General features: G+C 38.1%; 2 protein-coding genes across 5 annotated transcripts; both read left to right on the top strand.

Annotated features, from left to right (window-relative positions):
• Window positions 1-13,890: 13,890 nt before the first annotated feature.
• On the top strand, window positions 13,891-36,195 carry SACK1D (scaffolding CK1 anchoring protein D). Its single transcript, XM_087720371.1, has 4 exons — window positions 13,891-14,390; window positions 28,872-29,039; window positions 31,596-31,720; window positions 34,388-36,195. The coding sequence occupies exons 1-4, from the start codon at window positions 13,920-13,922 to the stop codon at window positions 35,442-35,444; spliced, it is 1,821 nt and encodes a 606-aa protein (XP_087576497.1). The 5' UTR covers window positions 13,891-13,919; the 3' UTR covers window positions 35,445-36,195.
• An 8,668-nt stretch (window positions 36,196-44,863) lies between these two features.
• DHX35 (DEAH-box helicase 35) lies at window positions 44,864-83,717 on the top strand. Of its 4 annotated transcripts, none has more exons than XM_087720372.1 (23): window positions 44,864-44,960; window positions 54,155-54,288; window positions 54,809-54,901; window positions 55,883-55,960; window positions 60,244-60,348; window positions 61,708-61,769; window positions 62,641-62,710; window positions 63,390-63,449; window positions 65,211-65,323; window positions 65,493-65,717; window positions 66,657-66,753; window positions 69,382-69,540; window positions 70,468-70,678; window positions 72,400-72,524; window positions 73,992-74,046; window positions 76,795-76,890; window positions 77,152-77,246; window positions 77,603-77,680; window positions 78,420-78,549; window positions 79,516-79,597; window positions 80,549-80,620; window positions 81,088-81,226; window positions 82,462-83,717. In XM_087720372.1, exons 1-23 carry the CDS (start codon window positions 44,864-44,866, stop codon window positions 82,504-82,506), a joined length of 2,421 nt encoding a protein of 806 aa, XP_087576498.1. In that variant the 3' UTR covers window positions 82,507-83,717. The 4 variants fall into 4 exon arrangements, with proteins under 4 accessions (XP_087576498.1, XP_087576499.1, XP_013919087.2 ...); XM_087720373.1 differs by having other exon boundaries at window positions 65,496-65,717; window positions 81,088-81,199; XM_014063612.2 differs by lacking the exon at window positions 65,493-65,717 and having other exon boundaries at window positions 82,462-83,716.
• The last annotated feature ends 60,462 nt before the right edge of the window (window positions 83,718-144,179 follow it).

Consider the following 144,179-nt stretch of genomic DNA (forward strand, 5'->3'; position numbering starts at 1 on the left):
GGGTGGGGCAAAGGAACATAAATTCTTTTTACGTAATGGTAGACCCCAGGGTAACCTAGTGAATTACATGGGAGATGCATCTGTTTAACCACCATGAGACATAAAAGACTGGAAAAGCTTTAGATTTAGGAAACATCTTAAATTCTTACACAATTTGTATGGAGTCAGTTCCTAGGGCCAGGTTGACACACCTTGTGAAAAAACGTTGGAAACACTAATTGCCAAATAACTTCAACTACTACAGTATAGTCAGGACTCAGCAGCCAACTTTCCCATCTGAATCACAAAACTGTTACTGCACTGTTTGCTGGATAATATGGTCAGAATATCAAATTTAATTGAATATGTCTGTCTACATTACATGTTACCAAGGTAACTGTCAGTTTTTCTTAGATGGTCCATTACAGGTAGGAAAAATATTACAGGTAGGAAAAAGAACAGTAACAAGCATCATATGAATGTAGCTCAGTGAGAAGCCATCTATGAAAACTGCACAGCAAATGTGATTCTGCCTTTTCTGTCATTGTAGCTGTATCCGTGAGGTCTCGTCTCATCAATAACTTCTAGTGGACTTTATTATTTTTGAAGGAAGAATATGTTGAAGCTAGATCCATTCCCCCCCCACTGACAACCAATAGCAATAGCAATAGCAGTTAGACTTATATACCGCTTCATAGGGCTTTCAGCCCTCTCTAAGAGGTTTACAGAGTCAGCATATTGCCCCCAACAATCCGGGTCCTCATTTTACCCACCTCGGAAGGATGGAAGGCTGAGTCAACCTTGAGCCGGTGAGATTAGAACAGCCGAACTGCAGAACTGTAGTCAGCTGAAGTAGCCTGCAGTGCTGCATTTAACCACTGTGCCACTTCGGCTCTCAGATCTGTCTAGTTATTTTTGAGGAAGACATACAGTACTTCTAATAACAACCTGCAGCATAATATCTGCAGGGTTATACAATTTTTATTAATTCTATGGAATCCTTGGTGCTCTTAAAGGGATTGTTTGCCTGCAAATGTTTCATTAGTAGATTAAACAACATCTTCAGTGATGGAAGGAAGTGGGGTTTGCTCTATTTATATACAATATAGTAGCTTATCCTGTCAGAATGTTTTTGTGGAAGTGTTTTCTCCTTGGTAGTTTTTTGATTAGAGTACTATTTGCTGGTTGTAGTTTGAGTTGATAGGTTTTTTTTATTAGACTATTGTTTACTGCTTTTTTGTCTGATGTTAATCCTGGTTTTAATCCCTGTTTATCTGAATGTTGATTGCTAGTCAAAGAGGTATTCTGGTCTTTGTTTCCTTTTCAGTTTTTTTCTTGTCTCCTCTGAGTGGTGTGTAAATGTTATTTCTGTATGCATTTCTAGTTGATGACTGATTTGTCTGAGTGCCAAGAGTCCAGGAAATCTGAGCATTTTTGGATTTAGCTTAGTCTAGGACAGGGGTAGTCAACATTTTTATACCTACTGCCCACTTTTGTATTTCTGGTAGCATTAAAATTTTCTAACCGCCCAGGGGGTTCCACAGTAATGGTGATTTATAAAGTAGGGAAATAACTTTACTTTATAAAATTTATAAAGCAGTGTTACAGCAAACCCCTACCGCCAAGCATGAAAGCTGGAACGCCCACTAGTGGGCGGTAGGGACCAGGTTGTCTACCACTGGTCTAGGCTGCTCAGTTTCACAGTAGAAACTATCAATGTTGCAAGTTTTCATAATTTCTTCTGATTGCTAGTTGGTGTTTATGGATATATTCAGCTAGTTTCTTGCCTGTCTGCCCTATATAATGGCAGTTGCGATCCTTACACAGTATGGCAGTGTTTCTCAACCTTAGCAACTTGAAGATGTCTGGACTTCAACAACCAGAATTCCCCAGCCAGCCAAGGATGAGAAACACTGCAGTATAGTGTAGATGACATCCCCCCCACCCATGGACTTTTGGATTTTTTGATTTACTTAAGATGTTTTGGAGGGTTTCGGCTGGTTTGTGTACTATGGTGATGCTGTGTGGTTGAAATAGTTTGTTGGTTGTTTCTGAGGTGATTTTGACGCATGGCAATGATGTTCTTTTGATGGCTTGTATTTGTTGTATTATTGTGGGTTGATAAAGTTGCAATTTTGTTGGCAGATGCTGCATAGACATCGTTTTCTTTTTCTGGTGTCTGGGTGCTGTTTGTTTGTCTGAATGATGTTCTTAAACTTCCTCTTGTGGGAAGTTGGGTTGTTATTTTGGTATTGGAGAATGTGCTTTCTAAGAGTTGTTTTTCAATAGTCTTGTGTTTCTAATTTGCCATCATTTCTTCTATTTATGAGGATATGTAGAGGGCAATATGCTGTTTTCTTTTTTCTTCAAAAAATTCATTCTTTTGAAAATTTTATGTCATGTGTTTAAAAATTTTATGTCATGTGTTGTCCCATTGAGTTATGTATTAAATTTGCATGCTGCCCATCTCACTGTTCTTGGTTGTATGTGTGGGAATTCTATACCGGTAGTTTCTAGATACTGCATTATAATCTTTGCTATGAGCCTGAAACTGATGATCCCATGAATGTTTCTCTGATCTGTTGGTATGTTTATCCAACAGACTAAAAGCAGGTTCTGAGGCAAAAGTTGATGAGGTCCATTATTCTGGGTATTTCAATCTTAAGTGTATTTGGTTAAGCCAAGTGTGTTGTGTAGTATTGCTACTATGGATTCTTTCACTAGTTCTGCTGCTGAAAATAAGCTTCATTTCCATAAGTTGTATGGATAAAAGATAAATCCCAAATCCATATGCATAGTTAATATGGTTCTCCGAACTACTCAAAATTTCCACTACCGTTCTCCAGAACTCGTCAGAACCTGCTGAATACCACCTCTGCCCTAAATGCTGTCTTTTACTTCATCCTTTTCCAGGCATTGGTAGAATTTTCTAATGTCAGCCACCTTGGCTATCTGTCAATGGTATATTTCATGCAGGGTCTCCTATGTCTGCTGCTGCTTCAGGCTTTCTCTCAGCAGGTCATCTTTGAGTACATTGAGATACTCCTGGATGCTCTGGGTTTCCTCCAGGACAGTGGCTTTTGACATTCACCAGACCCTGCCTACCCCATTTCCAGCTTGCATAGTTTTGGGGTATTGGGCTTGGGATGAAGGCTCCATACATTGTGATGAGCTTCCAGGCCTTTATATTGGCAACCTCCATATCCTTCTTTGGCCAGCTCACTATTCCAGCAGAATATCTAATGACTAGCAGGGCAAACAAGTTGATGGCATAGATCCTGTTCTTCTCATTGAGCTACCTCTTCAGAATGTGTCTATCTTTGGATAGTACTTGGATGTTGCTATTGTCCTTATCTCCTCAATGTAATTTCTATGTGTGCATGGGATACTAAGATATTTAACTACTATTTGGCCACACTTCTCCAATCCAAGATATCCCAATGTCCTTGCTGTAGATCTGTGTCAGGTGGATCATGAGTCAATGTGTTGTTCATTCTTAGCACACAGCCCGATATCATCCATATAGAGATGGCTGGTGGCAATTCAATTCTTGAACTTGTATCCGTATACAATCTGAATAACTCTATCTACAGTATCTGCCTGCCTGCCTGCCTATCATCTACACACACACACACACACCTACCTTTGCATGCCTCTTCATGAGTGATCACTTTTGAAATTACATTGAAGAAAGAAGACAGGAAGACTATTGAGACAGATTAAAGCAAGCCAGAGAAAGTGTACACAGCATGGTATCTAGAATTCTTTCCAATACTCTTAATATTTTTAGATTTTTTGCCTTGATTACTTCAGAAATAACTCAAAGTGGCAAAATACTCCCTCCTCATCCTACTTTCCCCATAATAAAAATCCTGTAAGGTGAGTTGAGCAGAAAGTGAGAGTGATGACCCAAAGTCACCCAGCTACCTTTTATGCCTAAAGCAAGACTAAAACTCAGAATTTCTTGGTTCTAGGTCAGCACTGTAATTACTACACCAAAGCGTCTCTCAGTTTAATTCTTATTCTGCTCTGGCTGAAATACTAAGAAGGAAGAGGTTGGAAGAGCTTAGAAAGGAGGAGTCACAACTTTCTGTGTAGCTGCCCAACTGTCTCTTCCATAGGAATGAATGAGGAAAGTTCTTTGTGGAATGTTTTCCACCACAATCCCCAGCCTGATCTGGCCAATTTTTAACCATAATCTTTCTTTTCTTTTTTCCAAAATATCTTTGCACTAATCCACTGGGTTGAAAATAAAAAGTTGTGATACACCAATGCTCTTTCCAATTTCTCTTGGTGTTTTGGAATCTGATGCCGTTGGATTATAACGCTGGAGATGGTGTACTACTTATTCTTCCTAGCCTAACATACATACATGCATGCATGCCTGCCTGCCTGCCTGCCTGCCTGCCTGCCTGCCTGCCTACCTACCTATCTATCTATGAAGTCTCTCTAGCTGCCCATATTTTAAGAAATGAAATTCTTCATAAGAAGAATTCTTTTAATATATCTTTATTTGAAGGTAAATGAATGAATGGAAAGCCAGGGAGGCTGCAGGGTAAGAAAAGATGATTTTAGAATGAAAGGCAGGATGGTCACATGCACCTCATAATTAGAACATGCAAATATAATCTATATGACTCATAAGACTTTAAAAAAAAATTCTCCATCAAATAGAGACATTGTAGAAAAACATGTAATTTCTTTTTCTTTATATCACTAACTCAGATTAATGTGGAAAAAAAATGCAGAGGTCCTGCTCACACAGATGTGCCTATGCAGATGTAAACAAGTATGCATAGGTAAATTAGATACACACCCAAATGCATGAGGTATGAAGATAAAATCTGTGGCCTCCTAGCATATTTAATTATGCAGTATATCTGTTTATCCAATGTGTCCATTCATCCAAAAAGAGATAGCGAAAAATAATCTGGTATATTTAGATTTGCTGCTGCACGTAGGTGTCTACTTGAGCTATATGAGGAGAACTAAATAAATTTAACAGCAGGCTAAGTTATTAAAAGGCAGATTAAAGTTGACTGAGCTGTGTCCTTTGGCATTGTGCCAAATGTAATTCAATTTAAAGAATAAAAAATACCTCTTTGCAATAACTAAGATCAAGCTGATTTCTTGAGGGAAATTATTTTTCTTATGACATTTCCTACTTTAAGCATATTTCAATTTAGGCTTTAATGGGAAGCAACATACAAAACTTTTTCCTCACTCAATAAAGTATGTATGTGAGAGATGAGGATTGTACACAGCTGCAGACTCTAAGGCAAAATAGTGCTTTAGTGTACCCAGGTTGCATCTCCTGGCAATTTCATACAGCAACTTTCTTTTTCCCAGGGATCACACAGCTGCCATGTACAGCTGCAGAGGGACATGGGAGATGTTCACTTTGAGAATTGCAGACTGGGATTGCCTATTGTTCTTATACCTGGAAGTATGTTTTGCCTTCAAATTCAAGGTGCTATAGAGTCCCACAATAGATCACTTTCCCAGCCAGAGCAATAGGAAATAGCAATATATAAGAACAACAGTCTATTTTGATAATACTTAGATCTGCTCCTACTTCGTTTTATAATGAAATACCTGGAATGCAAGAGTGCTCTTGGACTTTTCGATAATCTGGACCATTAGCTCATCTTACATGAATGTATCAGAGAAAAGATACCATCATATCATCTCTTGAGTATTTCTACAGTTTTACATTATTTTTTTACATTATTTGTATTAAATTTATTTAATAAAATTTATTTGCCCCCACCTCATGATTCAGCGTGACTCTGAGCCGTACTTTCTAAGAATTTGGGGTGGGAGTAGACAGGAATAATTTTAAAATCGGCATAATTTCTTGGCTAGACTTTGCTTCTAGGCTGTAACAAGAAGCAAAACTACAATATACTGCTGGATTTATTTTATCTCCCTTGCTGTACTATAGAAAAGGATACTGTAACCAAAACTGTCCCTTTGAGAAGTCACCAAGGACTATTATGTTGTACATTCCTCCTTTATCAATAGAAAGTGATGCTTTTGACTTCTAGAGCAAGTTCAACTCACCTGGAACTGGAGTTAACAGAGAATTACTAATTCTTATGTCCAGCAAAAAAGGTTTCATAAATTGAGTTAAAAGAAAAATAGAGTTCTTATTGGAAACAATACTCAAGATAATATTACTTTTTAAAGTCATATTTCATGGCTAAATAATAGAAACATATTTAAAAGCAACATATATGGCTAAAGATGCTTGTTACAGAAAAATCTCTATTGCTAATCTTAATGGGATGTTAAATAGCAATAGCAATTAGACTTATATACCGCTTTATAGGGCTTTCAGCCCTCTCTAAGCGGTTTACAGAGTCAGCATATCACCCCTACAATCTGGGTCCTCATTTTACCCACCTCGGAAGGATGGAAGGCTGAGTCAACCCTGAGCCGGTGAGATTTGAACCGCTGAACTGCAGATAGCAGTCAGCTGAAGTGGCCTGCAGTATTGCACTCTACCCACTGCGCCACCTCGCCACCTACAAGAACCATAGCTTGAGCACATCTGGCATTAGTCAGTCCTTATTCCAGGTTCCTCTTGAGTAGATTCAGAATGATTTTCACTAAAAAGTTACCTATTTATGACAGAAAATATAACCACTCCAGACTGCTATATATTTGAACTTAATTCCTAGTATACAGTTCAGATTCAGTGGCAATAAATGGCTGGGATTTGAATATTTGAAAATCTGAATTTTAGTCTATCCCAGAATACTGCAATCTATATGTGTAGAAATTGAAATTGAATTTAATAACATTTAGAATCACTATTCTGGCTGAAAAGTAAAGGAACCTTGAAAAAAAATGAAGCAAAAGAAACATTTAGGGGCTATTGCAGTATAAACATAATCCTAAATATAGATTCACAAATCTGTATTTAGATTCTCATAGTTGTTTTCAAAAAGCACATTTCTCATGTAAGGATCTACAAATATTTTGACTTTCAACTCTCACAATTCCTGAAAGCATAGCAAATACTACAATACACTATTTTGATTATTAAGAGTTGGAGGGAGATATAGCAATGAAGCAGATACATATTCTTCTCTAAGAATCAAAGTACACATCAATGGTTCCACATCAAGAATGAGGTACTGTGAAGTGCTGAACACAGTACCACAAAGTTCTTGTCCTTGTACTCTTCAATGCTTGTACTACTTTTGTTAATTGAATTAAGAATTGGAGGGACTTATTACCAAAATAGATGTGAAGACTGAAATACAATTCAAAACCATCTTGATAGCTTGGGGAAAATGACCCTTGGCTTAACTGAATGGTCGTTCTCTAGGCGCTACGCGAGTGTACAAGCATGGGTTAACTTCAGCTTGCTGCCCAAGTGACTGAGTTTAAATCTTTAGTGTAGCCACGCCTTCTGCTCCCTTTGGAGGTCAGTTTGAAAAACGAGGAGATGGAACCTAGAAGGATGTCATAAGAAGGTGTGCTAAGTCCTCAGAAGTGGTAACTCGGGCTCCACTAGACTACCCCAGGATGGGGTTGGACATTCCCACAGCGCCTAGAGAACAACCATTCAGGTAAGCCAACGGTCATTCTCCTAGGCACTGCTTGGAGTGTCCAAGCATGATACCCAAGCTATATAGTCCCAGGGTGGGAAGAAGAAATGTCCCGTTGTTCTGGAGCTGCAAGGACCCGCTGCAAGATTCTTCTCCCAAAGGAGGCCTCAGCAACAGCGAAGGAGTTTAGTTTGTAGTTGTGAATAAATGGAGACGGCGAGGACCAAGTCGCTACCCTGCATATTTCCTCAATGGGAGCTTGCATTGTCCAAGCAGCTGAGGTCGCAGCGCTCCTTGTGGAATGAGCAGTTATGTGAGGAGGAACAGGTTGGGCCCGATTCTAGTAGGCCAGCTTTATGCAGATGTGCAGCCAATGTCCTATAGTTGAGGAGAAGACCTTCCTGCCCATCGAAGCGGGCTGGAAAGATACGAAGAAAGATTCAGACCTGCGGAAGGATACTGTCCTCTTCTTGTATATACGTACTGCCCAGTGTACGTCCAGCTTGTGCCAGACACGTTCCCTGGGGTGTCTGGGATGCGGGCAAAAATCAGGGAGGATCACCTCCTGCAACCTGTGAAACAAGGTATTAATTTTTGGGAGGAAGGGTCAAGATGAAGAATGACCCTATCCGGATGCACAACACAAAGGTCCTCTCTGACCGATAAGGCCGCAAGTTCACAAATTCTGCGAGCCAAAGTGATGGCAATTAGAAAGGCAGTCTTAAATGATAAGTGTCACAAGGCGAACTGAATCAGTTTGAAAGGACCTGAGGTCAAGGTCTGCAGAACCACCAGATCACACGTTGGGTATCGGTGGACCGTTAGGGGACATAGGTTGATGGCTCTTTCAGGAAGCTGCGGACCCCGGGGTGTCTGCTGAGTGGTATAGTGTTGTCTCTGGACAAGAGGGTGGCCAAAGCAGCAGTCTGCCTTCGCAGTGTGTTGAGGGCAAAACCTCTGTCCAATCCTTCCTGGAGAAATTCAAGGATTTGTGGGATAGGTGCTGCAGTGGCAACAATTTGGCATGACTGACACCACGATGAAAAAGCAGTCCAGGTCGTGTCATAGATGCGCACGGTGGAAGGACGTATGGATGGTGTGGATAACCTTGTCCAAAAAGGTGTCCTGCCTCAGGAGGTCCTCCTCAAGTGCCAGATGGCCAACTGGAGCCATTAAGGGTCCGGGTGAGGAATGGCCCCCTGGCTGAGGGAGATCTGCTCCTGAAGAATGTGCCAGTGTCTGGTCACTGACAGATCGACAAGGTCGGCGAACCAGGATCACATTGGCCAATGCGGTGCGACCAGCAGTACCTCCGCACCCTCCAACAGGATCATCTTGATCACCTAGGGGAGAAGGTTGAGAGGGGGGAAAGGATAAAGAAGGCCGGGAGGACAATGGCATCAAAGGGCATCCGTACCTCTGTACAGGCTGGTGTCCGTCGTTATCACAAGGCACTCTGGATCCTGAAGAGGGATCCCCTTGTCAGCATCAGTGATTACCACTACCAGATGACCCTTGGAGGTATGCTCACTACCCTTTTGGAGTTGCCGGCTTTTCATCGCTGGATCGGAAGCAGGAACCACTGAAGTTCCCGAGCTTGCAGTTGAGCTGGCCCAGAGGGAGGAAGATCCTCCTCCAGCAGGGAACAAGCTTCATCCCTGCACTCCTCCTCTAGGGATGAGGCTAGAGACCTGGGAGATGCCCTAGAGGGATTTGGAGAGAATCCAAAATCCTCCTCATCCACTACCAATGGAGCCTCCTCTGGAGGGGGATCTGAAATAGAGGGGACAGCAGGAACCTCAGCAGGTGGAGGGAGTTCCTCGTCAGGCCTTTGTGTGCCCTGAGCCCTCTGAAATTGTTTTTTCTAGGGCTCTCTGGCATCTCTCTGCCAGCCTCTCTTCAGCCTTGGACACCTTTTGTGTCCTGGGTTGTTTTCCCTTTGTAGGGCATGCTGCACTGACACCCTTGGCCACAGGATTGGGCCTGCTGCACTTACTGATGGGAGGCCCTGCCTGATCTTTGGCTTTGTCCACACTCTTGCTGGCCATGCTTGAACTTCCAGCCCATTCCACTTAATGGTAGAAAGTCCCTTGGATTAGATGAGAGTAGGCCCAGTGGAGTTGGAGAACAGAGTCAATGTGCCCAGGCAGGGAATGCAGCTTACGAAATTTTGGTGCCAAATTGGAAGTCTCAGGGCACCCGCAGATCCGCGCTGTTGAGAGAAAGCAGGGAATGGCCTGGAAAAGCCAAACTCCCTGCAGCCGCCAATTTGGATCTTCCTGGGGAGGGGGAGGCCTGCCTGGAGATCCAGAGCTAGGGCACTCAATTGACAGCCCTCCCAGCGGCGATCTGCAAAGGACCAGGCTGTGGCACTGAGAAAACGGTTTGATTTTTTTAAAGCACGCCTTTTTTCCTGTCTAAAATGGCCGCCGCAAGCTTGGAACAGCATCGGGGCTGCTGTCGGCAATCCGTAGAGCTCAGAAGAGTCTCCGGGGCTAAAGAAAGTCCTCCAACAGCTTTCTGGGGATCCTGCTCTTCCTACCTTGCCCCTGAGCTCGCCAGCGACCACTGACAAGCCTCCCGGTGCAGCCTCAACCGCATGTGATCGTGGAAGACTGATTAGGCCCAAGCTGCCTGATCCATGCGTGAGGGAAGTCAAGAAGCAAAGAGAAACGCTTTCCAACAAAAAAACAACAAAACCCAAGGCTATCTAAGGCTGCACAGTGAACAAAAAAATAAGAAAAGGCTACACTATTCTAATTTGGAGAGTCCAGCTTGCTGTCCAAGGACTGGATTTCCCCAATGCGTCTTTAGGGGGACTGAGGTTTTCAAACTGACCTCCAAAGGGAGCAGGAGGCGTGGCTACACTAAAGATTTAGACTCGGTTCTTGGGCAGCAAGCTGAAGTTAACCCATGATTGGACACTCCAAGCAGCGCCTAGGAGAATAACGGGATGAAATTTAACCAAGTCAAGTGAAAAATTACTTAAAAAACAAACATGAAACATACAGATATAGAATAGGGTACAGCTAGCTTGGCAATGAGCTTACGAAAAAGATCTTGACATAGTAGATTATAAACCAAATGTAGCTCAACTGTGTGATGAGACTGTAAAAAAAGCAAGTGCAATTTTGGGATCCATCTGTAGTTCTACTGTAAATCAGTGGAAGAAGTAATTCCACCTTATTCTTCATTAGTGAGATCTTACATTGAGTTTGTTTCAGTTCTGGGTACTCTGCTATTTAGAAAAACTGGAACAAGTTCAGAGAAAAGCAATGAGGATCTAGAAGATAAGTAGTAGGGAGAATAAAGGCAGTCAGCATGTTCAGGCTTGAGACCTAAATACTGAGAAGAATATGATAACACTTCAAACTGAAATATTATCACACAACACCCATTAAATGATAGAATAAACTAAGGAAGAGTTTGGCAATGGAGCCAATTATTAAAAGAGGTGGTATGTTTCCTTTTGTCAGGTATGTTCAAGTAGAGGCTTGACAGCCACAGATGTTTCAAAATTCCTGAACTGAGCAGTGTATTGGGTTTGCTGGCTAGAGAATTTTGGGAGTTGAAGTCCAGACACATTAAAGTGGCTAAAGACGAGAAACACTTGTCTAAATGTTGCTTTCCATTCTTATGCTTCAGTGAAAGAGAACTATTCAAATTCTATGCTTGATAGAATTTGAGCTTGATATAACAAGGATTATCTACTGAATCACAATATGTGTCACATTCTCTGTACTGGAGGGAGATTGTCCTCTTTTACTTTACTCCCCACCAATTCATTTTAAGCCACTCAGGAGATAGTATACAATTCCTGAAGTAAAGAGACAGTAGATTTCTATAGTTGATCCTCCAGGCACTTACCGTATTTTTCGGAGTATAAGATGCACCTTTTTTCCTTAAAAAAAAAAAAGGCTGAAAATCTGGGTGCGTCTTATACATTCTAATACAGAATATTTTGTCTCCTGAAGCCCCACCCCCTTCACTAAAATGGCCATCCATACCCTTATGGAGGCTTTCAGAGAGCTCCTGGGGGCTGGGGAGGGCAGAAATGAGCAAAAACATGGGTTTTTGCCCCCCCCAGCCCCCAGGAGTACTCTGCAAGCCCCCAAGGCTATTCATGCCTTTAAAAAAACAGGCACATTTTCGCGAAAAACGGGCTGTTTTTGGGAGGTTTGCATAGTGCAGAAACTTTTTTTCCCCTTTCGGAAAGCTCTTTAGTTAGAGTGATTGATGAGAATTACATTGATCAAGTGCTGTGCCAGCAGAAACAAAGTCTTAGGTGCTGCAGATTGTCAGTGATTTCCTTCTCCAGCACAGGGATAAATACACCTGGAAACATCTACCTACCTACCTACTCTCTTTCCCTACCTACCTACTGTATTTCTCTCTCTCTCACTTACCTACTGTATTTCGCTCTCTTTCTCTCCCCCTCTATCTACCAACCTACCTACTCTCTTCTGTCTCTCCCTACCTATCCTACTGTATTTTTTCTCTCTATTTCTCTCTTTCTATCCCTCTACCTACCAGCCTACCTACTCTCTCTCCCTCCCTCCTGTATTTCTCTTTCCCTCTACCTATCAACCTACCTACTTTCTCTCCCTCCCTCCCTATCTACCGCATTTCTCTCTCTTTCTATTTCTCTCTATCCCTCTACCTAGCTACACTCTCTCTCCCCCTACTTACCTACTGTATTTATCTCTATTTATCTCTCTCTATTCCTTTATCCACCTACGTACCTACCTAACTACTCTCTCTCTCTCTACCTATTGTAATTCTTTCTCTTTCTCTCCCTCTCTATCCCTCTACCTACCTACCTGCTTTTTAAAAAAATTGTCTCTTCAAAACTTTGGTGTATCTTATACTCTGGTGCATCTTATACTCTAAAAAATACGGTTTTTTGGTTCCCTTTTAGAATAATCCAAACTGGCTACAATAGCCACAACTCCTGGCAGAAAATTTCATAATGTAGGAGAAAAATGAATATCCTGCATGACCTCTATCATTTCATACTTTATCCTCATTTCAAGCTAAAAAGCTCATGCTACTGTAATCTATCATTGTATGTGAATTGTTCCTATACAGTGGTAATTTTGACTGTCTTTTTATACATTTTCAAGCTTTATATCATCTTATTAAGTGTAATGCACTCTAAGATGATATTTTCATAGAACTATGTATCTCATTTCTGATCCATTATTGCTACCCAATCAGATGTTTGATACTTATATGCATATTATACATGTTTATAATTATTTGCCATTTTGAAATACATTCATCCACTTTGGAACATTTCTCAAGCTTTCTTGAGTTTACTGTTCTGACAGTTTGGTATTATCCACAAACATGACTTCTCTTTTCAGCCTTCATTCCAGATAATTTTAAATAAATTTGTAAATAAAATTTAAAAAGCACTAGTGATCCTTGGAGAAATGGTACTTTCACACAGTCCATTCATTGTTCTTTCCTGGTTTTTAATTATTTCCAGTGAGTTAGGTCCTGTATCTTGATGTCTAAGTAAACTTAATGGTTCACTAATGTGTTTATTGCACAAACCTCTGTAGGAAACTGTGATGAATTCACTATTTTTCCAATCTCTTCCCCAAACAAATGTTCAGCTGCTTTATGGTTTCCTTTATATATTGCATATAAATCCAATAAACCTCAAACCTCCTTTACTGTCCCGCAATCCTTTTTAAAGAAAAAAGAAATGGGTTAAATTCCAGTCCTTAGTATGGATGCTGTTAAATAAAAACAAGTTAGCATTTTTATGAAAAGAACAGCCTTTTGGGGGCGAAGATCTCAAGACCCCCAAGGATCCTTTCATTTTTATTTTGTGTCTTAAATCGTGTCATCTTTGACATTTATTCCGTGAAAGTCGATCTGTTCAGGACCGACCTAAAAATCTGCAAATGCCGCGTCTACAAACGTGCACAACCATTCTGATTTAATTCTGAAGACCCAGAGGCAAGGCGTTCAACAACAACTGGGACACCACTCAGATCCATCGGCTTCTTTGACAGTCGGCTTGCAGCATTACCTACCTGGTCGAAGAGCATAAAGATTGCCCCACCGCGCCCAAGCCCCGGGCCTGAGCGACGGGTATCTGCTGAAGTCGAGAGCTTGGAAGGATGGTTGTTTTTTAAATCTCCAAGAAACTCCTTTCTTCCTCTCGGGATTGGACCAGCCGCTCCGATATGCAGCCAATCAGTGAGGCTTCCCCTCCCCCCGAGAGGCGAGGCGGGAGCCGTTCCAGCCTATAACGGAAGCGCGGACGCCAGTTTGGATTCAAATTCTCTATAAAGTGCCAACTCCTCCCACGCGCCCGACTTATTCCCCAAGGTTCGCGTCCTCCGGAAGGTGAGGTTAGCTAGGCCGATGGCGAATCAGTCCCAATGCCTGGACGATGCCCCTTTCCGGAGTTTACGTGGCTGGGAGCCCATTCCCCCTCCGGCCTATAACGAGGCGCAGCGCCTGGCGCTGGAGGAGCTTATCGCCAAAGGCCGGCCGGCTTTCCAAGCTTTCTTACGCCGGGAAAAAATGAGCTCTTTCCTTTCCGACCCCGAGATCCACGCTATTTTGCGTGCCGCCGTGCAGCCCCTCGGGACAAACGAAAGTGTCTCGGCTACAGACCAAGTCCTGAACGCCTCCTTGGATTGCTCCTCGCTTACCTACTTCCCATTGCAGTCCGATGTTGAACCGCCTGTCCTAGAACTGGGCTGGCCGGCCTTTGTTACCGGCTCCTTCCGAGGACTGACCCGCGTGGAGACTTATTTTCAGCCCTGTTTTGGGGAGATCATCTATGCTTGCAAAGAGGCGGTGCGTAAGCAGATCCGGTCAGCCAGAGAAGTGAGTGACGGGATCGAGTTTTCCTTAGCTTGGCAGGAGCTGCGCTGCGGTTGGTGGGCACGATTCGGCCAGGGGCGACGTTGCACGCAGATCAGGTTCAACTCTGGGTTTTAAAGTCTGTTCCCGCAGCCGCAATTCAACAGTCCTCGCAACCTTCTCTGCTATTTTATTTATTTACTTATTTATTTCTTCAAGAATGAATTAGATAACATGTATAAACATGATTGTGAATGGGATACAATACAAGGGAATATTAGGACAGGGACGGTAGGCACGCACGCACGCACGCCCCTTAAAGACCTGTTAGGAATAGGATGAGGTGGACAGTAGACAATCTAAGGTTAAAATTTTGGGAGTTTGGGAAAGTCAGGTAGTGCATTCCAGGCATTGACAATTCTGTTACTGAAGTCGTATTTTCTGCAATCAAGTTTGGAGTAGTTTACCATAAGTTTGTATCTATTGTGTGCTCGTGTGTTGAAGCTGAAGTAGTCGTTAACAGGTAGGACATTGTAATATATATATAGATAATTTTATCTATATATATAGATAATTTTATCTATTCTATAACTACCTGCAAATTGCTGTTCGTGCTTGACACATATCTCCTAGGACTTCGCCTTAATGTGTGGTTGGAAGTGTGGGGTGTGTGGTGATTGTAAGAAACAATTTACCTTTTATTAGTTGATAATTTGTGGTTATCAAAAAAGCTTCCAAGTTTGGAAGTCGGATGTGGGAAAAGAAGGAGGCACTAATTTGTTGGGTTACATTGCAATGCTTTTCCAAGAAAGTGTGTGTATGCTGGACTCTACCTTTTTTAAAAGCAGTGGAGAATTACTGTACTTCTTATGAAAGTCAAATGCCATAATAGATTGGTTTAATGTAGTGAAAGACAGCTGTTGGACTTCCAGGTCAGTGGTTTCTTAGATCTTGCAGTCCCTATGTCTGTTTATAAGTTATATACAAGCATTAATATGTAGATAATCAACATTCCAATTTTTAAAAAATGATGTAATGGATAAATGGCAATGTTCTAATTTTTTTCTTCCTCCACCCAGTAAATTGTCTTACTCACTTGGAGACCAGTGCTCCAGATTGTTGTTAAGCTTTGATTCCCAACACTCTCATCTGGTTTCAGTGGATAGGGAGTGTGTTCAGTAAGCAGCCAGAAGCTCACAGATTACTTGTCTCTTAAAGAGAAATCCTTTATCCCCATGACTCCCCAGTGTAACTGGGATTTGTTTGACTTATTTTGGGAGTAGGAGGTAAGTATCATGTTGACTGTCAAATGTGGTTATGCTTGCATTTATTCTTCTTTGTATTACAATTGCTGTTAATGTAAACAAGGAAGGAATTACCAGCCCAATTTGAATTGAGAGCAGAAATCTTCAGTTGGTATGGACTGGAAGCAAAGGCAATTCTTGAGGAATGGAAATAAGCTGTTAACCAGCCAGAGTCAACTGAAGTTTGTCTTTTGTCTACCTTAAAAAAAAAATCATTGTTATTTTCATTCTGCATTTCGTGCTAGAGTCCTATCTCTTTTGAAAATTAATTGAAAGTACTGTGAAATTGTTGCAGAAGCTGAAGCTCTCTATAGTGAAGTTTTGTAAATTATCAATGTTGATTCCCTCAGCCATTGTTATACATTGTTTCAGCAAATTACATGGCTCCTCACAATGCAACGCTGGGTAACGCAACAGTAAAAAAATCAAGATAAAAACAATAGTAATAATAATAAGCAAGTTGGCTTTGATTCATATTTTCTTATATCTCCTGATTGGAATTTTACATAAAACAATGATGAAATAACGCAAAATTCAAGGTTAAAGGAGTGATGATGTAATGAATTTGATATTGTATGTAAGGTAATGTAATAGTACATAAATGTTTATGCTTCATCTGTTTAAGTTTGGCTATTAAGAACCACATTTAGTTATAAATATAACTGAAGAAATTGAAAAATATCTATTTTACAAATAATCAGTACAAGCTCTTTGAAATATTCTTCCACTGCCATGATATTTAAATAATTTATAGAAAAAAATCAAGGTTAAATTGGCATTGTCAAAGATCAGCACTTAGAGTACATATTTTTAATTACATTTTATTATAGGACTAGTCTTCAAAGCACTTTAGATATAATAATTTTTATAAACTTATATAAGTAGGTTAGTATTTTATCCTATGCAGCATTACTTGTCTAAGGCTATCCAGAGAATTCCAGTCTCAATGGAGCTTACAATTTAGGAGCTGGAAAGGTCTGATTTTTTACTGCACCAAATGATGCATTCATTATACCCTCTGTCGACTTTCTGTATCCTTCATCTGGTTTCCGTTGGCAATGAAAGCTCTCAGTTAACCTGCTTCCAAAATCCTTTAGCTTAGTGATCTGTTTCATATATTCCTTTCTGGCAATCTAGCACCCATTAACTCGCCTTAGCCACAGACGGCATGGACAAAGGCAGGAACTAGAAATGTTATATAAGTAGGTATATTCCAGACAAGCTGGCAAGGCAGCCTGGGAGGCCATCAGCGGGAACAAGCCCTACTCTAGATGGGTCCAAGCAGGACTCAGGCCCAGATAAGGACGCTCTCCACTGGCAGAAGGCTTTGGAGAAGCAGTTTTCCAAGGCCCAACAACAGGCCCAGGCTCTAACCGGTCTCCCCTAGGGCACCCTCTCCAGAGGCCCAGCCCAGGCATGGGCTAGCTATTTCTGGGAGTGAGGAGGAGTTTTCCCCCACTGCTTCCTTTGCCATGGTGGGTTCTCCTGAACCCTCAATGGCAGACAAACCAATCTCTTCTGCAGGTGCAGCAGTTCCCTCATGCCAAGATTGTGCAGTTATCCAAACTCTTAAAGAAGATGATCTCCTGCCTATCCATTGTGTCCTGGGCGAGGCTTCATTCTTGACCCCTACAGTGGCTCCTTCTGCCCTACCAGAGAACCAACCAGAGCAACTCCCAGGTGGTGGTGCATGTCTCACTGAAGGTATGTCATTCCCTCAAGTGGTGGCTGTCTCCCGCCCTGGCCAAGGGCACTCACTTCAAAGAGCCAGACCATCTCGCCATCACGGCGGATGCCAGCCTCTTCGGCTGGGAAGCCCACCTCCACAATCAGATTGCACAGGGCAGGTAGTCAACTCCCAAGACAACGCACAGCATCAATTGGCTGGAGTTGAGAGTGGTGAGACTCACTCTCCTCCACTTTCACGACGGCATCCAGGGCCATCACGTGATGGTGCTTACAGTCAATTTGGCGACAAAGGCCCACATAAACCACCAGGGAGGTACGCGATCCAGATCAATGATGGCAGAAGCCGACTCGCTGGGAAGGTGGGCAGAGAAACACCTGCTCTCAATACAGGCAGAGCACATCTCCGGAGTCAACAACATTTAGGCGGATTGCCTGAGCAGGTCCACGGTCGACCACTTGGAATGGCGTCTACATCTGGTCCTGTTCCACCAACTTTCTCTGAGGTTCGGCCAACCGCTAGTCGATTTATTCGCCACGTACCTTCCCAGATTCTTTGCCAGGTTCCACACCCCGCAAGCTGAAGAGATGAACGCTCTTCATTGCCTATGGCCATCAGGACTGCTATATGCGTTCCCACCGTTGCCTCTCCTCCCCAGGGTGATCAGGAAGATCCTGTCGGAGGGAGCAGAGGTCCTGCTCATTGCCCCATTTTGGCCCAGAAGAACCTGGTTTGCAGACCTGGTGAGTCTGTCAATCCACCATGGCGGATTCCCCAACACGAGGTTTCTCTCAGCCAGGAGGCGCTGCAACATCCAGAGCCCAAGTGGCTACAACTAGCCGTCTGGCACTTGTTTATGTGTTTATGTTTATTATACTTATATGCTGCTCTATTCCCGAGGGACTCAGGGCGGCTAACAAACAAGTGGGGAAGGGGGAGATACAAAAAACAAACAAGACAAAAACAAGATACAAAAAACCAGATTAAAAGCTACACAACAATCACAACAATTCAAGTGGGGCTGGGAACTCATCAGCCCCAGGCCTGCCGGAACAGCCAGGTCTTGACGGCTTTGTGGAAAGCCTGAAGGGTGGTGAGGGTCCGAATCTCCACGGGGCGATCGTTCCAGAGGGCCGGAGCAGCCACAGAGAAGGCCCTCCCCTAAGAGGGACATCCTGAGTAGGGGCAGTCTCTCCACCAAGGTCATCCCACACCATTCAGGCGTCTAGACGAGCCTCCATGACCAGGATATACGACGTCACCTGGAGGTCTTTCGACACCCGGTGTACATCTCACTTCATGACTGCACAATTACTGGACTATTTACAGGATGGACTGGACCAGGGTCTGGCGCCTAACACGCTCAGGCGTCAGGTGGCTGCATTATCCACTATTCTTTCTCCAGATGAACATTCCTCCCTTGGTTGTCATCCCACTATCCGTAGTTTCCTGCATGGTGCAACCAACCTGAGGCTCCCAGTTGTCCACAGGTATCCGTCATGTACCTCAATGTAGTGCTGCGGGCTCTGATTGTCCCACCATTTGAGCTGCTATGATCTGCCAGCCTTAAACATTTGACATTGAAAACTGCCTTTTTGGTCATCATTACCCCTGCTAGATGTATTTCGGAAATGGCAGCCCTGTCGGTTCGAGAGGACTTGTGTCTGATACAAACTGACAGTGTGATCCTCCTACTGGACCCAACCTTTATTCCTAAAGTCAACTCCTGGTTCCACCGGGCCCAGGAAGTCCGCATCCTAAACATCCTAAGAAGAAAAAGTGGCATTTGCTAGAAGTTTGTAGAACGATCCGCAAGTATATCAAATGCACAGCTGCGTTCTGGTGTTCCGAATCGCTCTTCGTTTCCTTTCAACCTGCATCTCAAGGCCGCAAAGTTTCCTCATCTACCATTGGATACTGGTTGCAAGCATGCATCACCCTTGCCCACGTGCTCCAGTCTAAGTCTGTGTCACACCATATCACTGCACATTCCACATGGAGCGCCGCCACGACAGCGGCCTGGGTGACTCAAGCTCCGATAGAGGAGATTTGCAGAGCGGCTGCTTGGACTTCCTTGTCTCATTTGTTCGGAACTACAAATTGGACAAATTTGCTTCAGTGGAAGGGGCTTTTGGGAGACGTGCCCTTCAGGGCATTCATTCCAGTGGAGAGACCCTGAACTCGACAGCTTCCTGCCCTAGTGACACTTAGCTTGGGTATGTCCCATACTTGGAGTCTCCAGAGCAGCACCCAGGAAAATGACCATTGGCTTACCTGAAGGGTCATTTTCTGAGTGCTGCGAAGGAGAGTCCAACCCCACCCTGGGGTCTTTCTCTGCTGTTTCGAACTGACTATGAGGATGTACTTACAAGTTTGTTTCGATATATTGTTGGACTTATCAGTGCTCAACGTTTTTCCAGAGGAGGGGAGAGAGTGGTCACCTGTGGGTTTTCTCAAAGCCTGATTGGTCCAAAGACTGAGAGCAAAGCTTTAAATACTGGTGACTTCCAATCCTGGCCCAGATTCTCTCAGTCTTTTTGGTCCAAGCACTGTTTGAGAAATACTTAGGTAGGATTTATTGTGCTGCAATCTGGTTCCCATTTGGTATAATTGGACAAGATGATCTCTTGCATCGGGATTGTCCCATAGGCCAGGCTTCATCTTTGGCCCCTCCAGTGGGACTCATCCCCTTTCAGAGGGGGCAATTGAGCAATTCTCTTCGGACTCTCCATCTCCCTGTGGGGGTCCGGGTCTCTCTGGCGTGGTGGCTTTCCCTGGCCATTCAGCGGGGCTGCTGCTTCTGGGAGCCAGACAGGGTGACCGTCACCACAGACGCGAGTCTGTTCGGGTGGGGGGCCCTGGTGGCTTTTCGGATAGCTCAGGGCAGGTGGATGGCCTTGGACCTCCGCCACAACATAAATTGGCTGGAGCTGAAGGCCGCTCGCCTGGTTCTATGTCACTTTCAGTCCTCGGTGGAGGGGTGTCACGTGCTCCTCCTGACGGACAATGTGGCCACCAAGGCCCACATCAATCGTCAAGGGAGGACCCACTCACGGGCCCTCTGGCTGGAGGCTCTACGGCTGGGTGCCTGGGCGGAGAGACACCTGCAGTCCTTGGTGTTGGAGCACATCTCCGGGCTTTCCAATGTCCAATGTCCAGGTGGATTTGCTGAGTTGGGCGACTCTGGACAATGGCGAGTGGCAGCTCCACCTGTCGCTGTTTTGGAGGATCTGTCAGAGGTTTGGGACGCCTCTGTGGACCTGTTTGCGTCACCCGCGAACTCTCAGCTTCCCCAGTTTTTCACTCGTTTCCAGTCCAGGTCGGCGGAGGGCACGGATGCCCTCAGGAGCCGGTGGCCCATGGGCCTTCTTTATGCTTTCCCTCCCATTCCTCTGGTCCCGGGGACCATCAGGAAGGTAGTGGCGAGGGGGCCCTGATCATTGTGGTGGCCCCTTATTGGCCCAGGAGGCCCTGGTTCGCGGACCTGGTCCAGCTGTCGGTGGCCCTTCTGTGGAAGATTCCACAGGGGGAGGTGGTCTTGTTGCAGGAGCTCTGGTTCACCTGGAGCCCCAGTTGCTCCATCTGACCGCCTGGCTCTTGAACGGCGGCTTCTGAGGGGGGCTAATCTGTCCTCCGGGGTCATTCGTACCATCAAGGTGTCTAGGCGGTCCGTCGACCCGCATTTACAATTCCACCTGGACGGCCTTTGTCTGGTGGTACTCTCCTCGAGGCATTTCTCCCGATAGGGCCACCATTCCTAACGTCTTGGGTTTCCTCCAGAAGGGTCTTGAATGCAGTCTTTCGCAGAATACATTGCGCCGCCAGGTGGTGTCGTTGTCTTCTGTCCTGGGGAGGGGTCTTCTTCCCTTTCCCATGTTCCCCTGGTCAATTATGGATAATTACTGTATCTCTAGTATAAATAAAAAGCTACATTTAAGATTTTCATAGCTGACCTTCTCATATTAATAAGTAAACTGAAAAATCACAGCTGTTGAGCAGTGCAAAGAAGGCCAAAGTTATTGTATACTCATATTGAAATGGATTACATGATTCTGGTTGAGGCTTCTAAAATAAGAAGCAGGATGGCCTCCATCATACCATAATGCTATATTTGGCATGGGAGGGGTGTATGAGTTGATTCTAAAATATTGGGTGGTAGTCCTAGCTAAAAATGTTGAAGCAGGGGTACCTACAGTCTTTGAAACCAATAATAAACAATGCTGTTCTTGTGATGGGTATGTTTCATGACTAATGGCACTCTAAACATGTGAATCCATTACTTGGTGGAATGTTTTGTTTCCTGTCCTGCATGCCTGTTGTGTTGTGACCCATTGTGTTATAATCGGTAGGAAGAAGGAAATTCACATTACAGAGCCTCAGTGACACAGAAGTAGGATAAGCAAATTGATTAAATGAGTACCTATCTTCTCTCTTGGCTCTGATGTAAGCAAGGTTGCTAACCAAGATAGGCAGATGACAAATGATGTGTATTTATTCAAAAGCCATTTATTTAATGAACTATATTTGACAGTAGCAATATTAATAGCATTTTGTTTAGGATTTTATTTCTCAATGTCTTTCCAACAGTTTTTTCACCTAATACCATTTGCCTTCTGTCACATAATTTAGTGTATCTCTCTCTAGAAATACAGGAAGTTCTTCGTACCATGCCAGATTATTTATTTTGTCTAGTTGGGTTTCGATGAAACCCTCTCCCCCGCAAAGCTACTTATGACCTGCTTTCAAAGTTCTGATGTTCCCCCTCCCTGCCTCCTCCTCTCCTCATTGGTCATGTAACCACATTTTGGGCACTCAGCAACTAGCTTTTATTTACAGCTCACAGTCATGATCACAATTTACAATGGTTTTTCCTGAAATTGGTATTTACTTCCAGTTTCCAGCAAAACAGGCCTATAATGAACACTGGTTTGCTTATCGACTGCCACATTCACTTAATGATCACCACAAAAAAGACTATAATATCAGGTCAGGTGCCACTGAGTTACTTGGATCACGGCTGAAAAGCAGGAATTTATTTTTGCCAGGAGTGTCATCTTCATGGTTCAGACATTGTGAAAAGGAGTTCGTTCCTTACTTCGCCCAGGAAGACAAGTTGGTTTATTGCATCAATGTCAAAAGTCTGATGGGTCAATTTAAAATCCAATATGATTCAGAGCAATGGTGTCTTTTTATAGATTCTTCAAAAAGAAGTCTCAAAGCAGTTTTACTCCACAATGGTTTTTACGCTTCCATACCTGTAGGTCATTCCGTACACTTGAAGGAAATTGGTTCTTCGTAAACTTAAATATGAAGACCATGGTTGGCAAGTGTATGGGGACTTGTAGGTCTTGTGCATGCTGCTTGGGCAACAAGCTGGGTATACCAAATACCCTTGTTTTCTGAGACAGTCAAGATCGACAAAATCACTGGACCAAGAAGAGTTGGCAGCCGAGGGTGCTAACAGTCGGTGAAAAAAATGTCCTCCAAGAAACTTTGGTACCTTCCCATAAAGTTCTTCTACTACCTCTCCACATAAAATTGGGATTGATGAAGCAATTTGTAAAATCACTTCCAAGAGATGGAGAATGCTTCAAATACTTGGTCACCAAGTTTCCATGCCTGTCGGAGGCAAAATTGAAGGAAGGTGTGTTCGTCGGACCAGACATTAGAAGGCTTATAGTTGATCAAGAGTTTGTCAATACCATGAGAGATCCTCAAAAAGAAGGGTGGATTACATTTAAAGAAGTCATACAGAAATTTTTAGGCAATAACAAAGATCCTCACTACAAAAAGATCGTCGGAAGAATGCTGAAAGCATTTCAAGCTTTAGGTTGCCTGATGAGTTTGAAAGTGCATTTCCTTCAGTCCCACCTTGACTACTTTCCTGAAAATTTGGGAGCTATGAGTGAGGAACAAGGTGAACGATTCCACCAAGACATTAAAGAGATGGAAAGGAGATACCAGGGAAAATGGAGCATTAAAATGATGGCAGACTATTGTTGAATGCTTCAGAGAGACATTCCAGATGCTACTCACAAGCGTAAATGCACCAAGAGTAGCTTCACAAGGAAGAAGAATCATGTTTTGTGTGTATGTGAGCTCATTTCAGTTCAAAAAAGGATTTTCATGAAAATATTATAATAAAACTTTAATTTTATAAGTCTATTTCCATTTATTTTGAGGTATTGCCTTATTTAACAGTTACCTAAATTGTCAGGAAACGTGATGTCCTATGACAAAATGGAGGTCATTTTCAGATTCAGTTCACCAAAAAACAAAGATTATGTGGAATAACCAAAACAGCTCTCAAAAAAATATTTTTTTTGCAGACCTGTGTTATCTTTGTTGATGATATGGTGAGCATAGTAAATAGTCTCTTACCAAACTACATGGGCCATCATTGAGATAAGAGTAAAGCTGTTGGGTTCAAGGTAGAAAGTGGAAATAAAAAGGTTATTTTTTAAATTTATATATCACCTGATTCCCAGTGACTTGGCAGCCTATGCTGGCCAGAATAAGGAATTGCACAAATCCAGAAGCATGCTTTGATAGATGAAACATCCCCTCCCCCAATATTTATTAAAAAATTAACAGAAAATTGTTTCTGGATTTATAGTCCAAATTATCACAATTCTATTTGTTGTGTTTGATTTCTAGTCTTTCCATTTCGCATAGCAGCTGTAATTTCTTCTATGCTTACTAATGGGTGGAGATACCAGGATGTGAATATTTCACTCAGCTGTTTTCTAGTATTTCTGGCTGTTGATAGTATGACACCATCTAAGGCTGATCAACTTAGTATCATTTTGTGATACTAATACAGCTATAGATTTTGAGATTTCTAGTCCTATTCAGAAAAAAATGCATTGTTTACAAATTCATATGAATGTTCACCATCTGGTGAGGTGATACTAGATTTTTCAAATGTGATATAGCCTGTAATTAAAGTTCTAAATTAAAATTCCCATCATTTCTAAACAAGTAATTATGCTAAGCAGAAAATATGCAATTTGCAGTCCAATATGTTTTGTTTAGAAGATACAATGTAATTGACATTGTAGTGATGTAAGACATCATGAAATAGTCTAGGTTTTCTCTGAAAATTGACTAATTTGATTAATTATTCTATCAAAATATAGCATTGATGATAATTTGATTCTAAAGTTACCAACTTGATACACTTTAGTTTGTGTACTCTACCTCGTCTAAGCCCAATTCACAGTGTTTTAAAATCATGGGATTATATCCTGAAATATCGGATGGATATCGGTTAAGAAAAGGCTGTATGTACCATCCAAACCTAATGAGACTTGTTCTCTGGCTAGTGTTTTTTAAGTATCTAGATTGGGTAGAGATGAATGGAATAGAAAATCAGGGGCAGGGACTAGACTGTTGTCTCCTGTGAACAGGGTTGAGTGGTTAGGGCTTGAAAAGTGTACTTTATGAAACATAGTGAATTGCTGATCACCAAAAACTAAGAGTAAAAAAAGACACACCACCTGCAGGCATCTATAGTTAGCCATGGTAATGACAAAATATTCATTTTGATATGCAACAATGCCCTTTCGTGTCAATATTGTGACATTGCATACGACTTCTTCAGAGATGACGGTTTTGTATGTGTGTTGCATTTTTCTTTACTATCCCTTGTGCCACCTGTCTTAGGTTTTGTTTCTAAATTTCTAAATATCATTCTCAGTCCAAACAGTGGAACTTGCAAACTATCAAGTACAATTTAACTGTAGAATATATGAAATGACATCTATATGATAAAAACAGCCTGCTTTTCTTTTTTCCCTTCTGTCTTCATGTTGAATGAGTCAACCGTTTTAGGTTTGTAACTGCTATTCAGTGATTCTGTAGAAAGCCCCACATTTCATCTTTTGAAACCTCTTTGGGCCCTATTTGTAGTGGCAGTATGCACTAGAGCAGCGCCCCCCAAGCTTTTGGGCACCAGGGACCCGGTTCCATGGTGAAAGGTTTTTCCGCAGACCAGAGGGGGCATGGTTTCTTGTGCTGCCTGCATCTTGCGGATGGAGCTTCTTCATTTGTTTGCATGGACCTGCTTCCGGCATGCCAGGGACCGGTGGGTTGGGGACTCCTGCACTAAAGGTAAATGTAAGTACTCAAGAATACAACTTACAGTAGGTGCTCTTTACTATTTGTATTATATTGAATTTGGACTCAAGCTAAATAGAGTGGTGTACTACCATACATATTGAAGTACCACAGTTCAGTGAACAGTTCCAGAATCCCGTTCTCTAAAACAAATTGCCTATCCAAATCATTGATCTTGTTAATGAGTTCCAGTTATCTAGAATCCTTAACTAGCCTTCTAATTCAGCTGAGGGATGTGGATAGTCATATTCCATATTCCAGTTGGGAAAGAGAATTTTTTAAAAGCAATATACAATACTATAGCAGTATCTACGTATTCAGGTCAAATAACCTCCATTGTCCTATGCACTCACTGTAATTGTTACTTCTTTCAATATCCTTCCTTGACAGATTGAAATATATACATACAGAAAAAAATGCAGTGGAATGCAGTTACTCATCTGCCTAACGGAATGTTGGAATGGTGCCTGTTGTAGGATAAGTTCCATTTACTGCGGGGCAAACGATTTTATGAAACAGATGTAAAATTCACTTTTCAAGTACAGTTTGGACTTTTCCAGGAAAGCAGAAGCTGCACAGACAGGTTTACAAGAGAAGAATATGGGAGTGAATTGGTACAATTAGGTGGTCTTGAAAAACAGGGGAGTGGTAGTTGCCCAGAATAATTTATTTGATAGTATTGGCTGTCTTAAAATTTCAAAGGAAATTTTAGATATTTTCATGGCAAAGATGGTCATTGATCTTTCCACACAGGGATTTACAGTCATTGCTTCATTTTATTTTCAAATATGTTGCTATTATGTTGATATGCTTGATGGATTTTGGAGAATAATAGGCAGAAATAGCTATGTTCTGGATGTTTCAATAAATTTTAATCCTTATCATGCAAGTTTGACATTTCCATAGGATATCCCGCCCAAAGATTGGGGTGTGTACTGTGCAGTGTATGTATTCATTTGGCTGACACAATACTAGACCAATGTACCTGTAATTCTTGTATAGCCACTTTATGATTGTATAGCTTATTTTCTTTCGGTCATCTTATTTAGCTTTCCTGATTCTGTAGTCCATGAGGCTTGATGAAACCAAGAGTATTAAACTGTTAACAAAACTGAGGGTAGAAAGAAGATTGTGATAGCCCTATTGAAGCCACTAGTTCTCAGAATTTAATATTTTGTGTGTGTGTGTGAATTAACGCTTTTCATGTAGATGCAAGCAAGATATTCACTAAAAGATATTTAGAAACAGGATTAGGAATATCAGAATAGGTAGTATATGGACTAGTGTTCAAGTGTTTTTAAAGGAACTTCATATAAATAACTATATATGTTATCGTAATAATATTAATGTTGTAAAAGTCATCAGGTGCACTGCAAGGCAAAATCAGGACTTGCATATCTGGAATATATCAATTGTCTATCTAGGACAATTGGTGTGCTCTAGATGAAGCATTTGACTTACTCAATGTGATAGACTAAAAAGTAGCTGGGTATGTGCGGCTTAATATGAAATATGAACAAAGTTTTGTTTAGCATGTTATACAGACAGGCAAATGGTTTAGTTTGGTAAACCTTGGCTTAGGTTATTTTGGCTAACACGTCTTAGAGTTTGGAGATTCAAGGGCCACAGTCAAATATTAAGTTGACTCAAAGGCAATTTATTTAGATCATGATAGGAAAAGTGCATGGAATGTGAAGGAAGGGAAGGAAATGCTGTACAGGAAACAGCCACTAGATTACATGATGGGATGTTTAGACAGGTAACCTGGATTGTATTGTCATGTAGAAGATTACTTTTTACATTTCTGTCTGCCAAACATCTGGCTAAAAAAATATCCTGGGAATGAAAGAACATAAAGTGCCAGAGCCAGATATCACTTTTCTTGAAGAAAATACAAATCTCTGCATAAGAATGAGAATTTACTAAATAGTAAATTATTCTTCTATATCACTGATAGAAAGTCATAGTGATGTCTTGATTTAGGATGGCGTCTATAAATGTGCCACAATTAATATACAAAAGGTATTTGATAAGCCAGAGACTTGAAAAGCATTGTTCTTGTGATGACTCTTTTTCTGCCCTTTCCTTGTGTAGGATTGTAAAAATATCAGGCAATTAGTGTTTACTTCCAGCATCCAGGAATACTTGACATTCCTATACAAAAGCAGTGCCAAGTTCTAATAATTTGTCATTCCTGTATTTGGCACATTTATGTGTGTTTGTCATTCCAAAAATGAGAAATCACATGTAGCTTGTAGATTTGTTCTGAACAGTTTCAAATCCTAAATACAGTGCTGACATTCCCAACAACACCTGCAGCAAGCTGGTACTTGGCTCAATTTCTGCCTTGAAGGAAGGGAGTGGAGAAAATGTTGAAAGATAGTTGACTTTGTTACAGTAGCTGCTAGTGGCCATGATGAAAGTAATTATACAAGCCCAACATATAAGGTTAATTGCAGGAACATGTAATATTTTCAACAGAAGTGAAAAAGAAAATATATTACAATCTTTGCATATTTTCTGGATTGGTCTTCATTATCTGAGATTTTTATCCCAGAATTCAATTGCCAGTATGGCCATTGCTATACAACTTTATATACTTCAGTTTATGCAGCTTGGGGAAGGCTGATCTAGACTGTAAGAACAAACCTTTATTGAAGATAAGAAATCAGTGGCTTCCCCACCCTCAATGCTAGCTATCCAGGTAGTTTCTTAATCAGCTAATTAGTAGACTGCGTAGGATTAGTTATACTAAAAGAATGAAAACCACGATTCCTCCCAGCAAATAGGTTGCAATTACAGGTTGGCTGGTAAGAAGCTTGGTGAGCTTTTCCTAACTCTTCAATCTTGTAAAATAAGCAGTGACTAAGAACGTGAAGCTCCTCAGCTGGGGCATTTAATACTGAGGCAGAGTTTTTAATATGCAGGCAAAAATCACTCTACATATTTATCTCCACCATATTTATTCAATAAAATATGATATAATACAGAAAATACGTATGTTTTTAAAAATTGGATGAAATGTGAAACTATATAAAGGCCTGATATATCCACATATATGAATTTCTTAAATTTCATGTCATCATGGAAGATACATGTTTCACATTGAAAATATAAAGCATATCTTTTTCTAATTCATTAGTCCAGTAGCACTAAGAGAACAGAGATGTTCCATTGCACTTTTTAGTTGGAATGAAGAAGGGTTATAAAAGGAATGTCTAAGTGTTTGAACTATGAATATTCATACTAGCTAAAAATTATGGAAATGGCATCTAGAATATCTGCATGGTATAATCAGAAAAGTTGTGCCACAGCATGGAAAGATATTTCATTTTGTGCTAAAGCCTCTGATAAAATGTTTGTAATGTTGGAATTCATTTCATTTTTATCTTCAAGGTTATTGCTGTGGTTATGGACACCTTCACAGATATGGACATCTTCACTGACCTTCAGGAAGCTTGTAAGAAGAGGCTGGTTCCTGTGTATATACTTCTGGATCAAAATTTTATCTGCCATTTCTTGGAAATGTGCAAAAACTTGGAATTCTCCCCTGAACAGGAAAATGTATGTTATGGGACATTTCTATCTTTACATATACATAAACAAGATTATTTGAACACTGTTGAAAAAGAGGAGAAAGTCATAAACTATTTTTAGTAATAAAGTCATTAATAACATTTGATTCCATAAATGATATTAAAAACTTCAGGAGTAGGTAGTGAAGTGTCTGCCTTTCAAAATGGCTTTCTCTAGAAGATGAAAGTTTATCTACACTGATAAAATAGCTTTACAAGCTATCTTACAATCTCTACCAAAGCGAATGTCAATGATGCATCCATGGGTGTAGAAAATAAACAAGTAGTATAATCTCAGAAATTTGTAGAATTAGTTTAGCATATAGCCATCTGATAATATAAAGAGGATTAAGGTTCCCTATCTGCTATCTTTTTTTCTCTATTTACATTTAAATATAGTAAATAATACCAGCATAATTTTTTTTGACTGGTAAATAACTTCTGCTAGGCTCACTGTCTCATTTCAATTCCGAATGGAGACAATGTGGAGGCAATGGAGCCATTTTACCTGTAACCCAAGCAATCTTTCATAGGTGCTGAGCTACTTTAGTTTCCTACTAGTTTAGCAAATTCTTTGAGATCCATTACTAACCAAACTATGGTTCTAGTTTTCTGTAGCATGTACTTCAAGTCTCCATTAAATGGAATATCAATAAAAGTTCAACTGATCTGGTTAAGACTTCAAGTACCTAGCATCCACTTCTAACCCTTCACTCACTGAAAAATCCAATTGAAACTTTGTATTAGAGCTCAAAAACACAGTCTTAAAGTGTGCTAAGTCAATAATTATGCTCCTATAACAATATAATTTTATAAAGCAAATGTTCTGCTTTATACTTTATACATGTTCTGTTATGTTCTGCACAACCTTGTGTTTATAAAGATGCTCCAACTTTAGAAGCTACTAAGTTTGTTTCTGAATGCCATACTTTACCTCCCTCTCTTGGGGCCTGCCTGAGAAATTGACAACTCAAATTTTGGTTAAATCACTTAACCCTCCTGGTTAGATTTTCTTCATCACTAAGGAGGCAAATTATTCTGATCCAGCATATTATGGCAGTATCTTCACTCAGTCTAGATAAAGCTTTAATCAAAACTAAATAGAGGATTTGGAATTTAGATTTACAAAATGTCAAGAATCAAATAATCAATTTCTATTATGGCACAATTGTAGACTCTTCATTGTCAGTTCCTGGCTACTTCTGTAACAACCTGCATATTTCATATACAGTTATCGATTTACTACCTGCCACTTAGTGACTGTTTGAAGTTCTGATAGACCTTCCGATGAGGTCCTTATGATGCAGATTTAAATTTCTCAACAGTTGGGCTCTCTTGCAGTCAAATGATAGCAACCAAACTGCATTTACGATCATTTGTAATGTCACACAGTCATATCACCATGTTTTATGAGTGTTTTGCTAAAAACCAGCATTTTCTTATAGTTTTTGGAAAAATTGTACTCCTTAGTAAACCTTTAGTTCATTTAACAACCACAGCATTCATTTAACAACCATGTCAAAAATAGTCTAAAATTAAGTTGTGATGGGCAAGTACCATTTGATCGTAACTCATCTGCTGTATGTGGTTTTTTAAAAAAAAATTTGATTTCAATTGGAGCACTTCTTATTATAACTATAGAAAATTATATTAGTCTCCCATACAGCTTTTGTATCTGGCACTGCTCAGATTCAGATGCTGAGTCAGTAATTCATTATATTGTTGCATTTCTCATTTATGGTCTATAGCATCTGAGATTTATAAACCTGGTTTTCAGAAATTTTCTTTGATCAAAATTTTTTTAGTCTTCTGAAAGACTTAATTTGGATTGCCACATTTTTAGGAACAGCTGCAGAAGCTAGTGATATCATCTTATCAACAAATGTTTCAGGCTTAGGTTTTCCTTTTCCTGTATTCTTAATTTTGTATTTGTATTTTGTTTAGCTAGCACTATAAATAAAGGTTTTGATTCAATTTCTGCCATTCTTATCATTTTTTCCAGTTGTTATCCCTTGAAGCAGGTTTTCTTGACATTTCTTAATGCTGTGGCTTCTGTGACTATTACTAATAAGAAAACTGATTTACTGCTTTGATAGTGTACAGAAGCTCTAATGGAGAAATCTGCAGTTGAAGATAAGAATAGCATTGTGTTGTTTAGTCATAAATCTTTGTTTCTGCACTGTCAAGCCCATTTTATCCCTTCGTCATATCAAAGGAATTGAATGGATGAGGCACAGTTCCATCCTTTTAACTGACAGCTGAAAAAATCTTCAATCACATAGAAGAAAAACAGTCACTAAGATTAATTTTGAAGTTTCAATTTTGGAACAAAGAAATGCATGGAACTCATTAGCACCCAGTAGATAAGGATGTTACCCTTACAATAGCCCCTTGTTTTCTTGGAGGATGAGAAAGTTGACTTGACAAAGCCCCAAAAATTTATATTTCACTATATTATAGTTTTGCATTGCCATTATAGCCCTTTTTATATGTAGGTGACATTGCCTTGATAATTTTGTCTAAAATTTTGTCATTTTGAAAACAGTTAATGAGAGTCCGAACTATTACTGGAAACACATATTATGCAAGATCAGGAGCTAAGATAATTGGGAGTGTCCATGAGAAGTTCATGCTTGTTGATGGTGTAAGAGTGACTACAGGCTCCTACAGGTAAGTATCTGTTATAAACTAGCTTGGTCTCTTGGTTTCAATAGGTGGACAAACTTTGTTCAGCTGAGTAACTCAGTTGACTTGACATAATGTTCCATAATCCTCCAGTATTATTTACTGCTACTAACTTAGTATTGCAGAAAGGCATCCAGGCAGGGAAAGTTAAGTTCTCTCTTAGTAGATCCAAGAATAGATGTACGTTAATGTTTCTGTATGGAATTTGGTATGGGACTGGTTTCTTTTGGGGTTTTGGTTTTCATATTTACACTGGGTTGCCATAAAATTTCAGCTAGTTGTCTCTTCTATTTAATGAATTACAAATAAATTACAGTGGATTAATCTTTCTCTGTAAGCCAATGTTAATTGTTTTTCTCTCTCAGGATGTTTCTCACTTTTAAAAATTTTGGAGAATCCAAAAAGGCTTTTGTTTGAATGAGTTTTATTAATCAGTGTTTATTATATTACAAATTTTGAAGAATGCCCAGGGGTCTTAGGACCAAATTTTAAGGTACACTACTGTAGGATGGTTCAACAAGATCCAACTTTTAAGGATCTAAGATTTATTTTAAAATGTGAAGAGAATGGGAACAAGAATACATATGAAATGCTTTTTGTAAGAAATGATATTGAGGAAGAGAAAAATGCACTTTCACACAGGCTTCTTTCTTTTATAAACTTTGTTATTGGAAGACTGAGTTTCATCAAATTAATAATGCCATTAACTTGGAGTAGGTCTAATAAGGTCTGCCTGGACTGCCATAAGCTTTTATTTATACATAGCCTGTGGGCTAGAGTTTATTCTTTACTTTATATGTTACTCTTTACTCTATACTTTAGAGTTTATTCTTTAGTCTATACTTGTAGCCATAGAGGATTCTAGTCGAGCCGAGGTGGCGCAGTGGTTAAATGCAGCACTGCAGGCTACTGCTAGATCAGCAGTTCAGCGGTTCAAATCCCACCGGCTCAGGGTTGACTCAGCCTTCCATCCTTCCGAGATGGGTAAAATGAGGACCCAGATTGTTGGGGGCAATATGCTGACTCTCTGTAAACTGCTTAGAGAGGGCTGAAAGCCCTATGAAGCGGTATATAAGTCTACTGCTATTGCTATATTGCTAGTCCCATTGGAGTTCTACACTATTAGTGCAGTGCTGATTTAACATTCTTAATATATTCAAATAAGATTCATAGGGCATTTATTACAAAAACCCAGAATAACTTTCTATTCATTTGTAAAGAATCTTATTTATAAATCCCTTCAAATCCTATAACTGTAGGTGTAGCTTATTCAGTTAAGACTAGAAAGGCAGAGATTCAAATTTACCCATGGAATGACTTTGAGCAAGTGATATTCTCAGTTTAATCAATTGCAGACATAAATATCTAACACATTTTTGTGCCCATTTTTCTCTAGATTATAATCTCTTGCTCAAAATATATCCTTAAGCACTTTAAAATGCATAATTAAATTGTTATTCTTCTAGTGTAGGCTTGTCCTAATAGCCATCTGACAATTAGCTAATAGTCATTTGACTTATTAAGCAGCAATGATTAAAATTCTTGGCTTCCCCTTACGTAGTTAACTTATTATTCTTTCCTAAAGAACTCTCAAGTATATTGAGAAGAAAGTATAAGATATAACATTGTAATCTTTTGTCTTATACTGTTAATGTAGTGAGTGTTTTTTTTACCAATTATATATAAATTGCTGAAGATTGAATGAAAACTAAATATGACCTTGCCAGCAATTACCGTATTTTTTGCACTATAAGACGCTCCAGACCATAAGACGCACATAACTTTTCAGGAGGAAAACAAGAAAAAAAAATTGCCTCCTTGCAGCAAACAGCCTGTTCAGCTTCACACAGCCTGATTTACCATGAACAGCTGATTGGCTGTTGGATCAGTCTCCCAGAACACTGCTGATCAGCTGTTCCAGGCTGAAGGGATCGCCGCCTATCACCACCTCTGCGCGTGCCATTTTTGACCTCCGCACGTCCCATGTTCAGCCTCTGGGCATGTCATTTTCAGCCTCCATGCAACCCATTTCCCACCCATTCCAGGTGGCAGAGATTGCCACTGCTGTTCGACGGCGATAGGCAGCAGCAGCAGCAATCCCCACTGCCTGAAACAGATCAAAAATGGGACACGATGAGGCTGAAAATGGGGCACGCGAGGGCAGCGATAGGCGGCAATCCCCACAGCCTGGAACAGTTGATCAGTGATATTCTGGGTGGCCGATCCGATAGCCAATCAGCTGCCCGTACCTAATCAGGCTGTGCTGAAGCTGACCAGACTATTTGCTGCAAGGAGGCAAATTACTGGGAGGCAGAGGCCCAAGGGTGGGGGCTGGCAGGTGGACAGGGCTTTGGCAACACTATGAGATGCACAGACATTTCCACCCACTTTTTGGGGGGGGGGAGTGTGTCTTATAGACCGAAAAATACGGTAAATGTGACAGTATTGTTTGGAATAAGTAGAAGGCTCCCGCTCAATAAATTTGTTTCAGATACATGATTGGTATGTGTTCCTCTATGAATTAGTGTTTCAGCCTCAACCTATCTGATAAATTGTCTACTGATAACTCTGTACTTTAAAGGGAAGGGAATTAATTTAATTAATTCATACTATAAATGTGTTGTATAATATTTTCTCTTTTCATCTTTCTAGCTTCACTTGGACTGATGGGAAGCTGAACAGCAGCAATTTATTACTACTCTCAGGCCAAATAGTGGAACATTTTGATTTGGAGTTCCGAATCCTGTATGCACAATCTAAGCCTCTTAATTCAAAGCCGCCTCAAAGCTGCAGGACTAGTGTTTGCCATGAACATCTAGTCAATAAACTAACACCTTGCAAAGATTTCACTGTGGGTAATCTTCTGAGAGCTGAGTTTGCTAGGCTCTCAAGCTCCCCCAAGAAACTTGAAAGAGAAATAGAACAGGTGAAAGACCTCCAAGTGGGGCGGATGAGTGCTAAACGGCCACACCTTAGTGGTGAAGAGGAATGGCATAGTGCTTCTGAAATCCTAACAAAACCTAAACAGACAAACAGCCAGTCAACTCAGACTGAAACTTTAGATGAGAAGCAAACAACAACATTCTTAAATTGTGCCACACAAACTACTACTACTATGGTTTCAGCCACCACCCAGACCACTACTCGATCCAGAATGGTGGGCACTCAGACGGCAGTTGTATTCAAGACTTCTATGACACAGACTGACAAAAGAGATAATGTGGAAGTACCCGTGGCTCAGAGAGCACCCGTGGCTCAGAGAGTACCTGATCAGAGGATTCCTGATCAAAGAATCTCCCCTAAAGATCAGAGGATTTCTGATCAAAGAATCTCCCCTAAAGAAGCGTCTCCTATTTCTAGAAAGTCTACCTCAACTTCTTCTAGTGCACGATCACTTTCTTCATTGTCCTCTCAATGTTCTCGGGCAAGTTCTGCTGGTTCGCTAACATCTCTTAGGTCTATTGACTATTCTGTCAATCATCGGGGAGATTATTTCCGCAAACTAAACAAGGAGAGGGAATTTCACTATTCGGTCATTCGATCCAAGCTTAACCATATGGTTTCCATGCTCGCTAGGAGAGGAAGTGCCGCTGAAAATTACAGAGGTTGCCATCCAATCAGGTGTAACTTAAAACCTAGACAACAGATTAGCACAAGCCTAATAAATCTTAGAGACTTTGCACTGTATACTTCAAGTGACTGCTTCTGAGAAATGTAGGAGGAAGCTGTTATATACATAGTAGTCAGCAAGGAGATGCTTCTCTTCTTAAACTGCCCACTTCTGTGGTATTACAAGACTTGATTGAGGCATGGGGGAAAATCCCTCATGTGCAGCAAAGCCAATAGGTGGAGCTACCTTAAGAGTACAAAAGAAAGCGCTCTTATTTTATTCTATAGGATTTGTTTTAGGTACAGCTGTTGGAGGTATGCCAGGCCTTGTACTTCAGCCTGCTTATTTTGTGGTACTCTATGAATATTTGGGCAGAAGGGGGATTGGCTTCTTGCCAATGCGGTTTTTCTAAAATTAAAAAAAATAAATCTAAGCATATGATCCAATCAAGCCACTTCTCAAGCCTCATAATAGCTCTTCTGCTAAATAGAATAGAATAGAATATAATTCTTTATTGGCCAAGTGTGATTAGACACAGAAGGAATTTAGCTTTGGTGCATATGCTCTCTGTACATAAAAAGAAGATACATTCATCAAGAATCATAAGGTACAACACTTAATGATAGTCATAGTGTACAAATAAGGAAACAAATCATACTAGGAAATAATATAAATTGTAAGGATACAAACAACAAAGTTACAGTCATAAATGGGAGGAGATGGGTAGAATAGAATATAACTTTATTACGGTCATAGACCAGCAATAGACATCACTATTTACAATATATTATAAAATAGTACTGACACATTATAGTACATTAATAGTGGATAATAACATCCTTGTTAAGGAAATACAAAAAAAAACCAATTTTTTTCTTGTAGACATTGCAGCAACACAGAATTTTGCTGCTGCACACATAATAGCCGGGTTTGAGTCCTGGAGGAGAAAGCCTACATAAAAATTGTCTGCCCTCCTTGGCAATCTCTCTAATAAAGGGAAAATATACATTGACCTATAAACTCTGTATAACTCACAGTACAATAAAACGTGAGATATCTTCGACTTCTCCTTTACCACATATACATAACTGTTCTGCTATTGGTGTTTTCTTATACCTGCCCTGAAGGAGTGCTGAGGGAGAATGTTAAATTGGCTCTGAAGAAAGCTATTCTTTGTTTTGGGAAGATCAGATCATTTAGATATCTTGCCGATTCCCACACACCCTGTTTGATTCTGTCCCTACTGTGGAAAGGCAACCTATTTAGTTATTGGAACTCCCATGTCCTTCATTCTATTGATCACTACTTGCTTTGCTTGGTTAAAGCCTAGGGACATTAAGAATGCCAGTGAGAGTCCATAGGAGCCCAGCTTGTGCTCTATCGCCTGTTTCCAAGGGAAGAGATAGTTATCAGTCTGTCAGGGTTCCAAGTAACACCCCCAACAAAAGAAAAATATGCCATTTCCTTTAATGTATTGAAAATTTTCCACGTCTCTTGCTAATCTTACGCTATAGTTAAACATATAGTGTTGATGAATTGAATAAAAAGCATTTATTTGCAACTATGGATTTTAGCAAAATAGGTGGAATGTACATTTTGAAAATAAAACATTTTTAAAAATGAACTTGTTTCCAAAAGTGTTAAGACATTTGAGAATTCAAATCTAGTCTCTTGTCATTGTATCTCTGATGAGGTTCACAGTTTGAGTCTGAAAACCTTTGGTAGCCCTTAATTTATTGAATTACAAAATGTTCAGTTTTGGTGTCATATTGTACAAACCATGATTAATGACTTAATGTATTGGACCTGTTAACTGATATCCGAAACACATGGTAACACCAAATACGCTATTTTAGGATTTGTGAATTCTCCTTGTAAAGCTACAATGCAACAATTGTTAAAAAAAGCAATTAGCTCTTATTTCCAGTGGAGGCATGGTGAAATAAAGATGGTTCCAACAGAGATTGACCATGGTTATGATCAAAGAATCTTAGACCATGGTCATCCATAGGTCTAAGCCAGGAAACAAAAGAATCAACCATCATACAACCGTGGCAGACTTAAAAAATACTGAGTTTATGAAACTCTCTAATCATGTTTACAAATTGCTTATTTACTGTCCAAGGCTTTACAAAATGACACAAAACACACACACAAAAAATACTTCAGGAGATTTTTGAAGAATGGGGAAAACAGTAGCCATAATATTCTGATGCAGGACTACTAGAACCAGAAATATTGGATGATAAAATGTGATATATAGAAAAGGTAATTAAAATGGAATTACAATTGGCAAGATGACCCTAATAAAGAATTTCTTTAACTGGATATACAAAATAAAACTGGATAAACTTGAAAGTCAAGTGGAAATTTAAGTGACAATCCAAGGTAATGGTCTGGATATTGGATTCTGGCTTACTGTTCAGCCCCAAGACCTGTTTCTGGATGTTCTGTGACTTGCTGCTGCCTCAACCTGATCATGCATGAGAGCCAACCTGGCCATCACCAAAACCTGATTGGGTATGGAGGGAGAAGTCCCTTCTGGGTTTCTAGTGGCCTCCAGCTGCAACTCCAGGACAGGTATGTTTTGTTATTTGTCGTCTCCAGTAGGCACTAGAGGTCTGTAGTGGGAGTTGCTCCCGTAAACTTCCTACAGTGTTATATGTCTGCCTGTGTTCTTGGATTTTGTGTCTGGCTTGTCGAGTTACTCAGGCTGATGGTTCTGGGAGTCTTGAGCTTTTACTACTGTAATTAAAATATGTAATCAAAATTATAAACAAACAAAAATATAAATGCTTATTTCTTCTCAGATATGCTTTATGTGAAATTCAGGATCTACCTAAAGAAGTGAGAAACTCCATCAAGAACTTGGCTTTCTTCACAATTTCTTGAGATTTTTTTTATTTTTAAAAACTTGTCAGTATTTTCAACAAAATTTTGCTGTAGACAAATCTTTCTCTTATAAAAAAAAATTCATTTAGAGAATATTTGCAGTCTTAAACTGATGTAAAAACAACAGGTAGACAATTCCTGTCATTAGATAGCTAAAATAATGGATTGGACTCAAGCAGAATTAAAAGCCCTTGATAAGGCTAGAAAAATAATGACTGAACTATGCTGGAGGCTTCAGTGAGGCCTGGACACATTTGGTGTGTGTGTGGGGTGCACGCATGCATGGGGGGCATTGCATTATTGGTGTGGGCAGGGGGGAACGTGATCCCCCCCCTTTTGGCATGTCTTGACAAAAAGGTTAGCCATCACTGTCCTATAACAATACCTTTAACACCATCAAATAATGAATCCTAGGTCCTTAGGGGATAGGGGCAGTGGTGCAATTCAGCCGATTCTATCTGGTTTGGGTGAATTGGTGGCAGTGGGATGCTCTACCCACTCGCCCGGACATCATGTCCTGTTTTTTTTTTTGAGAGAGAATTTTTTTTATTGTTTTAGTTAAACAAAAACACACAGAAAAAAGAATAATCTTTTGTTACATCTTGTAGAAAGCATATCGATTGGTTACAAATATATTCCGTGCGTTTCTTCCACAATCCTTACATATGCTTCATTCAAATCGAGTTGTACATTTTAAGTCAAGAAAGGAAAAATTATGTATTTTACTATCCCTGTACCACAATTCTCATTTAATTACCATTATTTAAACATGTTTTTATCTAGAATCATTTATATTTAAAGACACAACCACCTACTGGCATTCATTTGCAATTTCCATAGATCTCCAATAACATTACACCTTTATGACATATTCTAAAACAAATTCTGTTAAGATATCTAAGCATTCCCTCCCCCCATAACACACATGTATGTATCATTAAATATTATCCATTAACATTTCTTTGCTATTATTGTAGTTGACTAATAATTATTTACTGTTTGTCTCTCCTCCACAGGCCCACACAATATTATACCTTTATAGCCATCTTTAAAGAATGATTTATTAATAAGATTTATAGATCTTTTCCCTCAAACACCAAATTAGTTAATTACATGCTAAGAAAATAAACATTAAACATCTAAGACAATCTAAAGATGTTAACATTTCTATTTAACAATCACCAAAAGTATACATTAGCATTTCTATGGCTTGGTTATTTATCCTAACTAAGATTATCATTTCACTATTGGTATCATAGAAAATTATATGTTAACGAATAAACATTCAATGGTAATCTAGAACAGTCTATAAAGTACTAAAATCTCTACTTATTAATCATCATTAATTAACTAGCTTTTTTTTCATCAACTAGCATTATTAACCAGTGTTTTTTCCAGTAACAAAATGGTCTTTTCTCTCTCACCAGCCATTGTGTTGATTCCCTTTCCAGGATCTTTCCAGGGTTTAAGATTTCTTTCTGCACTTTGTAGCTTAAAAGATCTCTCATGTAGTTTTGTTGCCCTTGAGTTGTTATTAATGTAAGCTTAACTTTGGTTGTCAGGTTTATTTCTGGATAGATTTGTCTTATTAACTCCATCTTTTTCGCTCTTTCTTTTTCTCCTGGATCTTGGAGTTTGGGGTGAAGCACCAAATTATCAAAGTCACTTTTCCAGTTTCCCTTCTTACCACCTTCACTCACATTTGCTCCATTAATAAGCTCATCTAACTTCTTATCTTTGTTTTCTATATTTTCATTCGCTTCTTTAATTTCTGGGGCTGCAACCCCATCTTTTTTTGGGATACCCCATAGTCTGTCCCATTTCTTGTCAAATCTCTCAAGTCCTTCTGAGATGTTTTGAAGTCCAGCCAAGATATTTTGAATTATCAAGTTTTCTTCATCTGAGTATTGATCCATTTTTTAGAGTAAAAAGAAATATAAAGAAAAAGCAAAGAAAGGAATTTGGTACTTTCTGCCACTAGCCTGTCAGAAATTTTTGAAGAATATATCTATTTTTATTTTAAATCTTAAGCAGATTTTTTTATGGTTTTCAAAGAAGAAGGGTTCTGATCTTTTTCTTTCCTTTTCCAATTCTTGCCAAAATATTTTTCACACACACCATCAGTACACTATTTGTGACCTTGAGTCTTTATCAGGTTTAAAAAACAAGTTCCAAACCCTTTTGTTGCAAAGTCAGTGTAGTCAAATAGGAGTGAACAAAGGATACATTGTTACAACAGCAAAAGAAAAAAAACTTCAGACTTCGGCTTCCAAGTGGCAGATTCAACTATTTTTAAAAACCTTTTCCTTAAGTATTTTTAATATGATATTATAGCAGGTAGAAGGAGAAGTTTATTAAAGTAAAAAAAGTTTTAATTTAAGCCAAAAAAGTTAAGGTAGTAAAAAGAAATAGAGGAAAAAAGATCAGTCCTTTCACCTCAAGCAAAGAAACAGGAAACATTGCAATCACTTCAATCCACAAAACATCATTACAAGCAAGAGCAGAAAACTTTCTAAGGCAGTCCAAAGGGGATTAAATATGCTGCTTTGTTCTTACTTAAGAGACTAATTTAGCTTAAGAAAAGAGTTTCTTAGGGCAATCTTCAAAAAGAAAAGGAAAAAAACCCTCACTAGATGGAACACTTTCACTTCTCTTTTTTTTTTCTTGAGCTGTCTCCAACTATGTCAGCCTGGGGGCTGCCTGTTTGCCGCTGGTTGGAAGCGCTTCCCTTGGGTCGATCAGGGACTTTGCGATGTCCCTGTGACCAGCAAGGTCTTGTCTTCCCAGTCACCGTCTCTTCGGGACGGTTTAGGTCCTGCCGGACCGTCCAGGGGCAAAAGTGTCATCGGTGGATTTGGACTGTTGAGTCTGCACGATGTAGCATTGCGACGTTGGCTCCTCCTCATCATATCCTGGTTTTTATGCTCTGCGCATGCGTGGAGGTGCATAGTCACATTTGCAAACCGGTAGCAAAGATAAATTGATTTTACCCTGGATAGGGGGATAAAAATGCCTAATCCAGCTTAAACGTCTAGTTCATTGTGTGACCATCCATAATACTTTATTAAACTTGTACGCTGGTCAACTCTCAATGACTGGCCGATTCAGATAATTGCCGTCCATTTTGATGAAGTCTCTAAACAACAATCTGCAATTTGTTTCAAATCACTACTCTAGTTAAAGATTTCTTGCCAGCCACTGACATATTTAGAGTTCTTCTAGAAGCGTTTATGAAATGGAACATCAGAGTACGGTCAAGGTGTATTTCTTCATTTTTTCAAAATCTGGGAATTCATCTGGAAACAGGAAAAGGTCAACAATCTGCAGTAACAGGATGTATCCATTGAACATTACAAAACACTACTACTCCCACAAGGTCATTCACTGTTATTTTCTCTTCCTGGATACTCTGTTCCACTCATACTTATCTACCTGTTTTGTTTTGCTTTCTCATCACATCCAACGTTTTTTCATATTCAGTGAACAGATTCAGTTCTCTTTTGACTGTTTATGTAGATTCTTAGTCATCCAGGTCGTCATCAGAATGGTGCTTTTTCAAGAGACAACAGGACTTTCTGGTTTTTCTTTGAAGACGTTTGAAGAGTGAAGAAGCTTCTTGAATGAGAAGTGAAACGTCTTCAAAGAAACACCAGAAAGTCCAGTTATCTCTTGAAAAAGCACCTTTGGATTTTCCTTTTCCTTTGACACACATGCTTCTTTTTCCTCTTATGTTTTTTATACTTCAGGCTTGTGCACATTTGTAAGAATGATTGTTTTGATTATATGATTTTTAAAGAATGCTCTCTTGGAATGTAACAAGGCTTTTTTCTTATTAGCTGATCCATGTAGATGATAAAAACTCATTTTTCTTCACATTAGACAGCTCTAGCTACAATTTTGAATGTTCAGAGGTATTTATAATTGTAATTGTCCTATATTAAATTAACCCCTGGTTGGATTGGAATTGATATTTATGGGTATGTATCAGTGGTGGGTTCTGGATCCCGTTCCAACATGGGTGTGCGAATGTGTTGTAGCTGCCAGTGACGCTTCTGCAAGCCTCCGTGCCGCTCCAGCTGCTCGGCGGAGCATTGTGCAGGTGCTGTACGCACCATGCGCATGCACGGAAGTGCTGTACATGCCATGCGTGGAACTGCTGTATGTGCCATGCACGGAACTGCTGTATGTGCCATGTGCAGAAGCACTGTACGCATCATGCACATGCGCAGAAGCGCAGAAGGCTCTAAAGGACAGGTAAGGAGCTTGGGCGGGCAGGTGGGCCATCCAGAGGACTGTACTGGAATGGTACCTTGTGCTCCGGACAGGGTCAGGTCCGCCTGTACCGGGGTGTACCGCCTGCAACCCACCACTGGTATGTATGTCAAAACTGACTTAAGATCTATTGCAGGGGTGAAATTCAGCAGGTTCTGACAGGTTCTAGAGAATTGGTAGCAGAAATTTTGAGCAGTTTGGAGAACCAGCAAATACCACCTCTGACTGGCCCCAGAGTGGGGCGGGAATGGAGATTTTGCAATATCCTTGTCCCAGGAGTGGGGAGGGAATGGAGATTTTGCAATATCCTTCCCTTGCCATGTCCACAGAACTGGTAATAAAAAAAATTGAATTTCACCACTGATCTATTATCTATTTCTTTTTGTGAAAGCTCTACTTCAGGTTTGTAGAAAGCAAGATGAATTTACACATGCACCTGATTATAATCAAAATTCAGGTACTACATGTAGACATGAAGTTAGTAAATTTCTACATTTCCAAGGAAAGGTGCAGGATCACTGATGGTCTTCTAGCAAACCTGATTGCCATAAAGTTGTCATTTGTATGTGTTTTCCACACCCCATGTGTGATTATTTATGGCTTTTCTGGTTTCTGTGAAAGTGATGGCACCTTTGGGAGATTCAGGTGTGGAATAAATGGCAACCTTGAATAACAAGGCATCCTTGAATAACAAGGCAATAACAAGGCATCCCCAGCAATAGCTTCAAAACTATTGGTAACATCATGTAATCTGCCTTTTGATAATGCATAATCACTCAACTATTGTGGAATACAATATGATACATTATTTTAAATAGTTTGCTTACTATCTTTAATATATGTATTAAATCAAAACATGTATTCAATCAACATGTTGCTTTTCCTGATCAAAGTGCATTTATATAAAACTGAAAATGATGAATCTCTACATCTGGATAGGGAGAAGAGAACATCTCCCTTTGGTACTATTTAAGCCTTTTTATTGTCTACATCTATATTACATATTTATATTTATCTAATATATTTAATATGCTGTTTATCTGAAACTATCAAAATGGTTTACAAAAGATAAACACAAAATAAAGATAAAATAACATAGGAGTGATAAAATATAAAGATACAATATAAAAATGATTTTAGTTAATACCGTTATGAGATATATTTTAATAACTATTCTTTCCTCCTCCATCACTTTGGATTATTTACTTAACATTTGAAATATTCCAGTACTGGAAAGTTTTTCTATACATCAGGAACCAGATTAGTTGGAAAAGCTCATGAAAAATTCGCGTGAATTGATGGTAAAAGAGTGACCATAGATTTATTAAGGCAAGACATTTTCCTAATGGATATTGTTTCCTCTAATTTCAATTATTGAGAGGTTGTAAATTACTGTGCGGCTCAAAATATTCTCAATCACATAAGAATATTTTTAATCACAGAAATTTACTGGGTGAGTTTGAGATACTGTCTCAGTCCAGCCTATCTCACAGGGTTGTGAGAAAAATAGAAATTGCTACATATGGTGTTTTGAATATCTGAATGGAATGTGGGACAGAAATCCAATCAATAAACAAACAAATAAATCCCCCTAATACGTCCAGCTCTAATATTACCAACAGAATGGATGAAGGATTACTTATCATCAAAGAAAGAGAGGCATATATGTGTTAAGAGTATATATGTCCTCAATGAGATTTTAGATGAGTGGGACTGAAATTCCTAAAATTCCCAGCAAGCATGATCTTCTAGATATAGAATATAAATGAAATCTCAAACAAAAAAAATTGGGGGAGTGCTGTTACCAGCTGTGTCTATTCTTTTACCCAATGGGACCGTAATATTTTAATATATCTAAGATCTATGGGAACATTTTTTTAATGTTAAGAATGCTAATGTCACATTATGACATTCAAAACTTTTGAATCCAGCTATTTTTTGAAAAGGTACGGTTATATTGGACCTGCGATGTTGGTGAGAGAAATGAATTTCAGATTTAATTCCGAATTAAAAGCATGTGGAATTCTGGGAGTTGAAATCCACACATCTTAAAGTTGCCAGGTTTGAAAAACGCTCTTGTCCAACCAAGTCAAGGCAAACTGCATCTGCGTTTCTGCCGAAGCTTTTACCCTCATCTAAAATAACCCAAAGGCTGGCCTCTCGGGCACGCCAAACGACAGAGATCCTGGAATCAACGCAGCTCTCGAAAGACACCTGCGTCGTCCCCCCCCCCCCCCCCCACGCTGAAACTCTGTCCTTGGGCGGTAGATTGAGGGAGAGGCAGCCGCTTCGCCTATGCGAGGGGAAAGAAGCCATGGCAACCGCCAGCCAATCCCCAAACGCCTCACAATCACATGCTCCTCGCAATGGCGAGAGGCTTCGTTCTTTTCTTTTTGACCTTTCACCCCAAGATGGCGGCGCCCGTGGGTCCGTTGAAGTTTTGGAAACCGGGTAAGCCTTGAATTTCTTGGAAGGGACGGGAATATGAATACCACGGGAGGGAATAAGGAGTGGAAGGGTGAAGGTTGCTTTTGTCTAATTTTGGTGGAAACGGATTTCAGTCTGCGAATGGACGCCGGCGGGATAGGAGATAGGGAATGCAACGATGCTCTATTTTGGAGGATGGACGATATATATTTATATATATATATATAGGTGACCGGTCACAAATTAACAAGGCTAGAAGATTAACCGGTCACAAATTAACAAGGCTAGAAGGCTAGAAGAAAAGTTATTCTGCATCTGCTCAAATCATAATATTTAACCTTTGAACATGCGGTTCAATTGACTTAAGAGGCTTGTGAATTCTGAACTGAGAAAATTGTGCTCTTTATTGGAGGTCGTCCTGCTTCATCTCCCCCCCCCCTAATGCCATATAATGCTATGGAGTCGATCTATTTACCTCGTTCAGGTGGCGTTTAATAAATGCGCCGGATTGAGATTAAGCTGCTTGATAATACATAAATTAGCTAAGTGAAGACTCTTTTTCGGTCCTGAGGTTTATCACCAGTCTAATTCTAGTTGTAGAATATTCAAAATTAACACACCCATAAATACAGCCGCCTTAGAGGCAAACCACACAAATATTTACATTTAAAATATATTGAGGGAGGCACACTAGTCTCTTCCATGATTTTTTTAAAAAAGGAAACCTATTTTAATAGGCAATGAATGCTAACTAGTACAATTGCAAAATAAATCTGTTCTTGTTGTGTACAAAGCAGTAATAACTTGAAATGATTTTAAGATAACTGCCATCTGAACTGAAAGGATATGATTTTAAATTTTAAAAGGGCTTTGGGGAAATGAGGAAAAACTTCCACTCCAATAAAAAGTAGTAAGGTAAAAATCCTCAGTGGTGGAATTAGATGCTGTTCTTGCTAGCTCATTATATGTAAATGCAATGGCAGTCAAGTGCTGTGATAACAGGATCTTCTGCAGTGCTAAGCAGTTTACATGGTAGGTTTTATCTATTTGCATTTTCTGATTCTTCTGGCGTGAAGGATAATTAGAAGACAGTTTTCCAATGCTGAAACTTAGTTTTATAGAGCTATTAATATTTAAATTACTGCTCACTTTTAGGCATAGAGCTAACCTTAACAGCTGAGGCACAGTGTTTGCAGCTGTAGTTTCCCTTTATATAATTATTTGTGTATGTATACAGATCGTTTCTGGTATTTGTTTGCAGTTTCAAAAGAGTATACGGAATTTAAGAGAACTTTGCCTGCACCTTAATGTCACAAAAACTGACATAGTTTTTAATATTAGATAGATAGATAGATGGATGGATGGATGGATGGATGGATGGATAGATATACATACCCTTGTTGAACTATTAGTGCCATTGTGTTCAATGGAACACATTTCTTAATGCCTTTGGGTTTTAAGGAAGATTTATTCTTTGAGTACTTTTCACTGATTTATTAATATAATAGCCACTTCTTTCTGAGATTATTAAAATTTTATATTTCAGTGAAAAAAACAATTTGCCCTTGAACTGATCTCTTTTGATTTCTAGAAAAAACAAACACAGTTGTTCTTCTACTGTATATCCAGATTTTAACAGTAGTATTTGTAGCCTTTTTTTACAATTATTTTGAATAGATTCCAAAGTTTGATACATTTTCTTCTGGGGGAAAAACTACCAACAATTTGATAATTCTGTATAAGCATACATTGTTCCACATACAACCTAATTTTTCCTCACATTTCCATTAGCCCATTTTATTCCTGCTTCGTTTTAAGTTATTGAAGTGTAGAGGAAAAAAACCCCTGATGGCTGCCAATTTGTAATATGATCTTTGAAGCTAAATATTTTTGAATAATTCTATGAATATTTACTTGCAAGAAAGTTCTATTTAATTTAAGATATATATTTAAAATAACGACTTATCAAATGACTGTTATATACAAAGTGATCAGTTTTGATGGGCGCTGCTATTTAGTATTATCATGATACTTATATGCACTTTGTTCTTTATATGTAAATAGTAAATCATATACAAAAAAATTAGAATTTTTGAAGTACAAATAAAATAAAGTGAGGATTGTTGAAGAGAAAACACATGACTACACAGTATCTTCTCAATGTATTTAAAGTTAGATTCATTCCAGTTCTTTCAGTTACTTAGTAAATATCATAAACCTAATACCCTAATGTCCACAATAGTTTATTGGTAAAATTATTTAGAGCCAGGTCAAACACACAAAGATAATTTAGAAATTCTTCCAAGGTAAAACATCCCTTATTTAATTATGTGCTCGTTGAATAAACTCATATACCTGCATCTTTAAAACATACGGAGCCACAGTTAATGTAAACCCTGTAGTGTAGGGTTTAAATAACATATAGAGCAAAACCAACTATTTTTTTGGAATAGTGCAAAGTATAATTGAAGTTCTTTTCTATGCTGCATAGTTTTGAAAACAGCCATGACATGTTAAAGAAACTTTTCCAAATCTTGTTACTTTGAGATGTGTTCAGACTGCAATAATATGGTTTCTGGGCAAGCTATTAGACTGAATTGATAGCAATGCATTGACATTATATAATTAAGAAAGCATTTATATGCTATAAATTGTAGCTAATGATACATTTTGGCAAACCTGAATTTATAGCAGCTTTTTGAATTGCAACATGTGAAGATGTGCATGCTGATGATATTGCTGATAGTATCTTAAAATTGTAATATGCTATTTATGGCACGTGAGCCAATTTGAGGTACAGCCACCAGGCCAGTAACTCAGAGACCAGGAATTCTAGGCCTGCCTTAAGCATCAAAACCAGCTAGATGAGTTTGGATTAGTTACTCTTTCTCAGCTGTAGGAAAAAGGCAAAGGCAAACCACTTCCAAAAATATTGCTAAGGAAAGTACATGGACTTGTTCCTGAATCAGCAGGAGTCAGGGTTGATTTGATGGATCATAAGAATAGCAATTAATTATGTAATCAAGTTGGAATGATTTTTCCCCCTCTTGTAAACTGAAGAGCCCACTGCAGTTTACATATACATTTGATCCTTGACTTACAACCGTTCATTTAGTGACCATTAAAAGTCATAATGGCACTGGAAAAACAGACATTTTGCATCATCCCCATGATCTTGTGATCAAAATCCCAACTTTTGGCAACTGGTTCACGTTTATGATGATTGTCCCAGGCTCATATGATCACCTTATTTGATTTTCTGACAAGCAAAGTCAATGGGGAAGCCAGATTCACTTAACAACTATGTTACTGACTTAACAATTGCACTTGATTCATTTAACTGTGTCGAGACAAGTTGTAAAACTGTCTTTACAAAATAATGGATTTCCATTACAAAACATTGTAAAACGGGGCAAAACTCACTTAATTGTTTTGCTTAGCAAGATACATTTTGGCCTCAATTGTGATTGTAAGTCAAAGGCAACCTGTACTCATATTTTTTAACCTATTTGTATCTGTTGTATGATTTAGCACATGCAATTGTCAGTTGCTATGGGTGTACGTAGGTCAATTGTTGTTACAGGTGTTTGAATTCAAACACTGCTGAGTTCAGTGAGACAGGTTGCATAACCCATGTTCATTTCATATAGAAATAAGACCTATAGTAGAAATGTATTTATTTTTATATATTAAAAGTTTTTTTTATTTTTAGACAAACATAGACAAACAAGACATAAAATAAAACAAAACCATTTTCCATTACACACAGTGTGTCGATTGGTTACAAGGTTTTTGTGCATTCTTTCCATAGTCATCACTTGCAATTTATATAAATCACATAATATCGAATTGAACATGTTTGTATACATTATTATCATTATACCTCATTTGTTTGACTATCACTATTATTCCTTCATTTTAAATGAGATATACTAAATGTTTGGTTCATTTATATTATAACAATTCATTACATCATCTTCAATCTATCCAATAATAAATCTTTGCTATATTCAGTATCATTCTATTATTCTTGTATTGATAACATTCTCTAGTATCTTTCATTTCTATGTTTTTTAATCTAACCATTGATAAAATAAATCCCATATCTTATAAAATTGTTTATCTTCTTGTTCTCTAATTTCAAATGTCAATTTACTCATTTCAGCATATTCAATTAGTTTATGAATAACTTCCTCCTGCATTGGTATTTTCTCATTTTTTCCCAACTAGTTGTGGATTTTTTCCAATATTCCTCATTGTAGTCTTGACTTACAATTTATATAGGATCTCATATCATCAATGTATGTATGTATGTATGTATGTATGTATGTATGTATGTATGTATGTATAAAGTTATTATCAGTATTAAACATTTATTTGACTATAACTATTATTACTTCTGTTTATGTGAAATATTCTAAATTTAGAATAAAATTATATTATGGCATTTCATTGCATCATTCTAAAACCATCCAGTAATATTACCTCTTTATATTGTATACTACATGCAATTGTTTATCATTGATTACAAAACTTTTGTGCATCCTCCCCATAGTCCTCACTTACAATTTATATAAAATTTCATATTATCAATCTAGAGTGTGTGTGTGTGTGTGTTTGTGTATGTATGTGTGTGTGTGTGTGTGTATGTATGTATGTATGTATGTATATATATATATATATATATATATATATATATATATATATATATATATATGCATTATTATCATTGTTAATCATTTATTTGACTATAATTATTATTACTTCAATTTATGCATAATATTCAAAGTTTAACTAAATTTAAATTAGTTTTTATTATAGCATTTCATTACATCATCCTGTATCCTTCCAATAGTAGTTCAATCTTATATCTCCTGCCATTTGTAGTATTTGTGTTCTAATTGCTTTCTTAGTAGATCTTATATGGACATATTTTCCATTGCATATCTTGTAAAGACTCGAGATCCCTCGTCTGTTCCTTCCATCAACTTCCCTTTGGTTATTACCGATGCTTCTGCCAAAATTTCTATCATTCTTCTGCCAAAATTTCTCCCCTTTCTTCTATATTCTGGAATCTGAGGTAAAATTCTAATCTGTCAATCTCCCATTCCAATATTCCACTCTTTTCTTTTCCATCCATGCTCAATCTGCTGTCAATATCACCAATTTTATTATCTTTTTCTTCAATTTTTTGAAATCTGTTCTCATATTTCATCATCATTTGATAAGTATTCTCAATTTTTTCATCTATTTTTTCTGTTCTTTTTTCAATATTTTCCATTCTCTTTTCAATGCTTTCTGTTCTTACTTGTATTTTTTAATTTCTTGCATAATCATCTGTAATGTCACTTCCTTTTCTTTTCCATGCTACAACATTCCTCCAGATAGTAAACACTGCCACTATATAGAATAACACTTTTTTATTAAGTTCCAAACAAATTCACTGCAATCTTCCCTCTTTCAAGTCAAGGCTTTCTTTTCATTCCAGTCCAGCTACTGATAGTACCCCAGAGGAGCATTGTATAAACAATCTGTGCTCCTGCTGCTATAATTTTCAATAAACAAACTCAAAGAACTTGAAATGTAGATCAAATGTTCAAAGAAAGAAAAGAAAAACAATATTTCCAAGCCTCTAAGTGGCAGTGTTACGTCTTTTCTTCTACTTTTACTCCCCTCTTTATATTCCAGGCTTAAGGAGAAAAAGAAAAGTCCTTAAAAAGAAAATGCGATAGAGCATTGAAAAAGAAAAAGAAAGTCTTAATAGATAGGTATGAAAAAAAAGGAAAAATAGAAGGAGAAAAAAACCCAGTCCGGTTTAAAAAGTAAGAAGCGTTTGTAAAAATGCCATCAAAAAGGTTAAAAAGAAAAAAAAAATAACACACTAAATTTGACTCAGGCTTAACCTCTTAACCTCTTCTGTCTTCAATTTTAACTTTACTTTTGATCTTTTGGAGTGTTCCCTTCTCTAATAATAAAATTTATCTCACCAATTCGACATACTTTCTCTCCTGCTTTGCTTCCATTCTTGAGCTGTCCCAACTTTCAGCAGCTTCAATGGCTGCTTCTCTGTGGCCGGAAAAAAGGGCTTCTCCTGGATCTACCGGGGACTTTGCGATGTCCCTGGGATCGGCAGGATGTGCCCTTCTCTATCACTGTCTCTATGGGACAGTTTAGGTCCAAATGGACCATCCAGTGGCAGAGATATCGATGGTGATCCTGGAGCTCCAAGATCGCACGTCGTATCTTCACGATGTCAGAGACGCCTTCCTTCAGTAGAAATTTATTTTAAATAAATACTCATGTAATTACTGCTAATAGATCTATATTCAATACAATTAATATACAGTAAAAAGATTCTTATTCAGAAATCACAATTAAAATCAACAAATTTGTTTATGTAGGTGTATCTAAAACACAAAGGGGACAAGGTGGCTTAGTGGCTAAGATGCTGAGCTTGTCGATCAGAAAGGTCAGCAGTTTGAATCCCTAGCGCCGCGTAATGGAGTGAGTTCCTGTTACTTGTCAAGTTTCTGTCAACCTAGCAGTTCAAAAGCAAGTAGAAAAATAGGTACCACCTTTGGTGGGAAGGTAACAATGCTCCATGCACCTTCGGCATTTGTAATGCTGGCCACATGACCACAGAGACATCTTCGGACAGCGCTGGAAACGGAGATGAGCATCGCCCCCTAGGGTCCGGAACGACTAGCACATATGTGCAAGGGAAACCTTTCCTTATCTAAAAAACTGCAATTAAGGAATACAGTTACAATAATATAAAATAGCAGTATCCAGTAAGATTATGCAGTTTTGAAAAGAGATGCCTTACATGCAGAAAAAAGTGCATTGCAATATATGTGCACAATCACTTTTCTCAAAGCATGCAGAGACAATCAGGATGACCTTCCAAAGCAGCTGCATAAGCCTTGAAAATGACATGGCTAATTCAGCAGAACCAGAAAGTAGATTTATATGTTTTCTTGGAAAATACAATTCTATTTTTTGTTTTGTTTTAGTTGCTACTAATTACCTCTGTAGAAAATAGTCATACATTAAATAACCTGTGCCTCTTAATTGCAGCTACAGGTAGTCCTTCTCACTGTTGTAAAATGTAAAGCATTGCACACTGCATGGAAACTCACACCCATAGTCATGACTCATTGCCATGTGCCCCGTGATCATATGATTTCCATTTGTAATCTTCTCTGCTGGCTCCCCCAGAAGGTCAATGCTGAACTCAATTCTGAAGATTTCAGTTCTGTTCCTACAATCCACCAAAAGATTTCCCCTCTATGCAAACAGGGGAGCTAATTTTTTTTGGTGGGTTGCATGAGCAATTGAGAATGAAAGGACTGTCTGCCAGGAGGATTTCAAATTCATGCAAAGCTGAAATCCTTTAGCAGGCATCTTTTTCATTTTGTCCACTTAACAACCTGGGAAATTGTTAATGACAGCAACCAAGAGTGCCATTGAGTGAGGTTGTTGAGTGAAACAATCATGTGAGCATCTTGCTTAATGACCAATTTTTTCAACCACAAGAGTCTTGTCCCAATTGTGGTTGTTAATTGAGGACTGTTTGTATACATAATCATGTTTTGTGGATTGATGTGAAATTATTATTGGTTGCTTGAGCTATGAAGTTAAAACAGCAGGACATCTGTCTGTCTCAATCAATCAAATTTTTATAGCTGCCCATATCTCCCAAAGCAGGAGCATTGCAATAAATAATTAAATAAAACTAAAATATAAAAAGTTGCAGTAATAAAAAGCATAAAAATAAAACTAACACTGGGTAAGGGAGGATAAAAATGGTTCCCTCAGCAATGGGGCCATCAGAATAGATCTTCAGTCTCCTGGTAGCCCCAGATCTGGAAACATAATCAGGTATTGAAGGAGCTTAATCAAAAGTCCAAAAGGGCCATTTTGATTTTAGGGGAAAGAATGTTCCTTAAGGTGGATGCTACAGCCGAGGAAGGCCCATCTCCTGGGACCCATCACACATTGATCTCTAGCTGATGGTACCCGTAGCATGTCTTGTCTGTGATAAGGCGATTAATATAACTGGGCAGAGACAGCTTGTCAGATAACCCAGTCCCATGCCATGAATAGCTTTAAAGGTTAAAACCAGCACCAGTACCTTAAATTGGACCCAGAAACAAACTAGCAACCAAAACCACCTGTGAAACAGAAGTGTAACATGTGCTGCCCTAGAAGCATAAGTAACTGCCAGTGCCAGTGCTTTCTGTACCATCTGAAGTTTCCGGTAGTGCAACCTCATCCAACATGAAAGACTCGTGGAATCAGTGGGTGCCCAGAATGAAAACCGTTCAGTCTTGCCAGGGTTCAGCTGAACCTTGTTGTTCCCCATCCAAACTCTCCCAACCTTCAGGAACTGGGATGAGATATTTATCAGGGAGAGAAATATATAATTGAGTATCATCAGTGATGATACCTCACTTCATGCAATGGATGAGCTCAGCCAGTGACCTCATGTAGATTCTGGAAAGGAGAAGAGAAAGCACCAAGCCCTGTGACATCTCACATTGTAGGGGGCAGTGGTGAGATCTCTCCTTCCCAATCACGATCAACTTGAAATGACCTTGAATGAAGGAGGTGAACTAGTGCAAAAACATGTCATGTAAACTCCAGCTCTCTGAGCTGATTCAAATGGTCAACAATATCGAAAGTCAGCAAGAGGTCATGCAGGGCAAGTATGGAGACACTATATCCAATCCCACTCATAGCAGAGGACGTCCAAAAACACAACCAGCAGCTTAAACTGTTTAGGTTTTTAAAATCCATCATTTTAATTCCTCATAATCAAGGTATCTACAATAGTATCATAGAAATGCATATATTTCAGTCTTCTACCAGTAATGGTAGCTCTTGTTTTAATTTCTGAACCATTATTTAAAAAACTGCCCTACGCACAGTGCATTAGAAAATTCACCCTGGAGAGCATTGAAAGATCATACCTGAGGAGCAGTCTATCCTCATCTGATAGGGACATGACTGGTATGCCAGCAAGTTGGTATTTTTTTTAAAAAAAAAACACCTTAAAATACTAAACTAAAATGCTCTGCATTTTTGAGGACAAATTCTCTCTTAAATATAGTATGTGAAATTACAAGTAAAATTGTGAACAAAAACATTTCTTTACCTTTGTATTTTTGTAAAAAATAACATCAAATTAATAATAATTTGTTTGCTTGGGTATGTAGGCACAGAAGGACCAGGTGTCAGCCTCTCAGAGGAAAGACAGAATGCTGCTGAAAGTTCAAGTGTTTCGGTCATCTATAATCCCTTTATTTCCCTTTCTATTGAGCAACAGAGGCAAAAGCTGCCTGTTTTTAAGGTATGAATTCCTTTTATTACTTTGAACTGCAGAATTGCAAGCATTGCCATTTAGGAATGCTCTACCTTTTCATATCTTAAACTGATTTTTGCAAAATAGAAAATAAATGTATTTTTAACTTGTATGTAGATCACATTATGCTGTGACAAAATAATTTTCCCTATCTCAATGTATGAGAACATTGTGACAGCAATTCACTGTTGCTGTAAACATGAGTTGAATTGCATGGGTATAAGAATTCTGTGCTAGATTATAGCTCGCTTGGTAAAAATTATGTGCCTCCTTGTGTCATTGTGTGATATTATTTTATATACTTTATTGTTAGTGTAATATTTTAAAGTAAATTATATATAGTAGAAATAAATCTGTTTTATGGTTTGTTTCAGAATATATGAGATATAGCATTCTAGCTAAATATTCCCATAGTGTCATCATAGAATGGATTGTATCCTTACCCCTTTATTGAACTTTCCTTAATGAGGTACTTTAATCCATGTCTGAATATCTATTTGTCTTCCAGCTTAGAAATCATATCCTCTATCTAGTAGAAAACTATCAGACATTAGTGATTGTTGGAGAAACAGGATGTGGGAAAAGCACTCAGATTCCCCAAGTGAGTATTAATAATCTGCATTTATTTGTTTATTAATGGAATACTTGATTTGATTGTCAGTCATTTTCCATGGATGGATATATCACTGATTCTGTCCTTTAGTCTGCCCTATGTTCGTCTAGCGCTGCTGGCCTATGCCCGCTGGCTGACCCTTGCTGGCCCTGCTGCTTCTGCCAGCCATGCGACTTTGTGCTAGACGGGTTAGCCTTTGGCAGTGAAAATAAAGTTCGTGAGGGCTACACCTGGCCTTCCCAGACTCTTTTTTCAGCTGCAATGGCATCCTGCCGCCCTCTGCCAGTGAAAATAGAGCCCGGGGGTGCCTGTGGCAGCCCAAGTGCTCTGCCAATGAAAACGGAGCTCAGGAGGAGCCCTGTCCTTTTGTCTGCCTTTTGTCAAGCTCGGTTTTTGCTGGCACCGCGGGCTGATCCTTTGCTGTTTTCAGGATAGCCCCACAGGCCAGATCTAAGCATCCCATGGGCTGGATCCAGCCCACGGGCCTTGAGTTTGACACCCCTGTCCTATCCCCTTATGTTTGAAGCATAAGGGAGCACTGCACTCTCCTTTCCTTGGCGTTCCTGCACTTGTGCACAGCTTGAGTTGGACTTTCCAGGACCTACCAGACTTTCCGATGGCACTTGTGCTCTCCTTACCTGGACTGCCAGTACCTTCATGCTTAATGACCTATGAATCTTGAAGTTACAGTGGCAGCCAGAACTGGCTGGAGGGTCATCACTAAGTAATGTGATCACATGACATTACACTTTATGACTGCATTGCTTAACTATGGCAATCCCAATCCCAGTCACAACTGAAGAACTACCTCTACATTTAATTAGATCCACAATTTCTTTTTCCAGTGAGAAAGTCTACTTGCAGGGAAATAGAAATGGAGGGAAAATGAGGAGGAATGAAAAATAATTAAAACCCAAGATTAATATAAATTTATACATCAGTTCTAATAAATATTTTTTTCCATGACAGTATCTAACAGAAGCTGGTTGGACTGCTGAAGGCCGGATAGTGGGAGTAACACAACCTCGGAGAGTTGCTTGTGTTTCAGTGAGTCGCCTGCATTCCAAATTCTGAGATTTCTCTATATTATTTTTACAGAATGTTAGATATTTCAATCAAGTGTGTAAAGTCTGTCAAAAAGTATTTACAAAATACATTAAGCATTATTGACATTCGTTAATATCTATGAGACACTAAAAGGGGACATGGTGACTCAGCAGCTAAGACAAGCTAAATTTGTCGATCAGAAGGGTTGGCATTTTGGGGTTTGAATCCCTAGTGCCGTGTAACGGAGTGAGCTCCTGTTACTTGTCTCAGCTTCTGCCAACCTGGCAGTTTGAAAGCATGTAAAAATGCAAGTAGAAAAATAGGGACCACCTTGATGGGAAGGTAATAGCACTCTGTGCGCCTTCGGTGATGAGTCATGACCACATGACCACAGAGACTTCTTTGGACAGCACTGGCTCTTCAGCTTAACAATGGAGATGAGCACCACCTCTAGAGCCGGAAACAACTAGCATATATGTGTGAGGGAAACTAACCTTTACCTTATGCGAGGTAATGTATATTGCAATCTGTACCAATAAAGGTACAGATAAATACTTTCCACAGGTTTCTATTGAAAAGTTTTGCAATAGTATCTTAGAATGTATATTTTCTTTTATTTTTTATTTGATGTGAGGACAGTAATTTGCAGTTAGAACTTGTGCATATTCACAGCACACTGATGCTTTTCACAATTGAATATAGGTTTTGGTAACAATTTCCTTGTTCTGGAAAAAAACATCACCCCTTCATATGTGGAGGAAAGTAGACTTCATTATGTGCTTTGGCCAAGACCGAAACGCTACAGGATAAAAAATTCTGAAGAAATGTTATGGGACAGGTAGAGCCAACCTGGTGCCCATTGTTCTCTCTTACAATCTCTTCTGCTTATCCTTCATGCTGATCTGTTCCCCTTTTCTCAGCACCTTCTTCCTTTTCCTTCTTCCCCTGTCTCCTCTCAGTGACTGCTGCTGATGTTCATTTATGCCATCATAAACAAAGCCCAGTTTCATTTGCTTTTTCCTACTGTTCCTGTACTCCCCCAAACAATTTCTGCCCAGAATAATCACCTCTTTGTTTATACGTGAAACAAAACTGTTCTGCTTCATGCCATATACAGACTCAAACACCTGATAAGTACACTTTGGGATCAGGCATGGGCTATTCAAAGCTATCTGTTTTGTATAACTCTACCTATACAGCAGACAGGTAAAAATCTGGAAAGTCTTTGACTGCATTTAGACTAATCAGTATATTTCATTATAATTCTTTTCATGGGTTGAAACTTTTTGACACAAGGTGCAAACGAATCTTGTAGTGGGTAAGTTAGATCCAAAGAGCTATTTTGGGAATCCTAAAGTGCTTATACATGTTTAATAAGATATTTGATATTTTATTAAATCTATCAAATTGATTTGAAAGCCATCTTGGTTTCAATAAAGGATTGTCATTTAATGGAATTAAAAAGTATACAAGATAAATTGATTTTCCTTAGTTTTATATTTCTTTGGCGACAGCCAAAAGCTATGTCTCCAAGAGGATTCTTTCTTTCTAATAAGATTAATCCATTCTGATTCTAAATTTAGGGGGAGACTGACATTGGAACTCCCTTTCTTCTTTCCATATTAATAAAGTTTGATGTTGAGGATATATATGTGATTAAACCTGAGCCATTGGTTTTATGGATGTGAAATATCCTAAGTCCTCCTGGTTTCTGACCAGGGAGGAAGTTTAAAGCAGCTATTAGTTCTATTTTCTCCTGTCGCTTATATTGGAAGAGGATGATTACAACAACAAATGCTACTTATAGGAAAGGTGTTCTATACTACTCCTTTATTTTCATCTTTAGAAAAGGGTTGGATTCAGTGTACTATCCCAATAGGAGAATGCTCAGACTATGCCTGGAGCTGTAATTTCATTCCCTAGATCGATGATGGCGAACCTATGGCATGCGTCCCACAGGTGGCACGTAGAGCTATTTCTGAGGGCATGCGAAGTGTTGCCCTCTCAGTTCCAGCGTGCATGCATGTGCATCCAGCTGATTTTCAGCCTTGATTTTTGTCCATTTTTTTCCCTCCAGAGGCTTCCGAACTTCTAGTTTGCGCATTGGGCTGTTTTTTGCCCTCCAGAGGCTTCAGGAAAGCCTCCTGAAGCGTCTGGAGGGAGAAAAATGGCCCAATGGGTAACCCGGAAGTCTGTTCCCAAACTTCTGGTTTGCGTGTTGGGCTGTTTTTCACCCTTCCCAGGCTCCTAGAAAGCCTCTGGAGCCTGGGGAGGGCAAAAAATGGACTTACCGTGCCCCCGGAATTGAAAAACAGGGCCTTTCTGGCCTCCAGAGTGGGGGTGGGGAAGGCTGTTTTCACCCTCCCCAGGCTCCAAGAAAGAAGTGTGTGCACAGGGCAATGGGGTGTGTGTGTCACATGCTCATGGGGCACGGCGTAGGGGGAGCATTAAATTATGGTGGAGGGCACGCAAGCGTGCACATATGCTTTTGGCTCCTGAAGTGAAAAGTTCGCCATCACTACCCTAGGTTCTGCTGCATGATTTGCAAGTTAGTTTATGTATTACCATGTTTTTTGGACTGTAAGATGCTCCGGACTAAGAGTCACCTTTTGCTTTTGAGGAGGAAAACAAGAAAAAAAACCTTGTTCACTGCGGCCCGTTCGCTGTGACCTGTTCACTGCTGTGGCCCATTTGCTGCCTCCGCTGCTGCCTGTTCACTGCCACGTCCCGTTCGCCACAGTCCATTTGCTGTCCTTGCCCGTTTGCTGCTGCTGCCCGTTAGCCACCATCACCCTGACCTGTTCGCTGCTGCCACTGCCCATTCTAAAATAGCTGATCAGCTTCCTCCCCACCTCCAATATTCAGTGTATTATAAGACGCACAGACATTTCCACCCACTTTTGGGGGGAGGGGAGGAAGTGTCTTATACTCCCAAAAAAGTATGCTAATTTCTAAAAGTAAATAATACATAAAATTTAAAAATAGTCACCACTCTGTGAGAATATCAAACACATGCAAATTTGATGTTCCTAGGATTTCATCCATTTACTATATTGACTTCCCAGAGTGATAAGGACTCGTTTAAAATTGTAAAACTAGGAAAATTAGTAAATAGCTGTAAGTAGTTGCTTTGATCTCATAGCCACATTTATTTGAAGGGCATGGGATGTACTACACAAAATACTTAACAATTTTGGAAGTTTGTAAAAAGTTTGTTATATTTGTCTTGAATTATAGGCATTGTATTTGAAAGATTTTCTATGTTTATTAAAATGTAGCATTGCATAAATATTAAAATGTGTCATTTTAGCTTCCTGTCTCTGCATGGATTTAGCCATGGTTCATTTCAAGGTTGTTGAGATTTATCACATGGCCCATTTTGAAGAACAAGTGTGAAATGCACTTGGACATTTCTATCTTTGGTGCAGCAAATGTTAGTTAATACAGATTATGTTTTTGTTTATTTAGCTTTATAACTAATTAAAATTTATTATTAGAATGGACTGCTTATCTGTTCACTGATGGAATATTGTAAAATAGTCTTGAAGACACAAAACTGTGACAGGCGAAACAGCCATAAGAAAACTTTAAAATAATGGGTCAAATATTTTAATTCATTGAGTGTCAAATCATTGCAGATGTTTTATTTCTTTCCCATAATATCATCTCTTTAAAAAGCTAATGAATGCCAGCAAATAATTCCCCTATCTGGTGCCTTTTCATAAAGAAACATGGAACAGACCATGTCATTTCTTAAATTGAAGTTTCCTTTTTATAGTCTTAATTTGGATCCAAAAATATGTCTGGTGCTTCTATTACACGATCTTTTTGGCACGAGGTATACCTCTTTAGTAGTGAAGGCATTTTACAGCTGGAGGGCAGCCATCAAATAATACATTTCTGATGATGAAGGGGAAATCTCTGAGAGTCTGGCAGTTTTCTGGTGAAAGAAAGTTTTGGAGAACATCCAGCTTTCGTGTGTTGAAGTCCTTGTGCTGGTGCAGTCTTTAAGTACAGAACATTTTACTTTATTTTTCTTTGTCTTCATAGAAGCAGAATAGCATTGCCAGTATTTATTAATGAAACTGGGCCTTACCATATAAAGATTGGTTATACTTAACTAACTACTACATAATGATCCAAGAGAATTAGCTCAAATTAACCAAATTTTACTTCAGTGATTTTTTAAAATTATTTTTCCCTAGTTGTGCAAGATAAGCAATACATATTCACAAATCAAATGTGTTTATTGTTTACAATATTCAGGTTATTCTTTCTCCTAGATTGCAGAGCGGGTAGCTGAAGAGAGGGGTGCCTTGCTGGGCCATGAAGTTGGATATTGCATTCGATTTGATGATTGTACTGACCCACAGGCTACAAGAATTAAGGTAATATATTTGGGCAAAATGCTTCTATCTTCAAAGTATTTACAAATATTTCCAGTCAGTCAAGATCAAGTGAAATAGTACATTCTGATGATAATACGGGGGATCAATACTGGTTAGCTGTTTTGAATAGGTTCTAATGTTTTTCAGAGTCAAATACAGTTGAGTCCTTGATTTACGACAATTTTTTAAACTATGGTTCTAAGTTACAGCCGCCTCGGAAAAAAGTGCCTTATAACCTCTACTCACACTTATGACCACTTCACCATCCCATGGTCACATGATAGCAATTGAGGCCCTTGATAACTGGCTTGAATTTAGGATGGTTGCAGAGCCCTGCAGTTCTCAGACCTCGAAGCCATCTTTTGCATTAGGCCTTTAGGCCTGCCACATTTATTGCTGTGGGAAACTGGAAGGGGGGGATCCCATCACACGGTCCAATCGAGCACTGTCCCAATTGGAGATAGCTCCCAATCACGCCATTCCAGGTGCAGGGCAGGATGACCTTGACTTGCAGAGAAAGGAATGTTATTTTAACTATATCTACCCCACTTCATACAATCTACACAGCATACAATGCTGTGGGAAACTCCCAGTTTCCACAGCAATAAACGTGGCAGACCTGAAATCCTAATGCAAAAAATCTGCAAAAGATTCCAGGTCTGACAGCAGTCATGTGAATTTTCCCTTAATTTCTGGTTAAAAAAAAGCCCATCGTGAAAGCTGAATTCGCTTAACAACTGTATTATTTGCTTAATAACTGTGTGATTCATTTAACAACCATGGTGATCTGCCATAAACATGATCATAAAATCAGGTCTGATTTGACTTATTACTGCCACATCCACAGTGGAAATTCTGGTCCCAATTCTGGTTGTAAGTTAAGGACTACCTGTGGGGCCACTTTCATACTTAGTTAGTTGAGTCCAGGGTGGTTATTCCAAAGTCCAGGGTGAATATTCCAATATTCCAAATACATTTAAATGATTTAAAAGAAATGTCAGATTTGTTCATTAGAGACGGGCAGCCAATTTATTTAAATAAATGGGTGATTATGTTCTGTAAATACTATTGTAATTCAACCATTGTCCTTTTTTCCCTCTGCAGCCAAGACAATGTTTTGTGCCATTTAGCATTCTCAACTATCACTTTTTTCCTTTATGTTGTTTGTCCTTCTCCAAACCTTCAGTTTCTTCCAGGCATTCCTTGTCTTCTGCAAACATGCTACTGCTTTGTATAAAAGAGCCACACTAATCTCTGAAACCCTGGAAGTAGATGAAATTACTTACCAACTACTGCAATTTGGGGCCATGAATCTTGTTTCAGAACAAACATAGATGGGTTTTTGTTTGTTTGTTACAGTTTCTGACAGATGGAATGCTGGTCAGGGAAATGATGGCTGACCCATTACTAACCAGATATAGGTAAACACATTGGTTATTGTTAAGCTATTAATGGTCATACTTTGCTTTGTCTGTGTTCATTTCTACCTCTCTTTGTTACTTTGTTTTATTTTCTTATTTTTGTTGAATGTAGACTGTAAATGTTTGGGGACTAATCTTGTATGCAGAGTTTTGTTTATTATTTCAATAAATCAAATACTATAATGATAGTGACTGACTGACTGACTCACTGTTTGTCTACCTATCATTTATCTGTACACACACCAACATAGACACCAATCAAGAGATGTCAGAATGCCATCATTACATAAGCAGTTTTTTCATTCCTACTGTCTTTCTGAGTTTTGCTACAATACATACCACATATTTATTCATTTGTATTAAAAAAAAATCTTATATAATTAAACATTAACTCCTACAGCAAGAACAACTTCTATTTTTCTCTCCTCCTGTGTACTCAAATATATTTTGAAGGGTGACATTATTTAGTAGCTCAGATTGAAAATAAAAATCCATTTGGTTAATTGACCAGTTTTTGCTGGTGGAATAATATAGCTAGATGTAGCCCAAGAAAAGTTTTTCAGATTGCAATTCTTGAATAGTTTCTACAAAAGTCATGATTTAGATATGTAGGCTATACTTGGCTTTCTATTAATTATTTTAAGTTGTATTTCTTAGAATTTAAGTATAATTTATTAAGTTTTGTTGTAACTGTTGAAGTTTTTAAAGTTTGGGAATCACAAGTGTGTAACATCAGTTATATGGTTTTCATAATAACGGTGGCTATTAAATCATGAATTATATTTGTTAACGGTGCTGTCAAGCATGTTTAACATTCTGATGAACATTTCATGATTGGGATCTTTAAAAAAATATTTTGGCTTTTATTTAGTGTCATCATGTTGGATGAAGCTCATGAAAGAACTTTATATACAGATATTGCCATTGGCTTATTAAAAAAGGTTAGCATTCTGACTTACATTTTTTCATAACTCTTTTTGCAACCATTGAGCTGGGAACAAAATGAATATTTACAATTACTTTGTTGCTGTAGGCCTGCAATCTTGCTTATATCTTGTCAATTCCAGCCATTTTAAGGCTCTTATATTCAACCTACATCAAGAATGGAAATTTGTGGCCCTAATAGAAGTTGTTGAACTACTGTTCCCAGTATGGCCAATGGAGGTGCTGTGGAATATAGTTCTTTATTTGGAAAGCTATGTGTACTTCCCTCCTGGTATGTTGTTGTGATTTTCCAGTATCAAGAATATGAGAGCTATGGAGAAAATATATAGTGTATCCTGTTTCACTGTGCAATGTTGCTTAGTAATTTTTTTGGCAAGATATATCAAGGATGACGGTTATTGTAAAGATTGCATACTTCTTTTAAATTAAGATACCTAACTGATCATTCAGAAGAGGAGAATTTATGCCATTAAAAACTAATGTCAAGTTTAGGTGAATGGATCCTTCTATGAGAAAATGAGAACAAAAACTGATTTTATAATTACCTTGTATTATTATGATATGTAGTATTTACACATAAATATAAAATATGCCAGTACTTCTTATCAATGTTAATTTTAATTTTTTTTTGATATTTGATTGTAACTGAACAGACTTTAATATTTTTCCCTATAGGTTCAGAAAAAACGAGGAGATCTTCGCTTGATTATAGCATCTGCTACACTGGATGCTGAGGTAGGTGACTGTCCAGAAGAGTATGTTAGAAAGATGAGGCAAGATAGATAGATAGATAGATAGATAGATAGATAGATAGATAGATAGATAGATAGATAGATAGATAGATAGTTGTGATCTATCCTCTACGATACAACATGTAAGAATTTCATCCATATATTTGGGTATAAAGGCATAGTCTTCTGGGAACATAATGCTGTGAGTGTAAGCCCCACCAGAGTAAATGGTGGATTGTTTAAAAGCAGTGATTTTGTTCAAATGATTATTTTACAGGGGACTTTGTAATAGAGACTGTTTTAAGCCTTAGGAAGATAAATGGATCTTTTGATGCACTTGGAAATTAGTTCTGAATTTGGACTTTAATTCATGCTATCTTGAGAAGACAAGATAGACATGCTATCTTAATTCGGGGGCAATTCATTCATCTCTAGTGATTCCCATTCCAAATCACTGTCTGGATTCTTTCTCGCCGCCCCCTTCCCTGCTTCACTGGCAATAAAAAGAGGGGAGAAGACCTTCCTCCAGCCCTCACAACTCTTCTTTCCATAGTTAGTTCTTTTAAAAAAACAACAACATAGTTGTGTAAATATGGTTGACAAAAAGTGCTTGCCTCAAGAAGGTCCATTTCCCAGTGATCTTTGTCTTGGAAATGTACTCATGCCAGCCCAGGTAATGAAAATAAGCTTTGTGAGAAGAACATCATACTAAGATTTGTGTTTCTCAGTTTAAAAAAAATGTTTGGATGGCTTTATTTCTTCTAGCTGAGTCCTGAAAGCCATGATTAATCTCAGAAGTATTTAACTGACAATGGTTATCTTGTATAAAGCTTGAAGGTTTTGGTTATTCTATCTCTGCTTGCCTAAACTACATACAGACATTCCTTTTCAGAAGCCGTTAGAAAACCTGCAAAATGGCATCTTAGTTTCCTTTAATATAGATTAGATTCTTCGTGTGTGAGTGACATTGAATAAATGGCTGCTTTTATGTTCTTTCAGTTCTGTCTAATTTTCTTACTCATTAAAAATTAAAAGGCTGCAATTTTTGTTTGCCAGTGATAATTGATGGAAAATAATTATCCATTAGTAATGTAAGTAGTAAATAAAATTCTGTTATTAATCACAGTAAATGTCTTCAGAACATTAATTATTGGACTAAGTAAATCTAGAAAAGAAATACAGGCCACACTGCTAATTTGAAAAATTTGAGTTGTATTTCTTATGGTTAGTATTTTATATCCTTGTGTTTTATAATACATTATGTGTCCACATAGAACATAGAAAGTAGCTTAGCTGCATATTTAATGTGTGTCAAATATGCAAATTAAATTTCATATATTTATATACATATAAATTTGCTTCCACCTAATTATAATGGTAACTGTTAAATTTACATTTTTATGAGGAAATTGTTATTTTTAAATTTACCAAAAATGTTGGATATATGTTCTTTTTTAAAAATGGATAATTTATTGGTCTTATTAAATCAAGGTCAAAATTAAAAATGTTACTAAGATTGCAAGAGAGACAGACATAGATATATAGAAATATATAGATAAATATGCTAGTTTTATATATATATACTTTATTAACTATTTGATATTATTTTGAAAATGCACTGCTAGAAGTAAGGATTTGGTTCCAGAAAAAAAATCCATGTTTTTATTTTAAACTTAAATATTTGTCCTTGGATTCCCAGTATTTGATAAGTGTTTGCTTCATTTAGCTGGTGTTGTTGGTGATGATTTTACTGTCCTTACTTTAGAAATTTAGGGATTTCTTTAACCAAAATGAGAGCAGTGACCCAAGCAAAGATACCAGCATGATCCTTACTGTGGAAGGACGGACATTTCCAGTGGACGTCTTCTACATTCAGAGGTCTGTTCCTGTTTAATGCTTAAGTGGTGGTTAGAAGAGAAGTCTGGTTGAGAAAGGAAGATTAAATGGATCTTTTAGGTATTCTTGGGCTTTGTTACCAACACATTTAGGATATAAACCTAAATCCTGTTTTCCAATTGACTGAATCTCTCTCCTATTTTGTGAGCAGCAGGCGCAGACTTGAGTGGAGGAGGGCTTCAGGAACCTTCCCCCGTCCCCTTCTGCACCGGCCAGCTGGAGCAGACTTCAGACAAGTGCTACGGGGGCTCGGTGGAATCTTCATGCTTTTCCTCCCCTGGAATCTTAATTCTCCCCTTCCCCCTCCACAGAAGGGCTATGGGCAAGCTTGGCAGCAACTTCATGCCCTCCCTCCTCCACAGAAGGAGATGGAAAGGTCCGGTGGCAGAAGTGGGCTTGTTCTTTACCTATGCATCCAGATGCTTGCTTTTGCACTTGTGCTAAGCAAGAAATGTGGATGTTCATAGGTGGATAATCTTTTGCTTGTCCCTTTATGTTCTTGTAACATCGCTACTTTTACAACTGACTGAAGTGAGAAGTGTTCAAGTTAATTGTTATAAAACATTCAGGAAGAGTAGCCATATTAATCTATAATAGATAAAACATGTTCTGTAGCCATTTTGAAGGAAAAGTATTATTTCTGTATGAGCTTATTTCATTAGCTTTGTAAAGTGATATGTATATATGAATATACTGTAATGTAGTCAGTTCTTTTTTACTTTGAGTGCTATGTGGAATGACACATATTAGGCACTGGAATCTAGATTTTCCACCACATTCTACTTCAAATATTTTTAAAATATTTCCTTGTGTGAGCCTGCCCATTCCAATTCTATGATAAAGAGATATGCTTGGGTAAGATACCTTGTGTATGATAACAACAATTTTAATTCCTACTTCCTTGTTGAAAGTTTAAAAGTTGCTTGTGGGCAAATAGTTACTGAAGGCCATTAGAACCAGATTTAAAAACTCAATATAGATTATTCAGATATGCTATATTTGATTGTATATTGATTTTGCATTATTTAAAAATTAGATTTTTAATGATATCCTGAAGGATACTTTCTGTTTGTTCAACTATTTTTCCTATTTGTGTGGAATAACATTTTAAGCATGTATATATAAATTGAATTATAGAATGCTTAGTAACGTCAAATGTTTTATGAAGAAAACTGAAAAGAGTAGTTAGAGTTAATTTTTTGATCCTGTTAAAAGGATCAAATCTATTTATATTTCCTTTATTCCTGGTGATAAATAGAAATAGTACTATACTTAATTGGGAAATTTATTATGTTTCTCCCCTTTCCCCTAACAGTCCTGTTCCAGATTATGTGAAGTCAACTGTGGAAACGGTCATGAAAATTCATAATTCAGAAGGTGATGGCGATATACTGGCATTTTTAACTGGCCAGGTAGATGCAAAATAAACTTTATCTTCTTGAAATTATTGGTTTGATGTAAGATAATATGTTGACTTTATTTCATGCAAGATTGCTGTTCACATCTAACTTAAAATATTGATTATATTAGACTTCCAGAATCTAGTAACTGAGAGAAGGCTACTGAATTATAATATTGGACTCTATTGGCCAGGAACAGGGGTCAGCAACCTTAAACACTCAAACAACCACAAACATCCTAACCAATTCTGGAGCCGACCAGAAGTCCGGTTCCCCCACCGTAGAATCTCCTCCTAGCGCAGCATCCTTTTTTCTCTACCTGTCCTAACCGAAAGCCCTATCAATTGTGGCGCCAACCAACAACAGGGAGCTGCAGTAGAGGGATGAAAGAGCCACAGGTTGCTGACCCCTGGCCTGGAATGTTGTGATTTGTGGTTGAGGTCTAACAGGAGGATATGAGACAAGGAAAGTGTATGTATGTGTATGCACATGAGAGACACATACACACTTGAGGCAGTGCAAATATCAAATGTAAATATTTAGGCAGTTTCTTTTAATAGAATGTATTTGCCTATTTTAGAATAATAATAAACAAGAGTGAGTAATCTATGAATATTTCTTCCCTGCCTGTGGTGCAGCAAATAAAATTGCAGTTCTCCAAAACTTCCCTTTTGCTTTCAGTGGGTAAAAGATCATATAGAGAATTGGATAATGCAGGAAACCTGTTTTGTTCTGAACCTGGAACAAACCAAGGCATTTTCGGAGATTTTGCCAAACTGTTTTGAAATGGCCAGTCAGCAGAAACAAACCTAGGAGTTTTTAGCTGTTCTGGTTTAGATAAGTGTATCTTGACCTCAGTAACTTTTAGGAGGTATGCGTTTCAACTTCTAGAATTCCCCAGCCAGTTGAAGTCCAGGCTTCTTAAAGTTGATGAAATTGAGGGACACTGATGAAACAGATTGAGTTGAGCAAGGCTGATGTGTGTTGTTTATTCTGTTTCCTTCTCTGTATCACGCACTAGTCTGCCCTCTACAGTCTTTCTCTTTCCATATACTTTCATTTGCCAGTGTCCTTGGCATTTTCCCAAACTCTCCGTCAACCATCTCTGCCTGGAACAAAAGCAAACCTATTTAAATCTGTGTCTGGAACAAGGCACAAGAAACACGTGTGCCAGTTCAATACCAGAAAGTAGCACATAATGGTTTGTGCATGAACATTTTACGCTTGTTTGCTACCCAGAATTACTTGTCCAAAATGGGTGGCTATAGAAATTGAATAAATAAAATAAAATAAATGTGTACTTCTAATTTTTACTCATGATGTTTATTGAACACCACTTATTTTTGAAATTAAGACAAGTTCTTCACTTCTAGCTTTAATAGATCAACAGCTTATACAGAGGTCAGATCTGAGGTGCAAGAAGTATGTGGGATTACCACGTATTTTTCTATCTGAAAAATTAGAAGGATGTGATACAACATGGATTGTATTTGTATTGTCATATTTATGACAATTGTAGGCCTGCTTCACACATAACGATATTGTAACAATAAATTGAATGAACTGCACTTCTAGCAGTTTTTATTTTATGAAGAAATATATTCCTTTGCATTTAGACAACACATAATCCTCACGTAGATAGTTCAAGGGAAAATACGACTTTCCTAACCTATTAGGTATGTAAACACTGCATACCAGCATATTTCAGAGTATTTGAAAAGGCCATTTCTGTTGTTGCAAAAGGGTAGTACTCTTCACAAACTTCCATTTGTGAAGTTGCCCATTCTTTTAATAGGTGGAGTAAGACCTACCTGACTGTTTTCACATGTTAAGTGATATGCATTTATCTGATCACTGAGGAACAGAATAGCAGTATTCAAACGTCCTGAAGTATATATGAAGTATCATATATGAAAATTTGGGGATTTTTTTTTTTTTTTGCAAAAGACCAGAAATCATAATTTGGAATGAGATGAAAAATAAGAAGAAATAAGAAAAATAAGAGATAACGCATATTCTACTTCTGTGAACTATTTTTTTCACAAATGCGAATAAAAAAGAAGACATAGTAGTCAAATAATTGAAACATTTGTCTTGACAGTTCCTTCTACCAAATTTGCACAAATGTTTTGGCCTTCTACCAAAACATTTGTGCAAATCTAAAGGTGGCAAAAATCTAAAGAAGCCTGAAAAAGAAGGTGTGCCTAATTTCAAAGGCCACATATATATTTTATGCATGTGTAATATAATATTATATATTATAATATATTAAATTATATTTAAACTAAAAATGAAAAGAAAACCCCCAATAATTTATACTTTGTTTTCTGTTATCCATTTTGTATGAAGGCCTCTAAAAACAGCCATAATTGATGGTTGTAAAAGGCTCTAGTATGAAAGTTCCCATTCTGCTCGCTCTATTGGACTGTAAAATGTTGTGGCATATTGGAAGAAAATCACTTTGATGTTTAGCATTTTAGTAACACAATTAACTGCCCTTTTTAAGATCACGGATGGAGACATTTTTTTATGAGAAGCTAGATTAGATGTCTCCTTTTAAAAATAGTTCAGCCCCATGATATGCTCTTGAAGGTACAGTAAATATAATTTAATCTGTCAATCACTAAACTACTTTTCTAGGAAGAAGTAGAAACAGTTGTTTCTATGTTGATAGAACAAGCTCGAATCATCGCTCGCACAGGCATGAAGAAGCACCTGCGTGTCCTTCCTATGTATGCTGGATTGCCTGCTGCTGAGCAGATGAAAGTTTTTGAAAGGATGCCTCATAATGTAAGAAAGGTAAAAGTATATACTTATTGTTCTTAAATATACACTATATTCGCTCGCAACTGATTCTGATTATGTGGATGGATGAGCGAATACTTTGGCAATATAGTGTAATTTCCAAGCCTCATGCCTGTATTGAGGCTGTAACTCCCAGTATTTCCAGCATAAACATCCTGGACAGAAATGATTGGTATATTAAAGGATGCCAAGCTGGGTAAGGTTGGTGAGTGTGTGTGTTTGGGTGTGTGTAGTACCCATCTTCTCCTACTTAATTTGTTAGGATAGGATATGCATGTTTTATATCATACTTGCAAAATATAGAGATTATTATATTTTATATCATGCTCAAAATATATCATCTGCTGGGACATTCCAGATCATAATTTGGCTGCTAGAAATGCTGAATGCAAACCAGACAGAATTGGCTCTAGTGGTATAATGTTAAGCATGCGACCCTTTCTTCAGCATCAGTCCCTTTTTCTCTCCCCATCCCCTACTTAATTATGAACTTTCCTTTTAAATATCAGATGAAAGAACAGTTGTTCTTAATTTTATTTTTTAAGAAGGAAAGCAGCAATGTAGCTTTTCATCTAATTGTTAGACTATTTATTCTGGAAATTTTATCTACTGACTGGGGGCTGTAATTTTATCTGTAGAAATCTGTTCCTAATCTGCAGTTTGTACAGATTTAACATGTACAAAATATTGCTTTATTGAAAAATTTTCAGTGTTTTAAAATGGCTATTGCTGTTACATAGTCATTAGTCAAAATGGAATAACCAGCATTTCTTACAGTTCTAGTTTTGTTTAAATTTGTGTGTGTGTGGGTGTGTGTGTGTGTGTGTTAAAGCAACCCTTCAAACAAGCCACAGTTGTTATATTTTCAAACTTACTTAGTTGTTTATGAAGTAAGAACTGATTTTTACCTTTACCTTTCAGGTGATAGTGGCTACTAACATTGCAGAGACCTCTATCACAATCAATGGCATTTCATTTGTTGTTGACTGTGGCTTTGTGAAGCTTCGTGCATATAATCCCAAAACAGCCATTGAATGTCTTGTGGTTGTTCCAATCTCGAAGGCCTCAGCTAATCAGAGAGCTGGTCGTGCTGGACGGAATCGCTCAGGAAAATGTTACAGACTTTACACAGGTAGAGTGTAAAGTGTAAAGTCTTATGAGTGGTGTTTTAATTTACTGTCAATAGTTTCATAATTGAGCTGTTTAACTTAGAATTATAATACAATACAATAGCAGAGTTGGAAGGGACCTTGGAGGTCTTCTAGTCCAACCCCCTGCCTAGGCAGCAAACCCTATACCGTTCAGACAAATGGCTATCCAACATCTTCTTAAAGACTTCCAGTCTTTAAGCATTCACAACTTCTGGAAGCAAGCTGTTCCACTGATTAATTGTTCTGTCAGGAAATTTCTCCTTAGTTCTAAGTTGCTTCTCTCCCTGATTAGTTTCCACCCATTGTTTCTTGTTCTACCCTCATATGCCTTGGAGAATAGTTTGACTTCCTCTTTGTGGCAACCCCTGAGATAATAGATTCAACTTCCTTGTATATATTTTGCATTAAAAAAATCCTTAATAAATGTTGTTGAGTTGTTGAGACTCTAGAAAGAGTGCAGAGAAGAGCAACAAAGATGATTAAGGGACAGGAGGCTGAAAATATAAAGAACAGTTGCAGGAACTGGGTATGTCTAGTCTAATGAAAAGAAGAACTTAGGGGTGACATGATGGCAATATTCCAATATCTCAAGTGCTGCCACAAAGAAGAGGGAGTCAAGATATTCTCCAAAGCACCCAAGGGCAGGACAAGAAGCAATGGGTGGAAACTAATCAAGGAGAGAAGCAACCTAGAATTAAGGAGAAATTTCCTGACAGAACAATTAATCAGTGGAACAACTTGACTCCAGAAGTTGTGAATGCTCCAACACTGGACGCTTTTAAGATGATGTTGGATAACCATTTGTCTGAAGTGGTGTAGGGTTTCCTGCCTAGGCAGGGGGTTGGACTAGAAGACCTCCAAGGTCCCTTCCAACTCTGTTATTTTATTCTAAACTGTTCTTTATGCAGATAATTAAAAAATATTTCACAATACTGTATGAAAATACATAGAGGTAATTTTGTTGATAATCCACCTTTCCACCCTAAAATAAAATTTCCTGGTTCATTTTTAATCTCTCTTCCCTATTATGTTATTCAATATGTTATGGAAGCAGATTGTCCTGTAATTTCCTTTTCTTGAAGTCCTTCATATCTTCATAATGCTGAACAAAAATGTGTATTACAGAATGCTTCAGGGAAACATTTCTTTATAGCCAGATAACTCTTCCTTGAGAGCCAATTTGGTGTAGTAGTTAAGACATCGGTAAGGGACTAGGAGAATCCTAGTTCTGTCAGGCACAAAGTCAGTTGTGTAACTTTGGACTTGTCACTCTCTCAGCCCTAGGACAGAGGCAGTGGCAAACCTTGCCAAGAAAACTACAGAGACTTCTCCAGACAGACACCAGGAATTAATATTGATTTGAAGACCAGTGCCTCTCCCCATCCCATAAATGTTCCTTACTATATTCTTCTGGCTGTGTAAAATTATATTATATTGCAGATGAAGATATTACCTGCATTTAGTATGTGGTGATAGTACACAAGTAGGGAAAAATATGTAGCTGCTTTAATGATTCAAAAAGAGCTGCTTTGTATGTGTTTTGGTACATTCTAAAGCACCACTTTTAAAAAAGATTTGCAGTCTTTTATTTTCAGTTGGAACACACGAATTTAATATGCATTATTAATTGAATTGCGGAATCTTATACGTGGAAGGATTCATGTTTAAAACTTAATCACAAAGAACTTTGCTTTCTCCATAGAGGAGGACTTTGAGAAGTTGCCACAGTCCACCATTCCTGAAATGCAACGCAGTAACCTGGCACCAGTTATATTGCAGCTTAAGGCATTAGGAATTGACAATGTGCTTAGGTTTCCCTTCCTCTCAGTAAGTAAAAGAACCTTGTTTAATCTTTTGTATTTAACATATTATCAGGAATAAAAAGAACTCTTCAGATCTCCTATCCTTTTTTATAGTATCTCTATTTCCCACCATTCTTCAATATGGGACGGTTTATTATGGTAAACCATAACCATAGCACAATATGAAAATGTGTGATGCAAAGTGATGAGGGTGATAGACGTGGGCCATAAAGACCCACAGCAAAGCACCTGTTTCAATGTGCAGCACACTGGGGGAGCCTTTGGATCAGACGCTCCACTTAACTTTACAATGTTTTATTGTATGAATCAAAATAGGGCAGATCCCAAAAAGCTGTTTCCCTTTTCATTTCATGCTTTTCATACATTAGTTTAATATTACTTTGCTTCAGCCTACATATACCAGCATAACCTCAGTGAGGTTTGCATAAAAACCTCGGATCGAAGATAGCTACATCTAGTTCCTTTGTAGACCTGTATGTGTTTGGTGCAGTGCTCTACAAACAGAGAAACGGCACAGTTACACAGTTGGTTGTATTAAAGAGGATTCAAAATAATGTGAAGATAAGTATACATGTATTTTGAATTCTATGAAAAAATATTTCTCTTCAGATTTTATAAATGTTTGCTTCTCTGAATGCTGTCAGAGCTTCAGCTGGGTTCTCTAGATATTAAAGAGGTTTGAGTGAACGAATGACATCAATGATTGGTGATAGTCTCACTTATTTCATAAAGTCACCCAGCCTAGGTATCTTCCGGGATGCATGACTCCTGCTGGAAGCCATGGTGGCAGCCATGATCAGGAGGCCCTTTGCACAAATTCATCTTATACACTTAACGGGCCATTCGTGGACTGGAAGCTTTGCTCATAATCATTCATGCTTTAATTACTTCCTGTTTGGATTGCTGCAACGCTGTCTACATGGGGCTGCCATTGAAGACCATCCAGAAACTGCAACTGATCCAGAATGCAGTGGCACACACAGTTTTGGGTGCCCCACAGATCACCCAATGTATTTTAAATCTGTGTCAGCTACCCTGGCTCCCAATTGTTATCCAGGTGCAATTCAAGTTTCTGAATGACTTAAGTCCTACAGAGCATAGGGCCAGATTACTTTGAGGACTAACTCTTCCTGAAGATATTTGCATGTCTTACTAGATTACATAGTGTGCTCCCCTATGCTCCCCCCCTTAAATGTTGCTATATAATGGGGAGTTGAAAGAAGCCCTTCCCAGTGGCTGTCCTGCCTCTTTAAAAAAACTCATAGGACAGATTCAAGTCATGGCTCTTACCCCAAACATTGTCTTTTGAGTTGCAAAATGGGCTCTTTAATCTGTGCCAAACTTTTTGAAGCCAAGTAGATTACAGTAGAAGACTAGCGATTCCTCCTTGAATTCATAGAAAGGTGGGTTTCTAAATTAAAAATATCCTCCTATAACAACAGAGAAAATTATATTACTACTTTTTCTCTAGCCTCCACCAGCTCAGTCAATGGTGCAAGCTCTGGAGCTGTTGTATGCCTTAGGAGGTAAGATGGTGTCTTTGTTTATTTTTAACTCTAAAGGGAGTGAAAGGTACTATTTATCAATTAACCAAATTAGAACTGTCTTGCTTTTAATGTACCAGGGTTATAAGAACAAAAATATTTTTGCCTTTGATGTGAAACCTCTCTGAAGAGTTGCTTGTGTCAAATGCACGCCAAAAATTTTGTAAGATCTATAAAGCAGTTCTTCCCCTCCCCCCAGTCCAAATGTTGAGAATGAATATGGTTTTTAGTTAATGTAATTGGTGTTGCAGAGCTTCTTCTGTATATTCTTTGAAATTGAGTGTTACCTATCATTTATAAGAGTAATACGTTGTTGGTCAATTAATCTCATTTTTAGATATTTATGTATTGATTGTTAATCAGTAGGTTCAGGTCACTAAAATAAAAGATGGCTAAAAACAGAACCTTTGCCTGGAATTGAATTGAAGTAAAATATGTCTCAATAACTAATTCTGAGAATTTAAATTACTTTATTTCAGTATTTTTCAACCTCAGCAACTTTAAGATAAGTGGACTAACTCCCAGAATTCCCCAGTATGCAGGTTGGCAAAATTCTGGGAGTTGAAGTCCACCCATGTTAAAGTTGCTGAGATTGAGACACTGCTTTACATAAACTAGTTCAGTAATAAAATAGATACTGTAAAAGAAGAAATGGAACTTCTCTTGCAGAAATTCAGCATGTTTTTCTTTAGCAATTCTAACACCCATTAATTTGGCTCAGTTGGCTCAAGGGGCTGCTTTTTGCTTGATTATCAATGGCCCATTTATGTTTTTGGGTTTCATACTGAAAAATTATTGAGCCTTTTGTATTCTCAGTTTTCTGTTTTTTTGTGATGCCATCTGAACTCTGCTGTGAATGGGCTCTCATTACTTGGCTTTGAAGATAGGTACTTTCATGAAGGCTTAGTTATACATACAACATCTTTCTAGTGAATAGTTTATATAGTATTTAGAAAGATTGATGAAATCCTTAGTAAGCTGTAAAATTTGTTTGCTGATAATTTAATGTACTTTAGAAGAATCCTCTGGTTGTAATTGCATTTTTCGTATGGATTTTGAACTTTTGATGGTAATATTTATATATCCCGTATATGTGCTTCCATCTTTAGATCAGCTCTGAAAAGTCAAAGGCAACATCAAAATTATAATTATAAAAATGCAATACATTTTATGCAACTAGGCTGTTGTTAAGAAATGCTTTTAAGATCGCACTGTAAAAATAATAGGAGATGCTGTAGTCTTTTGGGGAAAAAAGATATATAGTTTTCAGCATTCATCATTGATTACCATATTTTTCAGAATATAAGACGCACCTTTTTTCTTCAAAAAAGATGCTGAAAATCTGGGTGCATCTTATACACAGAATACAGCATTTTTTGCCTCCCGAAGCCCCGCCCTTCACCAAAATGGCCATGCATAGCCTTATGGAAGCTTTCAGAGAGCTCCTGGGAGCTGGGGAGGGCAGAAATGAGCAAAAAAAATGATGTTTTTGCCCCCCCCCCCCCAGCAGCACTCTATAAGCCTCCATAAGGCTATGCATGCAATTTGTTTTTGACAAAAAAACTGGCCCGTTTTTGCGAAAACAGATTGGGGTTTTTTGCTTGTTTTTGCCCCCCCCCCCAAGGAACACTCTGCAAGCCCCCCCCCCAAGGCTATTCATGCCTTTTTTTTTTAAAGGGCCCGTTTTTGCAAAAAACGGGCCATTTTGGGGAGGTTTGCAGAGTGAAAAAACTTTTTTTTCCTTTCAGAAAGCTGTTTAGTTAGAGGGATTGATGAGAATTACATTGGTCAAGTGCTGTGCTAGCAGAAACAAAGTTTTAGGTGCTACAGGTTGTCAGCGATTTCCTTCTCCAGCACATGGATAAATAAACCTGGAAACATCTACCTATCTACCTACCTACCTACCTACCTACCTACCTACCTACCTACCTACCTACCTACCTAGTTACTATTTCTCTCTCTCTCTCTCTCTCTCTCTCTCTCTCTCACACTACCTACTGTATTTCTCTCTCTCCCTCTCCCTCTATCTACCTATATACCTACCTACATACTCTCTCCCCATACCTATCTACTGTATTTCTCTCTATTTCTTTCTCTCTATCCCTCTACCTACCAACCTACCTACTCTCTCTCTCTCCCTACCTATCTACTGTATATCTCTCTATCTCTCTCTATTTCTCTCTCTATCCCTCTACCTACCTATCTACATACACTCTCTCTCCCTACCTTCCTACTGTATTTCTTTCTATTTCTCTCTCTATGTATATCACTTTATCTACCTACCTACCTATCTACTCTCTCTCCCTACCTATCTACTGTATTTCTCTCTCTCTCTCTATTTCTCTTTCTCTATCCCTCTATCTACCTACCTATCTACACACTCACTCTCTCTTCCCTTCCTACCTACTGTATTTCTCTCTCTTTCTCTCCCTCTCTATCGCTCTATCTACCTACCTACTTTTTTTTTAAAAAAAATGCCTCTTCAAAACCTGTGTGCATCTTATACTCCGGTGCGTCTTATACTCCAAAAAATACGGTACATTTTTGTTATATGAATGCTAGGTTGAAGATATAGCAACTCTTATAATGCAAAGATCCCAGGAATATGGTTTTACCTCTGGAAAATAATACAGTCAATAACCTCTTTCTATACTCTTAATATTTTACATTTAAGGCATCCCGAATTACCAGTATTTACATTTTGTATCATTGTTTTTTCTTCTCCTGCAGGACTGGATAAATATTGTCGTCTCACTGAACCTCTGGGAATTAGAATAGCAGAGTTCCCTTTAAATCCTATGTTTGCAAAGATGCTCCTAGAATCAGGTGAAATGTTCTGTTATAATTTGGAGTATTAATTCCTCTTACTTTGTAATTAAAATGTTCAATGTGCACTTATCATTATAAATATTTTGCTGTATGTTAGATGTAGATGCATGATAGGCTGGGTTATGAAAGTGAAGCAGGAGTACGGAGAAAGCAGTATGGGAGATATAATTCTGCTGTAGCTGTTTTAATTGGAAAGATGTAACAAAGGTAGCATTACTCCATGACAATGAATTTTCTTTTCCTTAAATCATTTTCCAGGAAATTTTGGCTGCTCCCAAGAGATTCTGAGTATTGCATCTATGATGCAAATCCAAAATATCTTCACAATTCCTCCAAACCAAAAAGTACTAGCTGTAAGTGCTGGTTTATATCCACCGACATAACTTTGAAACACTTCTAGACTGCTTACATTGACTTGTTCACTTGGGTACCTTGTTTTCATTTTATAATTTGTGCCTCCTTATTAGCTTTTTAATTAAAAACATTATGGTGGCTTATGTATTAATGATGTAGTTTTTGATATGCTTTTACTTCTAAGTACTTCTGAAATACCATTTGAAGTGTAATGCTGACAAGACTGTTAATGTTCATGGGTTAGTTGAAACTTTGTTCAAGTGTAGATTTAACCTATTTAGATTATACTTTTCTTGAAAAATAGCAGAAAATTATTCTGGCTTCTGTTTGCTGTATAAAAGATTTCTCTTTTTAGATAAGAGAACACAGAAAATTTGCTGTTGAGGAGGGTGACCATCTCACGATGCTTAATGTCTATGAAGCTTTTATAAAAGTAAGCAGCTAAACTAAAGTACAAAATGATCTTTGAGTTTTTCTAGCCATGATTCCAACTGATGTCAATATGTATCAAAATGTCATTTGCAATAATTAACTTGATGGGTGTTCTAAAGGTAATAATTTTAGTTGTAATGAAGGCAAGAAGCTCAGCAAAGATAACTGAAAATCCTAAAGTATTGTGATTTTAGAAATTTAACAGCATGTGGTGTATTTTGTAGACATACTTCTTTAACAATTATCTCTCTTACAGCAAGAGATAAGTACATGTAATATTTAAAATTAAAGCTGAGATTCTTAATCTTTATAATTACTTGTGTTGTGTAACTTGGAGCATATTTACTTATCTTTCAATTATGTGTGCATGTTAGTGTTAATGTCTTTATTGCAGAATTCTGTCATGTGCAATAGCTTTCTCAGTAGAAATTAAGATTTAGGATGCAGATAAATTAAACTGTTAACAGTAAGTTTCAGTTTGTGAAGTTTTAAAAAAGGATATCAAGGATATTTTATTATTTGAACTGGCAACACAGTAGAGCGTATTTTGCAAATTGCACTGCTTTGATTTTGAAAATGTTCACAAGCTTTTGAGATTAGTTTTGTCTTGTAGTATAGAGTGAAAATGTTTCTGTGTATTTTCATTCTCACAACATTAAGGAAACCAGAAAACTGCATATAAAGTGCTAACACTGATAGAAATTTTGTAGGTGTGATTCATTTTTTCTATTTATTTGTAGCACAACAAAAGCTCTCAGTGGTGTCAGGAACACTTTCTGAATTATAAAGGTCTTGTTAGAGCCACAATTGTAAGGGAGCAGCTGAAAAAACTTCTTGTCAAGTTCAAAGTGCCAAAAAAATCTAGTGAAGGTATGAACTGCCTTAATTTACTGTGTTTCCTATGTATTTTTCATGTTTAATCTGCTGAATGATTTTTTCTGTTTTGTTTAGTATTTACTGTTTCTCCAAAAAGATTACCCACCTTGAAAAGAAGCCCTATCATGTTTTTGAGTGCATGCGATCAAATTAAGCCCCGCCCACAGAATTAGCCCTAATTAAGACTCACCCACCTGCAGGGGGAAGGGCGAGGCACACAGGTAAAAAAATAAGCTATGGAGGGGTGGAGCTGCCCTATTTATTAGGCCTCACACACCCCGACACCTGCCTCACCTTCTTCTGCGGTTGCTTGCCACCACTCATACGCATTGCCACGGCCTCCATTTTGCCTTTAGATGCCTGCCGGAAGGCATCTGCAGCTGATAACAGAGCTCCTAATCCAGAACTCTGTTATCGGCTGCAGATGCCTTCCAGCAGGCATCTGAAGGCGAAACAGAGGCCGGGGCGATGCATGCAAGTGGCGGCAAGCGGCTGCAGAAAAAGTGGGTTAGCAGTGGGCTCCTGCTGGGCGGGGCTGTCGGTGCCACCACCGAGAGGTGAGTCAATAATTAGAACCCTCCAAAAAGAAGGTCAAGCTGTTTTTTCAGGATCAAAAGAAAATAAGACCCCGACTTTTTTTTGGAGAAACATGGTAATAATAGTCATTTATTTATAGGCATTGTCTCTTATAACACATTTTTGTGTCAGGAAGATGTATTTTTGAGAAGAACTTTCCTTTTCTTTTTTCCCCACCACTAATTTGAAATTATTGGCTATTATTTTTCATTTTAACCTGACCTTTTCAGGTCTGTTGAAAAAGATAAAAAGATAACCTTGCCTCTCCATATATTTTGTGGGGCAGCTCTGGTGCTTGGTTGCTATGATTTGAAAGTCATAATATCGGGAGGATACCAAGATACATGCTCACTGTAAAATGACAAATCCATCTCTTTCTTATAGGTGATCCAGACCCTGTTCTAAGATCTATTGTTTCTGGATTTTTTGCTAATGCAGCCAGATTTCATTCTACTGGGTGTTACAGGTAAATTTATTTTTACCTAGCATCTGGTTGGCCACAAACAGTTAATATAAAACACAGAGTGCAGTAATTAAAATTAAATTAAAAATATAAGCACAAAGTATTCATTCTAGCAAATTCTTCTAAAAACAATAGAAATATTACTGTTTTCATTTAGCTAACATAGGCTAATCATGATTGAACTGAAGAAGTTTGTTCAAGATTATACTTAATACAATATTGTAATACGTACATGAGATATAAAATTATGACTATTTGAGTTCATAAAATTCTTTTTTTTAGTATATTTTATTTTCATTTTCATACACTCACATGTATACACCATACAGTATTAAACAATAATTGCATCAATTCCTCTTGTCAACAATGCCCCAGAAAATAAAAGCCCAATATACCTCTTCCATTCTCCATATACCTCTTTCTTCCACCACCCTCCAACTTTCTATCTTCCCTCCATCATCCCCCTCTACCCTACTTCCCCTCCCCCTCTACCACTCCTCTTTCCAGATCCGCTCCTCCCCTTCCTTTTCGCCTTCCCCCCCACCCTCTCTCCTATCCCTCTCTACTCATCTTTCTTCTTTCCTACTCCTCCTCCCCTCGGTGTATTTCCACTATATGTTAAAATTCTTTTTGATAGCCATCAGTTGGAACAATTGGTCTGTAATATGCTTGCTCCGTTTGGGCAAACTGGTCATCCTGATAATGAACTCACTTGAACTAAATCCAATTAGGTCGAGGAGATAGGTTTTTCTTGAAAAAAATCTGCTTCATTTGAAAAAGGAACAGGAGATTTCAAAATATTCAATAGAAGGCTGGGATAGCTGAAATGTTGCTGATTTAGTAACATGCTGATCATGTCAGTATTTGAGGACATTGATAGTGGCTTGTACTATAACTAAACATTGACATGTTGCTTTGGTAAATATTGTATTTCTAAAATACTGTTATTTCAAGGACTATTCGTGATGATCATGAACTCTACATACATCCCACCTCAGTGTTGTATGCAGAGAAACCTCCTCGTTGGTAAGCTAAGTTTTATTTTAAATTAATTAATTGTGGTCGTAAGTCAAAGGCTGCCTGTATTTTCTCTGAGCGAGGAAGAATGTTTTTATGTTCTTTGTTTATAAGTTTTCCAAACTGCTATTCTCTTTCCTAAATCTGGGGAAACTTATTACAGTAACACAACCACAAGACTTCGAGACATGAATGAATGAGAGGAAAAAATCTTGAATTTAAACCCTTGAAAATATATAAAACTCCATAAAACCTTTACACTGAAATGAAAACTCACCTGTTTGTTGTTCATGTGTTCATATTAAGCTTCTAATCTGGCAAAGTATGTCTGTAAATCTTACGCCATGCCATGTCATGCCAAGAAGTTGTACTAAGGATAAAATATTTGAAGATAATTAACTTACTACTTAGCTCAGATGTCAAGTCTCATACACTATATAGTTTATTTTTATTTTTATTTTACCGTTTATCTTTAGGGTAGTGTACAATGAAGTTATCCAGACTTCAAAGTATTACATGCGAGATGTTACAGCTATTAAATCTGCTTGGTTATTGGAACTGGCTCCTCATTTCTATCAGCAAGGAACGGTACGGGCTCGGCATGGACTCCAAACGGTATCACTGCTGTATTAGCAGCACTATATTTTCTTGTGTTTTGTATTTCACTTTTAAAGTGTTTATTAGGTTATAATATACATCAAGGTTTAAATTGGTTGCTAAATGAGATAGTTGTTAGATAAAAAGTGGCTGTTTTTCTAAAAAGTCAACACAAAATGAAAACCCACATTATTCTTGAAATCCCATTAATTAGAATTAAGTCTTATTTCAGGAGCAGTAGGAACTAGCAAATCTTTGGAAGAGAGAAGGACCATTGTTAACAAAATGGTGTTCTATGAATAGGTTGATCCCTTAGATTTTTAAATGTAAAGGAGAGATAATGTCAGCGTAGTATCAATGAGCAAGGCATATATTTTCTTTAGGAGACAAGTAGAAAGGAGGGGGAAAAAAACCAATTGCAGTTAGCCCTGTGAATTATTCTTCACCACCATCTGTCACATCAAGAGAGCAATGAGTATGTTAGGCAACTCTACTTGGAATTACTATATTACTCCATCTGATTAACAGTGGAATGCTTCATTATAATATAAATTCTATTGCTGAAGGAATTCCAAAAGCCTGCAACTTTGCAAGATGTGTTTTCCTCATTTTATTTATTTTTGTATTACCAGACACCCACATTTTTACAACTTCAAAATAGCAATTACAGGTAGTCCCCGACTTACAAAAATTCATTTAATGATGGTTCAAAGTTACAACGGCACTGAAAAAAAATGACTTATGACCATTTTTCAGACTTACGATCGTTTCAACATGTCCATGGCCAAAATCCAGATGCTTGGCAGCCAACTCATCTTCATGATAATTGTAGGAGTTCCAGAGTCATGTGGTCACTTTCTGACAAGCAAAGTCAATGAAGAAATCAGATGCACTTAGCGATCGTTACCATTTTAACAATTGCCGTGATTCACTTAACAACTGTGGCAAGAAAGGTCATAAAATGGGACAAAAGGTTACTTAACAACCATCTCACTTAGCAACAGAAATTTTGGGCTCAATTGTGGTCATAAGTTGAGGACTACTTATATTTCTATATTGGCAAATGGTTGTACGTTTTAATGCTTTTGGCCGGATGGCGAAATGGAGTTTCAGGAGAGCTGTAAAAGCAACATTCAATTTGATGCCAGAAGGCTGCTAGTTTTGATTAGCTCTTTGATGAAGAGTTGGTTCATTAGAGCATTTATGAGCGTATAAATTTTAAAAGATACTATCTTTTTTCTTCTTCATTACAGCATCTTTCTCTGAAAGCCAAAAGAGCTAAAGTAGATGACCACTGACTCTCTCTGGTTGTTGAAGTTCACCATGTTTGATGCTGAAATTGTCGCCAATTTGAAAATGTACAACTGTCCTTCCAACAATTAGTTGATTAGCAACCTGACCTCATATCAACTATTCATGTTGAAATGCCTGCTTGCCAGGATTCTGTAGGGATGTATGCATGACCAATACATTGTAACACTTAAATAGAGCTTGTATTGTGGACATCTTATCCAGCAGTCTAGTTGTGATGACCACTTCTGTTCATCAGGGCACTATGCTCATTTTAAATAAAGTAGAAAAATTATCAGTGCAAAAAGAGAGAAAGAGAGAGAGAGAGACAATTTCGAGGAAATTTGCAGTACATGGATAACTACATTATACCCTTGAAGCAGAAAGGAGAGGAGGCAGATACAGTGCCCTCAGAGAGATGCTCAGGATCCTTTAGACCACTGTGAGAAACTTGATCATCCTGGAACTACCTGCTACTTGTAGGCAGATTTGGGAACACAAGCAAAGCCTTGACGTACCTTAATGGGTGGAAATGAAAACCTTGAAACTGTGATTGTGCCTAACTGCTGTGATTTTTCCCCCTGCCTTTTTTCCTGTAAAGCAATAGATTTCTAATCTTTTACCAGTTTCTACATTTCTTCTTTCTTGCATTTCCTCTCTTACAATGGTCATGATTTTCAAATTAGCTTATTTTACAGAAAGTGAAGTCTTTCACTAAATTAAGGTCCTTGGGAAAGGACTTTAATGTGGGCATATTGTTTGTTGTTTCCTTTCATTTCAAAATTAAGAAATGAGAAACTTGGAGCCAGTATCTGCACATTCTCAATTTTTTGATATTACAGTTAACAAAAATCTATGGTTCTTGGCATGTGGTTTATATCCAATGCCAGACTGCTAAAATTCAGATAGTGACAATTATAGCAATGATGATAAAGAATCCAACTTTAAGATAGAGCCAGAGGGATCATGTCCAGGAATATTATCTTTTTCCAGGGGTGGGTTTCTCGCCCCGTTCCAACCGGTTCGGTTGGAACGAGGCCGGCGGTGTCCTCGCGCACGCACGCGGCGTCCTCGTGCACGCAAGCGGCACGCGCATGCGTACTAGCGTCTGCGCGATGCTCCAGCTGCTCCTGGAGGATCGCGCAGGCGCTGTATGCGTTCTGCGCATGCGTGGAAGCGCAGAATTCGTAAAAACCGGGTAAGGAGCGGGCGCGGGTGTGCGGGCGCGGACGGGCGCGCGGGGGGGGGGGGGCTTCGCCATTCCCGGAAGTTACTTACTTCCGGGTTCGGCGACCAACCGGATCGCAGGGACCGGTGCGAACCGGTCGAAACCCACCCCTGTCTTTTTCCCAACAGAGGCTCAGTTGAATATAAGGATTTCTTGGAATGAGACACAGAGTGCTGTAGAACTGCTAATGTTCTATCTATGTGGGTTTCTGTTGTATGTTCCTTGTACAGTAAATAAGATGTTTGCCGAAATGACTGTAGCTTGGGGTAAGGAAAGATATTAGTGTAACAGCAAATTAGAACAAATTCTAGAAATTAAATTCCCTCAATGAAATAGAATACTACCCCCATTTTACAATTAACCTGAAATCCATTTGACAACATTGTTTGAGGCGAAATATAACAAATGATAAAAATTACTTCCATGAATCTTAAAAAAAAAACCTTTTGACACGCATTTTTTTTAAAAATAAAATGTTCTGTACTTTGCAGTTGTGCTAGGATTGTTTTCCTCAGAGAGGAAGGATGGTTTGTATAGAATACACTGCTTAAGGTGTGTGTTGACTGTTTTACTTTTGTAACTTCCTTCTTTGCCTCAGCACGTTGATATTTATTTTGAAATATCATTTATTTTAGATATATGTATTTTGAAAATATGGATTTGTCTTTGTTTCTAGAACGTAAGTTGGTTGTATGACTTGCTCTCTTCTTTTTTATTCTTCTTTTAAAATACATGTAAATTATGGTGTTGTTTTTACACAGAATATGGATGTGCATCCTGAGTCACTTTTTCAAACTCCTCTTTCCATTCTGCTTTTCACAAGTCTGCAGAGAAGCTTGACCCATCAATGTATGATCTGTACAATGTCTTTCTGCTGTATGTGCAACTTAACGAAGTTTAATTCCAGTCTGTGGATCTATGGTTTCTCTCCCCCATCCCTGTTTGTGAGTTCCATAGGCTTATCTTTTATTTTTTGTGTACTATGTAAAGTCCAGAATAGTGCTGATGCTCCCAATGAGTCTCTAAAAAGCTCTTCCTTTAAAGAGTTTGCAAAGTCCTGGGATACATAAAGTGTGTACATTTCCATGTGTTCTTGCAACAGTTTAGAAAACAAAATAAAGCTGTCTTCCATAACTCTGGAAATGTTGTGTCTATTTATAGAAGGTAATGCAGTATCGTTTTGTATTTTCTATCTATGTGGGTTTCTTGGTAAAAATCCTGGAGTGGCATACTATTGCCTTCTCCCATGCAGAATAAATGGGATATCTTTGCTATTCGGAGCCAAAATGGTCCATTGGTTAGAGTGCAGTACTGCAGACTACTTCAGCTGACTGCTAGCTGCAGTTCAGCAGTTCAAATCTCACTGGCTCATGGTTGATTCGGCAGTCCATCCTTCTGAGGTGGGTAAAATGAGGACCCAGATTGTTGGGGGTAATAAGCTGACTCTTTAAACCGCTTAGAGAGGGCTGTAAAAGCACTATGAAGCAGTATATAAGTCGAAGTGCTATTGCTATTGTCACTAAAGTGATTCTCTATCATCTTCCTATATCACTTCATACAGGTGCTTCTATGCTTTAGCTAGGCACCTGGGATAACCTTTAGGGCTTGGGTGATCCTATTGGAAATATATACACTTCACAGATTCCCAATATTCCTTATTTATCTGTCCCAGAAGTTTCGCGCCATGATGAAGCAGCATAGCAAGACTTTTGAGGCAGGTTTGGTGGACTAAGTATCACTATCAGAAGACCTGAAAGATAAGATGAGGGTCAGATCATCATAGAGAAAGTCTATGTGGTCACTAAGAATTGATAATGACTTGATGACTTAATGACTTAATCATTTATAAGTATTAAATCTATATTTTGATGTTAGTTTATGGAGAGCTAGTTGAATCTATACATATAAAAATGCTCTCTGTGTGTGTCTGTCTATCTCTCTGTCTCTCTCTGTGTGTGTATCAGCATAACTCTGGAACACCTCAAACAATTTCAAGGAAACTTGGTACACAGATGACTTACTCTCTGGAGAAAAATACGGGTGGGGGGGAAGACACCTCTAAAACCCCTCGGTGTTTGTGTGTGTCCTGGCACGCAGATGGTACACAGAGCCCAGTTTAGCTCCACCGCACATGCGCGCGTGCCTCCCGGCAGCAGGTGATCTGCCACGCATGGACGGGGGAAGCATGGGGGTGCAGCATAAGCCCCCCCCACGGCCTGTTTTTGCTCCCAGGAGGCTGCAGGGAGGCCTACTTGGCCCAAAATGGGGCGCAGAGGGGTGCGTGCATGGGGGAGGGGAGTGGGGATTGTGTGTGTGTGTGTCTGTGTGTGTCATGCGACACTATAGATATCATTCATTCCTTTTCCTGTCTAATAGAGGATTAGGAAAAATAAATACCCACGGCAACGCCGGGTTATCAGCTAGTGTAAATATAAATAATGAATTTGATGTTGGTTACCATGATATTACATGAATGTTGATGTAAACATATATAGCCTGCTCCTTAAATCCAATTCTCTATCAAGAAAAATGAGATTGTGTGTATTTGTGATCCCGAGAATTGGCATTGTTGCTTTAAGGAGTTGCAGATAAATCCGCCATTTCTACCCCCACCCTCCAGTGCTCTGAATTATATGAAGGAATGCACAGACATGTACGCCTTCTTTCTCTGCCTTTTTTCTGTCATTGTCCAATGTTCGTTACCCACACAGATACACTGAAGATTCTATTGGCCTTTTCTTATGTTTCTAATAAAAATGAAACAAAACCATTTTTCTTAGGGGAAAACGACTAACCAAGTGACAAAATGGGGAAAGTGCACAGGGCAAGGCTTCTGAAATTCTTTCCAATCTATTTGCCAGGAATGAGCATGGGAGGCATCTATTTTTCCTGCACAACTAGATAAATGTATTTCTACTTCTACCTTCAGTTTATATTGCTTTGCATTGGGAGTACGTGCATATGTCTATCTGCAGGTGTGCATTAGAAAGCATAGGGCTGGTTGCAGATGCTCCACTTTAGTCATAGGATGAGGAGAGGCTTAAAATGGAGCAGCTGGAAGCGTTTTGAGCTGCTTATCCAAATTGCCACTCCCATAGAGCTGCACTTGGGAAATTCTTCCTGGTGTGTTTTTCTCTGCAGCCCTCAGCCTGATCCAGCCTATTTTTTTTACCTCAATCTTTCTTCCAGCTTCCAAATCTCAGTCTTTTTTTTGCTACACCAAAGGTGGTGTCATTTCATTCTGGTTTGAGAAAGTTATCCTGATGTACTTTACATAATTTCTACTCGCCTTCTGTTGCTTTGGAAAGAATAAACACTGCAATTCAGTAGCCAAAGACAGAACCAGGTAAAGGGCATAATAAAATCTGTAAATTTACTCAGTGCTAAATTTGATTTAGATAACAGGATGTTCTAAGCTGGCAGGAATAGCCAACACTCCAGAAGACAGGCTTAAGATACAGAAGGATCTTGACAAACTTGAACTTTGGGCACTATCTAATAAAATGAAATTCAATGGTGAAAAGAATAAGGTTCTACATTTAGGCAAGAAAAACAAAATGCACAGGTACAGTATAGGGGGTACCTTCCTCAACAGTAGTAACTGTGAAAGGGATCTTGGGGTCTTAGTGGACAACCATTTAAATATGAGCCAGCAGTGTGCAGCAGTTGCCAAAAAAGCCAACACAATTCTAGGCTACATAAACAGAGGGATAGAATCAAGATCACGTGAAGTGTTAATACCACTTTATAATGCTTGGTAAGGCCACACTTGGAATACTGCATTCAGTTTTGGTCACCACGATGTAGAAAAGATGTGGAGACTCCAGAAAGAGTGCAGAGAAGAGCAACAAAGATGATTAGGAGACTGGAGACTAAAACATATGAAGAACGGTTGCAGGAACTGGGTATGTTTAGTTTAAGACAAAAAAAAAAGACTAGGGGAGACATGATAGCAGTGTTCCAATATCTCAGGGGTTGCCACAAAGAAGAGGGAGTCAAACTATTCTCCAAGGCACCTGAGAATAGATCAAGAAGCAATGGGTGGAAACTATTCAAGAAGAGAAGCAACTTAGAACTGAGGAGAAATTTCCTGACTGTTAGAACAATTAATCAGTGGAACAGCTTGCCTCCAGAAGTTGTGAATACCCTAACACTGGAAGTCTTTAAAAAGATGTTCGATAGCCATTTGTCTGAAATGGTATAGGGTTTCCTGCCTAGGCAGGGGGTTGGACTAGAAGACCTCCAAGGTCCCTTCCAACTCTGCTATTGTATTGTATTGTATTGTATTGTATTGTAATTCCTTTATCAAGAAAAATAAGATTGTGGGATAGAGCAAAGAGACTTTTTAAAAGTAGAAGTACTGTCTGTCTTACTGTTAATTGGAAAAAATATGATGGGAAAAATATGGATGTAATATGCCAACAATATGGATCCCAAATTTTAAATGAGCATTTTTAGTATTTTAGCTTTAAAAATTAGGATTTCAAAATATTGATTGACTATTTAAATAAACAACTTTTGTTGAGATACAAACTTTTTTCAGAGTTTCAGCTAACCAGGATAATTTATTCCATGCACTACAGGTAGAGGAGCAGAGAGAATAGAATAGGTACCTGATTTGCTAAAACCTTGATAAAGGAGAATTTCCCTACAACATTTTGTTGCACGCCCCACTTCTAATAAGCAGTGCATATGAAGACATTTAATGAAGGCATATTTTAACCATTGTCCTCAAGAAAACCAAGGTTGAATTGTGTTTGTATACACGTGGTACAATTATATCCATGTGCGCAATCATTCGATGCAATCTAACTGCAATTCTTGCACAATGTTTTTGTAGACATTTTGTAGTAGCCAGTAATTATATATTTATATGTAAAGCAATGGGAAAATATTTTGTTCAGATTAGCCTATTCAGAAGAGACTCTGTCTCCCTTGATTTCTGCTCAATGCAATGTTGTGCACATTGCAGACTATCTGCTTACATTTAAATGTATTATCCATGGATCCTTGCTCATTCATGAATAAGGTTAGAGGGTCAGAAATCAATGGTCCAGGCAGATGTAGCATTGCTGTTTATGGCTACAATTGGGAGAGCTCTTTTTATGCACACCATTCTGATGATGCCATCTTGATTTATTATTGTGAATGCTGAATTTCCATATATAGTCTGCTTGATTTGTATAGTTCTCCCCCCCCCCCTCTGGGTGGATTCTAGCTATTTAATATTTTACCTATTAATCCAAGCCTTCAAATTTTGAGCTTTATACTATATCAGCATTAGTTACCCTGGAGATCCCTGGAACGCTCACCCTCCTGCTATTTTTTTTTTTTTTTTTACAGTTACATCTTTTAGGTAATTGTTAATGTTTTCCTTTCCGCCCAGATCTCTTATAAAAACTACATTTGGGATGTAGTTTTGTTTGTTTGTTTTATTTCACTTTTAAAATTCAAATTAAATTTATATTGTATTTTAACGTACGACTTATTCATTAAACATTGTTAAAATTACGGGCTGTAAACTGCTTGTCATGGCATGGCAAGGCAAAGGGAAGTGGTATGTGAATACACTAAATAAATAATAAAAGGACATGAAGGTTGATGGGATTTAGTGTTTTCAAGATTAGAAACTGAATCAATGTACAGCCCAGTCTTTTACAACCTCATTGATCAGTAGATCAAAGTGACTTGCTGCGAACCTCCTTTGTTTCAATTATTTTGATGCCAATGTCAAATTAGGAATTCTCTTCTTTAACCAACTATTGATATGATCCAAAGATGCTATTTACGTTTTGAAACACAGCAAGCTAAATAACTTGGCTGTGAATTTAAAATATGGCACAGGGCCAGGTTAGCTGAAGGCCTGCCTCTCCCTAAGGACATCTACCTGTCCTATCGGATCAGATGGGGTGAGTAAGCCCCTAGTAAATATTCCTTTAAATATTGCCCTCTTGTGGGATTTATGAAGTGTAGCAGCAGTACCCTTTTAGTTGCAGCCTTTGCCTTATATGGAGCACCCTTCCTCTTGAAGTTTGGTAGGCCTCTACCCTCCTAGTCAAATACGACTTAAGACTTATCTTTTCCCCCAAGGATTGGGACAGGGTGAGGTGGGTGAGAAGATTTAAGAAGTGAAAGTTTAAGGCCAGGTTTTTAATCTTTATGATTTTAATGCATATATTTGTTATTGAAGTTGTTTTAATTCTTAATGAGTGCAGCCCAAACTTTGATATAAGATGGAGAGAGAGGGAGGGAGGGAGGGAGGGAGGGAGAGAGAGAAACTAAGTGTTGGAAGAAATGTCCATCTGGGCTCAGTTTCAAGTGGGAAGAAAGACACTGGAAACATGGAGGCTGATTGGAAAGATGGTTTAATGGTAGACAGCGGGTGTGTGTGTGTTCCTACCGGCATTGATACCAATTTGCTTCGTGTGCGCTTCTCTGTGAATTGTTCTGCGCATGTGCAAAGACCAAGAAAAAGCTAAAAAAAAATCATGGCAGCGGAGATCGGGGAACCAGTTCAGGGGGGTGGACAGCCTGGGTTGCTGTGACCTGGGCCAAATTAACACTACTTGTTCACCCGAACCAGTGCGAACCGGTAGGAACCCACCTCTGGTGGACAGGACCACATGGTTTCAGGTCCTGAGCAATTGAGCACATGAGTGTATCTGTGAGAGATTTATACTGTCTTTTGGGCCCCGCCATAGAGCTTCATGTTCCTGTGTAAGGGCAGGTATCCTGATTGGTTGTCAGACTGCCATGGGGCAATGCAGGGGTAACTTTGTAGGTTGTCTTGAGTCCCAGGCTTGGTTAAACCTTGCTGGGTGATGCAATCTTCCTGAGTGCCATGTGGTGAGATAGGTAAATCCTATTAAGTCTTGAGGTGAAGATCTTTAGTTTTGTACATAACCTGGGCCAGCATTTTGTCTTGTAGATAGGTTGGCCCAGTCTCTCTGGGGCTATTAACAAAGGTGGGGGCTGCTTTCCAAAGCATGTTTCTCCTTTTCTCATCCAGGGAGGTATAATAGTCTGCCTTTTGAGCCAAGGTGGCGCAGTGGTTAAATGCAGCACTGCAGGCTACTGCTAGATCAGCAGGTCAGCGGTTCAAATCTCACCGGCTCAGGGTTGACTCAGCCTTCCATCCTTCCGAGGTGGGTAAAATGAGGACCCAGATTGTTGGGGGCAATATGCTGACTCTCTGTAAACCGCTTAGAGAGGCCTGAAAGGCCTATGAAGCGGTATATAAGTCTACTGCTATTGCTATTGCTTTTTAATATTTCCTAAAATATTTCATTTTTTAGAAGAGGGGTGGGTGCTAACTTCCTACAAAAGGAAGAAAAAGAAAGAAAGAAAGAAAGAAAGAAAGAAAGAAAGAAAGAAAGAAAGAAAGAAAGAAAAAGAAAGAAAGAAAGAAAAAGAAAGAAAGAAAGAAAAAACTTGAGCACAAAAATCTGCTGTAAAACTTCATTTTTTTCCTGGATGGCAGTTGGGAGAATTTAACAAGTGTTCTTCACAGCACTTAATAAAAATGGCATGTTGTCAGTTCAAGAAGCCATAGGAGATTTCCTATTTTCTTTGTCTCTCCAGAAACCTCTTTAGAATGATGGAGGCATTATTTCAAAGTCAGTTTTGAGGCAGATATATATCATAAATAAATTATATATATATATATATGTGTGTGTGTGTGTGTGTGTGTGTGTGTGTGTGTGTGTGTTAGTTAGTTAGTTAGTTAGATAAAAGGCAGTTAGAGACTACTCCTTTTAGGAAGGGTTCTAATACATAACATAAAATTACAAAGAAAGAATAAAATGACCTACAGCTGTCCCCAGATGTAATATAAGAGATTTGGAAGATCTGCCACTGCTTTTCCCTCGCTTCTTTTACTTGGAGTTGAAAATTGTCTTAAGAAATTTCACCTCAACATTAGCTGAGAACAGTGCCAATTTGCTCTCGGTTCATCTGGGTTGAAGGTCTCGTTCTTGCAGTTAATCTTCCTGGTTTGAGGCGAGGGGTGGCAGAGGGGGGGGGGATAGCACGAGTCCTCTTGGTCTTGCAAGAACCTAGGCAAACTGGCCGAAAAAAGAAAATTGGAAATCTGGATGCTGACAGAGACTGCTGGGCTTGGAGAGACTCAAATAACAAATTGAACAGAGAATATCTTAAGACGAGTCTGGTTTATTGTCCAGATCGGGTCGACGGCAAAAAATATTGGGAGGCTGAACGAAGAGATGGGCTCCTTTAGCAGATAAATGGGCTGATCATTTCATATTGAGGAACAATCTCTAAAACATAGTTTACTGCACAGCTGAGGACTGAAGCATTTGCTGATGCCAAGAGCTCCTGCTCTGACCCTAGGCGCGAGGGGAATTAAATGGTGCACTGTTTTTTGATGGTTAAACTCCCTGAAGAAGACACGCCATTTGTTACCAGCACTCTGATAAAGTAAAGTGCGGTTTATATGTACAAGGCCGGCCTTCAACTCATCTCAGAATGAATGGAGAGGTAAAATTGAATTTTACACTCCTGCTGCTATGATTAATGTTCTGGCTGTCAGGTGAGGCTTTGGACCACAAGGGGGCAGTGTGGCCTCACGATCCCTTCACCTTTTGCCCATTTGTGTACCTGAAGTTGCAAAACGGAAGTCTGCATAAATGATTAAAGGCTGTGAGAATAAACCTGTTACAGCAATAAATTCCCTGCATGCCCACCTCAGTAAAATCCTTTGATATGAGGCAGTACCTGACAAAGGAATAAACTTGTTAGATGAATAAAAGACGTATGTTAAATCATAGTTTTTAACAGCACAGCTCTTTGTCTGTTTGGGAGGAAAAATAGAAACGCAAATAAAAGCAGGAAGAGGGGGGGAATGCTCAATATAGTGTACTGCCAGAAATATCCCACTATTTTTAATATTTAAAAGTAAAATTCTGTAGACATTCTCAGTCATGGTTGTCCCAAAGGTGCTTTTTCAGGAGGCAACTGGATTTTCTTGTTTTTCCTTTTGAAGACATCTCACTTCTCATCTAAAAAGCTTCTTCAGCTCTGACAAGATAGTGGGGAATGGCAGGATTTATATTCCTTGCAGATTACCAGCTGTCTGCAAGGAATATAAATCCTTCTATTCCCCACTATCCTGTCAGAGCTGAAGAGGCCTCTTGGATGAGAAGCGAAACGTCTTCAAAAGAAGAAAAAAACCCAGGAAAGTCCAGTTGTCTCAGGTTAAAAGTAAAATGTATAGAAATAAGCACAATGTTATCAATAGACTACAGCCCAATTTATTACTTATGCTATCCATGAATAGTACGTTTTCTATCATGAATGCACATTAAAAAAAATCTAATCAAAAATAGCTCTCTTGAATATCTCCAGAGATGTTTAAGATGTTTAATAATTAAATTACTTTACTCAGTCAATTTTATGAGGAGCTCCAAAATAATAGGCGTATTCTGTTCCCCTCACCTCGTTACATATTACAACATTCCTATGAAGTAGGTCACTCTAGCACATTGTAATTAGTTTGCTTTTTGACATTTGCCTAACTTTGGTTAGGGCAGCCCACTATAATAAGTATAAAAATGACAATAATGTAAAAAAATGAGTATATAACGAGAGAGGGAAATACTCATTTTTAAACACATTTCCTGTTGTGATTTCTAGAATGTCATAAAAAAGGAAGGATGTTCTTGGCAGAATGACCTGGTTTATCTGAAATTGAGAAAAGGTTAAATATTGTTTCTACAATGGAGAAGAAAAACTAAATGTACTGCTGTCCAGGATACAGCACTCCAGCTTGAAGAATGGACTTCAACTCCCAGAATTCCACAATGAAACTTAAGAAATACTAGTTCAATACAATGTTGTCCATTTCCATGAAGATGTTGGTTGAAAGAAGATAAGTCCGCAACATATTTTACATTCATACTATCCGATGCATCTTACCCTACAATTGGAACTGGTGAAAAGATGTTGTCCAGATGTTTTAAACTATGATTTCCATCATCTCTTTTATTAGCCACACTCACAAATTTTGGCATTTCTTGATTTCTGGGGGAAGTCTGGTGAATTGGAGTTGATGACTGAAGCAAAGAACAAGGAACAACAAAGAACAAGGAAATGAGTAGACTCACTTTCTAATCACTTTCAAAATTGTTTGTTAAGTGTATCTAAACTATTGGATTCCTTTGGAACAAGAAGTTTGAAAACGCCAACTGTCTTTAATCCTGAATGAAGTTTTAATGATGAGCTTAAGAATTTAAAGAATCTGAAATAAATAGCAAAAAACTAAATAACATTTTGATCTTGGAAAGTTATAAATAGATACAATACAATAGCAGAGTTGGAAGGGACCTTGGATGTCTTCTAGTCCAACCCCCTGCCTAGGCAGGAAACCCTATACCGTTTCAGACAAATGGCTATTCAACATCTTCTTAAAGACTTCCAGTGTTGGGGCATTCACAACTTCTGGAGGCAAGCTGTTCCACTGATTAATTGTTCTGTCAGGAAATTCCTCCACAGTTCTAAGTTGCTTCTCTCCTTGATCAGTATCCACCCATTGCTTCTTGTTCTGCCCTCAGGTGCCTTGGAGAATAGTTTGACTCCCTCTTCTTTGTGGCAACCCCTGAGATATTGGAACACTGCTATCATGTCTCCCGTAGTCCTTCTTTCTATTAAACTAGACATACCCAGTTCCTGCAACCGTTCTTCATATGTTTTAGTCTCCAGTCCCCTAATCATCTTTGTTGCTCTTCTCTGCATTCTTTCTAGAGTCTCCACATCTTTTCTACATCATGGCGACCAAAACAATGCAGTGTTCCAAATGTGGCCTTACCAAGGCATTATAAAGTGGTATTAACACTTCACGTGATCTTTATTCTATCCCTCTGTTTATGTAGCCTAGAACTGTGTTGGCGTTTTTGGCAGCTGCTGCACACTGCTGGCTCATATTTAAATGGTTGTCTACTAGGACTCCAAGATCCCTTTCACAGTTACTGCTATTGAGCAAGGTACCACATATACTGTACTTGTGAATTTTGTTTTTCTTGCCTAAATGTAGAACCTTACTCTTTTCCCCATTGAATTTCATTTTATTAGATAATGCCCAATGTTCACGTTTCAAGGAATGTTGGCTATTCCTGCCAGCTTGGTGTCATCTGCAAATTTGATGAGTTCCCCATTTATTCCCTCATCCAAATCATTAATGGTTTAGATAAAATTGGAATATTAAAACTGTTACAATAAGATTTTGGAATTTCTTTATAATTAATAAAGAAATTATTTTGTTCTTAATTATAAATAATTAAGAACAAAATAGCTTCTTGTGGAAAATAGATTCTGTTTTGGCTTTTTACAAGACATAACAAAAAAGGAATTTAATGATTTCAAAAACTGGATACTAACAGAAATTGAAGATCTTAGGTAGAAAAAAAGATATATAAGCTTATAAAATGATGCAAAAATCTTATAAGAATAAAATATTGAAGGAGAATATAGAATGCAATTAGAAAATATCAGCAATGTCTGTAATGATGTCTGTTTTTATGAATAGACTATGTGCAAAAGAGGTTTCTGAAGACAAATGTAGAACAAATTTTGTCTGACAAGATAGACATGGTATTGAAAGTAAATTTACAACTGACAGACCAAGAGAATGGCTTAGAATAGGATGCTTCACTTAAATCTACAAAATAAACTGGCTGAGTTTTAAAATTTAAAAGGGATTTACTAATTGTAAATCATGAGACTGACCTAGATATTTTTTTTATTAGATTTACAGAAACAGGTTTGTTACAGTCTTGAAGAATTCACTGCCAAGGGACAAAGAAGAAAGGTAAAGAAATCATATCCTACAGCAATAACCTGACAATAAGATGAGTGGCATATAAATTTAATAATAATAACAATATTTCAATGAACTAAAGATTAGGATTCTTAGAAGTAAAATGCAGAAATATAAACATATGTTGTTATTTCTGGCAAACCTTTCTGGATGTTGTCCTAGTGTTTCTGGTTTTCTGTGGTTTTCTTTTGAAGTTTTATAGATTTGTTTATAGATAAGAGATAGAATATGGGTTGAAAAGATAACGGTTTGTAACTTTAGAGGGGGTGAAAAGCCATTAAATTTGTTTATGCTTGTGAAGAAGGTTGGAAGTCAGTTTTGTATGAATATCTTTTTATTATAGTTCTGCTTTTTCTTTCTTTCCTTTTATACTTTTTACTCCTTTCTATTTTCTTTTCTTTAAGCTTAGTTTTATTAGCTTTTACTATGATAATAAAAATATAAAACAAATTATGGAACCCCTTGTCATGGGGAATCAAATGACCACTGTACCATTTGGTAGATTCAGACAATCTCAAACATGTCTGCCTTTCATAAAGCCATAAAGGCCTGTTTGATTCTCAGGCCCTAGATCAGGATGCTTTTTTCAATTCATCCTGGACAATTCTTTTGATCGCTGGGTTGCCTTTGATGGGTTTTGTTTTATATTCTGTTAGTGTTTATTATTTTAATTGTGTGTTGTCCATTTGCTATATAAAATGCTCAAATAAAACATAATTTCATTTTTACCTACTTATTTTAGGGTCATCTATAACTTTAAAAAAAATTATCCTGGCCAACAAAACATACATTTTTGGCTGTTGAGTTGATGGGTGTAATGTGTTTTTAATTACTGTATTTTTCGGAGTATAAGACACACTTCCCCCCCAAAAGAGGGTGAAAATCTGGGTGTGCCTTATACACTGAATTTTTGGCCTACCAAAACCCAGTCCCCTTTGCAAAATGGACATGCAGAGGGTTTGGGAGGCTTGCAAAGTGCTCCTGGGGGCTGAGGAGAGCAAAAAACAAGCAAAAAAATGGCCTTTTTTTCTTCATTTTTGCCCCCCCCGCCAACTTCCAAGAGCACTCCACAAGCCTCCCAAAGCTCTGCATGCCCCCCTTTTTTGTGCAAAATACATGGTGTGCAGAGGTTTGGGAAGCCTGCAGAGTGCAAAAACTTTTTTTTTAAAAAAAATTACCTCTTCAATATCATGGTGTGTCTTATACTCTGGTGCATCTTATAGTCCGAAAAATACGGTATTTTAAAACAACATTAAAAGTCTGCCCCTTTGAATAAAAACTCATGGTGGAGCAGTTATTACAAAAGAAGACCCATTTTAACTTATGTTGACAAAAATTCTGGAGTCTGGTATCACCTTTTCTGATTGACAAATGTTATTAAAAGGCAGGACTTTTTATCCTCTGCAGTTTATGCCTTTGATTAAGTGATTAATAAATGTGTGTCCCTTAGGCAGTGTTTACTCCTGAAAATTGCCTGGAAAAGTCCCTGAGGTTTTCTTGGCAAGATTTTTTTGAAAGTGGTTTTCCTTTGCCTTCTTCCTAGGGCTGAGAGAGAATGTCTGTCCCAAGGTCACCCAGCTGGCTTTGTACCTAAAGAAAGAACCAGAACTCCAGATATTTAACCTGGTGCCTTAACTACTACATAAGCTGGCTCGCTCAAGCGATTATAGGCCTTTTAATACTTTTCTTTTCTCCTGGCACTTTTGTTATGTGCAACTGTCCTGATGGCTGATTTATTTATAAACAAGAAATTAAAAATCTCTTAGTGATGATTATTGTTGTAGGACTGTACTTTTACTTTTGTAAACTGCTTAGAGAAACTGCAGTTAAAGCAGGATTTTAGGTATACCTAAGCATGCATTTTACCCTCTGTGAAATACAGGCTCCCAGTTCCCTGCAAGTGGCTTATCCAAGGATGGGTTAATGAAACTACGGAAGAAAAGCTTCAATTTACAGCATTCTATCGCTTTTCGAAATTGCAGCGATAATGATGAAAACAAGAAGGAAAGCAAAAAAACCCCAATAATAAATGGTGAAGAATATCAAGGAGTCAGCCTCCTTCCCAAAAGAGGAAATTGTTTTTTTGACAATTGGCTGTTTGTGGTGATGGGGGGAAAAGTCCCTGTAAAACAAGGAGTTTGTGTAGGAGGGGATAAGTTCATATCAAATGGGCATCTGGTGACAGGAAAGGAAATGGTGGGACAGCTGGAAATGCAGAAGGAGAGCTGAGAAAAATCGATACAAGATAAGCGTTTGAGGGGTAGTGCTGTTCATCAGGTGACAAAGTTAAAGACAGCAAGCCACTAAAAGGGAGAAAATATCACTGACCCGCTGCAATATTGATCAAACAGCTGAGACACCCAAGGCCAAACTCACCAATAAAGTGAGACGTATCAGCAAGAAGTCTATGAGAGGAGATTGAGCTAGTTTGTGAAGGTCTTTGGGAAAGAAAAAGGAGGGGAAGCAAAGTCAGGGGAGGGAGCTCCATCCTGTTAACTGTCTCTTTTGTCTTGTTAAATGCAAAGCTGTGAAAGGACTTTGTGCAGGCGTAGAAATCTCTGGGTATCAAAATGGAAAACAGGCAAACAATGTAAGAATGCTCCTTCTTCCTAGTACAGATAGTCCTTGACTTATGACCACTATTGAGCTCAACACTTCTTTTGCTAACATTTGTTAAGTCCCACTTCTTGCCTTTCCAGCTGTAATTGTTAAGTGAATCACTGCAGCTGTTAAATTAGTAACATCGTTGCTAAGTGAATCTGGCTCCATTGATTTTGCTGATCAGAAGATCACAAAAGGGTATATATGACCCTGGGACACTGCAACCATCATAAATATGAACCAGTTGTCAAATATACAAATATAAATGACATGACCCTGGGGACACTGCAAACGTCATATATGTGATTCACTTGCCAAGTGTCTGAATTTTGATCATGTGACCATGAGGACACTGCAATGATCGTAAGTGTGAAATATCCTAAGTCACTTTTTTCATTCTGTTGTAACTTTGAACCATCACTAAATCAACTCTTGTAAGATGAGGACTACCTGTAGGCTGACCACAGAAGAAGCATCTGTCACATGGAGCTGGATTAGCCATGGTGTGTTATTTCCTAGCTTTCAAAGTTGTCTGACATTTTGGAGAAATGGAAGCAGTTGAACCAAGTAAGGTGTTGCCTGTGTAAAAGTGTTTTCATAGCTTCAGAATTCTGTAATTACAGAAATATTGGCTGGACAGTAGTAGAGGAAGGTCTTATTATGGGAATGTTACTTTTCTCAAAGTGGGATGCCACCTCTGCTACATTTAGAAATATTCCTACCAATTTGGCAGTTTATTCTGCATTGAAGTCCTTTTCTGATGGCACCATCAATATTAATTGTTTACATGACAATAACCCACCTCTGCATAGTTGCAGATTACAACATCAAGATGGAAAACCAAGAATTACATTTTCTTTGAAAATTCAGTGAGGACAACAACTGAAATCAGTAGCTATTTTAAAGATTAGAAGGCTTTGTTTTTCTCTAAATAGTTATACAAATATTGGCATAGCTGTTATGAGTTGGGTTCTAGAGAAAGTGTCCTGAAGGAAGTTCAGAGAAGTCTTCCCCTATTCCTGAGTAAACTTTGAATAAGCAACCCTAGAGAATGAGCTTGTCCTGAACAATGGAATTTAGGCAGGATGCTAGGTGAAGGAAAAACATGACCTGTATCAGGTTTAGATCTTACAATAATTGCATTTAAGTTGATATGTACATTAATCTATATCAGAGGCCCCCAAACTTGACAACTTTAAGACTTGTGGACTTCAATCTATACATACATACATACATACATACATACATACATACATACATACATACATACATACGACGTGTGTGTGTGTGTGTGTGTGTGTGTGTGTGTGTGTGTGTGTGTGTGTGCAATTTCAACCAAACTTGGTACACAGATGACTTACTCTCTGGAAAAATATACTGTGGGGGTAAGACACCCCTAACACCCTTCAGTGTGTGTGTTCTGTTAAGATACAGCTTGTTGTGCCTTAAAATGGATTCTATTGTACTGACGTAAAATGCCTTCTTCTGTATAATGCAGTGGGGTTGCCATGGTAATGGTTTCACAGTACTTCACAAGGGGGCTCCCTCTAGTAAGATGGAAAATTCAACGTTAGAAATTACATTTGGTCAGGGCATTTTCCCCCTGTAAATAAATACTCAGGCAATGCTGGGTTATCAACTATTATTAGATATTCAATTTATAGGTGTAACAGTTATAAACCTGCCACATTTAAACACTTTAAGCCAAAACGCTAAGTATTCTGCTGTATGGTGTTCAATGTTGCATTTACAAGGACATCTGTGCCTTAGAGGATATACAATTTATATTTCTGAAAACCTTATTTTGGGTTTCTTGTTAGTTGTTTATATAGAGTTAAAATGCCCTTTGACTTTACTATGTTTTATTAGCAATTAGGTGAGCTTGTCTACTGCACAGGAACAGTCCTGTTCCTTCATCCTGCCAGCTCCATTTGACAGATCAAGTGGACAGAAGATTTATTTGAATCATGGCAGATAAAGTTTTTCCTTCTTCTTGGAGCAATTGCCATTTAAGTGACCTGAAACCTAAAGCCTTTATCTCAAAATATACTAGTAGAGTTGTAACTGTCCTAGCTTGATTCCTTTATGTATAGCTGATGTGTCCCTGCTTCTTTTCATTCTTGTATTGTTTGCATAGACAGGAACTATTCATTGATACTTACTTGGAGCTAACCCAGACATACAGCTGGTAGTGAAACTACCTGAAGATTTTGCTCTCAGAAAAGGTGTAGGAAGGTAAGTCAGGGATCCAGTAGTTGCCACTTTACAATTCTTCATTTAAATAGGCACAATCCTATTCAGATTGTGAATTCTAATAAACCATCAGTGAATCTAGGAAAGCAGTTCCAATATTTGAGGGACTACCACAAAGAAGAGGCGGTAAAACCTATTTTCCAAAACATGTCTTCCAAAGAAGACAAGACAAGAAACAATGGATGGGAGTCAAGGAGAAACTTCCTAACAGTGTGAACAATTAACAAGTGGAACAGCTTGCCTTGCGAAGTTGTAAATGCTTCATCACTGGAGGTTTTAAAGAAAAAATTAGACAGCCACCTGTCTGAAATGGTATAGGGTCTCCTGCCTGAATAGGGCATTAGCACTTACAGCAATAGCACTTAGACTTATATAACCACTTCACAGTGTTTTCCAGCCCTCTCTAAGCAGTTTACAGAGTCAGCATATTGCCCCCAACAATCTGGGTCCTCATTTTACCCACCTTGGAAGATTGGAAAGCTGAGTCTGGTGGGATTTGAACTGCCAAATTGCAGACAGCTGGCAGTCAGCAGAAGTAGCTTGCAGTATTGCACTCTAACCACTGTGTCCCAAGGCTCAATGGGTTGAATTAGAAGACCTCCTAAGCCCCTTCCAACTCTGATATTTTGTTCTCTTCAGTCAAAATAAATATAAAAAGCCAAGTGTGGCCAGAAATAATATGCACAAGTCTAATTTTCAGAAATTAGAAACACAGGCACATTAACTGAAAGCAAATTCATCTTATTGCTCACCTTTTTCTGGGTTGACTTACAATTGGCCTTTTACATAGTCATTATTTATTAAGGCCACCATTTATTTGAGATCTATTTTTTTTCCTTTATCAGAGTTAAGATGCCCTGACTCAGCCTCAGACAGGAAACGTGGAAATACAATCTGCAAACCAAGGCTTAATCTTCTATTATTGTGCAATCCTATCTGCTTCCAAGACTTGAGACAGAGTCTGCACAGCAAAGAAGTCCCTACACATCATTTTCCACTCACACAAATGTTGCTAAATTCTACTAGCACAAGATATTTGTACCATGGAGATGTGGCATCAGACACCAACAGAGAAGAAAATATTATTATTTGGGGTGGGGAGAGGGGAATGCAATGAGAAGTATGTTGGATAGCCAGGAAATGTTTTATCCCAACATTAGTATCAGAGCTGGGTTGCTCGCAGTTCAGCCAAGATTGGGCAAACCAGTAGTGGTGGCAGCAGGAGGCTTCGCCCACCCTCCTGGATGCTTCTGCGCATGCACAGAAGCTTCTGCACATCCGCAGAAATGACACACGTGAGTGCGAGTATGCATGCATGCACACACACATGAGTGAACTGGTAGTAAAAATAATGGAAACCCACCACTGATTAGTGTCACCTGCCTATTTTGTCCTTTTAGATATCTAACTTCATCAGAACATCGTACAAGTCCTAGATGCATAAAATCAGTGGCAACAAAAGATAATTGTTAATAATAACAAAGTTAATAATGCATGTTTACAATCATCAATAGTTAGCCTAAGCCCCAAATTTTCTCCCTGTGCACAAGTTGAGTAGAATTTCTAAGAAATAAATTTGCTTGCATAAGTTCAACTAAAGTCTCTAGTTAATTCAGATACTGCATTATTGTTCTCAGGTTCAGCCCTTTTTATGCCTTTTATTTTATGACACAGTTTTGTGAGTTAAACAAGGAAAAACAAAAGAAAATAAACAAAGTTGAAATGCGACGATATGTTGCATTCATACGTTAGCTTGCATTTTGAATTTAATGGGTTTGTAGAAATCTTTTTTAAAAATGGTTCTGCATTTTATACTTTATAGAAACCTTTGTTTTTAGGCAATTTAAAAATAAGCCAGGCAATGAAGTATCATTTTGTTTATCAGCTAACTTTTTTTTACTTGGTTTCTCTTTAATACCGGTATTTTCTTCTTCCATATTAACATGAAGCAGCTTCTTCTAAGCACCCCAGGTTTCCAGGCCCGACTGATCTAAACGCTTCTAAGCAAATCTGCTATCAGCGGTATTTATTTATATATCCTGGCAGTCCTTTTCTCTCCCCCTGTAGTTTCCCTTGCCTTATGCTGAAGGGGCATGCGGAATGGGACAATGTTTCGTGTCTCACACCCAAGTTGTCTGATAACGGATGATGTGCCACTGCCTCAGCGCCAACAAACACTGTTAGATCAGCACTCTGCCTGCCTGTTGGTATGGTAACGGCCCTTTATTTAGTGGGACATGCCATCCATATCGCTGTCTGGCTATTTGTACTTGTCTAATTATTATTACTCTTTGCATTTTCTTCCAGGGGATGAGTAATAGTGGAGGGTTAGAGGGAAGGGAAGGTGCAGAGGGAAGAGAGGGGTGATTTGTAGAATAGGTATCTTGTCTTTGAGAGGGGGACATTTATCTTGTTGAGCTTCAGCTACAAGCAGAGGGAGGCAAAGAGAGACTTTCCTATATTTACATGCACATGCAAGATGCATGTCTGCACTTAACACGTTTAAGGTTAAGGGGCTAATTTTTCATGTGGAATACAAGCCATGCTCCTGGGCAGCTCTTGTTCTTTCCAATGGATCCTAGATGTGAAGAATGCAGGCTAGCAATCATCCGTTGATTTCTCCTTCAATGCACAAGCTAGGATTCAGAAAATTGTGTGATTAATTCAACAATCCTTTGTGTCACCTGGCAAAAGTTTCAAAAGAAGGCTAGGGTATAGCGTAAAAGCCTGTGTTAGAAGAATGACATAAAAATACCATTAAGTTTTTCAGTGTTTCAAATCTTTGTTAAAAATAGCAGAATAAATGTTCTGCGGTGAATCTACCCCCTCATTCCAAATTCATCAAGGAATGAACAGCTCTGAGATATCCTAAAAGTAATCCCGCCTCCAAAAACCCCCCACAACACCCCCCCCCCCAAATGTGGACATTAAGAACTACTTTAATGCTTTACTGAAATATTTCTTCTTGTCTATGTTAACTAGCTGGAAAAGAAGTTAACCTTAATTTCAACAATGAGTATCACATTTTTATACTATTATTTATTTATTGACTTGAAAACTTGGGGAAGCTTTGAATTCTGGATTACATACATAACTAGTTTAGATACATTCTTAAAGATTCCGTTTATTATGTTATACATTATGTTATACATTTTCATGGAGCTCAGCCGACTTTTTTAGATTGCCAAATATTTATGCCTATGCTACACTTGCGCGCGCACGCACGCGCGCACACACACACACACACTGGTGAAGGAGGAGATGGAGACATAAACAAATAGAGAAATGACAGAGAAATTATGTATGTGGCAAATTAAGGAACAAGAATATTGATTTCAGGAAGGTATCTTTAAGGATGATCTGGGTTAAAAAAAGGAATCTTGAAAACTAAGGTAGATTCCGACCAGTTAGCGAACATCTTTTTGAAATGTTTACTTTATGTCTCTCACATCTGCACTCCTGTTTCTCATGTAAACCAAACTGTTTGTCCCCTTCTATCTACATTCATCATCCATCCATCCATCCATCCATCCATTGTCACATAAACACATACAGAGAGAATCACAGAAATGATTCTTCAAATGTGTAATAGCTAATTGTACCATAGCAGTTAATAGATTTGAATGCTTAGTCACATATATTTTGCCATAGCTTTGACTTGCACAACCGCCTTCATACTATAGTATAAGCCATTGGCTGTGCCAAAGACACAGGCTATAGCACACCATTGGAGATCCATCATTGGCAGCTCTTTGCCTACAAAGGATAAACTCGCGAATACCAACAATTAGATGGATGTTGAGCAGCTTATCTGGAGCTCCCTGGTATGCAGAGATTTTATTTATTTATTAATATGTTGCTTAATTTTCTGAATGGGCAATTCTATTGAGCCTTTATGTTTTTACCATTTGTAAATACCTTTCATTCTTTTCCCGTTGAAGATTGAGATTGTCTTGGCAAAGTTTCAATGAGGTCTCACTTACCTTCTTCAGGCTGGGTTTTGGGCTTAAAGTGTGATTGGAGCCAGCATTCCACACACACACACACCAAGATTTATAGAAACACAGCAGCTCCGATCACACTTTAAGTCCCAAACCCAGCCTGAAGAAGGCGAGTGAGACCTCACTGAAACGTTGCCAAGACAATCTCAATCTTACATGGGAAAAGACCCAAATACAACAAGACCAGCATACCTACACCCGTGAAAATCAATCTATCTATCTATCTATCTATCTATCTATCTATCTATCTATCTATCTATCTATCTATCTATCTATCTATCTATCTATCTATCTATGTGTGTGTATGTATGTGTATGTATATATACACACATACACACACACATACACACATACATATATACATATATACATACATACATACACATACACATACAGTGTGTGTGTGTGTGTGTGTGTGTGTGTGTGTGTGTGTGTGATGTCAAAGCACCTGGTATGCCCAAATATGGGAGGGAGCATACTGCTTCCCTTTTTGCCTTTCAGCTCCACCCTAGGAGCCTTCCAGGCAGAAAACGATTTTTGTGTTGCATTTGTGCTGATAAATAAATAAAGGGAGACTAGTATAGATCTATTTCAAGCTACTTAGCTCTCATCAGCTAGCAATACCCTTAAAAGGGAAGCAGTATTCTCCCTCCCATATTTGGTCATACCAAATGATTTGACATAACACTTAATTATTTCCTTGGCTCAGCTGATAAGGGAGGAGAGCTTGTGGCTTAAAGGCTAATACAACTGCCTAACATGTAAAAACAGCCCAGGTTCGAATCCTAGTAAGGGTATGGCTAGCTGATGAGAGCTAAATAGCTTGAAATAGACCTATACTAGTCTCCCTTTATTTATTTATCAGCACAAATGCTGTATGTATGTATGTATGTATGTATGTATGTATGTATGTATGTATGTATGTATGTGCTTTCTGAAATCACTTTAACCATTAATTCCCCATCAGTATCCTTTCTATCTGCTGGTCTATCTGCAAACCTTAAAACATGGTTGTCCAACTTTTGGCTTTCCTGGGCTGCATTCAGCGAAGAAGAATTGTCTTGGACCACATATAAAAGATATGCAGTAATGTAGTTAATATATGTAAATAATAAACCTGTTATTTTTCCTGGGCTCCTGGTTGGGCAGGCTTCTTTTAAATGCTGTTCTAAAGGTAAAGGTTCCCCTGGCACATATGTGCTAGTTGCTTCCGACTCTAGGGGACAGTGCTCATCTCCATTTCAAAGCCAAAGAGCAAGCGCTGTCTGAAGACATCTCCATGGTCATGTGGCCAACAAGACTAAATGTTTTCTCATTTCGTCTCATAGTTGAGGTGTACCTATGATGTCAATTACAGGCCTCTCTCATCTTTTTAAGTGGGAGAACTTGCACAATTGGTGGCTGACTAAATACTTTTTTGCCCCACTGTATGTTCTTTAATATTATAATCACACCATATAGAAATCAGAACCTACCAAATATTAGAACCTAGTATTGGACACTGAATGTTATGATCAATTTGTACTTTATGTATGATGAAATCTTTTCCTGCTACTGATATGTCTGTTCATATGGAGTCCAATTTGCTGAATTCGGGGCATGCAAAAGGATAGTGTGACTGAATCCTGCTGGTTTTCTTTACTCCCCACCTTTCCCAAAGAACAATTTCTTTTCATATTAGACAAATCATATTATAGTGTTGTTATACTTGGAGGAAAATATGGCATGTTTTAATCATACTTTACAGAAACAAGACTCAGAACCATGGGCATATACCTGGGCATACATGCATACACAAATGGAGGTAGGTAGGTTGGGAGGGAGGGAGGGAAAGAGAGCAGGAGGGAAGGAGGGAGAGAGAGAGCGAGTCATGAATGTTGAATTATGATGAAGAAGAAGTGCTGGAAAATGTGCAAAGGTCATTATGTAAACTGCAGCAACAACTGTAAACTGAATTGTGGTCAGCCAAAGTGATAAAATACTGTTTCTCCACAAGGCACACTATGTCTAAGCTTGCAAAAATATGGAAGGGAATCAAGAGTTAGTTTCCTGCATCCTTTTGCTCTCCTCTTGTGTTTAGATTGATGTTTGTAGTCCAGATATAATATACCTACTGGAAATATAATATTTTTTGAGAGTATATGAGAAGATAAAAACTAGTTTCAAAAAGGGAACAAGAGAAGACGTGATAAGAGGAAATGCTTAACTCTTTTCTCCACTATGATATTGTATTCCAAATTGTCCCCAATGAGTGAGGAATAAATTACAATAAATATATTCCACGTTGTGAGCTAAATTCAGTGTGTTTACAATATGGAGCATTTGACACATGGAAGCATATTCCATAATTCTCTTTATGACTTCTGTTTTATAGGATGTAGTCTTAACTGTGAATGAAGAAGAAGAAACTGGTAGATTTGTGCAGTCTCTTCATAATCAAAAAGGAAGGATGGATGTCAGGAGTTGCAGTTTAGCAACATCAGGAAGTATTTACCGGTAGGTTTCCCATTCCTGAAGTAGAGAAAATAGAAATACTGCAGAGAAATAAAAGCTCTGAAAAGAATGGATGATTCAGGAGCCACATTGGGGAATTTTATATAGAATTCAATATCTCAACAAATGCAAATGGTTATAATAGTATGAACATTTTCTATGGCACAAATAAACAAAATCATATTCTTTGATGGGTATAGGATTATTAGGCAGAGGGAGGACTGGTCCTATTAATATTTTAAGTTATATCCTTAAAATATTGTTTGGCTTTTTGAATATATATGAGGAGTTTGTCTCTGCAATGCCTTGCAAATTAACAACTTCCACTGTGATCTTGATGAGTATCTTCCAACCCTCTTGGGTAATTGCTTGAAACTGACAAGGCCTTAATCAATAATATATTGAAGCTTTTTTATTCCTAACTAGATCTAGCACACTGGTAAGATTACAAAAAAATCTTTCTGATGCTACAGAAAGTACATGTAGGATAAGTACATTTTTATTTTGCAATTTCACTGTAATTTTTGTTACAAATGCCAGGACAGTTAAACCGTTAGTGTGTCCTTTCCGCTTGGTCCTTGTTTTAAATTGTTTGCGCCCTCTTTTCCCTGCTCAGGTATCTGGTAACCAGGGGTGAAATCCAGCAGGTTCTGGAGAACCGGTAGCGGAAATTTTGAGTAGATCAGAGAATCGGCAAATGCCACCTCTGGCTGGCCCCAGAGTAGAGTAGGAATGGAGATTTTGCAGTTTTCTTCCCCTGCCAAGCCCACCGAGCCATGCCCACAGAACTGGTAGTAAAAAAATTTGAATTTCACCACTGATGATAACCCTATCCAAATGCCAGGGTAAGAGCATCCAAAATAAAAATTAGGCTTTTTTGTTTATTCATCAGTTTTCTCCAGGTTGTTCTTGGTGAAATAAGTTCAGTAAAATGAACAGATATGTTATTATTTTAGTTCATATTGAAAATGAATGAGTTCCAAATGTAAAACTTTTACCATAAATTGTAATCTTACATTATATGGCAGTGAATAAGACACTGCAAATTTTTCTTCTTGCATCTCAAGATGTAACAATAGGAAACTTTCATAGGTTTATGTTTTAATGCATTGTAGTAGTTCTACTGTTTGTGGAATTCTGCTAATTAACTGGCAGAAAAGTATATTTGGAAAGTGTTTGCTTAGATTCTGCAAGGTCACGTTTAACAAAAATTTATCTTAACAATTATCTTGTTTAGAAGAAAAATGTCAGTTCAGATTAAAATGTTGAATGTAGAATTTCAGAAGTGACTAATTCACATTTGACAGGTCTGTGTAAATTAAAGATGGATGGATAAATAGATCCACATGTTTGTAGTCTAGAGAGTAAAAACTTGACTTTCCTTGTGGAGAAATGCCAGAAAACCCATACCTGGGTTTTATCACTTTTGAGTGAAGGTTGCATCTCAAATTATTTAATACTTATCCATGTCAAAAATCATTATTCACACTCATAATTAGAAATAAAGAATATACAGTAGTTTATCTAACCTCCTGTTATTCTAATTCCTATGTGGAAATATGTTTCAAAACAGGTATATTTAGTCATGTCACTTTCAACATGCTAATTTGAAATAGTGTGATCCAAATTCAAATACCTTGATGAGTGTTAGGTCAGACAGAATTGAGCTATATAATTTTAGTGCTCTTATTCCATATTCTTATTCCTCAGTCACAATATGGCTTAGCACCATGATGGTGAACCTATGGCATGTGTGCCAGAGATCGCATGCAGAGCCCTCTCTGCTGGCACGTGAGCCATCACCCCAGGTAAGATCTGTGGCGTTTCTTTCATGAGCTTCTGTTTCCTTGCAAACGACGAAACAAAAGCTCACAAAAGTAAAATATCTTACCTCTTGCCGCACTGTGTTGGGATGCCCTGCCTCCTGTCAACCAGTTGGTCTTTGGGTCTGTGCTGCACATGTACATGTGTCCATGCATGCATGTGGATGTCCATGCATGCATATGTGTGTTCGTGCATATGCGCATTCATGCACCTGTGTGCTTGCCTTTCAGTTTGGGCATGCGTGCGCCAGTGGTGGGTTGCAGGCAGTATGCCCTGGTATGAGTGTTCAGGACCCTGCCCGGAGCCGTTCCCGTACAGTGCTCCGGAGGGTCCACCCACTCGCCCAAGCTCCTTACCGTGTTTTAAAGCTTTTGGTACTTCCGCACACAGCGCTTACAGCACCTACATGAACAGCTGGAGTGTTGCAGAGGCTTGCAGAAGCGTCATTTGCAGCTACAATGCATGCATGAGCTGCGCAAGGGTGTGTGTGCACCCCACGCATCCATGTGAGAGCCGAGGTGGCGCAGTGGTTAGAGTGCAGTACTGCAAGCCACTTCAGCTGACTGCTATCTGCAGTTCAGCGGTTCAAATCTCACCGGCTCAAGGTTGACTCAGCCTTCCATCCTTCCGAGGTGGGTGAAATGAGGACCCAGACTGTGGGGGCAATATGCTGACTCTGTAAACCGCTGAAAGCCCTATGAAGCAGTATATAAGTCTAACTGCTATTGCTATTGCTGTGTGGGCGACCCCGGGCCCGTTCTAACCATACCAGTTGGAACGGGATTTGGAACCCACCACTGGAGCTCGCACAGAGTCTGGGCACTCATTGTCCAAAAAGTTTGCCATCATTGGTTTAGCATATTTTTTTCTTTTATCATTATAAAACTCATTTTATATCATCCATTTCCTATGCAGAGAAAGTTCTTGTTGTAGCAGAATCATAGAGAATGCCAAGGATTATATATATTTGAACTAGCTGGTGATCAAGAAATGTTAAATTCCATTGGTTGCCTTGAATTTGATGTCTTCTGCCTTGCCTCTGGTTTCCAAATAGCACTGGGTAGATGGGGTAGAGAAGAGCTGTCAAACTCACGGCCCACGGGCCGGATGTATCATGTGCTGGTCATACCTATGCCCAGTTTAGTGAAGGGGAAAAAAGTCATGATACGTCACTTGACGCCGCCATGACAATGCGAGTTTGACACCGCTGGGGTAGAGGAACTAAAAGGACAAAGGACTTCATTGTAAAGTCCCAGTACAAGCTCATTGTAAGATAAAATGTGCTAACAGCCAATTACGATGCTATTATGAAAGATGGCATTACAGCACTGCAAATATTGATTGAGCCCATGACTATGGCAAAGCACTGAAAGAGATAAAGAACAGGAGCAAGATCGATTCATGCATCTTTAAACCTATTTATTGCTGAGAGATTCTCCATTCCCCTTTCCTGTTCAATATGACATAATTTACCTTCATAAAGTGTTCAGCATCAGGGGTCTATTATTGGAATAATCAGTTTTGATTAGTAGAGAGAAAGGGACAAAACTATTTAGCCTCTAGGTGAAACTGTGAAAAGTGAGAAAACTATGCTTGACAGCACCTAATGCAGTTAGAATGTAGACTTAATTTGATTCCAATTCTTTATGGCTTCCCGTGATCTCAAGAATCTATTGGTTTATTAGGGGAAAAATAAAATAGGAAATGGACCATGGCAGAAGGGAGAGGAAAAGGAGGAGAGAGATAATTTAAATTTCCGGGATGTAATTTTCCTCTGCATCTAAGGCAATTTGATGTTTGCTCTGTTTTGGTATGCTTAGGAAGGAACAATACTCTTCAGATTCTAATTGATTTATTTATTTTGATAAAGCTGGAATGCTTACCCAAGATGACCAAAACAGAAATGTTTTGCTCTACATTTTCATATTTCTTGCCAAGAGTATTGGCATAGGTGTAATATTAGGGAGAATTGCACAGATTACAAGTTCTACTCATACGCAAATTTGTTGTTAGGAAAGCAACAGCTGTTTCTGAGATAACAGGCGCTCCTTTCCCACCTACAAAACAAGAAAAAGCCTTGTGGCTAAAATTGCCAACTGTGAAGGCCTATTTTAAGGGAATCCAAAGTTAGTTATAGGATATAATTTTTATTCTCCTCTTTAGGTGAAATGACCTAATGCCCATTTCCCAAACAACCTATGTGGACTGGAAGAACACAATTGTCCTTAAAGCTGCATGAATTACTCTGTGGTGGAATACTTAATTAACAAATTTTATGCAAAGGGATATATTAAAAGACAGCTGCAAAAATCTAATCCATAAAAATATTTAGAGAATGATGTAGGAATGAAATGATTATTAATGATTATTCTTTCTTTCTACAGAGCTTAATTATTGGTGAAAAACAACATGAGCCAGACATTGACTAAGTCTTTAATACTTACAATATACAGGACTAGCAATCTTAATGGATAATTTTGTGTATATCCAAGAAAAGGATACATCAAGTCCACATGTGGGCTGCTGGAGGCGATGTGTCCTAGTATTTTGTTACCATCCTAGGTTTTTTTATTGTCTCTTGTAATTGTCTATAAATCACATATTTTGTGTAAATGATGTGGATTTTATGTAAATGACATCAATTGGATTTAACAAACATTTGGCCCTTCCTTCAATTTGTTTGTTAAATTAAGGTTTTACTATACTGGACAATTAAATAGAGATTAACTACATAGTTTAAAATACAAAAGGGAATTAAATGAAGGACCCTAGACTCCAATATATTCTGAAAAAAAAATTAATCCATGTTTTTTTAGAAAGCCTATGTTTACAGGGAATAATACCTATTGCTCAATATAGTTATCACTACATGAAATATATAATCTAGTAGAAAAGAGTATATGTATGTAGCACATCAGTGTGAATGAGGGTGAGATTTCAGAAACTATGTATGTATGTATGTATGTATGTATGTATGTATGTATGTATGTATGTAAGTAATTTACCATGCTTGTTTTGGTAGGGATATAGTTTCCTTCTTGATTTAAGTATTATTTTCAATTGAAGGTTTGTCTGGTATTGATCCCTGCTTAGCAGCATATTGGGTAATGAATGGGTAATGAAATCTTTGCAAGCAAACAACCAAGCTCAGAGAGTCTTAAGAACCTCACAATATATAATTCATATATGAGGACTGATTAATAACTGAGAGTAGCTATAATAGTGTAATATAGATATCATGGAAACTCCATTGGTGGTTACTGGTTGGATTCTGGGTCCAACTCAAGGTGACATTATTACCTTTAGAGCCTTTTATAACTTGTATTCTTGTTCCCTTTGGGCCTATCTATTATTTGCAGACTTTATTCATTTATTAAACAAACTCTCATAAAGGTGGTTCTAGGTCTTTTAAAGTCCTACAACTTTAAAAATCCATAAAATACCAATACCACCATGGCAGCAACAACACAATCAAATCAACCACTTGATTGGCTCCAGGTCCACTCATGGTCCTAGGCCCACTAAGAAAACCAGGATCTCTTTTAGGTCTTTTGGTAAAAGCAACAAAGTGGAGGCAATCACATCTCCAAGGCCATGACATTCCATAGAGAAGAGGCCAACACTGATAAGGCTTTTATGTGGTTCTATCAGATATATATTCCTAATATACATCCATTTTATGAGACCTGCAACATTCCCTGTCTTCCTATTCTGGTGGGCTGGGTGCATGTAATGCAGGAGAGGTGATCCTTCAAACAGCCTGTCCCCAAGCCATATAGGGCTTTAAAGATGATAACCAGAAACTTGAATTGCATTCAGGAACAGATTGGCAACCAGTGCAGCTCCCATAAAAGAGATGATACATGTGCAAGTCTAAGATTGTACAAAATTGTGCAGGTCACTACATTCTAAACCAACTGAAGCTATTGGATGCTGTTTAAAAGGTATGCTGGCTGGTATCAGGGGTGGGTTCCTGCCAGTTCTAACCTCTTCTATAGAAGAGGTTCCACAAATCTCCAGTGCCGTTTAGAACCGGTTCCGTCTCTCTCCCCCCCGCCCGTCCGCACATCATCAAGATGAAGAGTGAGAGGAGGAATTCTGGGAGTTGAAGTCCACAAGTCTTAAAGCTGTCAAGTTTGAACACCCCTGGGTTTTTTTTCTAAAGGGTTAGAGGTGCAAGGGTCTTGTAACTTGACAGCTTTAAGACTTGCGTGCTTCAAATGCCAGAGTTGCTGAGCCAACATTTTGGTTGCTAAGCAAGAGTGTTGTTAAGCGTTGTTCACCACATTTTACAAGTTGGCCATGCCCACCCAGTCACATGACTGCCAAGCCACTCCCACTCAGTCACATGACCGCCAAGCCACTCCCACTCAGTCACATGACTGCCAAGCCACTCCCACTCACTCACATGGCTGGCCAGCCACTCCCACAAAGCAGGCCACATCTACAGAAGAGGTTCTAAAATTTTTTGAAACCCACCACTGCATGGTATGGATTCCTCCCCCTCAACGGTAGAGATCATGAATAAAGCAGCCTTCAAAATTGCAACCTTTTTGCTCTGGAATAGCCCCTCCCCCAAATTGCATTCCCTCTTGTCATTTTGGATGTCCATTGAATCTGTGATTTGCCAAAGTGCCTAGGGAGTGTCACTAAACTGGCAGCATTTCGGAGGAGGGAGACATGATGATTTAATGCTGTCCTTAAAGCTGGATGCTTTAAGATCTGTCAGGTATAAGTTACCTAGAGTAATTATGAATTGTCAGGATATAAATTATAATGAATAAAGCTGCAATAATTTATCACAATTGGGTAAATGAAATAGCTTTTACAAGAACATTGTAATGTTTATAATGTACATTACATTACACTTTAGTATAAAATGATGAAGTTTGGAATATTTAGTGATGTTAATAATCATGCCATACAGCAAAAAGAAATGTCAGTGAATAGTCCCAAATACAAGGACTTGTCTGCATGTCATTTGAATATGTACAATCTTCCCTTGTGTACCTTTAGTTAATTAATACTTGAGTCAAAGTTGTGCATGTTAACCAGGGGTGGGTCCGCACACATGCGCACTACAATTACCAGATGGCGCTGCTCAGACAACCGGTTCAGGGGCATGGGAGGCCTGGGTCACTGCCGGTTTGACCGAACCAACCAATAGAAACCCACCACACTGGGTGTGGGTTAACAATATTTACTGATAAAAGATATAATAGCATTACTGATATGCCTGGGCCAGCCATTCAAATCATGGTAATGTTTTGCTGTAGATATGCTTCCTTTATTGAAATTGGTAAGAGTTGTGGCAGGAGCCAGTTAGCTGTCATTGCTACCACCAGGGCTCAGAGCTGTAAAGCTGTATGGTAGCGCAGGAAATCCATATTTTATTAGATGGGTTCCAGCCTGATCTTTTTATCCTCTTTGTTTTTCTATAACAGGAGGTTTTAATTTCTGCTTTGCTTTAGGTAAATAATCAATTACAGAGAAAGAAGGAGGAGTCAGAGGAGGAACCACAATGGGCAGGCTGATGCAAATATGCTACTTTTCAAGAGTGGCAAGATTTAGAAAGCTTACTAGAGGCTATAAAAAGAAGCAGAACTTTCCCTATATTTGACTGATCATAGTTTTAAAAATATGGTTCTACACCTTATCGGCTTTTCTTACAGGAAATTGGTAGTCCAATAATAGGGTGGAGTTTGCTCAAGACACAAATGAAATGTCATTTGGTTTTAATCTCAACCAATCAATCTGCATTCAATGCTAGTTCTCTTACTTGGTGGCTGCCCTCAATATTGCTGACTCCAGAATGAATGTAGAGATCTCCTGTTCCAATCTCCTGTTGCTTCCCTCTTTGGAAAAAATAACTTGATTCCCCCCCCCCCCCTCAAATGCTTCAAGCATTCATAAAAAGTGGAATTGGAAGGGCTTTTTAAAAATAGGTTCCAATTTTATGTTGAAATAATTTCATAAAACTGCTTTACTCTAATCATTTAATTTGGTATAATGAGAGCCAGGTTAGTGTACAGTTAGGGCATTAGGCTAGAAATAAATCCTGCCTTAGCATGAAATCAGCTGGGTGACCTAGGCCAATCACTCCCTCTCAGCCCTAGGAAGGAGGCAGTAGGAGACCACTTCTGAAAAACCTTTATGGAAAATCGCAGGGACTTGTCCAGGCAGTCTTAGTCAATCAGATATAATTGAATTAAAAAAAAACCCTTGATCTAAACTATCTGGAATTGTGGATTATTCCTGTGTGTTTAGGGATCATGTGCCTTGCATGATTCTTTTTGCCACAGATAAACTGTTAATTCTGGACTTTCAAAAAAATGGAAGAAGTAGTTGAATCTTTAAATCAGGGGTGAAATCAACTTACCTTCACTACTGGTTCACAAATGTGAGCTCGTGTTCCTGCTCAGGACCTTCCGCGCATGTTCAGAGCATCAAAAACAGGATGTGATGATGTCCATGCAGATGGCCAAACCAGATAGAACCAGCTGAATTGTACCACTGCTTTAAATCCAATAACCTTAACCTACATTTGCTACAAAAACAACAGCAACCTATTTTTGCTATAAAAACAACAGCAAAAAATCAATAACAGTTGTTGGTCCAGTTTACCTGTGTCTTAACCGGAAAATTTTCTAGCTCATTCCTGTTATTAATTCATTCTTCTCTTCTAAGTCTTTATTTATTTAACACTGATGTGAACAGATTTTATATTCAAATCAAACAAGTGGAATATAGGTTAAAACAAGAGCCATGCTGACACAGTTGTTAGAATGTAGTATTGCAGGCTAATTCAGCTCACTGCCAGCAGTTCAATCCAGACTTGCTTAAGTTGACTCAGCCTTCCATCCTTTAAGGTCAGTAAAATGAGGGCCCAGATTGTTGGGGGCAATATGCTAACTCTGTAAACCGCTTAGAGAGGATTGTAAAGCACCCTGAAGAGGTATATACAGATGAAACTCAAAAAATTAGAATATTGTGCAAAAGTTCATTTATTTCAGTAATGCAACTTAAAATGTGAAACTAATATATGAGATAGACTCATTACATGCAAAGCAAGATACTTCAAGCCATGATTTGTCATAATTGTGATGATTATGGCTTACAGCTCATGAAAACCCCAAATCCACAATCTCAGAAAATTAGAATATTGTGAAAAGGTGTAATATTCTAGGCTCAAAGTGACCCACTCTAATCAGCTAATTAAGCCATAACACCTGCAAAGGGTTCCTGAGTCTTTAAATGGTCTCTCAGTCTGGTTCAGTAGGAATCACAATCATGGGAAAGATTGCTGACCTGACAGTTGTGCAGAAAGCCATCATTGACACCCTCCATAAGGAGGGAAAGCCTCAAAAGGTAATTGCAAAAGAAGTTGGATGTTCCCAAAGTGCTGTATCAAAACACATTAATAGAAAGTTATGTGGAAGGCAAAAGTGTGGAAGAAAAAGGTGCACAAGCAGCAGGGATGACCACAGCCTGGAGAGGATTGTCAGGAAAAGGCCATTCAAAAGTGTTGGGGACTTTCACAAGGAGTGGACTGAGGCTGGAGTCAGTGCATCAAGAGCCACCACACACAGACGGATCCTGGACATGGGCTTCAAATGTTGTATTCCTCTTGTCAAGTCGCTCCTGAACAACAAACAACGTCAGAAGCTTACCTGGGCTAAAGACCTGGTCTGTTGCTTAGTGGTCCAAAGTCCTCTTTTCTGATGAGAGCAACTTTTGCATCTCATTTGGAAACCAAGGACCCAGAGTATGGAGGAAGAATGGAGAGGTACACACTGCAAGATGCTTGAAGTCCAGTGTGAAGATTCCACAGTCTGTGTTGATTTGGGGAGCCATGCCATCTGCTGGTGTTGGTCCACTGTGCTTCATTAATTCCAGGGTCAATGTAGCCATCTTCCAGGAGATTTTGGAGCACTTCATTCTTCCTTCTGCAGATGAGCTTTATGGGGATGCTGACTTCATTTTCCAGCAGGACTTGGCACCTGCCCACACTGCCAAAAGCACCAAAACCTGGTTCAATGACCGTGGGATTACTGTGCTTGATTGGCCAGCAAACTCGCCTGACCTGAACCCCATAGAGAATCTATGGGGCATTGCCAAGAGAAAGATGAGAGAAATGAGACCGAACAATGCAGAAGAGCTGAAGGCTGCTATTGAAGCATCCTGGTCTTCCATAACACCTCAGCAGTGCCACAGGCTGATAGCTTCCATCCCACGCCACATTAAGGCAGTAATTGCTGCAAAAGGGGCCCAAACCAAGTACTGAGTACATATGCATGCTTATATTTTCAGAGGTCCAATATTGCTCTATGTACAATCCTCGTTTTATTGATTGCATGTAATATTCTAATTTTCTGAGATTGTGGATTTGGGCTGCAAGCCATAATCATCACAATTATGACAAATCACGGCTTGAACTATCTTGCTTTGCATGTAATGAGTCTATCTTATATATTAGTTTCACCTTTTAAGTTGCATTACTGAAATAAATGAACATTTGCACGATATTCTAATTTTTTTAGTTTCAACTGTAAGCTTAAGTGCTATTGCCAGCTTGACAATCACATGTATTTTTATTAGTTTGGCAAAATTCAACTTTGATAATAAGAATTGGGCATTTGGCTATAAGAATTGGCAGTCCATGAATATAAAGACCTTGTAATCTAATTTAAATAAATGCTTTAATGATGTAAATTGAAGAAACATGAAGTAAATAATTGTTCATAGACAAAAGTGCATATATTTTCTATAAGCACAAGAACTTAAGTTTAATTCTTGCAACTTTTTTCAGATAGATGAATAGAATGCTTTTGTTGCTTATTCACCAGCCATAAGGAGTTACTCTTTTCTGTTTACATCAGCTGAGATAACAGCATCTTTCTGAGATTCTGTGAGATTTATAATAAATAAGAACTGCTATTCTGTTCTAGCTTGGTCAAGAATTGAAGGGAGTGCAAACTCACATTGTCCAAATTATTGCACACATATTCTTGTATGCAGCATATTTTTAAATTTCATCACAAACATTTATACCTCTTAATAAAATGTTAGGAAAAATATCACTAGATTCCTGATTTTTTGCAACTGAAAACTAACAAAGCTCTCCTCATACAAAATATATGGTAGTTCATAAATTTCCTTTATGGCATGAAAACATTAGAATTGTATTAGGAAATGGCATCACATATCAGTCATACTTTATTAGTGGATGTTGTAAATATCTAAACGTATTTAGATATTATATACTGTATGTACACAAAAATTATTGCCAGTAAATTCAGTGAAATTTCTATTCAGGAATGGAGAAGTAAGGAAATTATCTAGGTTTCTTGTTGACTGGGAATATAAAATATGTACTAATATATGTTTTATGATTATTTAAGTAATTTCTGTCCAATTACCTCATATCAAGGAAGATATACAATAGGGATACTTTCATATAATGTTTTCCACTCAGAAGGGGATTTAAAGTTGGCCATTTCTCACATGAGTTGTAATATTTACTTATCACACCTTATACAAAGTGTCATGCTAATATTGGAGAAATAGTCACATATAGGAATACCAGACAAGATATAAAAATAGACTTTTTTTATAACAAGGAAGCATCTTTTTCTAAAAATGCTGTAAAAAAGAGTTTGCCTGATTTCTCAGGCATTACAAGAACAAGTGATTATTTTATAAATAAATAAATAAGTATATAATTTATTTATAATTTGGATACTGGTCCTGGAGAGAATCCCAGCATGTTCAAACTGATTGTCAAAACTGGCACAATGTTGTTGTTAAGGGAATAGAATAGTCCTTCTTTTGTTTTGTAAAGGGGAACACAATCACAGTCCTGATGACCTGCTCTCTGCACAAGAGGACTGTGGTAGCCCCCAGGTGTGTGTTGAACTGCAAATCCCATCACACATTAGCCAACAGGACCTGACTGGGAATGAAGGGAATTGGAGACCGGTTGGACAAAGATAATTTTGGTACAGAATGGAACAGAACAGTGTTTGCACAGCAGCTAAAAGGCCATTAGCTTCACTTGGTTAAATTTCCTTATGGTAATATGCGGTTTTTATGAGCAATAGGAGTCAATGAACTGATAGAATCAAGGGCTTTTCTCCTCAGATTTTAAAACAGGTTTTAATTAGCAATGGAAAGTTAAGCCTTACGTGGTCATAATAAACACAATCTGCTTATCACCTTTAGTGCTCAATATTGCCAGACTATAAGCACATGAAGAAGAGAATGAGAATAGTAAATTTGTAAAGGGTGAATTAAAATGGAATTTAGCATTTTCAGACACAGTCTACAATTGTTTCAGTCCAGTTAAATTTAATCATGACCATCCCATTGAAAGTAATGGGAGGGAAAGTTATTATAATTAATTTTTTCTGTTGATTTCAGCGAACTGAACTTTTTTTACTGGAAATATGGAGAAGCTATTTTCATTTAATTCCCAGCTGTATTAAAACTTCTTTAGTACAATACCATAAAGCAGAAGTTTCTCAAAACACTAGGACATATAGGGGTACAAAAATGCCAAGGGATGATAAAAATGGTAAATCAGAATCTAACTCACCCATCAGCAAGGGACAATTTGCAGTTTAGAATGTACGAAATAACTGTTACTAAATAAAAAGAACATTCAATTTATTTTTTGTTCATTTCTTTGTATAGTAGGGAAGGATCCCTTTATGCTACAATTTTTAATGTGACATAAGAGTATTATTAATATCTATGGAGATTCTCGGTGGTCCAGGTCATAATTGTCCCAAAGGTACTTTTTTCAAGAGGCAACTGGACTTTATTTTTCATCATCTCATCTCAAGGAAAAATAAGGAAAGTCCAGTTGCCTCCTGGAAAAAATATCTTTGGGACAGTAGTATTAATAAATCATTAACTATGTTAATTATTTTAATTTTAGTTACATTTAAATTTAAAATCAAATTTACCACCTGTCCCTACTCCCACTTCCCTTCTTGGAGTGCAGTTTTTAACATGCAACTCACAGGTCGTATCTGATTCTTAAACAAAAAACAATTATTTTATTCCATGTTCCACCAAGAAATCAAGATAACAATTTAAAAATAAAAATGCACTTCAACATTATTGTATTTTCTTAATCAGATATATTTAGAAATTCAGTTGATTAATCAAATTAAGTCAAACAAACATTTTGACAAGAAGCATTCTGATTAAAACACAAAGTCTTTCTACAGTGGACTATACCTCTATTTGCTGTTCTCAATTTAACCAAAAACTAGTCTAGAATGCTAATTTTATGAACAAAAAGAGAACACAAAAAAAGGATACTGTAACTCTATGGAAGACATTCACTTTGGGCTTCTGAGAATGGTATGGCAAATGAAGATGGCTTTGTAAAAGTGTAGGCAATGAATGAAGCAAAGGCTAAGAAATCAGAGAACAGACCAGTTCCTTGAAAATTCTCTGGATAAGGAGAGGCCAGGAGATTGCCCACATTCCGCTTTACAATGCCTTGGTAAGGCCACACTTGGAATATTACATTCAGTTTTGGTTGCCACAATGTAAAAAACATTGGGGAGACTCTAGAAAGAGTGCAGAAAAGAGCAACAAAATGATTAGGGGACTGGAGGCTAAAACATATGAAGAACGGTTGCAGGAACTGCATATGTCTAGTTTAATGAAAAGAAGGACTAAGGGAGACATGATAACAGTGTTCCAATATCTCAGATGCTGCCACAAAGAAGAGGGAGTCAAACTATTCTCCAGGGGACCTGAGGGTAGAACAAGAAGCAGTGGGTGGAAACTAATGCTAAGAGCCGAGGTGGCGCAGTGGTTAAATGCAGCACTGCAGGCTACTTCAGTTGACTGCAGTTCAGCAGTTCGGCTGTTCAAATCTCACCGGCTCAAGATTGACTCAGTCTTCCATCCTTCCGAGGTGGGTAAAATGAGGACCCGAATTGTTGTTGGGGGCAATATGCTGACTCTGTAAACTGCTTAGAGCGGGCTGAAAGCCCTATGAAGCGGTATATAAGTCTAACTATTGCTATAATCAAGGAGAGAAGCAACTTAAAACTGAGGAGAAATTTCCTGACAGTTAGAACAATTACTCAGTGGAACAGCTTGCCTCCAGAAGTTTTGAATGCTCCAACACTGGAAGTTTTTAAGAAGATGTTGGATAAACATTTGTCTGAAATGGTATAGCGTTTCCTGTCTAGGCAGGGGGTTGGACTAGAAGACCTCCAAGGTCCCTTCCAACACAGTTATTCTATTCTATTCTAAATTAATTATAAGCCAGCCTAATGAAGCAGAACCACAAGAAGAAGGAATGTGCTCTGGATAACTTCTCCTTGTGATGAGACCTCAGGACAGCAGTTTTTCATATGTTGATAATCAGGACATGATGGGATTAACCATCTTGTTCTCACCCCAGCAGAAACTTTCAAAGAGCACTAAATTAGCAAAACATGTTTTCTAATGACTTTTGGAAATTGTTCATTCTAAGATATTAGATTGAACAAGTTTGAAAACACCAGGTTAAGTCTGCCTTCATTAGTGAATGAAAAAAAAATACTAATCATAATGTTAAAAATTTAAAGAATCTGGAAAAAAAAACCAGAAATAAAAATAACATTTGAAACAATTTAAGACTAAGCATTACTGGACAAAAATAGGATTAGTTATCAGGTTTTATAAATCTTTCCAAACTTTAAAAGTGGGCTTGACAAACATGTCTATTAAATAAATTCTGAAAAGAAAAACTTATGGATTTCAACATTTAAAGAAGATTTTGAAGAAGTGTTTCGGCTTTTCACTCTATTCATTAAAGCAGTCTAACTTTGTTTAGGAAAAAATGCTGCTTCTTTAAGAGTTATTTTAATGAGTAGATTCATTAAAGCAGCGGGGTTATTTTTGTTTGTTTTTGAACTGAATCTTGGAAAGAAGTACAGTGTGCTTTAATGAGAAATAGATGGTCATGTTGGAAGCCAAAACATTTTTCTGAATTTCTTTCAAGGCACACTATTAATATAAATCAACCCAACCATGTGCTAAACTTAAAAACTGAGCAGAAAAGTCTTTAGAAAATGAGAATAGACATTTCAGAGGTAGTCAGTTTTTAGGTCCATCAGGTTTTTAAATGTCAACCCAACACACTCTGCAGCTACTTAATCAGTTGGGCAAAGTAAGCAGTCAAGCAATTGAGAGTAGTGTTTATGTATTTCTAGCATGCTTTTGATAAGCTGAAAGTTCAAGTAACCTAGGTCCTCTGCTTGATATGCTAAATCTCTGCAAAATAGCCAGCCATTTCCCATTTATACTATACAATTCCCTTGCCTGTTACAGATACTAAATGGGCAGAAGTCCTAATAAAGAAAAAGTGGGCAAGCTTAATTGGATCCAAAAGAAGAGAAGATATATAGCTCAGGATTGAACTATGAAGTCCTTAGGTTGCTATGGAGTCCTTGATAATTTGCTTGCAGGTGTTTCATTTCCTAACTAGGTAACATCATCAGCTTAACAGGATCTCTATGGATGTTATCTTCTCGTAGGCCAGAAAAACCTGTCAAGTTATACAAAATAATATATATTACAATAAATCAGTTTCATAGATTGTATTTTTTAAAATACTGCATTTCGCTGTTGGTGAATCTTTCCATAAGGTTGATAAAAAGTTCAGATTTTCACTAATGGGATCCTGTTAGCCTTTTGGAAGTAATTGAAGATATGGCTTTGTTATCTAGCCTGGAGATCCAGTCATGTTGGTGGAGAGCCTGTTCAATGGTTACATTTCTAGAAAATGAATAGTGATCTCCCATTATTTTTTATGGTTTAGTAGTTTTATTGTTTTTAATGTTTTAAATTAATTTTTGTAGTTGTCTTTGCATTGCTTCTTTGGTTTTTAACACTGTAAATCACTTAGAGTCACAACAGCAAAATGGGCAGCTATATAAATTTAATAGATAAATAAATCTAGAATACATTCTCTGGTAGTGTAAAAAATTGAGTTTGACTACTATTTTGCTTCAGTTGTTACATGTCCTAAAATGGATATTAGTAGATACTATGTTCCTGAGATCTGAGTTGATTTTTTTATAAAACCATCATGTCTATCAGTAGATTCCAAAAGTCAGATAATGGTTTATTGGCAAATTCAAGTACCTCGACTAAAGACATAGATTTGTGTTGTTTATACAGACCAAGAATTTTAATTTTAATACTTATTGTTCAATGTGGGATTGGCAATTGTTTAATTGGAATTTAAAACCAAGGATTAAATAAGCAGCACAATCCTGCCTTCTATTCCTGTTCAACACTCTTTGGCTGATAAGATCAGTTCCAGATAGGAAAACCTTTTTTCCTTCTTCTCAGGAGAGTTCTTCTACAATACTGATTTTCTGGTCAAAGTGCTTGCCATTAATTATTCAGGAAAGCTGGAGCTTATAAATACATAGTAAAGCTGCTGTTTTAAGTTAAATTAGGTGAGGGATCTGTAGTCCTCTAGGTGTTATACAACTCATCCCTCATCTTTGATCATTCTGGTTGGGGAGTTGTGATTGGGTGACATCTGCAAAGGCATAGGTTCTCAACAGGTTTATGTCTGATACAAGACATGGAGAAATCGGGTTCATAGTTTCACATTTACAAATAGTGTAACTAGTGCAAGGGTGGGCTTCAAAAATTTTAGCAAGGGGTTCTCTGCCTGGTTGCTGGGTGGGCGTGGCCATGTGGGTATGACCTAGTCAGCCTCCTACACCATGGCGGGGGGAGCATTTTTGTCCTGCCCAGGCTCCAGAGGCTTTCCTCGAACCTCTGGGAGGGCGAAAACAGCCTCTCCAGGCTCTGGAGGCCTCTGGAGGCCAGAATTGGGCCCATTTATGGCCTTCCTGAACTTCCGGTATGCCCGTTTTTTGCCCTCCCCAAACTTCCATGCACACCCTGCACTTAGTTTCATCCAAAATGGGCTGTGTTGGGACTCCTAGGTGGGGGCAAGGTGGGCAGGGCCAGCCAGGAGTAGGATTTGGGGGTTCTCCAAACTGCACAGAATCTTAGCTAGAGGTTCTCCCGAACCCTTGCGAACCCCCAGCAGCCCACCCCTGAACTAGTGTAACTAGTTCCATTATTCTCAACCAGTGCAACTCATAAGAAGCCCTCAGATTCAAGCACTCTGAAATAGTCCTATACCTCAGCTTAGGTAACGAGAGGAGGAAAAATATCAGAATTCTATCCCTGTCTGAAAAGTAAATGGGACAAATTAGTTTCTTGTCACTGCACTGCAATAAATACATTGTCATTTTTATACCCCAGTGAATCATATTCTCCATTTCCCCCGTAACTATTATACAGTCTGCTGGCAGTACATCATTTTTTGGTAATTTTATTTTCACCAATTGTTTTATGAAATTTTTGAGTTTTATGGACACTAAAACAAATCTAGCCTGCAAGTGTTATAGCCCTTTAAATCACTAGCAGGAAATCTCAAGGTTCCTCCAGACTAGGAGAGAAGGAAGCTTTAAGAAAGAAAGATTGCCGGTAGCTTATAAACTGAGCAAAAACTCACAGATAAGTTTGTAAAAGGGACATACATCACTGGTGGCAAAAACTGGGACATAAAACAACATCGTTCTGCTCAGCTCCCTTAAGAATAAAAATGGATTTTTATTTAGCAGAAGTGCTAAAGGAGTTAGGAGAAAGGAACACACAAGCTTCTCCATGCTTCCTTAGCCATAACAATCCTTATTTCCTGCTGAGCAAAATTGTCAGGCACTATTACAGTGGGGCTGCAGTAGATAATAGCCCCAGCAGCAAAAAAATAGAGTAGCTGAAACCTTTTCTTACTCATAAATATAATGGTTGAACTTAGTTTTTAGGAAAGTAAACTGTTGCAGCCTTTAAGAAACAGGTTTTCTGTTACTGTATCTAAATTCTCTCACATTATTTAAAGTTTTTACAGCTACTTTAGAATTCCATACACCCTATATGCACACATTCATTCCCCTCCCCCCCAAAAAACTTTTCTAGAATCACCTCTCATTTATTATTAACAGATCCTGAAATTATAACTAACACCCACAACTTCTATCACATTCAGAATTTGGGGGCTTGTAACAGATCTAGGGAACAACAGATTAGGGAAAAACAGACATAACTAATCATACTCTGAAATTTAAAGGAGTGTCAGTGTTAGATACCATCAGTGTAGATTTCCAAAATTTGGTTGCTAATATTTGTTGAAAATTCCAACACATTTTATCTAAATAGCTCCACCATCCACAAACTATACAGTACTATATAAGTACAGTAAAGAAGTTAATAAAATATTAATCCACCAATTTTTTTTTTAAACCCAGGAAACAGGACAGAAAATAAGAGTATTTTAGAATAGTTCATCTGTTTGACTCCATCACCAGAATCTAGCCATCCCAAGTCACTTCAAAATGAAATGGGTAGCAAATAAATCCAACAAACAAATAAAATATTTCCCCAAAATAATTTTAGAAATGATAACTAAACTTTTGGATCTATATCAAAACTCTCTGTATTGTGTTTGAGGTCTTGCCTTTTTGTTGTCTACGAATCTCCAGAGCCATTAACAAAATCCCTTTCTGGATTAAGTTTAATTCAGTGCTCCCAAAGAGAAGCAATATAACCTTCCTCTCTTTGTGCAGATAGAAATTTGCCAATAGAAAGAATAATCCATTAGGGAGTTTTTTTTTAAAAAAAAGAAAAGTAAAAGCAGCAGCTGCAACTGAGGGGTAAAATATGTCACATGTGCAATGCATGTAAAAAGGGACAGGGCTTCAGACACATGGCTGTGACCACCATCTTTGACTTTTGAAAAATATTTCTCTCCTCCTACCCTGTCTCTGTCTGTGGAGAAAGCTTTGCTACTACTCCATCACTGCTATTATGGTAGTGGAAATGGGAGTGATGGTGGTATTTCAAACATGCTCTAAAGACAACATTAAGGGATGTTTTGGATCTTTCTACAGCTTTCTGATTCTGTAGACATGCCACAGAATGAATTTGAGGACATGGTGGTGATGATTGATAGCATAACCATAAGGCAAGGAATGAGTCCATAGGTACTTTGCCTAACTCCAAGAAGTTTCATTTACACTTTTCAGGTTGCAATAGCTGTATTTGATCACACATGTTTTTCCAGATAGTACTTATGTAGTCAACAGGCTTTGGAACAATTGTAATTCTAACTGGGTCACTCAACATGCATCAAGTTACTTCATGCTCCATATGCACCACAAATCTAATACAGTAAATACCCATGCCTCAGTGGAATTAATCAGTGGAACAGCTTGCCTCCAGAAGTTGTGAATGCTCCAACACTGGAAGTTGTTAAGAAGATATTGGATAACCATTTGTCTGAAATGGTGTAGGGTTTCTTGCCTAAGCAGGGGGTTGGACTAGAAGACCTCCAAGGTCCCTTCCAACCCTGTTATTCTATATTCCTTCACCCAGACACATATTGCCCTCAGGACCTGGCAATCCTAACATATAGAAACTAAAAGCTGCCATTAGATTATCAGTTCCATAAATAATTATTCCCTTCCTTTCCAGATCCAAGAATGAAAAAGGGAAATGTTCAAAGTACAGTGAAAAAGACTTTGGAGACAGGAACAAGAGATTTTGCAAGGAAATAACAGATAAGAGATAACATAGCCTGCAACTGCATATTGGTCAGAGAATTAGGCTCAAAAGAGATTCTCCTTAGTTTCTTGGGATTGTAATGGAGATTTGGGGAGAGACCTGTACTTGCAGACTTGCATGATTCTGTCAATGGGGCTTTACAATAAAGTACCACAATAAAGTAGAATTTGCTGTTTTGTTTGTGATTCCTATCTGGTTTACCCAATGGTTTGGAAAGAATAAAGTGTCTGTTTGGAGTGTACACTCATTTCCTCCACAACAGCAACTCTGAAAGGTGAGTTGTGCCAAGAGAGAATGATTGGTCCAAAGTCACTCATCTGGATTTTATGTCTAAGGGAATGAGGGCAAGGGAGACTAGAAGTCACAGACACCTGGTTTCTTGCCTGGTACTTTAACTGTTAGATTGCACTGGTTTACAAGGTGTTTGCAGCTGTCCTACAAATATGGTATACAGCAAAAACCACCACCAACAAAAACCAGGATACTGATGCTAAATGCTTCTAGTCCAGATTTGGAGATGTTACCACTATATTTACAAATATTGGTGGTAAATATAACAACATATAGTATGAGGCGGCTCATGTATACATTGTTAGGCTCCCTGGACTAGGGTTTGGCTGAAAATTATCCCTTCCACACCAATTGTCTGAGCTCAATAAGTATTGACACTCAGATACTACCAATAGTGGTAGCTGCTTAGCTACTTGACATTGCACAGTTAGATAAGAATTTCTATTGTAAACCAAACTAAAATCATACTAAATAGTTGCTCACGAGAGTGTAATTCTCTCTTCTCCACAGGACAGTTTAAACCCTTCTGTCTCCTACTGTATCTCTCCTACTTTTGAGCAGATTCTTTGTTGTGTTTACCATGGGTTTGAGGTTAAGCAGCTCTGATTATTGCCCATATACTGACCCACATATTAAAAATACTACTGTGTTTCTCCAAAAATAAGACCCTGTCTTATATTTTGGGAGGCTACAAAACAAGCATTAGGGCTTATTTTGGGGGAAATACGATATCAGGCTGATCGGCCTGGCTCTTTAAAAAAAAGTGACCGAAATGATGTAAGGCCAGAAGAAAAAAGAAAAATAGAATGTAAAACTATTTATTTAAAAAAATGATTTTTTTAAAAAAGATCAGAAGACGTGATATTCAAGAAATATTATATTAAAACAATAGTTGTTGCTATTGTTTTAAAGATGCCCAACATGTATCACATCTGAGGATTGGTGCATCACAGAATGATCAGAATCAAAAGGTTCTAGTTTACTAAATCACCAATATTTCTTTCGGCACTCTGAACCAAGGCCAGTGTTGTAAAAACCTCTTTGCTAATTGGCAAGTATGTGAAAACTTGGAAGGTTTAATATTTCTCCAGCTATTCTATATATAGTACCCCTCTCTCTCTCCTTCACCTTTCTTGTAGCACTTAATTCTCTAACCTGGTGCTCCAGAGATGGTGCAGTTTTACAACAGTTTTGTCATGTTGGCTGTTATACCACTGACGGCTTTGTGACAGGTGGCAGATGTGGTGGTGATGGATGTTTTCTTCCCTGTACAAGGACAATGGGATAAAAGTGCAAACAAATGGGGTAATAGATGGAAAAAGTACAGTAGTGTTGATAAGGCACATCCACACTTGGTGATGTATGAGAAAGAAAGTGGTGGGCAATTTATTTTGGTGGAATGAGAAATTTTTAGCTGAAAGAGAAGCAGAGAAAGCAGGCAAAAAATACTTATAAAAGGATTGCACCAAAAATATGGCTGTTTGCATTATAAGAGAATCAAAGCTTGTTTGATACCAAATGTGAAGTTCATGTTAAGATCACTTCAAACTTGAATGCCCTTTAGTTCACTATAGTATGCATTACAAATATTCTCAGTATTTCACACTGTGGCAAATTTTTCAACTTTCGATTTCTAAACATTAGGAGTGCTCAAAGGTTGTGACATGCCTTGGGCATCATAAAGATATTTTGGTTACTAATATAATTTAGATATGCTTGGTAAGTAACTACATAAATATCACAACTTTTTAACATTTGGTTTGTTTCATTGTGGAGAATCTTAACTCTGTTTTGAAGCTTATTGTAACTCAAGCCATACTGACTTTATGAATAAAATTTGGAAAGATCACCTAGATTTCTCTGTCTTAAACTAGGAGATAAAATTTGTTTGTTTATTTGTTTATTTTATTTATATGTCGCCCTTTCCCCCCGAAGGGGACTCAGGGCGGCTCACAACTCAAACCAGGGAAGGGGTGATACAGACAAAATTAAAAAAATTAAAAAACGACACAGAACAATACATAATTTAAAACACGCGACAGTCATACCATTCGAGACGGGGGCAACGGTTCTTTAGCCTCAGGCCTGTTGGAACAGCCAGGTTTTAAGGGCTTTGCGGAAGGCCTGGAGGGTGGTGAGGGTTCGAATCTCCACGGGGAGTTCGTTCCAGAGGGTCGGAGCAGTCACAGAGAAGGCTCTCCTCTGGGTAGTTGCCAGTTGACACTGGCCGGCGGATGGGATTCGGAGGAGGCCTAATCTGTGGGATCTAATCGGTCTAGTGGAGGTAATTGGCAGCAGGCCGTCTCTCAAGTAGCCAGGTCCAATACCATGATACAAAATGATGCTCTTAATGCTTAAATTACTCTTATATTAGGTAAGCATTTGGGATGCAAAGTCACCCAAATAGGATTTCTAGTATTCAGGATGATGATGGGACAAACTTAATAGGACAAACTGAGAACGTGTATTGACATCATAAGAGAGCCTGAATACTAGTGAATAACAAATAGTGTTACAGGTAAGAATAAACATGGCATAATAGGAATTTGATGAGGTTTTGAGTGACTTTCCAATGGTAGCCAAGAAGGTATTTTTGTGTATCTAGAATGAAAACTGCATTCTCAAAGAGGAACCATATCTCATTGCACAAGAAACTCCTGATAAAAGTATCTGATCACTTATGAGGAGAAAGGTCTCAGTCATGGATTCTGAAGAATTAGTTACAAAAGACCAAAAAGATAGATGTTCTTGCTTCGTATAGTTCACCTTTCTATGTTCCTGAGGACATATTTGCCTGTTTGCCCCAATTGTCAGTATGAACCATCAGCAATATCTGCAAGCCAGGAAGGGGTGTTATTCTCTACTTGCCCCCAGGTCACTGCAAATGTAAGCTGTAGTTTCAATGTTGAAAGTAGGATTTTTGGCCTTGTGAAGATCATCACTGTGCTTCACTGTTTTCTAGACAACCTCCTACCTTTTGATTTGCTATTCCATTCAGTAGCAGCAACACCTTCTTGTGTTAAGGGTTACCTCACTGCAGTTCAATAATCTCTTTGCTCAGTTACTATCATGTACTATCATCCAGTAGTGGCCTTTATGACCCTGCCTGCAAGTTTGGGAATCTAGGCATCTTATTGTTGTTGTTGTTGTTTTAATTATTATTATTATTTTTATTTTCCTGACCTACTTTCTTTTCACCACTGCAGTACTAAGCAATTGAGATATTTGTTGTTGTTGTTTAACCTGACTCTCCAAATAGAACACTTTTACTGATTTGGCTATTTGTAAGCTGCAATGAAAGGAAAGTGATTGGCACTTGTGTTTCTGGTACAGAATTTTAGAAGTATATAATACGACAAAAAATGCACATTGTAGAATCACAGTAGCCAGTATTTCAGACTGAACACCTGATGAGTCAATGCCAAAGCATCCCAATCTGAATTCAGTTCTTAAAATCCTACTTAAGAGTCTTGCTAGCAGGACAGGAACAGCTTAAGAATGTATGTATTTATGTAAAAATACATAAAAATGAGTTTTATGTATTTTAATCAATTATTTTTAGATATCAGACCATCTCTTTTTCATTTTTCATGAATTTTATACAGCAGTTCCAGAGGTAGTATTCAGCAGATTCTGACCAGTTCTGGAGAACTGGAGCGGATATTTTGAGTAGTTTGGAGAACTGGTAAATACCACCTCTGACTGGCCCCCATCTATTCTCTGCCTCCCCAGTTCCAGCTGATTGGGAGAAAATGGGGATTTTGTAGTATCCTTTCCCTGGAGTGGGGAGGGAATGGAGATTTTACAGTGTCCTTCTCCTGGAGTGAGGTGGGAATGGAGATTTTACAGTATCCTTTCCCTAGAGTGGGGAGGGAATGGATATTTTACAGTATCCTTGCCCTGCCACGCCCACCAAGCCACACCCACCAAGCCATGCCATTCCCACCAAGGCTCACCCACAGAACCGGTAGTAAAAAAAATTGAATCCCACCGCCGAGCAGTTCATACATGGCTTGTGTAATTTCAGCCAATTTATACAAAACACCACACTGATGACTATATATGATGTATATGTATGTGATTGCAGAGACAAAAATGTAGTTTAAAATAATAACTTCAACCATTCATTCCTTTAAAATGCCTTATTCATAAATAGCCATCATGTTAAAAGCAGAGAGGGAGTCTTAAAAGCACCCTATATGTATTCCTTTGATATTTCTGCTTCTGACATAGAGATATTTGGTCCTAATTCTTCATTCACTGACATATAAATTTCTAGGATTTTATCATTCTTCCCTCCCACCTTATTTTTTCAATGTCAAGGTCTTATTTAGGCCCATAATCATGTTAATTTATTGCAGCACACTTCCTACTGTGAGTAAATAAGTCTGTCTCTTTTAAATTCCCTGGGCAATTAGAAGAATGAAAGACTGTGGTGGTACATATTAGCATTCCCTTCATTTTATACAAGGCCATTTTCCCTGCTGACAAATTGTGGGGCAAATTGTTCTTGGAAAAGTATGTTAGATGAAAAGGTGTTATGATTAAACTGTTGATGTAAATTTGGGTGACAATAAATCCTTTTATTTCATTAACTGGAGTAATTTGCTTAAGACTGCCAATACGGAGTCAAATAATAATAAACAAGACTGGGAAGGGAGCTGGAACATGTGGTGGAATTTGCACCTGCTTTAAGATAATTAATATGCCTTCTAAAAATATGCAAAGTTTCTTGAAACTAAATCAGCAATTCAAAAGGTTGGCAATGTAGCATGAGCCCAATGTTTGCTTTGCCAGCAGAGTAGCAAACAAGTTTAATGTATCCTGAATATCTTTTTGAGCAATGCATCAAATTAATTCAGGGAAGGGACTAATGCATTGATTAGAAACTATTAGAGATAAAAGTGGGGATGGAAAAGGATTCAAAGTAAACCTTAGCTGTGAAAGGTAGTGCCTATATCGTAATTTATCCAGTGTGGAATTTTCTGTGCCAAAACCAGCTCAAAAATGATATATATGGTGTGTCCTACAATGCAATTTCAAAATGAGATGCAATTTGGTCACAAGACAGACACATTTGCCTTAAAAAACACGAACGGTGTTAATGTTGATTATGGTATTTCCATACTTCTATTTTACAGTACACATAAACTGATATATTATGAGAGTTTTCCTGTATGTTATATAATTGCTAATGAATCTGCATACCGCAGATGAAAAGAATGCAAAAGACCACTTTTGGTACATGGAATGTCGACTGCTAAAGCTTCAGGAGGGAGGATTGGTACAAAGGAACGTTTGTGCTTTAAATTCAGTGTTTAAAATCTACTCCACAATGCTAGGATTAATAAATTTGTTATGTTAACTTAGTTCTAATTGGATGAAACAAAAGTTTAAGCATAATCCAAATACGTTTGCTAGACGTAGTGGGGAATGTGCATTATAGTCTCAAAGTATGGCAATTCTTATCTTACATAGAAACACTTGTTTTTGGAAATATTGTAAGCTGTATAAAATTGTACTGTTCTGCTGGCTCATTTGCAGAATGCATTACTGCTTGATGATTGCAAAGCTATTTATTACTTACATGCACCAATGGGCTGTCACAAATACAGCTCTGAAAGTGTACATTTCATCAACTTTGTATAGATCTGTTTAAACCAGGGGTGTAAAACTCAAGTCATGCAGGCCAGATCCAGCCTGCAGGATGCTTAGATCTGGCCTGCCCTGGAAATAGTGAAGGACCGACTCACAGTGTCTCTGCCAGTGAAAATGGAACTCAAAGAGACCATGCACACCCGACCACACACTCCTCAGCACCACCACCCAATGTCAAACACTGATGCACCCTCAATGAAAGTTGAATTTGACACCCCTGGTTTAAACCATTAAAAGACAGCAATTTGTATTTCATTCTTTAACACTTGCTCAGGTTCAGTCTCATCTGTTTGTGTGGTAGGGTAACTCACATTGAATTGAATCATGGTTGTTTACTTCTGGTTGTTCTTTCTCTCTACCCCAGAGCCCTTACTTGCAGAAGCTTGGCCTAATAGTAAAGGATTGAAGAGTTAAATTCTCTCTAGTAAATTAGAGATTCTCTATGAAATGCTTTATGTTTCAAATCAAAGATGCCTTTTTTATTGAACAAACAAAACAATTAGCATTTATAATCCCTTAAAGAAATACAATAATAAATAATTTTCCTGATTCCTGGAATTCTTGATAAATATCATGGAGTCTCAAGTCATTCTGGGCCTCCGACTGTACAGCATGGTCCACTTTCTAATCTCAGTATGAAGATAAAAGAAGTAAACTGTTTGTAAAGTAACACTAATTTGAGTCTGTAAATAATTAGAGGCAACTTTCCATTCAGTAATATAGTAGAACAAATTTAGCCACAATTAAGCAATTTTAAGACACTTGATTTCAATGGGACAAGCAGCTTAAAATGACTTTTTCTTTTGTTCAGATCAATTGTTGGAAAGTTATTACTAAAAAAACAGAAGGTAGGAGACTCATACATGGGTCTTGCAAGACTTCAAATATAAATGGATTCATTCATTGATTTTACTTTATTTGTGCTTCCTCATTCACAAAGGTTTTGAGAAGCCAGTATCTAAAAACAAGAAGAAAGAAATTTCACAGATATGTGTACAATAAACAAAATTGTAAAATATATGAAATAAAAATCCATACAAGAACCAGATAACCACTAGATGGTAGCAAAGCTCTTAGCAATCATAATAATTGCTGCCATCTAGTGACTATTTGGATTTTTACAACCTTATTTATAGAAAACACCAAGGAAATATAGAAATTGTGTATATAGAAAATACACAGAATAACTATGTATATAAAAGATACATAATCTGTACAAAGCAATGGCTCTCTAGAATACTGTAGGGCACAGTATATTAATAACTCCTTAATAAGCACCAGAAAAATAAGAGCCAAACTGTGACCTCCAGGTTGTCGTATATGTTGACCATATTTTATTTGCTTTCCTTGAAAATGAGCTGAATGCAGAAAATTGTCTCAAGTGCACAAAAGTGTAAGGAAAACTTTTCCAGTACATTTTCATCCTGATCTTTTTTTAAAAATGATTATTTGATATTGTAGCTGCCTATGGCCATTTAATATCAGTTTGGGATTATCCTTGAGCCTATAATGCCTTAAAGAAGAGTTTAAACTATTTACATCAATGCATTGCTAACACATGCATTGTTTTGCCACATTAAATGTTTCAGGTTTTGCACGTACGTGTCCTCACTATTCTCTTTGATTTATCAGCCTTGTTTCCTGAAAAAAAAAAAGGCAGAGTGCTATTTCATTCCATTCTTTTTGTTGTAAACATAAGTGATCTATGGCTATTTAGAACCAATGCTACATTAAATAGGAAGCCCCTCCAGCAATGAGACTGTATACTTCAGTGGAACTTGTGTATATTTAATTAAGAAATGCCACTCACATAGAACTGAAATGTGCTAACCTAATTTGCTGGCTTGTCTATCTCTGTCTAGCCTTGTCTTTCTTCATCCTATACATTTCCCTGCCATCCTATTATACTAGGTAGGTAGATTCTTGCTTGGCTGAACCGAGATCAAAAAGTAATTTTTCTTTTTGCAACAGCCGATTAGAAATTCATTTATTTTCACATTACAGACATTTGGCAACAGCAACAAGGCAAAAAAAACCTCTCTGGCAATTTAGCTCTATTTGTATAGTCTGCATAATGGGAGACAGTGAGTCTGTTGGAAAAAAAAAAGTATGGCCGAGGGCAAAAATTAAATGCAAAATCATGTATCAGAAATGAGATGTATTTACTATTGTTTTTGAAAATTAATGATGCATTTTTAGTTTTTATAATGCAATTTAATGATGCAATTCATCTAATAAAAACATTTTAACATAGTTATACAGACCTAGTGGGGTAGGACAAAATGTACCTTTCAGCCGCAAGACTTTAAAAAGAAAAGCAGAACAAATGTGTAGAGTTTTATTTTTTAAATATGAAATACATGAGAGAGAACATGGACTGGTTAACAGCTGGACTATCAGCAGGAACCCTATAAACAGGACACATTTTCCCCTCCCGTATTGGTGTTTATGCTGCTTACAGTAATATTATAAATGCAGCACTGAGTTTGAAGTACAACTTTGTAATTGATTATGGGACGCCATATGGTGGCATCATGTACAACTGATCAAAAAGAGGAAGAATGGTTGCTTTCTCTGTAGTGGGTGAGCAGTTTTTGCTTAACTAGTATAAATATACTGTATAGTACAGCGTAAATGCACTGATGCTGTTATCTTTCAAAAAATATAGAGCCCAAAAGTATGCAGTTCAGCATACTTGGTCTATCAGATGCTTTGCAATATCCATAAACAGAGTTCAACTCTGCTTTTCTTGTAGTGATACTATAACATATTGGCAAATACAATTCTGGAATGCATACTTTCCATAATCTTGCACAATTTCCTTTTTAGACTATTTAATTTAACTGATGTTATAGTTCCTGAAAGTGGGTAGCACAATTTATATTCTTCTAGGTCTTTGTGCCACATGTATGAATTCTGTACCCTTGGGTGAGTCTTTGTTGAAAACTTCTACAGTTTTCCACAACTGATGGTTTTGGTGAAAAGCTTGCCCATGAAGATATATGCGCCTGAGCATAAGTTCTACCTTTCTTCTCACCAGGAATTATTAGGAATCTTCTCCATGTTCATCTCAGCGTAATGCTGGAAAAATAATGTGAACATATTCAATCTTTAATGCCTTTCTATTTCTCTTGGAGCTGAAAAATGTGAATATGCAGGGCCAGATTAAAGTCTTTATAGACCTGGAGATATTCATATTGGTAGAACCTGAAAGAAATCTTTAGATAATTGTTTCCATTGTAAACAATGTAGAAGTGGATCTTGTTATCTACAGTTTAGTTATCAGAGGCTGATAATTCTACTGATTTATGGTTGTTGTTTTTTAAAAAAAAATTTGATGGACAATTCTGATTTATTGCCCATTTTGTGCATGGGCTGATGACTGCATCTGCCTCCAAACTCACAATTCCCCAGTTCCCAATTATTTATGTATATTTTGACTTTGTGTGATTATCCTCTTCCTAAACTTCTTCCAGAATAAAACCAAATCAATTCAACAGAGAACTTTCTTGCAGGGCATGGCAAAAATTTACAAAATGTGAGCAAGAAGATTAAACTAATTGAGATCATGAAGTTAGGAAGTATCTTGGTAGACAATGTGTTTGAACTTGACTCTCTGACAGATTATAGCATCAAGTTCAAAATGTAGTTAGATGCTATTTTGACACCTTATTGGGATGGCTTTTAGTTTCTGCAAAGCATGATCACTGTCTAATTTGAAGATGTAGCTACACCCATTCTAACTGCAGAATCATCAGAAACACTGATAATTTTCCAGAGTTTTGAAGAAAAGGATGGCAGTTCTACTCCTTCATTCATTTAATTCCGTATACTTTTTTTTTTTGGTAAAGTATTCTTATTTCTGCTTTTTCTTTGTATTTTTGATGATTTTTCTAGTGGTTTTCCAAATCCCAGAACCTAACCCTCCAAGTTTCATAGGCTGATTTATCTGCAGTTTCCTCACCCATAATTGTCTGCTGGAGTGTAACTCCCATGAATAAAATACATCTATATAAATATAGAGCTATATATGTTATATCTCTTTGCCAGTGGCAGATTAAGGCACCCTAGTGCCCTAAGCACTGAACAATCTTGATGCCTCCCTCCTTTGTACATACTGTACAAATCTTCATTGGGTTTTTTTTCTTTCTCAACTTTGTGGTGCCCCCTTGGGCCTGGTGCCCTAAGCACGTGCTTAGCCTACTTAATGATTAATACACCATTGCTCTTTGCTAATTACATATATCTTTTTTCATGTTGAGTTATTTGAGCACTTTTGGCTCTTTTTATTCTTTTATAAATCCTGAGCATTATGCCCACTTATATGATAGAAATAAACAGTATTATATTTGCTCCAGATGTAACAGGTGAATATAGCCTTGTGTGTGAGCTTCCAGGAGATGAGAATTTTCCTTTAGCAGCTCATAGAGTCCTTATATCTATTGCCCTGGCCCACAGAAATGGAAGTAAATGAAATGGCACCACTCATTAGGTAATTAGTAATAGGCTAGAGACTGAGGCACACACATCCAATTGTGTGAAAGTCTGACAGGTTCTTTTTTTTCCCTGCTCATGAATTCCATCTGCTGGCACTGGAGGATTATTAGTAGTAAATGGAGAGACAGCCGCCTGTTTCAAATAGCCCTAATTCAGTAAAGCTTTAGACTTGAATCAGTGGTGTGGAAGTAGAAAACTCTGCCTTTTCTTGTGCTCTGAACCATATAGATGCCTTTACTGGTCTGCAACCAAGAGAAACAAAGTAGACTTTGAATTGAAACCCAGTAAGTTTTATGTAGATATAATTTTGTACAGAACTTGCTTTTTTAGTGAAGGTAACAATATCAGACAGCTTAAGGCCATTTTGTCTAAAACTGTAGGCGTTTTACTAATAGCTATCTCTGCAACTTGCCTGGGAAGGCAGGCAGTGTGGTAAGTATACTAAATGGGAGAGTTGTGCAAAAATATTTGAAAGGGCTACTTTGCAAAGTGTGTTGGCTTAACAAAATATTTCCCCTCAGGATCTACACACATGCAGAGACAACTGAAGAAACTCTTGGCAGCAGCCATAATGACCTTTTCAGGAGACCTGCTTCATCATTTCAAGCTCTGACAAAAGCTTGGCAATGCATCCCCTTCAAAGATTGGTGAACAATCCTTGGTGGAAGGCAGTGTTTCTCAACCATGGCAACTTGAAGAAGTGTGGACTTTGACTCCCAGAATTTCCCAGCCAGTTTGACAATTTAAAATCCGCACTTCTTCAGATCGTTAAGGCTGAGAAACATTGGTACAAGAGTTTTAAGACTCATTTGGATGAGTATTACTCCTGTTTTATAGTGACATCACTAATGGCTGATTCATTTCTAGGTAGAATGAAAGGTAATGATGTTTGTGGTTGTTATTTAATTATCTTTCTTCAATCTCCAGAATTATCATCTAGGGCAGGGGTGTCAAACTCGCATCGTCACAGCAGCTTCAAGTGATGTATTGGGACTTTGTCACCCCCCCCCTTTGCTAAACTGGGCGTGGGTGTGGCCAATGCGTGACACATCTGGCTTGTGGGCTGCGAGTTTGACAGCCCTGATCTAGGATGTGTCCCTTTGTTGACTGCTATAAATTTTGTTATATATTTGCTGACAATATAAAACAAGTGGCATATGAAATAAAGCACAAAACCTTCCCATCAAAAGTAACAGAAAATTCAATAATAGCAAACTAATTGCAAACAATTAAACTGTTATGCTTAAAAGTGAAAGGCCCCATATACTACATGAGATATTTATAAGGCTTCATCGGAAAATATGATCTTCACCTGAAGTTAAAACAATAGCAACGACGCCAGATCAACATTTCAGGGATAGCTGTTCCATCATTTCTATCCCTGGTTGTAAACTACTGCTCATAATTTGTGTGTGTGCGTGCGTGCATGTGGTTATTTGGAATAGAACTTTTAAACAAAATACGTTGTATGGGAGAAGCAGTCTGTTTCCAGATTCTCTTGCCAGACTCTGAGTAATAAAAGCATGTTTTTCATACAAAAGGTCTCAGTTCAGTCCCCAGCATCTCCTCTTCAAAGAGAAAGTGTCATGCCCCTCTGCAGGGTTTCTTGCCAAAGGAAGAAAAACCTTCGTGACACACTGTAGACTTCTGTTTGTTTTAGAACCAAAAATAAGGCAGATATTTGTGAAAACCATGCAACACAACTCTTCAGATATACTTTTTCTGCCTTGTATTTCCCTTACACATTTCCCAGACACTTAGGTTAAAATGACCCTTGTGCCTCTCAATGTGCGTGTTTTATTATTTGAGGGAGAAAGGGAGGGGGGGAGAATTAGCAAAGTTTCTTCTGGATCTTCCAGAGACAAAAGTTACACTACCATTGATGTCCATATATCTTCTTTATTTTTAAATTAAAGAGGAGATTAACAGACCCATAGTAAATAACGATCTTATATTAATTAGACTAAAAAATAATAATCTCAGACAGATGTCTGTATCTAAGAATGCCTGTCTGATTGCAAGTCTCCACTTTGATTTTAAGACTCACAAGGGGAACTGTTGAATTGACCAGACAGTCCTGGCAAGAAAAAGAAGTGTGAAAGTGCTATCATCATCCTAACTGATTAAGAAATTCAGAAAATTGCACCATTTTCCATAAGGTTACTGCCTACAGTGCTTCTCATTTGTCCTTGGCAATTCACTTTTTGCTAAACACATTGAAAAGTAATACTGTCCTACAGTGGTTTCTTTCCTCTGCTTAATCTACACATTCACTGTTTTGATTGAATCTGCACACCAATCTTTACATTTTTGTTGACTTTGTGTTGTAACTGGCCCCACTTCAGTCTGATTAGTCCAAAGGTCATAATAAGTAGACTGAAGTGTGCTATTTACTTCACCCTGACTTCTTTTTCAATTATTTTAAGAACAGTTAAAAGATTCTTAAATTATATTTACTTGCATCCAACCAAACTCAGGAATAGTGGTTTATGACCAGCTAGATAGAAGCCCTTTGCCAAACTTGGCTGATTTAAAAATATTAAAATTTAAGCAGAAATTAGTTTTTGGACAAGTACTGAAAAATCCAAAAGAACTAGACTACAGTTCTACCTCCATCCAGGTCTCAGTGTACTGCAGGTCATAGCCAAAATGGTCAATGCTTGATGATTGTTTGCGTTTTGTTCTATTTTTTAATCTCTTTTTATTATATTTATATATAATTATTATATTTTACTGTATATCCTGTGAACCACTGAGGATCTTATGATTACAAATTTTGTTAAATAAATGTATGTCCAATAAGTGTGCTACGTTGTCTGCTGAAAATTAATTTGTGATCAACAGAGTAATAAAATCGTTCATTCTTCCTTTAACTACAATGTATGTTAATTATTTCATGAAAGAGAAGCAGCATTGGAATATATCAACACTGCTGGATTAATAGTAATATGCAGAAATGTCTTCTCTGGTTTCTGTCCCCCCCCCCCCTTTCCTGATAAATCAAGACTCTCTATTCCTTAATGTTTCCTTTGCTGCCTTCACTTCTCAGTCTGAAAAAATGGGTAACGTTGCCCCTGATTTGCACAATTCAATTCTACAGCCGAATTGAAGGAGATGGTTTATTTTGTTTTGAGATTCCGATTCTAAACAAAGGGAATGAAAATGAAGACAAAAAAGAAAATTTTTCATGGAGGATGGAGAAAAAGTGGATTTGTTCAAAGCTGCTCTTAAGTGGCTACTTGCATACATGTTCCTATGGTTAAAATCAAAAAGGGATTAAAAATACCAAAATAGAGAGAAGTTTGATGCAGCAGTTTATTGAGATTAACATCAGCCATAGAATTCTAGGAATAAAATAAACATGTTTTCCAAACTTAGAGCTGTTCGAAAGAGAGAGAAAATAAACACATTTGCTTGGAGCTTGGAATTAATTTGCTAGGAGCTAGTAGTGTTTGTGTATATGTTCCCTTTCTCTTTGTGCGCATAAGCCTTCGTTGCTGAATATCAGTAAGTCAGTTTTAGGTTTCCCAAAAAGTATTGCATCGTTTTTCAAGGCAAGAGGCTGAGAATTGATGTTATGGTGTGAATTACATTGCAAAATGGTTGTCGGCTGTCCCAGTCAGCACTTTCTTAGATGCCATAATGTGCAGTAAATGCTGTGATTGCAGCTATTAGGATTATTGTGGTGGTGCATTTTTGGAGGAAAAGGGAGAGCCACAAATTAACAGCCAGTGAAACGTGCTTCTCTTTCCTTTTTTTTTTTAATTACTCAACTCGCTTAAATCACTCTACTGCCTCAAGCTTTAATTTCATTGACATTTATATCACTAACATTATTAAAAGATAAAAGACAGGGCTTTTTTGTTTTCCTGTGTGTACTCTAAAAGAACGATTTTGTCATTTCTATTTCTCATTACATTTTAATATAGTGATTCCAAAGGTATAAAGAAAACCTTTAAAATCTATGTTAGGATGTGTCTGGTAAGCTATGCTCTTTAAAGTTGTGAATTGCTCTGCCTCCTTAATCCTGCCTGTCTCTGCTGTGGTCAACAATATAATCCTTGCGATGGACAACGGATGTTGTCGAATGCTCTGATGCATCCTTAATCATGGTCGCTTTACAAGCACTATTGTTTTTGCAAACTATAATATTGGCTGGACAAAAGGAAAGGCAGGATATTTCTTAATCCAGAAAAAACACACATATTCTATGCCCCAATTATCAAAGTTTTTCCACATTGTTGCCATGCATTCTCTCTTCTCTGCAAATTCCCACATACTGTATAAAATCTCCAGGAAATAATTGGGAGGTCCCCCCACCCCCCCGAAGTATAGCATATGACAGATTTGTGTACAATGTTATGACAAAATGGGGAACTGGTGACTTCTAAAAAGGGGAATTATTAGTATAGCTATCTTTCATTTTAAAAGTGAAAAATGATTTAACTAGCATACATATCCACTGGTATTTAAGAAAGCAAGAAAGAAATTTAAATTCATGCTTATGAGTTAGACAGAGACAGTTTTTCCCCTCATGCTGTCACTCTGCCGACCACCTAATTCCCACGGCTTAGTCTTATGTCTAAGGATATTAACCCATGAAATAAGGTTGTATTACTACCTTCTCATCTTTCCTATTGCCTTCTATTATTGGTAACTTATGATTATATTACTTTGTTGTTTATTTGTACACTGATAGCTCATATACCAGAGACAAATTCCTTGTGTGTCGAATCACACTTGGTTTATAAAGAATATTCCAATATTTTACATATCCACTGGAATTTAGAAAGCAAGAAAAGAATTTAAGCTCATGTTTATGAGTTTGATTTGAAACCCAGATTTGGAAGTATGGTGTCTTAAATTTTAAAGGACTGTAAATAAACCACTGTGTTTAAAAACATTAAAAGAGGTTAAGATCCTGTAGGATTTTCAAATGCACAATGATAAACATTTAGCCCATAATAAGCTGAACACAACTGTAGTTATAAAGAAACAAACATACTGTAGATAATTGATGTTGCAGTTGGTGGTGTTAAAAGAGTCAGTAAGAATTAGAAAAAAAATAAAGAAATACGAAGACCCTCAAATGGAGATTAAATGAATGTGGAAAAATAAAGTAGTACAGTATTGATACCAATAATAATAGGTGCACTTAGTGTCATAAGACATGCCATATTTGGAACAGTATTCCTTCCTCCCTCCCTCCCTCCCTCCCTCCCTCCCTCCCTCCCTCCCTCCCTCCCTCCCTCCCTCCTTTCCTTCTATCCCATCCTAGCAAACATATAATATCACATTAGGTAAAAGACATAGTTATGCATATGTTAAATACCTATATGGAGGAAGCAGAGATGCCGAAGACAATTAATATTGCCAAGGCTTCTTGTGGTAGAACTAAAGGGAAAAAAAACTAGCTCCTTCCAGTTTAGATATTGGATGTAGCAGTCTAGCTGAGTGTTGAGACTTCTCTTTGTTTGAACTCTATAACTTTACACCATTTCTTTTTCTTTCTTTGACTTGTACAACCGTAGAAACCCCTGTTACATAGAAAGGGCATCTCCGGCCACAATGCCTGTTGTGCAGGAACAGTTTTTAAAATAATAACATACTTTTCGGTGCATGCTTCCTCCCTCTGCTATAAAATGTGACAAGCCAGAAAATTGTAAATCTTGATGGGAATTAAAATTTCCAAAGAGTGCACATTTTTTTTAGCAGACCAAGCTCCCTAATTCAACCCTTAAATGTTTTTCTGCTTCTTCTTCCCACTCATTTACTTCCAAGTTAATTAAAAGACACATATCTGACTAAACTCACAGGTTTGGTGGTGGAGTTCATCATGCATAGAAACAGTTGACGCTTACTTTTGCTCAGTGCTTCACAGTCAGAGAAACTAAGCTGTTCTGCGGAATGTTGAACCAATTTTAAAATTAGCCGATGGAAGTTGTTCTGAGGGTGGCTCCATGCCTGCAAAATTGAGAACTGTAATTGTGTATTTCATAAGATGCTTTAGCAACTTTGTCCCACCTTCTTATCTTCTTCAAGTCAGCACTGGAATTATTTATTTTGTCAGCATTGCTTTGACTCTGCCTGCATCAGTTTATACCATATATACAAGAAAGGCAGTGGTGGGTTTCAAATTTTTTTAGAACCTCTTCTGTAGGTGTGGCCTGCTTTGTGGGAGTGGCTTTCCAGCCATGTGATTGGGTGGGAGTGGCTTTCTGGCCATGTGACTGGGTGGGAGTGGTTTGCCAGCCATGTGACTGGGTGGGCATGGCCAATTTGTAAAATGTGGTGAAACTCACTTAACAACGCTCTTGCTTAGCAACCAAAATGTTGGCTCGGAAGTTAAAAGTTGCAAGACCCTTGAACCCCTAACCCTTTAGAAAAAAAAACCCAGGTGTGTTCAAACTTGGCAGCTTTAAGACTTGTGGACTTCAATTCCCAGAATTCCTCCTCCAGTCATGTTGGCTCAGGAACTCTGGCATTGAAGCATGCAAGTCTTAAAGCTGTCAAGTTACAAGACCCTTGCACCCCTAACCCTTTAGAAAAAAAAAACCCTGGGGTGTTCAAACTTGGCAGCTTTAAGACTTGTGGACTTCAATTCCCAGAATTCCTCCTCCAGTCATGTTGGCTCAGGAACTCTGGCATTGAAGCATGCAAGTCTTAAAGCTGTCAAGTTACAAGACCCTTGCACCCCTAACCCTTTAGAAAAAAAAAACCCTGGGGTGTTCAAAATTGACAGCTTTAAAACTTGTGGACTTCAACTCACAGAATTCCTCCTCTTGCTCTTCATCTTGATGATGTGCGGACGGGCAGGGGGAGGGAGCTGGAACCAGTTCTAAACAGCACTGTAGATTTGTGGAACCTCTTCTATAGAAGAGGTTAGAACTGGCAGGAACCTACCCCTGAAGAAAGGGCAACAGTCTGATGACTGATTTTGATGCAAGAGAGTTGAAGGTAATACGAATGAGGGATTGCTTCTTTGTAATGTCTACAGAAGCCACTTTTGTCTCTAGCTTAGCAATCTAACAGACATTTTTCGCTTAGGGAACCAAACAACCCATGCCATTACGTTAAGAAAAATAAAGCATCTCTTGAACTCTTCACCCTTTTCCAACTATTAACTTTCTCCAACTTTAAGTGATTTGAGCCATTTAAAACTTATATTTCTGACTTATTTTTCTCCTGTAGGTGACACTCTTGTACTGTTCTGTAGCTTTCCCTGGTTTGCAAGAGTAATTCTTTCTATTCTAGAGTGAATAGACTGCATTCACAGTTTTATTAGATCTATTTTATGTTTTTAACAGATTTGGTAAAAATGTTTTCTATCCTTCAGGCTCCTTT

This window comes from Thamnophis sirtalis, unplaced genomic scaffold (genome assembly GCF_051295495.1).
Source record: "Thamnophis sirtalis isolate CommonGarterSnake01/CBP01778 unplaced genomic scaffold, rThaSir2_p1.2 scaffold_7, whole genome shotgun sequence".
In the NCBI taxonomy this organism is placed as follows: Eukaryota; Metazoa; Chordata; class Lepidosauria; order Squamata; family Natricidae; genus Thamnophis; species Thamnophis sirtalis.

Bases quoted from the DNA above. Each gene is read 5' to 3' on its own strand.
- SACK1D (XM_087720371.1), top strand. From the start codon at position 13,920: ATGGCGAATCAGTCCCAATGCCTGGACGATGCCCCTTTCCGGAGTTTA. The intron at 14,391-28,871 runs GTGAGTGACGGG...TTTATCTTCAAG, and splicing joins AGATCCGGTCAGCCAGAGAA to GTTATTGCTGTGGTTATGGA. The intron at 31,721-34,387 runs GTAAGTATCTGT...TCATCTTTCTAG, and splicing joins GTGACTACAGGCTCCTACAG to CTTCACTTGGACTGATGGGA.
- DHX35 (XM_087720372.1), top strand. From the start codon at position 44,864: ATGCTCCTCGCAATGGCGAGAGGCTTCGTTCTTTTCTTTTTGACCTTT. The intron at 54,289-54,808 runs GTATGAATTCCT...TTTGTCTTCCAG, and splicing joins AAAAGCTGCCTGTTTTTAAG to CTTAGAAATCATATCCTCTA. The intron at 81,227-82,461 runs GTATCACTGCTG...TCTTCATTACAG, and splicing joins CTCGGCATGGACTCCAAACG to CATCTTTCTCTGAAAGCCAA.